Source organism: Rhinichthys klamathensis, unplaced genomic scaffold (assembly GCF_029890125.1).
Source record: "Rhinichthys klamathensis goyatoka isolate OS25496 unplaced genomic scaffold, OSU_Roscu_1.1 h1tg000781l_1, whole genome shotgun sequence".
Classification (NCBI taxonomy): Eukaryota; Metazoa; Chordata; class Actinopteri; order Cypriniformes; family Leuciscidae; genus Rhinichthys; species Rhinichthys klamathensis.
In genome coordinates this window covers 1,469,020-1,605,000 of record NW_026607178.1, presented here as the reverse complement: position 1 = coordinate 1,605,000, position 135,981 = coordinate 1,469,020, and the positions used below count along the sequence as shown (strand labels likewise).

The window sequence follows — 135,981 nt, the reverse complement described above, 5'->3', positions numbered from 1 at the left end:
CTCGCATCAGAGTCTGCTCTGTGTGTGTGTGAAGATCGCGCTGCTGCGCGTCACCGAGACTATACAGCACGTACAGTAACTTACATAGGAGTTTATTAATCATGTAGGAACGAGTTTGAAGCGGGGAAGGGACAGACACATTACGTCATGTGAATTTAAAAAGTACGTTACATATTTCCTTCCAAAAGCAGAGGAACAACTGATTAAATCTGTCAATATGGGTGTGATGATTTATTCATCCGAGTTTGTTTAATAAAAACAGACAAGCCACAAAAAGATGTGAAAACATGCTTAATCGCTTGCTTTTATGAGTAATCTTTTTTTAAAAAGTGTTTTCTCCTACTTTGCGTTCTGCCGTTCCCTCTCATATATCAGTGAGCGGGCGCCGCCCCGCCCCCACCCACCGCACAAGCGGGAGTCCGTTACCACAGCAACACATTCACTTAAAGCAAACAAGCAAACATTTCTCTTAATATTATATTATATTATATTATATTATATTATATTATATTATATTATATTATATTATATTATATTATATTATATTATATAGAGGAGAGCAGTTACAGCAAACATTCTCTTTAAATTGTATTATATTATATATTGTATTGTATTATTTTATATTATATATCTAGGAGAGCAGTTACAGCAAACATTATCTTTATATTATATATTATATTGTATTATTTTATATATTATTTTATATTATATATCTAGGAGAGCACTTACATGCAACATTCTCTTTATATTATATTATATAGAGGAAAGCAGTTACAACATTCTAATTATATATTATATTATTATAATAATTATATTGAAGTTTTTTTCAGTCGCTTTGGTGCATTTCCCAGATCACAACTAAAATTCTTGTTTTAGACATCATCATCTAGTCACTGTTTAATCAACAGAAACATTTGAATAACCTGTTAAACATAAGTATTTCTATTTAAATATAAATAAAATGCACATCATAAAAGCAGTTTATCATTCTTTTGAACAAATTGCAAATGCTTTGGTACATTCATGCAATTTATATACAAGTGTCTGCTGTTTCTTACATTATTAATTGCTTATGTCATGTTTATCAAAATGTATTATACTGGTTCTCTGTTGAATAGTCTCAAAACATATAGGCAATAGACCCCTCAAAACATATAGGCATTAGTTCCATAAGTCATTAAATGCAGAATGGTTGAACTAGTTGTCATAAACTGTCAAACATATTTTCTATACAATTCTATTAGACTTTTTTTGTCCTGAATTGTTGAATTGCAGATGTGAATTCTGAATTTCACTAATGAAGGGGAATGTAAAGCATTAGATCAATCAATGATCACCAGTTCTCTATAATCGCTCAGAGTGCATCTCATGATCTTCCTCTGGCATATAGACAGAGCACAACACATACACACTCTGAGAACGGAAGAACAACAGGGTGAACAGCCGAGGAGGAGAAGAGGAGTAAGCATGTGTGGTGATACAGAGGTAAAACAGAGGAAGAGATAGAACAGGCCAAGAATGTAGGTTTCTGAAGAAATAAGGGCCACTATGTAGATCATGTTCAGTCATGACCTCATGGCCGAGGCGGGTTGAAAGGTGAGCCATGAGAACAAACGTGTGTGTCCTCAATCATTCAAGCGTTTGTAGACAGAACAGGTGTGTGATCAGACAGTGTTCACTAGGCTACTGTTCACCATAAGTTCATTATACAGTAAATATACGTGATAGAGACATAATGTAACACACACACACACACGTACATATGTGTGTAATAGTCTTTTTCTTTATTGCAATGACATTGTACTGTAATTTTTTAACAGACCAACAGTATATATGTGAGTCCAGTCTCAACTAGAGTAATGGGCCATGTGTGTTTATGGCTACGTTCACACTGCAGGCTAAAACGACCCAATTCCGATTTTTTTTGCCTCTATGCGACCTGTATCTGATCTTTTCATGACAGTCTGAACGACACAGATCCGATCTTTTCAAATGCGACCCAGGCCACTTGGGTATGTGGTCCAAATCCGATCTGTATTCGATCTTTTCAAATGCGACCTCAATCTGAACGGCCAAGTCACATGTATCCGACCCGCACGCCATTGATATGCGACAAACGTCATAATTCTGCGTTGAAGTAGGCGGGAATGAGAAGATAAACAAGTTAGCTATCGTACGATAGCACGCACCTGTAGCTAGCCACTACACTCCAACGCGTTGCACTGTTTGGTCCGCCGCAGACGTGTCTCTTCCCGTGACAGAGTTAATCGAAGGTGCTCAAACATAATCGAAGGTGGATCTGGTCATTCGGAAGTTACTGATGAATTCTGTATTAGTGAAGCCACTCACATCAGTATCCCACCACTCCTGGCTGCGACTCCGCATCCACACAAATAACTTTAATATTGCTAAACGAGCTCCACTGTTGACATTCATGTTTAGCTACTTCCGCAAACAAGTGACGTTGTTGACCGTTGAGTACTCTTCTGCGCATGCATATGTGTCATACAGATAAAGTGCAGTCTTTTGTATTTTCAATCATTGTCATCAAAATCGTAGCCATTGTTTACTTCTAAAAGTACTGATACAGTTATATTGACAACATGACTAAGCATTTTGACATTCTTGTTTGTGACACAAGGCACAGTCAAAGGCAGAGCTAGGGTTAGGGCTAGGGTTAGGGTTAGGGCTAGGGTTAGTGCAGATCCAATGGCTTTTAAAATCAAAGAAAGAACAAAATAATTCTGAAAACAAACATTTAAACATGTTAGCTTGATTCATGATTCTTTTAAACACTTTTTTTTCTTATATGACTATATGTAACTGCTCTGTCTCTCTCTCTCTCTCTCTATATATATATATATATATATAGAGAGAGAGAGAGAGAGATGTTTGCTGTAACTGCTCTCCTCTATAAACAGTTCTTATCAGTCGCTTTAGTACATTTCTTGAATCATTCTTAAGATTTGCAAATAAGGAAAGCGCATTTCGTACAAACAGCAGAACACAATAGATTACCATCAAAAGCCTGTAACTTGCTCAAAATCCTTAGTACATTATATATCAATGAACATCAGAGAAAGAACAAAATAATTCTGTAAACAAACATTTAAACGTGTCAGCTTGATTCTTTTAAACACTTTTTTTTCTTTTGTATGACTATGTAACTGCTCTGTATCTCTCTCTCTCTCTCTCTCTCTCTCTCTCTCTATCTATCTATCTCTCTATAGATATAGATAGATAGATAGATAGACAGAGCAGTTACATGTAGTCATACAAAAGAAATAGATAGATAGATAGATAGATAGACAGAGCAGTTACATGTAGTCATACAAAAGAAATAGATAGATAGATAGATAGATAGATAGATAGATAGATAGATAGATAGATAGATAGATAGACAGACAGAGCAGTTACATGTAGTCATACAAAAGAAAACAAATTGTTTAAAAGAATCATGAATCAAGCTGACACGTTTAAATGTTTGTTTACAGAATTATTTTGTTCTTTCTTTGATTTGAAAAGCCATTGGATCTCCACTAACCCTAACCCTAACCCTGCCTGTGACTGTCAGTCTGACTGAGATCTGCTCACACTGTGATCAGCCGCCCTTCCCCCACAGCACTGAGACTGATCGCGCGCGCGCCCTTCCCCCACAGCACTGAGACTGACTGCAGACACAGCTGAACTAACAGGCAGACAGTGACAGACAGGTAGATAGCTAAGCAGAACAAGTGCTGCTCAAAAGATGACAATCTGTTGTGGCTATGCGTTTTTAAAGCACTTTTACCAGGTCTAGCTTCTCCGCCCTTTAATGTAAAGTACCATTAATTTATGAAAGAAATAAAAAGAAGATATGCTGTTAAAGTACTGGTTAAAGTTTAATTTAGAGCCTCGAAATAATCCACATCCCTCCCCCATCTTAACTCAAATAAATTGACAACAACACAGACTCGTGCAAAACTGGATACATATATACCAGCTTGAATATCAGCCCTGCTGTGTATTTGCAGACATCAATTTACTATTTTGATTAATAAATGCTATTAGTAGAAAATAAGATGTCTGTTCAAGAGATCTAGGTTGCTCATTTAGGCATTATATGCTCTTTTAAACTTGTGCTTGTACGGACATGCGCACTGGTTCCTAGTTCGAGTCCTCTGGGTTCGTTTAAAAGTGATCATGTGCTCTGTCCACTAGAAAGACTTACTACTTACTCCACCAGTTTTTTTTTTTTGTGTGTGTGTGTGTGTGTGTGTGTTTGAAGAAACACTATTGTGATTAAAACAAAGATTCTTGTCATCAGAGAGTTTTTTATTCGGTCAAATAAATATAATCACAATTTCAACGTGAAATCCAAATACGTAACTACGTCATTGACGCAAGTCTGCGACAGTCGATGTATTTTCCCGGGAAATGCAGACACGTGACAATGGGACGCGAAACAGATGACAACCCCCCACCACGCAGGAAAGGTGAGATCAAGTCTTGTCCTGAAAATGCATGATAACTAAATACATTGTGAAATATGAAAGTAAGTAAGTGGTTTATTTGAGTGGTTTAATTATTTTTTGCGTAAGGTTTTATTTACTTCTTGATTGTATTGAATTTGCTTCTAATTTGATGATTTGTTGCAATAAGGAAAAAAGTTTATTGCCTACTGTAGGCATTGCCCAGTAAATATAATTTTGTTATTTTTATATAATAGTACTTTAGATTCTACAAATTAATCAAAACAACCGAGTCAGTGATAGCCTACTATATCATTGTTTTTCTCAAAAGTGTTGTCAAATAGCAACTGTAATTTGAAATAATTAAATTATATATTTTTTATATCATTATTATTTGATATATTTATTATTTTATGTAATACATTATTACATTATTTGCCCAAAAATATTTTTTTCAGTGGAATGTTTTATTTATTTATTTATTATTATTTATCTTCACAAAGCTTTTTTTGCCCAATGATGGTACATAGACACTTATAGTATTTTTATTGTGTGTTTCAAAGTCCAAAGCAGACAAAAAGCACATTAAAAATAGTCCCTATGAATCTAGCTGGTTATTGACTGAAAATCTCCTGTATGCTGTAGCTCTTAATTCAGATATGAATATACAGTAGATTGATGTCAATTATATCTATATCACAAGACACACAAGAACCAATGTTTTTTGGCACGTTGCCTTTTTAATTTAAATTCCTGTTGTACGTGGAATTGTACAACTGTTGTGACTGGTCACACATGCTGTCATTGAATAGAGCTCTGTGATGTGATATAGGCTAATATAAATATATACTTTAGTGTTGAACAGAAAAAACACAACACAGGTTTGGAACAACATGAGGCTCAATTGGAACAACAATTAACATAATTGTATGTTAATTACATATGTTTTTGGGTGAACAATTCCAGTAAGATCAACAAGATTTTTTAAATATGCTTGTTTATTTCATTCACATTATATTTAATTTAATTTTTCCACTCATTTCAAGAAAGAAAGTCGCCATGCTGGGAAATAAAAGACGTATAAAACCTCTGCAGGACGCTGAGCATCACATCACTGTGAAACCGACAAGCCTGAGCTTCAAGAGCAGTTCATCAGCAAATATAAAGGCAAGTATTTATGACTAAGCAGTTTAGTAATAACGTTAACCTACAAAACTGAGAATTTAATGTGAGGCGAGTCATATGGTTGTTAGGCCAACTAATATCCATGTTTCACAAGTTAAACAGTACTTTATATTTTATTTTTTTGTGCAGTCAAGATTCCTGAATAGAGGCATTCTGCAGGCATTAGCCCGAAAACAAAAACAGTTGCATTTCTGCACTTCTGGTTCCATCAACCCAAAGTCAATGTTTACTTGCACATTCTTAACCCAATTATGCACAAGAAGCAGACAGTGCGTGTGGTCATGTAAACGCAGACTAAGGTCATCATAAACGGCATAAGCATAAACCAATTGACACAGCTAGATTTTTGCCCCTTATTCCATATTTGCCCGGCATGTAAACACATTAACCTGCGTTCTGTGGCTTATTGAAGTGAGCATGTGTGATGTGTGACAGGAAAGTGTCCTTATTGTGGATTTAAGCACATCCAGTCAGAGCGAGCGTTTTCTTGACCCAAGAACATCTTAAAAAGTGTTCTCATCTCATGCAGAAGTGGTACAGTCGAAATCCTGCATCCGATACTGCATGAGAGGAGAATATGAGTCTGTAAGTTTCCCGCTGAAATTCTGGAATACTCTTGGACTTTATTTAACATCACAACTGACATGACATGAAATACACAGTCAGATACTCGCAGTGTTGGGCATGTTACTTAAAAAAAGTAATTAGTTATAGTTACTAGTTACTTCTCACAAATAGTAACTGAGTTAAATCAATATATAAGAGACTAATTACCAACTAATTACCAGGGAAAGTAACTATTACGTTACTTTTGAAAAAAAAAAGTCAAATAACTTGCCCTCAATATTAAATATGTTAAATTAATGAAATGGACACTATAGAATAAATTATTATTATAAAACATTGTAAACTAATCTACACTATTGTAATGTTGCTGTGGGACAATGCAATATATTGTTTAAAATATTATCATTACTATAGAACAATAAAACATAATAGATGGTTTAGAACTTTTAATATTTAATATTGCACAGACCACAGCTGGCCAAAAAATAAGTCTAAAAATAAATTATGCTTCTTAAGAAATGTACCAAAAATGAATAAATAATAATACTTTGTAGTGCAAGTTAAAATGATAAACAGTTTAACAAGAAGTGCTCCCAGAACCTTCCCAGAACATTACCTGCCAGCTATTTTTTAGATTTTATTTCTATAACCATGTAAATTAATTAAAACGTTGCAGATGATACCAATAGGCTACAGAGATTATTCTAATGCTGAAATTTGTAATTTATTTATAAACAAACTATATAATGCTCGGACACCCTCGGCCTTTCTCGCGCACTGTCGAGCGCGCTCGTGGACACACTCGGTCTCTCTCGCACTGTCGAGCGCGCTCGCGGACACACTCGGTCTCTCTCGCACTGTCGAGCGCGCTCGCGGACACACTCGGTCTCTCTCGCGCAGTCGAGCGCGCGCTCGCGGACACACTCGGTCTCTCTCGCGCAGTCGAGCGCGCGCTCGCGGACACACTCGGTCTCTCTCGCGCAGTCGAGCGCGCGCTCGCGGACACACTCGGTCTCTCTCGCACTGTCGAGCGCGCGCTCGCGGACACACTCGGTCTCTCTCGCACTGTCGAGCGCGCTCGCGGACACACTCGGTCTCTCTCGCGCAGTCGAGCGCGCGCTCGCGGACACACTCGGTCTCTCTCGCACTGTCGAGCGCGCTCGCGGACACACTCGGTCTCTCTCGCACTGTCGAGCGCGCTCGCGGACACACTCGGTCTCTCTCGCGCAGTCGAGCGCGCGCTCGGACACACTCGGTCTCTCTCGCACTGTCGAGCGCGCTCGCGGACACACTCGGTCTCTCTCGCGCAGTCGAGCGCGCGCTCGCGGACACACTCGGTCTCTCTCGCGCAGTCGAGCGCGCGCTCGCGGACACACTCGGTCTCTCTCGCGCAGTCGAGCGCGCGCTCGGACACACTTGGTCTCTCTCGCACTGTCGAGCGCGCGCTCGGACACACTCGGTCTCTCGCACTGTCAAGCGCGCTCGCGGACACACTCGTCTCGCGCAGTCGAGCGCGCTCGCGGACACACTCGGTCTCTCTCGCACTGTCGAGCGCGCGCTCGGACACACTCGGTCTCTCTCGCACTGTCGAGCGCGCGCTCGGACACACTCGGTGTCTCTCGCACTGTCGAGCGCGCGCTCGGACACACTCGGTCTCTCTCGCACTGTCGAGCGCGCGCTCGGACACACTCGGTCTGTCGAGCGCGCGCTCGGACACACTCGGTCTCTCTCGCACTGTCGAGCGCGCTCGCGGACACACTCGTCTCGCGCAGTCGAGCGCGCTCGCGGACACACTCGGTCTCTCTCGCACTGTCGAGCGCGCGCTCGGACACACTCGGTCTCTCTCGCACTGTCGAGCGCGCGCTCGGGCACACTCGGTCTCTCTCGCACTGTCGAGCGCGCTCGGACACACTCGGTCTCTCTCGCACTGTCGAGCGCGCGCTCGGACACACTCGGTCTCTCTCGCACTGTCGGGCGCGCGCTCGGGCACACTCGGTCTCTCTCGCACTGTCGAGCGCGCGCTCGGACACACTCGGTCTGTCGAGCGCGCGCTCGGACACACTCGGTCTCTCTCGCACTGTCGAGCGCGCTCGCGGACACACTCGTCTCGCACTGTCCAGCGCGCGCTCGGACACACTCGGTCTGTCGAGCGCGCGCTCGGACACACTCGATCTCTCTCGCGCAGTCGAGCGCGCGCTCGGACACACTCGGTCTCTCTCGCACTGTCGAGCGCGCTCGCGGACACACTCGGTCTCTCTCGCGCAGTCGAGCGCGCGCTCGGACACACTCGGTCTTTCTCGCGCACTGTCGAGCGCGCTCGCGGCGTTCGCTTCGCTTTTGTCCAGTCCGGCGCCTCATAAACACACACACACACCAGAGAAAAAACTTTGCAGGTCCTATGGCGGAGAGAGAGCCTACTCGGATGAAAACCGCTTCAGTGGTACCATAGCTTAATTAGGCTATGGTAACGCCGCATTTTATTGTCAGTAACGGTAACGGCGTTGTAACGGGGGAAACAGTAATTTGTTTGATTACGAAGCGAAGCGAGCCGAACCGGATCGAGTCGTACCACGCAGTGGAAAAGCGAAGCGAGCCGAACCGTATCGAGTCGTACCACGCAGTGGAAAAGCGAAGCGAGCCGAACCGTATTGAGTCGTACCACGCAGTGGAAAAGTGAAGCGAGCCGAACCGGATCGAGTCGTAACACACAGTGGAAAAGCGAAGCGAGCCGAACCGGATCGAGTCGTACCACGCAGTGGAAAAGCGAAGCGAGCCGAACCGGATCGAGTCGTACCACGCAGTGGAAAAGCGAAGCGAGCCGAACCGGATCGAGTCGTACCACGCAGTGGAAAAGCGAAGCGAGCCGAACCGGATCGAGTCGTACCACGCAGTGGAAAAGCGAAGCGAGCCGAACCGGATCGAGTCGTACCACGCAGTGTAAAAGCGAAGCGAGCCGAACCGGATCGAGTCGTACCACGCAGTGGAAAAGCGAAGCGAGCCGAACCGGATCGAGTCGTACCACGCAGTGGAAAAGCGAAGCGAGCCGAACCGTATCGAGTCGTACCACGCAGTGGAAAAGCGAAGCGAGCCGAACCGGATCGAGTCGTACCACGCAGTGGAAAAGCGAAGCGAGCCGAACCGGATCGAGTCGTACCACGCAGTGGAAAAGCGAAGCGAGCCGAACCGTATCGAGTCGTACCACGCAGTGGAAAAGCGAAGCGAGCCGAACCGTATCGAGTCGTACCACGCAGTGGAAAAGCGAAGCGAGCCGAACCGGATCGAGTCGTACCACGCAGTGGAAAAGCGAAGCGAGCCGAACCGGATCGAGTCGTACCACGCAGTGGAAAAGCGAAGCGAGCCGAACCAGATCGAGTCGTACCACGCAGTGGAAAAGCGAAGCGAGCCGAACCGGATCGAGTCGTACCACGCAGTGGAAAAGCGAAGCGAGCCGAACCGGATCGAGTCGTACCACGCAGTGGAAAAGCGAAGCGAGCCGAACCGGATCGAGTCGTACCACGCAGTGGAAAAGCGAAGCGAGCCGAACCGGATCGAGTCGTACCACGCAGTGGAAAAGCGAAGCGAGCTGAGCCGAACCGTGCTGCGCTGCGCAGCACTTTGTTCTTAACAATATATAGACATGATAATAATGTTGGTGTAAGAAAATGAATGAAATTTTAACTGTATAATTTTAAGACTTGAAAGTATAATGTAAAGTATAAGCAAAGCATACTTCGAGATTAGCCTGGCTATTGACTATTTTCCTACACTAATTTCCCTTTTACATCATATAATGTACATCGTATTGTTGAGAACTTTCAGTAATAATCAAAATAAAAGTGGACATTAAAGAAGCTGCAGCTAATATATTTCTCCTCTTCAGGGCGTGGAGTTTTCACCACTGGAGCTTTCTTCACAGGGGATTTTGTTCTTGAATACAGAGGTGAACTTCTGAGTTCAGAGGAGAGTCTTGACCGATCTGAACACTACACTGAAGCTGAGAACACGTTCCTGTTTGATTTTCAGTGGCATGGCAGAAATTGGTGGTGAGTAAAGAACTGTTGGATTGATGTAGTAGGGATGCTAAAATATCTGGACCTGTAAAATACTCAGGGTGTGTTCATGCCTGTAGTTCTGTTCGCTTGGTTCGTTTGGTCCGGGTCTGCTTATTGTTCAGGGGCCGTATTCACAAAGAATTTTAAGGCTAAAAGTAGCTCCTAACTGGCGAATTTAGGAGCAACTCCTAAAAATAATGGGCGTGTCACTCGTAACTTTAGGACTCCTAATTTTTTTCACTAAGAGTAATTCACGAAGCATTTTAGCCCTAAAAGTAGCACCTAAGTCTAGGACAGCTTAAAAGAAGTCGAGAGGACTCCTAACTCACTAAGACCAATTCACAAAGGATTGTAGCGCACACCACCGCCTCTCGCAGTCGTCCGGGGTCCGCGACACAAGCGGGAATGCTGCATTGATCTGCAAACACTCTCCCATTCTCACGCTTAGTTTTGCTTCATATCCCAGTGCCGAATTTCACTTTTTTTATGTTTTTTTTTTCTAGCACTAACTGGGCCAGCAGCAGTTACTGATCATGCGTCCAGTTTGGCTTTCTTTTCCGTTTTGGCGAGTTCATAATCCACCGTCATTCAAAGTTACATTACTTCAATAGGAGCAACATTTCCTTGTTTTAAGTTTATTTTTCTATTTAGGCTAATATGATGTCAATTAACCAAGCAAGTGTTAATGCAAGTGTCGTTTTTCATTATTAGGCAAGTGACGGTTTTCATTGGGGTATTAGGCTACATTGATTTAATTTAATTCACCACTTTTCTCTCTCTCTCTGCCTTTTTAGAATTGCACTTCACTGGAGCCTGCACAAACATGTCATTATATATGCATTTCGATGACATTACTATTATTATTTTGTGTAGGACACAGACATATTTAGATATCGTAATTCCATGATTTGTTGCGTCTGCGTTATGTTCCGCATGATGGCCCTGTCATCTAACAACCAATCACCGTGATCACTGCGAGGAAGCTCGTGCATGAGAAGTGACGTCATCTATAGCAACGATGACTCACTCTTAGTTTAGGAGTTGTCATTTTTCTTTACTAAGAGTAGGTCTGAAAGGCGTTGTGAATAACTTTTAAGAGAAAACTCCTAGCTAAAATATTTTAGTGCGATTTAGGAGTACTCCTAGTGGTAAGATAAAATTCTTTGTGAATACGGCCCCAGATTGGCATTTCTATCGTTGAACCTGTTATGCTTGACCAGTTTGCCCTTTTTAGGGTCACATCTTCGTGTTTTTGGTTCGTTTACATGTCTCTGGTCCATGTTACGTTCATATTTCATTCGAACCGCACCAGAGTTCGTTTGGAAGCCAACTGATACCCATTTTTTCAGCATCTCGGTCCGCTTGTTTGGTGGCACCAGGTTTCAGATGGCAGCGTTCACACTTATTCAAATAAACCGCACTAACAGTCTAAACAAACATCCCAGGTGTGAACACACCCTAATACTTAAAATTCACCATGAACTGACAAGAGTACTGAGTGCAGTTTCCTTGAGTCATCAGTATTTGTTTTCCCTGTATTCCCTAAAGAGAACAAAATGGTTAATTTGAGATGCCGTTATCTGAGAGCTGAGAGGATGTTGCAGTACACTATCATATAGATCAGTGGTTCTCAGACCCTCTCTGCAGATTCTGTATGTCTCCTTCACCTGACACACTCGGTTGAGTTCATAGAGTTGTGTTCTGATGATGATCAGGTGGATTAAAACACGAGACATACAGCATATGCAGAAACGTGGGTTCCCAGGACTGGGGTTCAGAACCACTTCTAGAAAATAACTGTACATTTCTAATATATATTCTAAGATTACAAGTATTGAGTGATAATTGTATGTCTTTATAGCATGGATGCATCTAAAGAAGACGGGTTCTCTTTGGGAAGACTTGTTAACGGTCAGACCAGAAATCCTACTTGCAAAATGAGAACCGTTGAAGTGAGCAGAAAACCTCACCTGTGTCTCTTTGCTGTACGAGACATTCTACCAGGAGAAGAAATCACTTACAATTATGGAGACTCAGATTGGCCATGGCGAGTCAAGGTACTATCAAGAAAATGCTAAAGAGATTGATCAGTAATTCATTCATGATAATCTTTTACTGTCATTCTGATTATTTACCATGTGATTGTGGTCTCATATTTCTGAAGCCTTTAAATCAAGCATCAGCAGAATCTACTGATAAAAAGCCAGCCAGCAGTTTGGGCCCGCAGAAATCGGTAAGTCCACTTTAAAACATCTGTATCATTATATTATTGACTATTTCAGCATAGAGATGTGTGTGAAAGAAATGATAGATAAAGTGTAGGATAGCTAGAGGAATTATCGTGAACACGTTTTTCTGTCCTTCACAAATATTTCTGATTTTGTTATTCCCTGGTTTCTTTTCTGACATCCAGCCCCATTGTGCAGCTTCTGTTCCCTCTCCTGGATTGGACAAGGTGAACAGCAACGGTCCACATAAGCACTCAGGCAAAGCAAGAACATCAATGAATAAAACGGTAACCATCTCATACATGCAGAGCTATCTACTGATGTTTACTGCCAGCTAGTTAAAGGTGCAGTAGGTGATTCCTCAGAAACACTGTTGATATTTGAAATCGACACCTAAACAAACACACGCCTCCCTTCATTGCTCCGCCCACAGTATAATGAACACGCAACACAGGCAACCACTAACAGCTGGTGCTCAGGTGTTCAACTAGAAAAGATTTTTATTGCTGGCAAACCATAGGATGCATTTGAAGGTTTGGTTTTAGTTGATTGTACGTGCATATCCACTTCATCCAGCACATGTGTGTAAACGCTTCAAATGATACAAAATAAAAAACAATTGTCATTAGAAATGCAATTAAAATGTACCCACAATTGACCCTTCGCTAAGCCTTGCCCGAAAACCGCCACTGGCCAATCGTGGCTTAGCAACCGTAACTAGGCACGGGAGGTCTGTCAAGCTTTCGAGCGAGGGAAACATGCCGACGCGTTGTGCGTATGGATTGTGCAAATCTGATACCCGGTATTATAAAAGTTTGGACGGTGGGGTGGCATTTTTTCTCTTCCCGAAACCTAAAAGCCAAAGGGGAGAAATCCCGGGCGTGGATCAAGCAGTGTGGAGACCCATTCACAACTAAATGACGACAGGATTAACAAAAAAAAAAAAACGCCTATTGCTTGGAAATAATGGCGGTTCTTTGTTCATAATGCATATATTTGAAAGTAAAATAAGACGATTAAAGGCAAGACGGAGGCTCACTGACATACTTTAAAATATATTTCAGCATTTTGTTAATCGACGGCCTACTAACGTTACCCCTGTAACTTTACCCCAATCCGATCGCGGCTCTCCCGGTGTTAGATTGATGGATAAGCAGTTTGATTTGTAATTATTAGATTATTTTCACATTGCACTTACTCTGCTGTGCATGAACATAGCTGTTCCGCCATTTGTGTGTTTCCCATGTGAATGGTCTGCTAAGGAGGCGACTGCTGCTTGCGCTGGGACCTAACATTATAGGCTTTAGCTTCAATTTTGATGAAATTATTCTCTAATCTGTTGCATATTATGTCGCGGATATATCCCTCGAATGCATACTGCTGTCCCTTTTGTCTTGCTCTCTCAGATATTTCACCTGTTCTCCAAAAATGACTAATTATCTCCTTGGGAATGTCTGACACCGGTGCATTCACACTGTAATAGACGTGGCAGCCGCGAAAGCTTGACAGGCGTAGCAACAGTAACTAAGGAGAGCGGGGCTTAGCGAAGGGTCAATTAAACCTACTCTAAAACAAACAAACTAACATAAATACTTAAATGGTATGGAGTAAATGTAGCACGTTACTACCCACCTCTGCTTGTAAAAGGATTAGTTCACTTCAGAAATAGTATTTCCTGATAATTTACTCTCCCCATGTCATCCAAGATGTTCATACATTTCTTTCTTCGGTCGAAAAGAAATTAAGGCTTTGAGGAAAACATTCCAGGATTTTTCTCATTATAATGACTTCAATAGGGTCCAACGGGTTAAGGTCCAAATGTCAGTTTCAGTATTCTAAAAAAAATTTTTTATATACTTTTTAACCACAAATGCTGGTCTTGCACTAGCTGTGATGATCCACACATTATGTAATCAGGTTGAAAGGTCACGCGTGTTCCGGTTCAGAAATGTAGGGTGAAAAACTCATTTACTCCTCCAACTTCAAAATCGTCCGACATCGTTGTTTTACCTTTTATTTACGTTGTCCTTGCACGTTCAACTTGTAAACTGGTTTTACTTCTGAAGTGAAACTAGTTATAGTTTATACGAGTTTTAATGTCTGAACCAATGTAACTATTATTGTGACTATTGTCACAATTTGTACGTAAAGTTTGTATAAATGTTTGGTTAGGGTGTCAAATGTTGATATAAAATAATTTTTATTAATGATCTTTACTTTGAAATGTACAAAACATGTTTGTTTATTTTTTGTTCACCCCTAGAGTGTGTTTGTGTTTGTTCTTGTCTTATTTTCTTTGGGTGCCACAGTTTTCAATATTGTCAATGTACATTTTATTCTTGTTTAAGCTAAATACCTCTTTATATATCTGCAGAAGCGGTTTCAATCAAGATTGGCAAAATTAAGACAACATCATGAAGATTGCTATGAACGTTTTAACAGAGCAGAAATTGAAAAGGAACACATGATTGCCAAACAGCAATCACAAAAAGTTTGTTTGGTGAGTAATTTGTGAACATCATCACACTATTCTGTGATCAACGCCCATTAACAGTTAATTATTTTATTATTAATTCATTTGATCAATTAACAGTTTGCTTGGTCCTTTTGCTTTTAATTTAGACCTAATATTTTTATTCAAATTATATTTCAAGCTGTCCTCATCATCCTCATCCTCGCCTGTGCAGCCTTCATCATGCTCATCCTCGCCTGTGCAGCCTTCATCATCCTCATCCTCGCCTGTGCAGCCTTCATCATCCTCATCCTCGCCTGTGCAGCCTTCATCATCCTCATCCTCACCTGTGCAGCCTTCATCATCCTCTTCCTCGCCTGTGTAGCCTTCATCATCCTCATCCTCGCCTGTGCAGCCTTCATCATCCTCATCCTCGCCCTCGCAGCCTTCATCATCCTCATCCTCGCCTGTGCAGCCTTCATCATCCTCATCCTCACCTGTGCAGCCTTCATCATCCTCATCCTCGCAGCCTTCATCATCCTCATCCTCACCTGTGTAGCCTTCATCATCCTCATCCTCGCCTGTGCAGCCTTCATCATCCTCATCCTCGCCTGTGCAGCCTTCATCATCCTCATCCTCGCCTGTGCAGCCTTCATCATCCTCATCCTCACCTGTGCAGCCTTCATCATCCTCTTCCTCGCCTGTGTAGCCTTCATCATCCTCATCCTCGCCTGTGCAGCCTTCATCATCCTCATCCTCGCCCTCGCAGCCTTCATCATCCTCATCCTCGCCTGTGCAGCCTTCATCATCCTCATCCTCACCTGTGCAGCCTTCATCATCCTCATCCTCACCTGTGTAGCCTTCATCATCCTCATCCTCGCCTGTGCAGCCTTCATCATCCTCATCCTCACCTGTGCAGCCTTAATCATCCTCATCCTCGCCTGTGCAGCCTTAATCATCCTCATCCTCGCCTGTGCAGCCTTCATCATCCTCATCCTCACCTGTGCAGCCTTAATCATCCTCATCCTCGCCTGTGCAGCCTTAATCATCCTCATCCTCACCTGTGCAGCCTTAATCATCCTCATCCTCGCCTGTGCAGCCTTAATCATCCTCATCCTCGCCTGTGCAGCCTTAATCATCCTCATCCTCGCCTGTGCAGCCTTCATCATCCTCATCCTCACCTGTGCAGCCTTAATCATCCTCATCCTCGCCTGTGCAGCCTTCATCATCCTCATCCTCACCTGTGCAGCCTTAATCATCCTCATCCTCGCCCTCGCAGCCTTCATCATCCTCACCTGTGCAGCCTTAATCATCCTCATCCTCGCAGCCTTCATCGCCTACACCTTCTCCTGCTCCACCCTTATCTTCGCCCTGTGCTGCATCCACACCTGTGGTTCACTCATCACAGGTGTCTGAGACACACTCATTAAGGGAGGTGGGTAGAATCATTGGCTGAATTATTGGGATGGTCGGAGTATATTGCACTGGTAGAACTAGCGATAGATTTAATGAAATTATATATTATTAATATTTGTTTGTATTTCTCCTCTTCCAGATACCCTCTTTAAGGCCATCAAGAAAAAGATAGGTATGTGACTTGCCATGTAATACTTTATATGCTAATTTTTTTTTGTTGCATAATTAGGACTTTGCTTGCCAGTATCCACAATACGATGAAATTTAATGTTACAGGAACCACTGCCATGTACACTATGCCCACATACTCCCTGTTTTGTTAGATTCTGGCAGTGGTGTACTCGTGTGATCACTAAAAAATATAATAGAAAAAAATATTTTGTACTATTTGAGTAAGTGTTAAATTCTCTCATTCAGTATTCAGGAAGTGCTGTATGTGACACAGACTACAGCGATGTTGACTACATACCAAAAATCAGCTCAGAGGAATCTGATACATCCAACATCTCCCAAAGAGGCAGGTGATTCATCGGATCAATTTATAACATCACCAAAAAAGATTAAATGCCAAACTAAAGAGACAAGCACCTTTTCTGGTGACAAGACTTTTATTCAGTCAATGCCATCACCAAAGCAGGAACGGAAGGCGTACAACAAGAAGCGGTGTTGCCTTTATTGCTCTAAGCCATATTAAAAAAATGACAAGACACCTTGAATTTGTCCATCGCATCGAAGTGGGGGTTATAAAGGCAGTAGCATTTCCAAAACATTTCAGTTAAACCTCCTTAGAAAAAGGGGCAACTTTGCCCACAACACAGATGTGGTGAGACAAGGACATGGGGAGATGATTGCCTGCTACCGTCCAAAAAATAGATAAAGAGCCAAAGAATGTATTCACTGCATTTACTGCCAAGGGCTTTATAACAAGCGTAGCCTTTGGAAACATATCAAAAACTGTCCCCTGAAACCTAAAGAGGATGATGCCCTGGGCCGGAAAAGAGTTCGATCTCTGTGTGCTTTAAACACACCAGTCGGCTTAGAAGTGAGCAAAGGTTTCAAGAAAATACTGTCCTTTATGAACTATGAAGTTTCGCGTGTAGTTCATTCTGACAGATCCATCATGCAGCTGGGGGAGCACATGTTCAACAGGATGGGGTCTGATGTGACCAAACAGAGTTATCTGGCTACGATGAAGAGAAAAACTCCTACCACATTCCTTCTTTAGCTCTCAAACTTGGGCATTCTTTAATCAAGATCTGTAGCATTGTTGAGAGCAATGCCATGATGTATGGAGATCATGATCGTGCTGAGTGTGCCCGAGACTTCAGGAGAATACACCAGGCAAGGTGGAATGAGTACATTTCTGCTGGTGCTATAACTACATCGAAAGAAGCCAAGTGGAACACACCACAGATCATTCCTTTCACTCAGGATGTCAAAGTCCTGCACACACATCTTGAAAAGAAACACGATGGGCTCCTAAGTAAGCTCAGAACTTGCCCTTCTGCTGACAGCTACTCTGCTCTAGCCAAGGTCACACTGTCCCAGGTCATCCTGTTCAACCGAAGGAGAGAAGGTGAGGTATCCCGTGTGCTTTTGTCAGCTTTTAAAAGCAGGGATTCTTCTGAGCTACATGAAGATATTGCCATCTGTCTGTCTGAGTTTGAGAGGAAGCTGTGTCTGCACTTCACAAGAGTTGAGATCCGGGGTAAACGAGGCAGAAAGGTTCCTGTGCTCCTCAAGCCTTCCATGGTTTCTGCCATGGAGCTGCTCGTTGAAACGCGGGAGCTTTGTGGTGTTCCAGCAGAGAATCCCTTTATGTTTGCCAGATGTGGAGCAATGTCAGCCTACAGAGGTGGAGAGTGCATCAACAAAGCTGCTTGCGAATGTGGCATAAAGAACCCTGAAGCACTGTCATCAACTAGGCTCAGGAAACACATAGCAACCATGTCTAAAATTCTTAACCTTGATGAGAATGAAGCAGACCAACTGGCTGATTTCCTTGGTCACGATATCAGAATCCACAGACAGTATTACCGGTTACCAGAGGGAACACTGCAGCTGGCAAAAATGAGTAAAGTCCTAATGGCCATGGAGAAAGGAACACTGTCTGACTACAAAGGAAAGAAACTTGATGACATTGAAATCGACCCAAATGGTATGAGTATTTTTTGACTGTCTGTGTATCTTTGCTGTACATATTTGAAAAACAATGTATGTGATCATGTCACAGATGCTAAGTATAAGCAATAAAGTGTTATTTTTTTTGTCAATGAATTAGTTGAGGCCCAAGGTGATTCCATGTCAAGTGATGAGGAGGACTACAGTGACCTATCTCAGACAACAGCACCAGCAGAGACTGATCAACCTGTTCAATCTGATCAATCTGTTTCACAGGAGGATCAAGGTAAGAAATATATCTAAACTACACAAACAACAATAATCAAATAAACATGAATTAGCTCCATGCAGCAATATCCAGCCAAATTCAAATAATCAACACATTTGGACACAATCTTGATTTGGTCTTTACTCACTGATTTAGTTGTAATGAGAATGTGTAATGAGACTTTAAAGTTACTGTAATATAACTAACTATTTCGTAGGTTCTTCAAATGCTCCAAAAAAGAAATGGGAGGACAGTGAGGTAAAAGCAGTAGAGAGACACATGATGAAGTTCATCAAGACATGCAAAGTTCCTGGTAAGCAAGACTGTGAAAGATGCATTCACGCAGAGCCAGAAGCTTTGAAGCAGCGAACATGGACTGGTGTGAAAAATTATGTGCGGAACAGGATCACGACTCTTAAAAGAAAGGGTGGTTTGTAGAGAGCCATAAACACTTCAACACTTTGCATATTATGCTCTTTTTGTAAGAAATGGAGCTAAATTAAAGAAATGAGGATAAAGGTGTAGAAATATTTTGAGGATGGAATGAAACAGAATATAAAGTGAAAAGTTAGAGTATAAGAAAGCTAATGAAGAAGGAGAGGATAGTAAGATAATCAATTTTCATTATTCAGTTTTCTTTGTTCAGTTGCAAAGAAGTTGGATGGAATGCCATGTTAAACTTTTTGATATTTCTGTTATAGAGGGAGGAGAGAATGTAAAGACGATAAAGTGAAGAGTGATTAGCTGTGTTGGACATGGGCTGTGGCTGGATGTAACCGATCGGTGAGAGTTGCCGTGTGGAGGCGGGAGGAGCTGAAAACTGAGACGTGAGTTTGACACTTTCTGCTTCCCGTAGTGACGCTTGCGCTGTGTTTGCATACTTTACCACAGCTGAAGTGGAATAAATGCATTATTTGCCAAATACACAGATATTTTTTAGAGACATTTTGATTCAATACATGTACTGCTTAATACAGCGTCTGTTTGTACAAGAATAAAGTTCAACATAAGCCTAAATACCAATGAAGTTGTATCTGGCTACGATGAAGAGAAAAACTCCTACCACATTCCTTCTTTAGCTCTCAAACTTGGGCATTCTTTAATCAAGATCTGTAGCATTGTTGAGAGCAATGCCATGATGTATGGAGATCATGATCGTGCTGTGTGTGCCCGAGACTTCAGGAGAATACACCAGGCAAGGTGGAATGAGTACATTTCTGCTGGTGCTATAACTACATCGAAAGAAGCCATGTGGAACACACCACAGATCATTCCTTTCACTCAGGATGTCAAAGTCCTGCACACACATCTTGAAAAGAAACACGATGGGCTCCTAAGTAAGCTCAGAACTTGCCCTTCTGCTGACAGCTACTCTGCTCTAGTCCCAGGTCATCCCGAGGCTACATTGTATCAGTTTTATTTTGATAAACATGACAATATAACATTGCGACTACATGAAAAGAGCTTTCACTGTTATAAAAAACAGATTTGTGAGCATTAGTGGAACTGAAGCTGTGAGAATAAACACATGATCGTTGTCATGCGGAGAATCCAGCCAATCGTGGATCAGTTGTGTTGTCATCAGAGCTTGTGAGTCGCTCTGGAGAAACTGCTCTGGCTGAGTCTTCCTGCTCTCCAATCGCTCTCAGCGGACTCTGATGTCATACGGCAGTCACACGGCTTCGCTGTCTGAAGTCGGACACGAGTTCTAACCATCATGCACTGCTTCAAGTCAGCCGCCGATCAGTCTGTGCAACGCTGCATGAAGTCCAACAAGCCTTTTCTCTCCTCTCCTCCCTCTTTACATTCTCTCCCTCTTTCCATCCCCTTTACATTCACTTCCTCTTTCCATCCCCTTTACATTCACTTCCTCTTTCCATCCCCTTTACATTCACTTCCTCTTTCCATCCCTCTTTACATTCTCTCCCTCTTTCCATCCCCTTTACATTCACTCCCTCTTTCCATCCCTCTTTACATTCTCTCCCTCTTTCCATCCCCTTTACATTCACTTCCTCTTTCCATCCCTCTTTACATTCACTCCCTCTTTACATTCACTCCCTCTTTCCATCCCTCTTTACATTCACTCCCTCTTTCCATCCCTTGAATGTAAAGGGTATGGAAAGAGGGAGTGAATGTAAAGAGGGATGGAAAGAGGGAGTGAATGTAAAGGGGATGGAAAGAGGGAGTGAATGTAAAGGGGATGGAAAGAGGGAGTGAATGTAAAGAGGGATGGAAAGAGGGAGTGAATGTAAAGGGGATGGAAAGAGGGAGTGAATGTAAAGGGGATGGAAAGAGGGAGAGAATGTAAAGAGGGATGGAAAGAGGAAGTGAATGTAAAGGGGATGGAAAGAGGGAGAGAATGTAAAGAGGGAGGAGAGGAGAGAAAAGGCTTGTTGGACTTCATGCAGCGTTGCACAGACTGATCGGCGGCTGACTTGAAGCAGTGCATGATGGTTAGAACTCGTGTCCGACTTCAGACAGCGAAGCCGTGTGACTGCCGTATGACATCAGAGTCCGCTGAGAGCGATTGGAGAGCAGGAAGACTCAGCCAGAGCAGTTTCTCCAGAGCGACTCACAAGCTCTGATGACAACACAACTGATCCACGATTGGCTGGATTCTCCGCATGACAACGATCATGTGTTTATTCTCACAGCTTCAGTTCCACTAATGCTCACAAATCTGTTTTTTATAACAGTGAAAGCTCTTTTCATGTAGTCGCAATGTTATATTGTCATGTTTATCAAAATAAAACTGATACAATGTAGCCTCGGGATGACCTGGGACTAGAGCAGAGTAGCTGTCAGCAGAAGGGCAAGTTCTGAGCTTACTTAGGAGCCCATCGTGTTTCTTTTCAAGATGTGTGTGCAGGACTTTGACATCCTGAGTGAAAGGAATGATCTGTGGTGTGTTCCACTTGGCTTCTTTCGATGTAGTTATAGCACCAGCAGAAATGTACTCATTCCACCTTGCCTGGTGTATTCTCCTGAAGTCTCGGGCACACTCAGCACGATCATGATCTCCATACATCATGGCATTGCTCTCAACAATGCTACAGATCTTGATTAAAGAATGCCCAAGTTTGAGAGCTAAAGAAGGAATGTGGTAGGAGTTTTTCTCTTCATCGTAGCCAGATAACTCTGTTTGGTCACATCAGACCCCATCCTGTTGAACATGTGCTCCCCCAGCTGCATGATGGATCTGTCAGAATGAACTACACGCGAAACTTCATAGTTCATAAAGGACAGTATTTTCTTGAAACCTTTGCTCACTTCTAAGCCGACTGGTGTGTTTAAAGCACACAGAGATCGAACTCTTTTCCGGCCCAGGGCATCATCCTCTTTAGGTTTCAGGGGACAGTTTTTGATATGTTTCCAAAGGCTACGCTTGTTATAAAGCCCTTGGCAGTAAATGCAGTGAATACATTCTTTGGCTCTTTGTCTATTTTTTGGACGGTAGCAGGCAATCATCTCCCCATGTCCTTGTCTCACCACATCTGTGTTGTGGGCAAAGTTGCCCCTTTTTCTAAGGAGGTTTAAAGAACTTTGGAAAGAGGCTTTTCCAAAGAACTTTATTCTTGTTCAAACAGATGCTGTATTAAGCGGTTCATGTAGTGCATGAAAACGTCCCTGAAATATCTGTGTATTTGGCAAATAATGCATTTATTCCACTTCAGCTGTGCTAAAGTATGCAAACACATCGTGAGCGTCACTACGGGAAGCAGAAAGTGTCAGACTCACGTCTCAGTTTTCAGCTTCTCCCGGCTGCACACGGCAATGTCCAACACAGCTGATGTAAACGATGAAAAGAGGGAGTGAATGGAAAGAGGATGAAAAGGATGAGTAAATGTAAAGGAGATAGTAGAGAGATTTTGAAGAAGGGTGGATGGAGGAAGCACAGAGGATAGTTGGACACTGAGAATCATTCCCACCTCCAAGTTATTAGATTTGTCATTGTTCTTTTTTATTTTTTTATTTTATATCTTTTTGAATTTCTGTCATTAACTGCAATGTGTACTTTCAACACAATGTTTAATACTGTTAATATTAAAGAGTCATTAAATCGGAGTGTGTATCACTAGAGTCCCCAAAGAGTCATTTAATCGGAGTGTGATTAACTGCAATGTGTACTTTCAACACAATGTTTAATACTGTTAATATTAAAGAGTCATTAAATCGGAGTGTGTATCACTAGAGTCCCCAAAGAGTCATTTAATCGGAGTGTGTGTCATTAGAGTCCCCAAAGAGTCATTTAATCGGAGTGTGTGTGTCATTAGAGTCCCCAAAGAGTCATTTAATCGGAGTGTGTGTGTCATTAAAGTCCCCAAAGAGTCATTAAATCGGAGTGTGTATCACTAGAGTCCCCAAAGAGTCATTAAATCGGAGTGTGTGTGTGTCACTAGAGTCCCCAAAGAGTCATTTAATCGGAGTGTGTGTGTCATTAGAGTCCTCAAAGAGTCATTTAATCGGAGTGTGTGTGTCATTAGAGTCCTCAAAGAGTCATTTAATCGGAGTGTGTATCACTAGAGTCCCCAAAGAGTCATTAAATCGGAGTGTGTATCACTAGAGTCCCCAAAGAGTCATTAAATCGGAGTGTGTGTGTGTCACTAGAGTCCTCAAAGAGTCATTTAATCGGAGTGTGTATCACTAGAGTCCCCAAAGAGTCATTAAATCGGAGTGTGTATCACTAGAGTCCCCAAAGAGTCATTAAATCGGAGTGTGTGTGTGTCACTAGAGTCCTCAAAGAGTCATTTAATCGGAGTGTGTGTGTCATTAGAGTCCTTAAAGAGCCATTTAATCTGAGTGTGTGTGTCATTAGAGTCCTTAAAGAGCCATTTAATCTGAGTGTGTGTGTCACTAGAGTCCTTAAAGAGCCATTTAATCTGAGTGTGTGTGTCACTAGAGTCCCCAAAGAGTCATTTAATCGGAGTGTGTGTGTCATTAGAGTCCCCAAAGAGTCATTTAATCGGAGTGTGTGTGTCATTAGAGTCCCCAAAGAGTCATTTAATCGGAGTGTGTGTGTCATTAGAGTCCCCAAAGAGTCATTTAATCGGAGTGTGTGTGTCATTAGAGTCCCCAAAGAGTCATTTAATCGGAGTGTGTGTGTCATTAGAGTCCCCAAAGAGTCATTTAATCAGAGTGTGTGTGTCATTAGAGTCCCCAAAGAGTCATTTAATCAGAGTGTGTGTGTCATTAGAGTCCTTAAAGAGCCATTTAATCTGAGTGTGTATCACTATTTTTATTTGTATAAAGTTTTTCTTTGACAGTTACTACACTTTACAGAAGAAATGCCTAATGTCATAAAGCCCCAGTGAGTAGCCAAAGATGACTCTGGTGAGGAAAACCCCTTAAGATGTTTTTGTGATGATGATTAGTTTGCAGTCGATGCTAAATTAACTAGAGGGATGCTGGCCGTGGCCAGTGAAGTGTTCTCTGCCATGAAGTGAAGTCAGTTTTATTTCTATAGCGCATTATACAATACAGATCGTTTTAAAGCAGCTTCACATACATAAAATAACTTGCAAATTTCAACAATTATGTTCATCTTTTGTTCTCTGATAGTCAATACAGTCAAATCAATAATATTTCTGAATGTTAATTGTCATTCCCCGACTGAGACAAAGGCACTTGATCTCAAGCTACAAATCAGACAAAAATGTAGACTACCCATTTACAGTGATCATGAAGAAATGAAAAACCCAGTTTACTCTCTCACACCTGTATCTCTGCACTAGCTTGATTTCAGTGTCCAGTATTGGAACTTTGAATTGTAATATTCTACTTCTGTCTTCTTAGGATAAATAATATAACATCTCAACAAAGTCCTGAAAGTATACATTAACCAGAGTTTGTGTATCACCATGGTCCTCAAAGTATGACTTAACCAGAGTTTGTGTATCACCATGGTCCTCAAAGTATGACTTAACCAGAGTTTGTGTATCACCATGGTCCTCAAAGTATGACTTAACCAGAGTTTGTGTATCACCATGGTCCTCAAAGTATGACTTGACCAGAGTTTGTGTTTAATGTCCCCAAAATGGACATAAAAAATACTGTCCCTAAAGTGAAGGCAAAATGTCAGGTCTTTAAGGAAGGCTTTTATTGATAAAATCAAGTGATAAGTGTGATGACAGCTTCTCCAGAAGTGCAGTCATGTCTTTCTTTTGTCTCTAGACCCTTCAGAAAGGGGTGTCCCTAAAGGTAGGGTTCCCAGTCATACGTCCTCACATTGTGGTTAAGTAGGTATGTGTGTGTGTGTGTGTGTGTGTGTGTGTGTGTGTGTGTGTGTGTGTGTGTGTGTGTGTGTGTGTGTGTGTGTGTGTGTGTGTGTGTGTGTGTGTGTGTGTGAGTTGTGCATAAAAATGGCAGTGTATGAAATAAATGGCAGTCTGGATCCCAATGGAACATTGAGTGTAAAGAAGATCAGTTAGCAGCAATCATAAATATATATATATATATATATATATATATATATATATACATTTAGGCTAATATTATTTATATATATATATATATATATATATATATATATATATTTACACATTTTATTTATTTATTTGCTTGTTTTTTTTTAATTTATTATAAATATTTGTAACTAAGTGTATTTAAATTATTTTATCACTATGCTGTTCAAAGCACTATGTTGTGGACCATTATTATTATTTTTATTTTTTTAAATTCTGAACCATTCCTTTAATTTTCTTATTCATGTTTCAGGTTCATTTTCTGAAAAAGGGTACATGGTTGTTTACGTCTTGAGCTGAAACTACCTCACATTGAGCATTAATAGCACAACTAATTACTTCCAATTAACATCGGCCTATTAGGGAAATCGATCTCGCCATCGGCAACGATTTACTACAGCTGTGGTTTGTAAACATCAACGCCAAGGTGCGTCTGACTGATCCTCCTGGCCACATGTATTTCTACAGTCAGCACAAGCAAACAGAGAGTAAATAGAATCTTTTGTCTCTGTTGTATCACATTAAAGGTTGAGTAGGGAGTATGTGGGCTGGAAGCTACAGAAGCAGACAACACTTCTACCTTGCGTCCACTCTTTCGAAACATTTGATTTGTGATAACATCAGTGCAAGGTCATTGTTTAGCTGTTTGACACTATCAGAAGCCTGATAGTGGAACTAGTTGTGGAACCAATATAAATGCATTTAAAACATTACAGCATACACAAAGACGCTGACAGTAAAGGCTGACTGTAAGGTCATTAGAGCCAGATCAATAATGTTAATGAACAGACAGTTGCAACAGCAAGTGTGACAGACCATTTAGATGAGCACCACTTTAAAACTATTAGATCAGCACAGAGATGCACGCACCCATGGGAAGAACTGTTTTAGGGAGATTTTATGTTGGTTTATTCATGCATTTATTTAATTTTAGAATATGAAGGTATGAGATAGAAAGCATTAATGTGCGTTTTTATTCTAGCCACACTGCTGATGTATGCGGTTACTACGGTTACAACTGCTAAATTAATAAATGTATTTGTACCTTCCTCTGAAAGTTAATCTAATGCTGTTTTTGAAGTGTCCCTAATGGACATCTGTGTCAGTTTGAGTTTTTACCCTTAGATGGCAGTCATACTGTAGGTTGTGCTTGGCACTCTGCATGACTGATGACTTATATGACTTCACATTTCCTTCTTAAAGTTACACTAGTTTGATTAAGTGCCTATCATAAAAGACACATTTTGGAAATGATCAGATCTATTGCTGAAAACAATATATATATATATTGTTTTCAGCAATAGATCTGATCTGATATATATATATATATAAAACCTTTTTAATGGCCTCATACGAATACATGATATCTGGTTGGGCGGTCAGGTGTAGTGCTGACTATGTTTAAAGTACATTCCCCAGGGGACAAAATATAGCACACTTAAGTGAGCATTTATGTATGATTCGACTTCAAGAAATGTATTGATTATTCTCTCCAATGCCCTGCCACTACACGCAGCACTTTCTGCTCTCATTCACAGGTTGCGTGTGGATTTTCTGTTGTGTCAGCTTGAAGAAATAATAAGGAATGCTTGCATGAAAGGAGATGTAATTATAATTACTTGCCACTTAATTAATAGCATTCTGTTCTCCATCTACTCATGCAATACTGGACTTTCATCAAAAAACACTTCTTTTTACAGCGTAGATGTATGAATGTTTTCTTTTTTTATAAATAAACAGCCTGAAATTGCAACCCATTTTACTTCTGTAATCTAAGATTGGCTTTATAAAAAAAAAAAAAAAAAATTTAACTTATATTTTGTTTTACATTTTATGATGTAGTGTAAAGCAAATTGGTCAGCGGTCGCTGTATAAATGGTGCTACATTTTGGCTGAAACTTTGACTTTGATTTGATCCATCGGGCATCGAGAGGACACAGAAAAGTGCAGGGCTTAGTAAAATGTCCCTTGAGCTCAACTATAAGAAGGTTGTTCTGCTGACATCCTCCCTTGGCTGGAGAAAATGTGTACTCCCCAATGTTGGGACATCAGAGCTTGTTGGCATGATAAAAGCTTCCTAGTTTGCTAGTTTTACACAGGAGTGGATGGCTTGCCAGGCATGGTGGGCGAAAGTTTGGCGTCCTCTCAGAAGTGTGGACACCAATCTTCTGCCATCTGTTACCGTTGTCACCAGTACTTTCTATGTAAACATGATTCTTCCTTTAAAATTCTAAGTAGACGTTTAATGTTCCCACTACCATTTCAGACTAATTGCCAACATAAAAATTGAGGTGGTAAACTTGAAGCCCACATTGTGGATTAAAGTTCTTGGCCTTTTCATTACCAATGGCTAATAAACATGTAGTCAGGGCATGGTTTACCCAACTAAACAACATAATTTACATCCAAATGTGTCACGTTTGTTCTTGTTTCATCTTTCCAGTTCATGTGTTCTTGACTTTTATTTAGAAATTTGTCCAATGCTGCGTCTCAATTCGCCTACTTATTCTATGCCCTAAAAGTATGTACTCTTTTTGTGAAGAAAAAGTGCATACTTTTGAGTGTAGCAGAAGAGTAGACAGGCTTTGGGACATACTATCACGTCATTCAATTGCGTCTTTTACGGTTGCTCTCTGTCGCATCCTGTCACAGTAAACTGGCCTGTCAATCATCTTGTCAAAGATAAAATCCTCCACATTTCATTTAATTTCATTTCCTACCGTATCAGAGAGAAATGCAGTAGCACTCTGATCTGCAGTCGCGGGTCTTTCATGCAGCGAACTCTCCTCATATTAATGCATAATGATGCATTCAAAATTGAATGGCCGAACGGATCTTTATGAAGGTCCACATTGTTATTGCAGATGAAATATAACACGGATAACATTAAATAAATCATTTTCTATCAGGTTAAACTTTGATTAGTCACTCAAACCTTTATCTAAACCTCTCACCGTCGGTCGCGCCATGTTTTGTAGTTTAACACTTTCTACTCGTGTTTGTAGTTCCTCCCCCAAAGCGCAATGGGTTGTGGGTAATATTAGCCTTTGGAGTGAGCACGGATCCACACTTCGAAAATCCACCGGAAATAGTAGACAATCCGGGGACTTCTGGCATACTCTTTTCAACATACTATGCTTTGGGACACACTTATTTCAATCTCGCATACTGTTTAGGATGGATAGTATGGACATTGAGACGCAGTGATAGTCGTGTTTTCTGTTTTTGTCATGTGATTCCCTGCTCCCCTCATGTGATCTTCTCATGTGATCTTGCCACATGGTTTCTTCTTCTTCTTCTTCTTCTTCTTCTTCTTCTTCTTCTTCTTCTTCTTCTTCTTCTTCTTCTTCTTCTTCTTCTACTTCTTCTCATACTTCCCTACTATATAGTAGCCGGAAAACAGTATGTGACAAAATAAGTATGACCGAATTTACAGTACTCATAAAAGAGTTGTCAAAAAGTACCCGGATTACCGGCAAGATTCTGAAGTGTGCATATAATGGACACTTTCCTATCCCACAAGGCCACGGCAGAGGATTTGTGAATGGCGATGAAGCGACGCAACCAACGCAGGTAGACCACATGATAATGACAACGTGGTGAATGTGGTACATCTGGATTACTTTCGTACTACACACAATCTTGATTTATACTATAGAACTTACTTTTTTAGCACTCACAAAGTAAGTACTTATTCAAAATAAGTACCTACTCAAGTGAGTATGCGATTTTGGGTGCAGCCTTCTTCCTCGTTGGTTCATTGTCTTGTTACATTGATATCAGTTCTGTCTTTTCATTGGTTCTTGTTTGATTAGTTCTACTTTGTCATTGGTTTTTGTTGTTGTCAAGTGTTTCCCCATGTATTTAAGCCCTCATTGCCTTGTCGTGTATTTAACAAACTGCACTTGGGTTCGTACAACTCGTCTACAGTAGATTTTGTGACATAATGTACATTACGGATATAAATAAAAATACATAATAAAATAAATATGAAATATAATCAAATATGCCACACCAGGACTGTCGCAGTGTGATTTTAGTGTTTTCTCTAAATATTTAAAATTGAATCACAATTTTTACATACACCATTTTACTGTAAAATTACACATTTGGTCTTGATAAATGTAAAAGGTTATTCATAATCCCCCCCCCACTCCCCCCCCCCCCCCCCCCCAAAAAAAACATTGTACAGGTTCGGACGCTCTTGCTTACTGCTCCGCGCTTTGCTCTATCGCTTTTATATTTTTATATTTTATCTCCTTTTATCACCTAATTTTAACTTCAGCTAATCAGCACAGTGCTCAAACGCTTGGATTACTACAAAAAAGCAGAATTCTTTTTACTTGACCAGCCTCCCACTGAAAGCTTACATTCCGGGGAAGAGAAAACACAACTGTCTACACTCATAAAGGATAAGAGAAAATGCCTCTTCTGGAATCTACTTGCTGCATTAACTGCCAGAGACTTTTACAAAGGATTGTAGTTCTTGAAACAAAGTTATTTGTGGGACCACCGAACCAGACGGAACACACAACAGATATCAGCCATGGACGCCCTTAGCATACAGCCGGTGAGTCCCATGCATCTAGTACTCCTCGACAGGCCATACTGAGTGTAGAGAAACAAACCGATCGACTTACAAATCGGTGGCACACACAGGGAGCGAGACCCAAAGGCACTCGAGACATCAGATTGTCACGAGTATCACATATTGCCGCAGTAGCATCCTCTACCCCAGATACGGCTCTGACAAGGATTGCAAACACTGGTCTCCTACCACCGCCTATACATCTTGAGAACAGATTTGAAGTATTAATGAATGTAAATGAGAAATCCCCAAACGTGATGAATGTGATCGAACACAGACTGAATCAGCCAGTAGCTAACACTAATGCTAACTGGCGCTCAAGGTCGAGCAGACAGCGGCACACAGCTCAGAGCGCAGCCGAGCCCAGGACTCTGATAGTGGGGGACTCGATAATCAGAAACATTAGTATCAGGGATACAACTACATGCTGCCTTCCACAAGCAACAACTTCTGATATAAACAGTGAACTTGAGAACATTCTGATGAAACATAAGACTGCAAATCGACTCATCATTCATGTGGGGAAAAATGATATTCATAAAGAGCAGTCAGAACTCCTTAAGAAGGATTTCAATGAACTTTTTGAAACACTTAAAAGACTGAAAGTTCAAACATTCATCAGTGGACCAATCCCAGCAAGAGGAACAAACAGGTTTTCACGGTTGCTTGGGCTTAATACATGGCTCCAAAAAACCTGCTATTTAAAAGGAGTGAACTTCATTGACAACTTCAATCTTTTCTGGAGTCAGAGGCAACTGTTTCAACAGGATGGGCTCCACCCAAACAAACTTGGTTCAAGAGTGCTAAAGGACAATATCTGCTTCTCCCTCAATCATCCTTCTGCAGTGTGTGCCAAACCACTCAACCTGAATGGCACACACACACCTGGACACAGTATGAATGACCACATGACTTCACTTCAGCACCTGAATGGACATGCGGTTGACACGTCACACAAGGACAATGATAACACCATGCAGCCACAACAACTTCTGCTTACGGACACAATCTCAGCTGAGCCCTGCCCACAGCGCTCACCACAGACAGAATGTGACATACTAGAACTGCTCCAAGATTCAGCTCCCAAGGACGACTTTCTGGAAAACAGCCAGGGAAACCAGGACAGCATATTACAGCCGATAACACCAGAGCAACAGCCCGTCTCACCAGACACATTTTCTCTATCTCCAGCATCTCCACTTCTGTGCTTCTCAGAGAAAATGGAAGAACTGGTGTTTGCTGGAACCAAACTATCCCACTCTTTTGCTGCAAGCCCCCAGATGTCAACCAAAAAGCGGCAGGCCCCGCAACCACCAAAGCCTGCGGGCCCAGCTCGCCCTCCCCCTCCTCCTGTGAGAGCTCTTCGGCCTCTGCCACAGCGCCAGGGCCCACACCCTCCTCCAGCGGCCCGAGGTCAACCAAAAAGAACTGATACCAGCTCTCAGTGATATGTGTCGGGTCTCCGCTATGACAACAGTAACTTTCTTAAATGTTTACATAACAAGCGGGAACCCAGTGTGCCTGTATCTTCCTCTATTGCTGTTCGATTACATGATAGAAAGTCTAAGGCCTTCAAAAGCCGTACAGCAAACCCATCTAATCTGGTGCCTATTACACGACAAACTAAGATTACTGTGGGGACAAAAAGTAAGACTATTAAGTTAGCACTATTAAACATCCGCTCACTTAAAAATAAATCACTTCTAGTCAACGATTTAATAACCACATACAACCTGGATTTTATGTTTCTAAATGAAACCTGGCTAGAAGACAGCTTCAGTGCAACAGTCCTCAATGAAACATCTCCTCCTAACTTTACTTTTATGAGTGTCTGCAGAGCTGTAAGGAGAGGTGGAGGAGTAGCTGCTCTTTTTAAGGATGTCTATCAATGTAAGCAAATATCATTTGGTAATTACCCGTCTTTCGAATATCTGGGTATTGTGTTAAAAGGCGTTCCACGCATTTTACTTATTATTCTTTACAGGCCTCCAAAATACTCTTCAGCCTTTGATGAGGACTTTACAGAACTGTTATCAACCATTTCCTCAGAGTTTGACTGTTTTGCGATTGCTGGAGATTTTAACATCCACATAGATAATACAGAAACCAATATGGCAAAAGAAATCAAAACTGTTTTAAAAACTTTTGATCTGATTCAGCATGTACACGGACCCACACACAGTCGTGGACACACTCTAGATTTACTTATCAGTAAGGGTCTAAACATTTCATCGATTGTTATTAAGGATGTAGCACTGTCTGATCATTTCTGTATTTTCTTTGATATATTGATCTCTCCTGCCATTGAAGCTAGATCTGTGTCTGTCAAGAAGAGATGCATAAATGAGAACACTAGTGTACTATTTATGAAGGCTATATCTTCAACACCAAGCATATCTGCTGACTCTGTTGATTTTCTCCTTGATTCTTTTAACTCAAAAGTTAAAAGTGTAATTGATGATATTGCTCCTGTGAAAGTCAGGAAGAGTGGTAGACAAAAAGCACCTTGGAGAAACTCAACAGCTGTGCAAAATATGAAAAGACAATGCAGAAAAACAGAGCGCATGTGGCGGAAGACCAAACTTGTAGTCCATTATAACATCTACAAAGACACCATCCATGCTTTCAATATGGAACTAGGCAAAGCTAGACAGACTTTCTTCTCAAATATTATAAACAGCAACTTAAACAACACACGCACTCTTTTTGCTACTGTAGAGAGACTGACAAACCCCCCAAGCCAGATTCCCAATGAATTGCTCTCAGACAGCAAGTGCAGGGAGTTTGCTTTGTTCTTCTCTGAGAAAATCAATAATATCAGAAAGGTGATCAGCACATCATTGAGCTGCACTGGGGTCAGACAGATCAGACCACAACCTGAGAAAGCAGCTACTATGTCTGATTTTGATGAAATTGATGGCAAAATTTTAGAAGAAACCGTACAGCACCTTAAAACATCAACCTGCGCCCTTGACGCACTTCCCACATCTTTCTTCAAAAGTGTGTTAAACTGTTTAGAAGCTGATCTCCTAGAAGTGGTAAATGCCTCACTTATCTCTGGGAATTTTCCAAACTCCCTGAAAACTGCAGTTGTCAAGCCCCTCCTGAAAAAGAGCAATCTGGATAAGACCATATTAAGCAACTATAGACCGATCTCAAATCTTCCTTTCATAGGCAAGATCATTGAAAAAGTTGTCTTCAATCAGCTGAACAAATTCTTAATCTCGAATGGATACTTTGACAATTTTCAATCTGGTTTCAGATCGCATCACAGCACAGAGACAGCGCTCATAAAGATAATAAATGATATTCGCTTAAACACTGATAACGGCAAATTATCAGTGCTGGTACTACTCGACCTCAGTGCTGCATTTGACACTGTCGATCACGACATACTTCTTGACAGGCTGGAAAACTGGGTGGGGCTTTCTGGGATAGTCCTAAAATGGTTCAGGTCATACTTAGAAGGGAGAGGTTAGTATGTGAGTATAGGAGACCATAAGTCTGAGTGGACATCCATGACATGCGGAGTCCCTCAAGGCTCAATTCTTGCGCCACTCCTATTCAACCTGTACATGCTCCCAATGAGCCAAATAATGAGAAAGAACCGAATCTCTTACCACAGCTATGCAGACGACACACAGCTCTACTTAGCCCTATCGCCTAAAGACTACAGCCCCATTGACTCCCTGTGCCAATGCATTGAGGAAGTAAACAATTGGATGTGCCAAAACTTTCTTCAGTTAAACAAAGACAAAACTGAAGTCATTGCGTTTGGCAACAAAGATGAAGTTCTCAAGGTGAATGCATACCTTGACGCTAGGGGTCTAACAACTAAAAATCAAGTGAGGAATCTGGGTGTGTCTCTAGAGTCAGACCTTAGTTTCAGTAGTCATATCAAATCAATAACTAAATCAGCATACTATCATCTGAAAAATATTGCAAGAATTAGATGCTTTGTTTCCAGTCAAGACTTAGAGAAACTTGTGCATGCTTTCATCACTAGCAGGGTGGATTATTGTAATGGACTCCTCACTGGCCTTCCTAAAAAGACCATAAGACAGTTGCAGCTCATACAGAACGCTGCTGCCAGGATTCTGAGCAGAACCAGAAAATATGAACACATCACACCAGTCCTCAGGTCTTTACACTGGCTCCCAGTTACATTTAGGATTGATTTTAAAGTATTATTACTGGTATATAAATCATTTAATGGCCTAGGACCTAAATACATTGCAGATATGCTCACTGAATATAAACCCAACAGATCACTCAGATCATTAGGATCACATCAGCTAGAAATACCAAGGGTTCGCTCTAAGCATGGTGAGTCTGCTTTTAGCTACTATGCCAGCCGCAGCTGGAACCAGCTTCCAGAGGAGATCAGATGTGCTCCTACAGTAGTCACATTCAAATCCAGACTCAAGACACTTCTGTTTAGCTATGCATTTACTGAATGAGCACTGTGCCACTTGTGTCCGACTGTTTGTACTGTATTTTATTTTATTTTTTATTCTAAACTGCTTTAATTATTCTTATTTCTTTTGATTATTTTAATCTCTTTATTCTTAACTGTTTTAATTATTCCTATTTCTTTTGATTTTTTTTATGTAAAGCACTTTGAATTGCCATTGTGTATGAAATGTGCAATATAAATAAACTTGCCTTGCCTTGCCTTGCCTTGCCTTGCCTTGCCTTGCCTTATGAGCTTTTCATTTGCATTTTGTCAAAGTGCATCACAACATTAGCAGTGCTAGCAAACACCTTATCAAAGTGTATCCCCAAAAGCCACATAGCTATTGCAATTATTACAGTCCCTCCAAACTGATGTGGCAATGGTAGAGTATCATTATATACCAATCTAAGGACATTTTAAACATAAATTAAGTTTACTGAAAAGTGAACTGAAAAGAAAAGAAAAACCCAGAAAATGTATGCGTGGAAAAAACAGAGTGCCTATATTGCACAAGCTCCACTGACTGCCTTTAAAGGAGATTTTAACAGTGACTGACAGGAACCCTTTGCTGAGGTTGGGCTTTGGCTCATAGTCTTCCTGTTTACCTTGATAACCGTCATTCTGTGGTGTTCACGTGTGAGAAAATATGTCTATGATATGAGTGAATGTGTAAATCTTTCTGCATCTGAGACGGTTTTTGTGCACAGTAATCCTCAGAAAGTAACAGTACATCTCAACAAAACAGACGGCAAACGCTCCTGACACCCGCTATTTGAAGTAGGAAACTGAGAAACCTCAAGCGGTGTCTGCCGTGGACTGAAACTTCTTTCTCATTGTTCGGTGAATGAGTAAAAATGTCGTTGAAACCTCAGTATGATGAGTCAACAGATTTAGTGTTGTTTCCTAAACGGTGACCTCTATTTTCTACAACTCACTTTTCAAATGGGACTTACTGAAAGGGGATGTATGACTAAGAATGATAACTGACAAATTGACAGTTACTTTTAGTGACGGGGTTGGAAAGCTTGACTTGTCTTGACTGCTTCTCCACTATGAGAATTACTTACTATAACTATAAAGACAAATTTTGTCTAGTAATTTAATGTCATTTTCTTTTTTTTATGCAAAATTATTTTAATGGGACCAATCCAGTGTCTCTAAATATGACTTTGGTCTGAATGGTTGGCAGTAAAATGTAAAAGGAAACTTTTGTGGTATATCTTTTTAAATGTGTGGTTTTATCTTTTTAAACATTTTTAAACACCTACAACTCATTAACGTAATTATAATTATAGTAAATGGTAAATAAAGTAATTATAATTTCATTACCGTAAGATCATAACCTGTTGTCACACCAGAACATACAGGGAAAAAAAGATACTATATCAAATCTATTTCCATAATAAATGGTAATGATTTAAAAATATAGTGGAGACAAGCAGTTTGTGGGTTATTCAAAGCGTGAGTATTTTGGGGTTTGAGGAACACATACACAGACACACACACACACACACACACACACACACACACACACCATTGGCAGCTGACTATGACCTCTTCTGCCCCACAGCCTAACAGATTCAACCACACACACACACCCTGGCACATACATTCAAGTGTTTTTTGCTCCAGTTGCCTTCTTTAATGACTTCAACATGGGCCTGCCAATATTTTTTATTTTAGGAATGGTTCTGAATCTTGCTCACAGCATGGATTTGCAAGGTAGGTTCATATCCTCTCAGGTTTAATCATTTTTGGCTTAATTTGAGCAGCCTGTATCAGATGATGCTGTTGTATTTTCTGGCCCTTTTGAATAGCTTGCATATTATATGGTAGGCTATAACAGGCAGCTTCTGGGTGGAATAATGTAAATTAGAAGCATTTGGTAAAACATATCAACACAACCTGTACATTTAATTTGAATATGTGTCAGTTTGTTCACACTGAAAAGACATTTCCAGAGAAAAAGGGAGGGAATGACAATTTTCTGCAATTGTGCACCAAAAATTATTATTATTTCTTTAAATTAGCATGCTATTTGATTTGATGCTATTGTTATTTTGAGCTTTGGCTGTTTTTGCAGCAGAATTTTGAGTAAGTGATGCTTATCATAATGATAATATATATTGCTAATTGAGAAGAGCTGCATGCAATGAATGAAGATTCTTTCACAAATTCTGCTTTAGGGATTTCCACTGTCCTCTCCTTAAAGAAACATTTAACCACATGTCCCTTTCATTCTGAAACCAATGGGGCATGGAACAATAAATTCTGTCTTGTATTTATTTGGAAGTACTGAGTGATGAAATTAGATCCCTAGAAAAGATTACATTTTTTTAAAAAGTCAAATGTGGTTTAAATTGTTCAGTATGTACAGTAGCAAGGCAAGATTCATCTTTTTTTTCAGAAAATAAAGTGAATAAACATAACAATGTCTATTGCAATTGTGTTTTGCAGTTTGTGTTTCTTATCTTTGTCAAGATTTGTAACGGTATCAAATCAGTGTAGTGATGACGCATTCAGCAGCTGTGATTTTGAACACAGAATTGTGTTTGCATGTAATCAGTTAAATGACGATGAATCAGGTACAGTGGTATGTGTGTGGTTTACAGCAGCACGCAACATGTGTGTGAAAGACCTGTGTTGGAAAATCGTGTCACATGATTGAAAAACCAAAAACATCTGCTTCCTCTCGTGCAAAGCGACTCAATTTCCATCCCAGACTCAATGCATGCTGCAGCTGATGTAATTTTTTTTTATCAGGACCGTATGCATATCCTTTAAACATTGTAAGTAATGTTGCCGATACATTGCATTTTTAAGATAATTTTAGCTTTTCTGAACAGTGTGAAATTGTGAATGGTCCTTATAGTTCACCTAGAATTAAAATTCTGTCATTTATTTACCCTCATGTCATTTTTAAATTCTGTATGGCTTTCTTTCTTCATTGGAACACAAAATGAGATATTTGAATAATGTGCTGCCTGCTCTTTTCCATCACAATGAAGGGAGACTGGATGCAAAAAGGATGCAAAAGCACCACAAAAAGTAGATGACCTGACCTAAAGTTCAGTAGCCTATAACTTAAGACTTGCTGTATTCAATTCAATTCAATTCAAATTTATTTGTAAAGCGCTTTTCACAATACATATTGTTTCAAAGCAGCTTTACAGAAAGTGCATTTCAGAAATGTACATAGAAGAATATAGTTAGTTAATCATCATGTATTAATTCACACATTAATTCACATTAATTCACTGTATATCACACAAAACTACTTTTCTATTCTTTTTATGGTGTTTTTTGTTATTTTGGAGCTTGACAGGCCAAATCCCCATTAACTTTCAATATATGGAAAAGCGCAGCTAGGACATTCTTTAAAATGTCTTCTTTTGCCTTCCACAATTAATGGTCATTCAGGTTTGAAACCACATGAGGGTGAATAAATAATGATAGAACTTCTTTTTTGTCTGGGTGAACTATCCTTTTAAGAATGTTGTTTCTTAATTTACTCTGGGTTACATAATATGTCCTTCAGGATTAATTTCACAAAATGTTTGGGAGTGTTAAATGGACATGTCAAGAAAACCTTTTGTTGGCCGCCCTATCACGAATGAAGAAATCTGTCAAAGTTTATTAAGAGTGCCAAGTGCTGACACTTCCCCTGACTGTGCTTTATATATGTGGGGTTAGCAGGGGACACGTTGAACGTAAATAACAAATAAAATTAGTTGTTACCATAATGATTACTGTAATGGACTATGTCATTAAATCTTTGAGTAATATTGGTCCCCCTCCTTTTTTATATACATATAGATTCAGAGGCCAGAGACTTGGTTCTCGACCAAACTGTGACAGGGATTTTGGGAGAGGAGGTCTACCTCCATTGTCTGTACATTGGACAAAGTAAAATCGTTTACTCCTCCTGGAACCGGCTGGATTCTTCAAAGAAGTCAAAGAAAATGGCAGGCTACAATCAGCATAAGCCTTTCAACAGAGAAAACTTTGATGTCCCGGCATTACTTACAAACCTTACTGTAAAGATAAACGTGACAAGTCTCGACCTAGAGGGAGAATATGCATGCATCTTTAACTCTGATGAGGATGAAATAAAGGACACCATGTTTTTCAGAGTTATTGGTGAGTATGAATAAAGATTGAAGTGTGAAGACCGAATAAGCCACGGATTTCTGAATAGTTCAATCAAAATGAAATTCAAATCATTTAGTCACTCTCATGTTGTACTGAACCTACTTTTCTTCCTCTATGGAACACACACACACAAATGTATTTAGCAAAATTGTGTGGACCCTCTTTTCCAAACAATGAAAGCAATAACAGTGAGCTGTTAATATGTCACTTTTTAAGACACGTCACGCCAGGTTTTACACACAAAACATTGGAACAATTGGTTCCTGCAAGGCACAAGTCAAATGGTTTACATGTATGGTGTTTTATGTCAGTTTTGGAGCTTGACAGCCCAAGTCCCCCTTCACTTTCATTGTAATTTGAAATTGTAAAAAAAATTATGTATGACATGAAGGGTGAGTAAATGAAGACATTTAAAAAAAATGTGGGTGATCTATTCATTTAATTTTGAGATTACTTGCATGCAAAACTCATCAGTATCTCTGTTTTGTCTCTAAGCTCGGCCTGATATTGACATAACTGTGAAGAAGGAAGTTGTGAACAGGACCCTCTACCATGCTGTCACTTGCTCTGCCTCCAGTGCCAAGCCTAAGGCTGTGATTAGATGGGAGATCTCTGGTGCCCTTCCAAGAGATGACATATTCTCTGTGAACATGACTAATACAGTTCATCCCAATGGCACAACCAGTTCAATCAGTGTACTGCGCTTCCCCTTAATTATGAATAATGAGAGCACTGTTACCTGTGTGGTCAATCATTCAGCTTTTACTGAACCTGAAAGAGTCGACATTGAGGTGGACACATTTGGTAAGTTCAGTTTTGATAGGTACATATAATCAAAAGAGATATCGTTATTAGGAAAAACCAGAGAGTGTCAGACAACATAAATTACTTTTCTGTTCTTGTGCATTGGAGTTTTTTTTATGAAACCTGAAAGGTACAACTGAGAAATCAAGTTGGTATCCTGTCTGCACTTTGCGCCAGTGTTGCAAGTGTTTCCTGCGGTATTTGCAGCAGCTGTCTGACCACAAAAGTCACATAGCCTACTCTGAAGCTTTTCTTTTAGAATTCAAGAACTTAGGAAAACTGTGAAGAATAAATGTCAGCACTTCTGTTTCTTACAGTTCATTACAGAACACATGCGTGTTTTAGCAAGCAATCCCTGGGATCAAGGCACATGAAACTGCTTTCTAAATGCAGAAAGTGTCATGCATCTTGATATATGCCAAGTTATAATGCTGTTCTCCATCATTTGTTCAATTACTGCAGCTATTGTTGATAGAAAATGTACAAGAACGAAAATTCTGTTTACCTCCTGCCTTATGTTAGCGGTAATAGCGCAATTAATTGCAGTAGATTTTTGACTTGTAATTTAACATATTTACTTATATACAAATAAGTATGTATGTTTATACGACACAATCTATAAAGGCAAATTTTACATATAAAGTAGCATTTACGTAAAGCATAGCGTTTGGCCTGAAAAGAACAACAACAGCTTAATTTGAATACTCACTGCGCTATTTCAGTGCATTTAGTGCCTAGCAAAACTAGATTGCATGTGTTTAGTGAATAGGGTTTTGCACTGAAATACTGCACGCAAAAGTGCCGCTACTTTTTAGAGAATTCACCCTTTGTTATTTCTTGAAACATGACATCTAAACCAATTGTCCTTGTTGGGGCTAAAGTTAGCATCTCCAACAGCTTGGTAAACAGAAGGAACAGCTGATAAAACTCAGTTAAACTCAAATGTCAGCTTGTTTAACCTTAAGATCATACTAACAGATACACTTCTCAGGTTTCTAAATAGGATAGTCTCTTAGAGGATTTTTCATGAACCTCCACTGTTCATATTGGCACTTTTCTTCTTTTTATCAGTTTCTCCTATTATGAGCATGGAGACCGTCCTGGTCCAAGAAGGAGGAGAAGACTTTCAAGAGGTCATCTGCATGGCAACAGGGGGGAGGCCACATCCAAATATCACATGGAGACTGCCTGAATTCAAAAACACACCATCTTTACTGAAAAATGATTCCAAACCAGATTCTGTTATCAGTTCTTCCCGGTTCCCATCAGATCCTTATGAAGGAGAAAATATCTCTTGTGTTTTTGGCTACATGTTTCTCCCTTTCATAAACACAAGGACAATCACTTTGCCAATTTACTGTGAGTATACCAGCACTATTTAAACTGAATAGATACACATATGTACTGTAGCATGAAGCGGTCTCTCACTTGTAAAACTTTGTTCCTCTAGATCTTTCCTCACTTCAGCTGAAGGACGTTGATGATCCCATTAACAGTGAGAATCAGACTTCACTGGCGTTTGAGGTGGGGGACGTGGGCATTACAATCAGGATGGATGTTTTGGGCAATGTACCAAGTTATAAAATTAACTGTTCCAGGTAAGAGTTATTAATAATATACTGATGCAACACAATGGTAGTTATAGACAATTTCCTCCACATTATAAAAATATTGGATTCTAGTATAATTGCTACAGCATAAAGACAAGTTGTGAAATGCTTGCTCTGCACTTTTGTTTCATTTAATCAAGGGAAGGCCAACCACTGCCTGAGGATGTGGATGTGGTTGGCAGTGATATCTCTATCAGAGGTCCTGTAGAGTTTCACCTTGCTGGACAGTATCTCTGTCAGGCCTCTTACCGTAGGCATCAAGTGTCCTTGCAATTCACAATTGAAGTGAATCCAAAAGTTATATTGCCAGGTATTGTATTTGCTGTAATAATATTTTATCATAAAACTGTATTCACATTTTACACTGTATTTACATTTTAAATATGTTTTTGTTTTTAGTGACATTTCCCCCAAACATCAGTTTGAATTTAGAAGAGAATTCAGAGTACATTCACATTGAGTGTTTGGCCTTCAATGCTGTTCCCACTGCAAACGTGTCCTGGATCATTTCACAAGAGATGAATAGTACAATTCAGTCTAATGTCACATCCTATAATGGATCTTATTCTGTCAAAAGTGTCTTGACTGTGCACAGGTGCATGGCACGGGAATATGTAGCTGAGTGTGTAGTCGACCATCCTGCTTTCATGGAAAAAGAGAGGCGGCAGATTGCTCTTCCTATGTGTGGTAAGTGTCCCACTGATAGCTGTAGTCATCATAAACAAAGCCTCTTTATTCTCTAAATTAGTTCTCTAGATGTTTAAACATGTAGCAGGGTTATGCACCATTCTGAACCTAAATGGGAATGCCTTTTAAATTCGATTCCTGAATTTGAATTGTTGTAGCTAACAGGATGTAGAATTGACATTCGAATTTAGTTGTAATTGAAATTCAAAGACGAAACTGTAATTTTTAACTAGAAAAGCAAAGTTTGTCATACATAAACCATTGAAAACAAATTATCTAATGTTTTTATGGATGGATGGAAAGACAGACAGACTAGGTTGTATAACAGCTATCTATCAAACATTCTGACATGTAGTTGATTGATTTTGGTCTTTTTTGCAGCACCACCAAATATAACCTTGCAGTCTAGTATTAAATGGGACAGTGGCGTTGCATACACATGGCTGGTGTGTTCAGTGCAGAGCCAGCCTCCAGGAGCAGCCATCACCTGGGCCGTAGACTGCCATGGCATTGACAGTGGCTCTAGCGAGTTCGTAATGAGTCAGGCTGACTTTCAGCAGAGTCATTTGATTGCCGCCCAGAGTGCGGCACCTATTCCTATTTACTCGCATGCCGGATGCAGTGTAACCTGTGCGGTTGAGCTTCAAGGGTTTGAGAAACCAGAGAACAAGACTATTGACCTCCCACGCTTAGGTACGTTTTATTATTACATTAACCCCAAAACCCCTCTTGAGCCAAAATGTATTAATTATTACATTAGGAAACTAAATTACCATTAACTGACCTAATTGCCACTATATCACTGTGAAACTGTACCAATCTGTGTGGTGTGCTGCTTATTGCTGGAATTTAAAGAAATATTCTTGTAAAAGTTAAGCTTAATCAACAGCAGTTGGCATAATAATATATATATATATATGTACATATATTTATGATGAATGGTTCACTTTAAGATTAATAACATGCATTTAGAAAATAGATGGGTGAATTTCCATTTCATGCTGAATAAAGGCCAATTCACACTGCACTGACAGACGCCGACCAACACAGAAAATCATCAGATTACAGTACGTCTCAGACATTCCACTACCGACAAATCCCAATTAAACATGTTCAATCGGTGAAAACAACCACTGACCTACACCAACAGACAGTGACTGGGGTAACACACTGATCCACCAAAACCTGACGTATGTGTCTGTTGCTGTTGGACGGTGTTGGACGGTGCAATGAGAATCGGCCTTAAGATTATATAGCTAATGGAAACACTGGCCGATACATCAAGTAATGAAAACCTCTTTGCTATTAGGTCCGTCTGCAAGCCGTGTGTTTTTGGGTGAAGAGAGATACACACATATTTGGCATGCTGTGTGCGAGTATAGCGGCGAAGGGGTGAAACCCAACATATCCTGGGTCCTTCCTGATGAAGACACCGTAATTCCAGCAACTACTGAGTTCAAGTATGACGGAATTAAAGTAGAAGTCAATGCAACTTATGAATTTAAACTCAGTCAGTATGAGGGAAAGAATTTGATATGTCTGATCCAGAACAAGCTCGGCAGGGATGAGAGACTGGCGATTCGTGTTCCAAAATACTGTAAGTGTTTCTCAACATTGGCATAAATTCTGGCTCTTCATTTCTGGCTAAATGTATTTTATTTGCTGAATGCAATCTGTTGTTTCTTCCACTCAGCTATCTCATCTATTGAGGTTGTAAACAAAACCACATTTGATCGTAGAAGTCATGGTCAGCATGTGCATCGATTAGCATTGCAAGAAAACCTCCCTAATCAGAAGATACTTCTCAGAGCCCACGGCAATGCATCATCATACAAGACAACATGTTACAGGTATGTTGAGTCATGCATGTTTAAATAAGGCACGACATACTTAAGAATTCATATAGGGCCCTTCAAAAAATTGAAAAAACCTCATGACAGTATCACGGCCTAAGGTGCAGTTCCACAGCACTCTCTCTTAAAGCCTAAATGTGGCACATTGATTTTCCTTTTACACCCAGAGGGATAAATAGAGAAGAGAAGGGCTAGTTAAAGTTTTCACAATAATGTTTCACTGCATCAGACTGTGAAGTTCTAGAGTATTCGTTTTGCTTGAACCATCACATGCTTTTACTATTATCACAGGGCAATGTTGTCTTAAGTTTGTCATTTTTAATGAACACTACCACATTATCTTACTCACCCTCATTTCATCCCAATTTCCCAAACTTGTATGATTTTCTATGAAACACAAAAGATGATATTCAGCAGAATGTTCATGCTGCTCTTTTCCATACAATGAAAGTGAATGGAGACAGATGCTGTCAAGCTACTAGAGTATTATTGTCAATTAAAACCAAAACTACATGTATTACAAATTGTTTTTGCTAATTGATATAACGCTGAAATATTAGATAATAAAAACGTAAATTAGAAATGTTCCCTTAACAACTAACTGAAATCAGTGAAGTACTAAAATTACTAAAACTGAAATGAAATATTTATTATAATAATAACTAATAATAATAACAAAATCACAAAGTAAAATAAAAATGTAAAAAAGTTAGGAGCTTGACAGCATGCGTCACCATTCACTATTATTCTGTTCAGAAGAGCAAAGTGAACATGTTCCATGAACGAAAGAAAGTCAAAGAGGTTTGAAATGACATGAGGGTGAGTAAATGATTGCAGAATTTTTATTTGTGTAAACTATTCCTTTAACTTTTTTAAAGGATTAGACCAAAATTCCAAATCCAAAATTCTTCTCTATGTTCCATCAATTAGTTTCTAAGGAATAAATGGACTTTTTTTTACACACACACACACACACACCATTGTTCTTATCCCAGGGAGGACGGGTCAGCAGCACACACTGTTGCCATGGCATTAGTTTTTACAGAACCAGTATCTGAACTGGATGCAGGACTGTACATATGCGATGTCTCGTACCAGCACCACACGGCTAAAGTTTTCATTCGTGTGGATGTAACCAGTGAAGAGACTGAACACCGTGAGTTTTGCACATATCAGCCCTAGTCTAGATGATCAATATTGGTAGTATATAGATGTGCTGTGAATTAGCTCAGAATTCTATGTCTGATTTTCCAGTGATATTCATCACCATCTGCTTCACGTCAGCCGCTGCAATCACCCTCATCCTGATCATCGTTTTGTTTGTCCTCTGGTGAGTAGAGTTGCTTTCTAACAACCTTAAGTACAGTTTAGTTTTATATATATATTACCATACAGGTGAGATTAGTGGAGGCAAACAGGAAGCAAGGTATCTTACCTATACCAATAACATGCATAGTGTTCATAAACAGGATACATGGTGGCTTGCGCAAGCTGGCAGACGAAAAACCACATCTACCGCTACTCTCCTATTCACAAGACATAAACAGATTGTTCATGCCTCAGTGGTAGAGACTGATGATGTCAATTAAAATTGCAAAAGTGATGCTTTTTTTGTTGTACAAAGAAACAGACATATATAAATGAACATGTCTTAACCAATTGTTATTTCTTTCTAGTAAAAGTGGGAAAAGTCACTCATCACAAAAGGTACTCGGAAGTGTTATACAATTCATTTGTCCAATAAGATATCAATGGCTCATTTAAATAAAGTATTACATTTTTGTTTGTTTATTTAAAACAGAAGAACAGGAGAGAGCGCGAGTCTCTATCAGCTCTAATGCAGGACCCTCGTTGCCCAGAGAGGACGGGGCTTCCAGGCGAGGCTGGGCCGCACTATGCTGAGCTTGTGCACTATTCTATTGTTTTAGATGTTAAAAGCACTGTGTGAATCGCCGGTTGGGTTTTATGCAGGTAATATATCAGTTTTTGCACATACTTTTAGAGTTCAGGCCAGCTTGGGTGCATGCTTTCAAAAAGGGGAACATACCTAGAAAATCATTCATTTTCATATAAAATAATATAACTGGTAATGAAAGAGAAATTGTTAATATGGAAATTTCACTTGTGGTCTCAGGCTTTTGGACACCACTGTATATTTACATTGGAATTGCCTTGCATCAGTGTTCGTGATATATATTTGTTCGTATTCCTCAACTACCAATACCGATTGTAGGGCAAAGTCCCAGATTTAAGTAGCTTGGTATTACTCTCAGCATTATAATTAAGTAGCATTGTTTTTATGAGCACGTTTGTAATAAATGTTTTCCTATCTTTTTAGATTGTTATTTTGATCTGATTTGCACAGACATATACTTTAAACGTCTGGTTGTTGTCTTCTATCTTGCTTTAATTCCAACTGGACTTGTAGTGCACAAACTGACTGAATCTGTAACGCTGTAGCACCCTCTGGTGACCGTGCAGTGTATGGTGGGGGAATCTATACATCTGTGAAGTACTGCAACTGTCCAGTCTGATTTTTTTACTACTTATATAATACTTATATATTTAGTCTTTGTCTGAATGACGACTGGACTTCCTATGTGTTGCTAATGTTCTGTTGTAAGATGTTTGGGTGAAATAATGTCACTGTGATACTTGTAAAAAGAGAATAAAATACTTGACCAATTAAAATACGTATGGAGTCAGTTTGTTTTGCAGGTAAATGCTTACTCCAATCATAAGCAAATATATAAAACTTTTCACAAAGCCTTTCACAAATCACATTAAAGCCTTTTTTATACAATGGATGTTCCTGTTACATTGATTTACAAAGGTTACAAATACAATGTCAAGAGGATATTTGCCCCTTGCTTTAAACTGAATTATTGCTGATAAAACTTTTCTTACACACAACACAGTCCCAACCATAAAGCAAAATATTTACTTTATGCATATTTATCGTTTCTTGTACAGGCAAGGTTTCAGCTGAAGTCCAGCTTTCTTCGCATTCTCTGTTGCTGTTTCTGTCTTTGTGAATTCAAAAGAGTAGAAGTGGCTGTTTTCTGTGTCCTAAAGAAAAATGAGTGGAAATAAATAGCTTGCATTCATTATATAGTAAATTGAAGCTACATTTTGATTAATAAATTATGATCTGTTGCAATCTCCATTATTTTACTGAAAAGCTGAGGAAGTAGAACATTTTATGTTAGTGTAATTGTTAATATATTCCATTATTGATTTGCATACTTGCAGAACAGCACAATCCTAGTCTGCAACACTGCACAGTTGGCCTGACTTTCCATCCCTAATTCAGCATTAGACCTGCAACTAACAATCATTTATGAAAATTAAGAAGAAGATTATTCTAATGATTGGATAGATTTTGTTTGACAGCTGTCCTATGAGTTTTACACAAGACGACAACGTTGTTAAAACGATCCCTGTTCACACGGATCAGCGAAAATGATTAAAATGCTGTATTATGCATGCCAGGCCAGTAGTTGGCGATGTCACTTTTTAGAGAAACAATACGCGCCTCACCGTTTTTCACAAATTCGTGTTTTTGTAGTATCGTTTAGTAACGGTCTCGTCAAAAAATTGCACTTTGAAACCTGTTTCCAAAAGTTTGCGTTTTCAGGCCCCCAAAACGCCCCAAAACGACCAAACACTTTAAAAGTTCCCCGTTTTTAGTTGAAAACTGTTTGCTGTGAACAGCCCCTCAATCATGATCACCAACTATCAAGTCTTCCAACTACTATTTGCCTCATGAAAAACATGATCGATCAATAGATCTATTCAAGATCAATAGATCTAAAAAGCCATTATTAAATTATGGCTTAAAGAGCATATTGCAGGTAAAAAAAAAATCTAAATGAATATATAAACCTTGTATGAAAATACCACATTAAAAGGAAATGCAGGATTTAAAATGTTTTAAAACGACATAATTTAGTAGATAAAGTGAGTGTTTCTTTGACTGCTCGTAAAAACTGCTTCTTTTTTTTTTCTCAACATCGCGTCATTTTACGTCACGAAATGGAGCCTCAGCTCAGTGCAGTATTTTGGCATTCAGTAAGAGCGGTCGTGAGTCAGTGTGTTTTCGGTAGTTTTTGTATTTCAATTTATCATCATCAAAATTATTGTGTTTGTGGAGGTTGTAAAAACTCCGGCCTGTCAGGACATCGAGACGGTGCTATCTTTAGTGCCTGGTGCGGTTTGTGCAGGTGCACTAAGGCCCATTATGCATCGACTTCCCTGCAGCACTGACTTTCCTCGGCTGTGAACATTGCCTCGCATTTCCCACACAAGCACGTATGGAACAAAAACGTGTATCAGGAATACAAATATCTCTCCGTCTCTCGATGAGAAGCCGCTAAGTTATATCACGTAACGTTAGTCTGGACGGATATTAATGAGCATGACATACGGCTGATCAAAGCTTATTAGTTTCTGTTATTGGTAACATTAAGTTCCAATACTCCTAGATGACCAATAATAGCTTTGCTGTTAACTGATATACAATGCAATAATCTGTACAATATTGTGAGCACAGTGTATATCTTTAGCGAACATGTATATATCTATAAGCTAACACTGGTCTCTCACCAAGACACCTGCCCTTTTCTCCACTGGTTCTCCTCACACCACAACTCAATTTGTCTCCTCTGGCCGTTGTTCTGTCTAACATTAATCCTGGCCTGTCCCTGCTCTCTTGGCAGCATAGCAGGCTCATAATTGTATGGCTGTGGTCCGTCATACGAGTTAGTATGAACAATTTCCTCAGCGTCCGAAATGTCATTGCGATCCGTTGTTTTCCTGTTGTTTGAATCGACCGCTCTCCCGCCCGTTACGTCACGCCCATTTTCAGATGCGGAAGTAAAATTTTCTTACAAAAACAACTCCAGACGCCTCTGTAGGGTATTTATACGTATATTTTAAAGAAAATCTAGTTCATACGTAATTATTCTATACATTGACTCGTTGGGTCCTCTAACCTGGAATATGCCCTTTAAATGCCATTAAAAAGAAGTGTTGCAGCTAACAATCCTTTATCAGGGTGTGGGACAATTAACACGCTGAGACACTCTAGTATGCTATTCTTTCATAGCATGATCAATTTGTGTCAAGTGACACGTCACCTGGAGCCGGTTGCACCAACAGGGCTTACGCCTGGTCTTAAGGTAAATAGGTCTTAACTCAGCATTCTAAGTCCGACCTAATAGTTACGACCGTTGCACCATCCAGGCTTAAGTTCTCTTCTTGCTAAGACTGGGCGTAAATCTTACGCCTAGTCAGTAGCAGGTGTAAAGTCAAAATCTAGGCATATACAGAGCTGCCAACTCTCACGCATTGGCCGTGAGACACACGCATTTGATTGGTTTCACACGCTCACACGCCACACCCCCTATTTCTCACGCTGAAGTGTCAACCCGGTCGGTCAAATGCCTGAAAGATGAGTTTATCTAATCTATAGATCTACCTGTTGAGCCACTCGTGATCGACTAGTTATACCGCAAATTAGTTTAAATCTCCCGGAATCTAGAGTGAGCGTGCATGCGAGACAGAGACGCTCCAAACCGCGTAGCGCATGCACGGAGAGAGGGAAATGTTATATTTTTATGTTAATGTTTTAATGCAAATAGTGCGTTTCAAAACACTGTTGGAGACATGATTAATGTCCACAAATCCATTGGCAGTCAGTGTGTGCCTGTGCTGACTGTACAGCTCTATTAACTTAAGTATTTCGATGTCGGTGAAATTTCCTTTCCTTTTTCTTTGATCCTCCATTGATACGGCTACAAGTTAACAAAACTGCAGAAGATAGTTTACAGCATAACCCAGCAACGCAGGCTGCTAGGCAACCACTATATCCGTGGCCATTCACATGAACGCGCAACGCTAAGACCAGGCGTAGTAAAGCCTAGGCTTAAGTTTGGTTGGTGCAACCGACGTTAGGTGAACTCTAAAGACTGGTCTTAACTAAGACCTACTTAGCAGTTAGGACCAGGCTTAGTAAAGCCCTGTTGGTGCAACCAGCTCCTGACCATTAGGATTAGGTTTTTCATTGGGGATGCACGACACTAATATCCATGGGAAGTTTGCACAGAATGATCTGTTTTCACGGCTATTATTTTGGTTCATCAAAACAAACTGTTCAAAAGAATCCAACTAGTGGAAATGACTCAGGCTTCCCCTCGCTACAACCAAAGACTGTACGAATCTAAGTGTTAATACACGGTAATGACTTTATCAGTTTATTAGTTAAACTTGATGCAATCAGCTTCCGAATTCGTTTTCTGATGAATAGAAAGTTCAAAAGAACAGCATTTATTTGAAATAGAAATCTGTCACTTTTAATCAATTTAATGCATCCTTGCTGAAAAGATGGTTTAAATAAAATCTTACTAGCCCTAAACTTTGAACAGTACTGTACGTACACTGGAAATAAACAGAACATTACCTTATTGACTATCTTGAAGCCCAGACTTGACAGTGCACCAATGAACGAACGTATGTTTTCAAATCTACTAGCCACTTCAGCAATTTTAAGAACACCCCTGTTTTGGAAAAGAGCATATATAAAGGCTAATGTTAGACACACAATGGGTTTGTGTTTTAAAATAAACTTTTTAAAGGAATTGTTAATATCAATAATATGAGGCAGTTACCCCATCACCAGGACTCTGTTTGCTTCTGCCAAAAACTCTCCCAGATTTGTCCCCATCAGAGAAAGACAGAAAACAGCAATATCTACTGTAGAATCACGGAGCGGGACCTGTGAAAAAGTATTAAACAGTGCTGCCTTTAGTATTTTGGCTGCATTACAAGTCAAAAGCTTTATTACTATTATAACAACTTACGTTTGCCATGTCACATGCAGTGGCAAGATCACAAACCGGAGCCAAATCAAAAGAGTGTACTTTATTCTTTACACTCCGTGCAATTTTACAGTCACCACAACCGAAGTCTGCGACAACTAAAGAAGGTGGCCTGAAAAAAAGAAAAGGAAATTCATTGGCATTTAGCGACATCCAAAAAGAAAAAAAACCTTCCATACATGGAAGATCATTCCATGTATGACCACTGTGGCTGAAACCAAAAATCGCACCCTATACCATAAAATGGGACATTATTTGAGGGGACAGCTATTTGTAGTGGTGTCCGAACCCATAGTGGACGTTATTGAGTGCACTCATTCTATCCCACATTGCACTGCAATAACGAGTGTACAACCGATGTACGTTCAACGGCTGTCCGAATTCACTCAATTGTTTTCATTCACTCCTTCAAGTGAACATTTCGGATTCAACCTGTGATTTAATTTAGACAAGTTTGGCCAGATGTTTTAAAACAAACAAATAACTGTAGAACAAAAAAACTATAGTAGCCATGACAAAAGGATCATATAAAGCAAAACGTGATGTGAATGTATATTATTTTCTATTCTTGCTATTTTTTAAAACATTGTATATATATATAAAAAAAAAAAATAATAATAATATTAAAAACATTATATATAATAAACACACACATATATATATATATATATATATTATATATATATATATATTCACACACACACACATCATACCTGCAAAAATATACTACATGATTATAAAATATTGTGTTGTTATTACTAAAAACAATTGTATAAATAAATAAATGTATATATTTAGATGCTTATAAGTCTATGATTGGATCATTATTGCAATGAGTAGTATTATGTTTCTAGCATTTTAAATGTTTGGCAACAGTTCTCTAACCCTAATTGATGGAGTGTGTAACTTTTCATTTCTTAAACAACCATCTAGGAAGACACATCATGGCTATATTCCAGGATGACAATGTCAAGATTCATCAGACTCAACTTGTGAAAGAATGTTTGGGAGGGAGCATGAAGTAAAATTGATGCACCTCTTGATGGAAATAACATCACAAGAGGTGCATCAACTTTTGGTCAAGATCTTGTATTGACAATGAAAGAGTCGAGGACTCTGTGAAGTCTACTCCAGCACATCTCAAAAGACTTTCAAAGACTCAGAGGTGCCAATCCATGTGTGAAAGTGATTCTTCATGCTCCCTCCCAAACATTCTTTCACAATTTGAGCCTGATGAATCTTGACACTGTCATCCTGGAATATAATCCTACATACAGAAATCAACAAAAAGCATGTTCTCTCACTTTTGACAAATATAGGAAATGATCGAATCCACAGGGTTTGTGGGCCAGTGCTGAACTTGTGTTGTGTAGCCCTTGTGGTAAACCGCGATGGCCTCTGGGTCCTGCTGAAACATGCGTTTGGCCTCACGACTGGTCGACGTGTAAAGCAGCTCATTGATGTAGCGGAATCGAGCGGCTTCTAACTGCCTCACCATCTTTGTCCTTAAAGCAGTTGAGGGGTCAGTTGCCATTTGCTCTTCATCACTCTTCACATTCACTCTTGTACCTTTTGGTTCTTCTGGTTCCTCTGTGGCTTCATTACCGTCATCAGTATGACTCAACTTTAAAATACGACGCAATTTCTCTGCCTGTAATTTTTTCATCATTTTAGAAGGTTTCTCTTTTCCTGCCAGTTCATGTGAGATGTTACCGTTGCTAAGAGAGTGATCTGCTATTCTGGAAGTTTTATCTGTTTTAAAGTCTTTGCCATTTTCAACATCATCTGTAGCGGAGGAAATACCATTCTTTCCACAAGACTTTTTCGTTTTTTTGGAATTTTGTTTCTCCACTTTCTTGGATTTGCTGATGTCCTGTGTTTGAACAAAGGGTTCCTTCTTTACATTGGCTTCTTCGACACCTGTCAGTTTTTTGGACTTTTGTTTCTGCACTTTCTTGGATTTGCTGATGTCCTGTGTTTGAACAAAGGGTTCCTTCTTTACATTGGCTTCTTCGACACCTGTCAGTTTTTTGGACTTTTGTTTCTGCACTTTCTTGGATTTGCTGATGTCCTGTGTTTGAACAAAGGGTTCCTTCTTTACATTGGCTTCTTCGACACCTGTCAGTTTTTGGGACTTTTGTTTCTGCACTTTCTTGGATTTGCTGATGTCCTGTGTTTTAACTAAGGGTTCCTTCTTTACATTGGCATCCTCGACACCTGTCGTTTTCGTAAGATACTTGTTCTTACACCGGTTTTTGTTCTTCATCTTGTTCCTCCACTGCTTTCTGCTTAGCTTTGTCTCTGCTTGACTTTCGTTTTTCTCCAACAGAGGGCTGACTCCTATGTCATTCTTATCTTTTCTGGACTCTTGTGACACCTTAGAACCTGCAAATACAAATTGATGTGAAAAAGTCAGTAATGTTCACGATGGTTGGACAAATAAAATTAGTAGCACATGCGCTCACTTATTCCTTTCACGGCCTTCTTCATTAGCTTCTGCTTCTTCGTAGGCGTTTCAGGTGAATCTACTTTATTTTGCTGCTTCCCTTCATTATCAGCATTAGACCTTCTTTTACGCTTTTTGCACCTTTTCTTTTTCGTTGTCTGGACTACAGGAGAGGCGTCTTTCTCCTCGTCACTATCCTCAAAAACGTTCTCAATTTCCCAGTTAGGAACTGACCCCAGCGTTTGCAAGGTTCTCAAAAGACTTTTTTTAGCCACAGACTTATCCTGTTGGGATAAAAGTGCCAGGTAAAAAATTAAATTCAAGTGACAAACCTCTATTAAATAAGGGACAAAAATAATAATACCTTGCAGGGGGCAGGAGACACTTTAACAGTGTGAGATGCTCCATCTGCTGATGGAGAATCAGTCCATTCCTCTTCAGCAAACATGATTGCAAACGCTGCTAATATTGGATAAACACAGTAAACCGTGATAATAAGTTTATAGAGTCTGCAATCTAACAGTGAACAGTTATCTGACTGCTTATCTGGTCAGATGGTAAAACTGATCGTGCTGTTGGAAGAAATTCATTTTCACACATCCCCAAAACATACGACAGTAGTATTCCACAACTAATTTCAGATTAATTTAGGTTTACGCCGTACTTACATCTCACTCCCTCTCTCACACGCGCAAAGCACCGACACGTGTTTTTGTGTACATCCGGGTTACCGTGACAACTTCCTTTCTACTGGGATGCTGCTGTTTAAATGCACTCAACCTTTCACTAGTAAAGGATACATGGTCCATTATATTGCCAGAAAGTGAGCGAATTTGGAAGCTGGTTAAGTTTAACTAATGAACTGAAACCAATGTAATTACCGGTCTATTTTTTTTTTTTTTTACAGTCTATGGTTTTAACTCTTACAGTTTTTGGTTGTAGCAATGGGGAGTCTAACTCGTTTCCGCGAGACGGTTCTTTCGAACGGTTCGTTTCAATAAACCAGGATTTCATGACACACGGTCCATGGGTAACGTTAGAAAGTGAACGAATTCGGACGCTGATTGCATCACGTTTAATTAATGAACGGATAAATTCATTACCGTATTTTAACATTTAGATCCGTACAGTCTGTTTGGTTGTAGCGAGGGGGAGCCCGAGTCATTTCCGCGAGTCGGTTCTTTTGAACAGTTCGTTTTAATGAATCAAAATAATATCAGTGAAACCAGATCATTCTGTTCACACTTCCCACGGCCGTGTCGTGTGTCCCCATCACATTTTAAGCAGATTGTGTGTAGTCTCGAATCACCTATCATCAACAAAAGAAATGTGCGAGAGTCTCTATAAAGTTATGACAATAGCGCAGTAGTCACAGATTTTCCTCTAGATGGCGCCATTAGTTTTCATTTCACCCATCGTGTTTTTTATGAAACAACTGTAATCAAAAATCTGCCTTTTATCAGATTGTGACTACATTCGTTGCATTATTTATTGTGAGAAATCTAAATCTGACTTCTTAATATAGGTAGACCAGTGTCGCGAACCCAAACGACATAAAATGAGCCGGTTCATTTTAGCAAATCAAAAACACTAGCGGTTACTAAATTAATCTGACTCAAATATTTTACGTTATTACTTTCATCATGTCTGACTTGAAAATAACCAGTGTTGCAGTAAACGCTCACGAAAGCTAGTTAATGGTTATTCGCATGATGACAACGTGGTGAGTTTGAGTGATTGTTATTTTTTTTTTTTTTTTGTAATTAATAAATTATTTTATTCTTTGCTTCTGAAAACCTTATTTTAATCAAGCCTTGACAACGAGTCAGCAATCAACTGCTATTAATATTTCAAACATATGGACTACGGAAATAGAATAAGCTAGTTGAATGGAAATTTTGGTAATGTATGAATCTAAAAAAAATTCTCTTTTAAAATTCTTTGTTGTGTATTTGGAGCCTACTGATTTAAGTTTCTTTAATGTTAGATAAGTGTTTAAATTATCATCCAGCCCTCTTCTGTAGTAGCGCGTTATCACGTGGTTCCTGTTACTTTTCTCAGCGCTGAATGAGTTAATCCTTTGTAGTTAGTGCAGAAAGATTTTTACAAACGGATTATGTCATGTAACAATCATTTCGATTCTTAAATGTGAACGATTACACGTTTTAGTGCGCAGATATCCCCACAGAATGAACGCGGCTCTGTCTTCTTGTGAGAAGACGCCTTTTTGCTTTTTTTTGTCTAGACAACAGCTAACGTTGCTTGCTAGCTAGCGACGTTTGTCGCTTGATTTGTTCACATCCGTTACTGTAGCTTCAAGCGGAAGTGGTCGAGTTTATTATCAACAATGGCGTCGCAGCAGATGAACACTAACAATGCTCAGATGGGCGTTCAGCAACCGGCTGTTTTACAGCAACCGCAAGCTCAACAGCTCAGTCAACAACAAGATTTTGACCCCGTTCATAGATTCAAAATGCTGATTCCATTGCTCAAAGATAGTTTACAGGTTTGTTTGGTGTATTTCATTGAGCATGCGAGCTATAACAGTACTTGTTTGAGACAGAAACTAACTTTCATTTACAATTTTGTGTTTTCAGAATGTCATGACCATTGCGTCATTAAATTTTGGGCATAATACTGCTATTGACAACGGCTTAAGAACAACAGAGTAAGATCCCTATTCAAATTCTTTCTGTAGCCTATTATAATTAACAATTATAGAAAGATCTCGGGAGTGTGTGTGTGTATATATATTTATACATACATACATATATGTATGTGTGTGTGTGTGTGTGAAGGACTTCAGATGCAAAAAAAACTCAAAAAATTGCGTTTTTAATTCTACTCTTATCAGTGACATTTCTGAAAATAAGCCATTTCAATAACTGATTAATAACATTTTCATTGCCATTTAAGTACAATTACTGAATCTAAACATAGTAGCCTGATAAAAATGCTCATTTGAAAAAAAAACCCGTCAGGCAGACTTCAAGGTGTTTGCATCTGAAGTCTTCATATACATATATTACAGAAAATGTTATGGTTGCATAACACAAGTTTTATAATATATTATAAAAAAATCTATAATATATATTTCACCTCTCATAATGTAGGAAAGGTAATGATGCAGCAGTTCAGCGGTTTGACAAAAGTTTAGAAGAGTTTTATGCTCTCTGTGATCAACTGGAACTCTGCCTGGTAAGGAATTGTTGTGTTTCTGTTGAATATGTCATTCAATTATATGTTATTAAATTGATGATTTCGATTTTAAATCATGGCTCAACTTCTTAACATGAACACATTTATTTTTCTGCAGCGGCTGGCCCACGAGTGCCTCTCACAGAGCATCGACAGCACAAAGCATTCTCCAAATCTCGTACCTACAGCCACCAAGCCAGACACGGTGCAAACCGAGTCTCTATCTTACTCTCAGTATCTCAGTATGATAAAATCACAGATTTCATGTGCTAAAGACATTCATAATGCTCTTTTAGAGTGTTCAAAAAAGATTGCTGGGAAAGGTCAGGGAGCTTGTAATTAGTAGCTGGCAATTCTATTTAGCTTCCTTTTTTGTTTGTGGTTTGCATAACTTTGATGCTGATTGAAGAATATATTTTTTTGGTATTTTCAATTCTGTTTGTCTATTTACTACTGTGACAAATGTACTTCTACAATTAAAATGAGTATTTTTGAAAGGTTGTGTGTGTGTTTGTGTCTTATAATCTACTATTTTGATCTAACAAGCGACAGTACCTATATAGTATGGGTCCTATCTCTTTAGTTTCAAAACATCTAATTTAACTATTTTTTGTGTTATTTTTGTATATATATATACTGTTGTTAATATTAACTATTTATTAATATTTTGAATTAGCTTTTGTTTTCATATTTCATAATTAGTTTTAATTTATTTTTTTAGTAATTTAAGTGTTTTTTTAAACATTTCTATTTAGCTTTAACTTTTTATTTCTATTTTAGTTATGTAATTTTAGTATGAATTTATTTTATTTCTGTTAGTTGACAAAGCAAAATTGAATTTTTATTTCAATAAAAAATTTTTTTTACAATAACTCTTGTGGGTTAGTACTTTTACTGTACTCCAGTGATTAAAAAAAGAAGAAAAAAAGATAATTTGCAACGGATTTACTCATTGTACTGAAACCTCACTTCAGAGTTGTTGACTGCTTATTTTGTTACTGAGCTTAATTTTTACAAATGCGAACATAAAACCAATGAGCAACAACACAACCAGTGAGGTGAAGTGCACTATAACACCAGGATTCATCAACCAGATCAAATGATAAGTTTGTATTATTATTTTTTATACTGGATATGTTTTTCAAATGTATTCATTTGTAAGTATTTTGAGTCCCACTGTTCCAGCACAATAATTATATGCTGGATTATGTAATTCAATAGAGAATTTATTATGAAGCAGCCTCTTCGTTAATGACCTTCTTCTTAATGAGGGCTCAATGAAATTAAGAAAGTTGTGCAGTAATCAGTGTAGGCATCATTTTGGTCTAGTTAACTAAGAGCATTCGTGCCTACACATTATACAAACTGGAAATATTATGTTAGCACAATATTATAATAATCTATTATTAGCCTATTTTCAATTATTGCTTTCAGTTAAAGTGTCACTTGAGGCCTATCCTTATGAACTTTGCATAATTTTATAAACAACATTACCTTAAATGCTCATATTTAATTGTTGCATGAAAGATTACTATTATTATTATTCTTGTTTACAGTTTAAGTGTCAGTTACTGTAATGCCGGTTTAAATAATATTAACAAAATTACATTGAATGTTCCCTTTGTTACATAAAATTATGTTATTATTTATTATTATTATTTACAGTTTAAGTGTCAGTTAATGCCTTATTAACTTTGCATAATATAAACAAAAAATCATAATTGTCATGTCGTGTATTATTTATTATAGGCTACTAGTTAATGTAAGTGTACATATAAGTATGAGCGCAATAAGTAATGTTGGGATTACATTTTAACGTCCGCGGTATCACTTTTCTCCTTTTTTGTTCCCTTGTAATTTCACGTAATTCCACTTAATTCCTTTGGCGGCGCTAGAATATCCTCTGACTGATCGTCAAAGCAAAGAGAAGAAGTTGTTCTGCGCTCTGATTGGTCGTGCCGTTGCTCAGCGGTATTATGTTTGTTAATGCAACTGTCAACAAAGTATGATCGTTTTAAATTTCATTGATAATGTCATTTAGTACACTCTCGATGTGAGGAATGAAGAACAAAAAGGTGAAACCCTCAAAGGGTGTAAGCAACAGAAAAAGAGGTAAGTTACATTAACTTAGTGTGGAGGTGGTTATTTGTCGCTAATCCAACAGTCTATTAAAAGAGATTTGAAATCTCGTAACATTAGTGAGGACAAAAGCTGTGTCTCAACACTTAGTGAGCTGCCTAACGTTACTTAGACAGCATTTGTAGGACATCATTGGCGGGACAGTCCGTTTTGAGCCAGACTGATGCTTATTTGTTGTTTGTTGCGTCGAGGAATGTTTATTGAAAAAACTATTTGTAGGTTTAAAAATGACTTTTCTTCTTGTATGACCTTCATGTCTGTCTTATTCTCCACACTCTGCAGTGCTCAGTGATGTGTCTCCATCCACCAGTATTCCTCCTCTGGTAGAAGGCCAGCTGAGATGTTTTCTGAGAGTGACAGTGAGTAAAGTGCTGTGGACCATCATCAGAGCTCCTCCTGTGACTCTGATCAGGCTCAGATGGTGGGGAGAGTCTTCCAATGGCACCTTCTTCAGGCCTAGAGATGGACACGTTGAACAGAAAGGGGTCAAATCGACAGCCCGCTTTCCAGTTCGATGTGGACCAAAACAGCTGACGTCTTATTTGACAGGTTAGACTTGGTTGCTTGCTGTTACAGGTCTATATAGTGTATTTTAATGGTTGATTGTTGGCGGTCCCATTTTAGAGAAACACATTAAGGAATGTTGGTTCACCCAAAAATGTAGATTCTCTCATCATTTACCCACCCTCATGCCATCCCAGACATATCACTTTCTTTCTTCAGATAATCAAATAGAGGATTTTTAGGAAAATAATAAATGGTTCGTATAATGCAATATAATGGGTCCATATAATGCAAGTGAAATTTGATGCTTGAAAAACACAGCGATTATGACAGTAATTCATACGACCCCAGTGGATAAATCATCGTCTCCTGAAGCATAACCCATTCACTTGCATTATATGAACTCATAGAGATGGATTATTTTTCTTAAGTTCAGAAGTGGTTTAAAAAAAAAGTTTTTTTAAGTAAACTTAAGAAGAAAGTCATAAACTTCGGGGATGGCATAAGGGTGAGTAAATGATGAGAGAATTTTCATTTTTGGGTGAAGTATCCCTTTAAACTTATGATGCATAACCTAATATAATATTTGTTTGTTCACAGATATGGGCTCATTGGTGCTGGATGTGCTTACAAAGGTTGATCATTTGCCTATAGCTCGAGCTCAAATCCCTGGCATTGCCCGGCTCTCTTTGTCTCACTCCATAAATGGATATTTCACACTTGTTTCGCCGACTTCAGAAAAACTTGGCGAGCTTCAGGTTGGTGAGATGCTCAGCTGTAAGATTGAGCTCAGCTGAGTTTGCATTTTTTCATCTGATCAAATTCACTGTTTTTTGCAGAAGTTTTTTTTCTCACTCTTTAGGTTCTCAGTTTAATTATGTGTTATTGTTTCACGTGTACTGTAGGTTATGCTTGCCCTGGAACCGTTAACAGAAGGATATGACAGCAGTAGTTCAGTACCCACGACTGATATGAGCCTCGACGCACAGGCTCCTGGAGTAAAAAGTGACCAGAACATGTCTGTATTGCCATCTCTGGATCAGGCTCTCCCGAGGGTGAAGGAGACAGCTGGCAGCAGCTCCGGTCACATGCCCAGGTTTGTTTTTATGTTTTGGATGATTTGATTGTTTAATGAACAGTGTGGGGCAAACTAGATCTCTCAGTTGACATGCTGTTCTTCTACTGCAACAACATTCATCCTTATGACTGATCTTGTAATCAGTTTCAGACTTGACTGTGGTTTATGAACAGACAAGTTCAATGAAAATACTAAAAATATGGCTAAAATATTTAAATGATCTTATTAAAAAAAATATAAGATGTATGAAATGGATTATCCCCAGTGTTATTTTAGAAATATTTATATTATTATTATACTATATAATAAAAAGATGTATTAATATTTTAATTAGATTTTATGTGTATATTTTCAGATTTAATTTTCAGTTTAGTTTCTTTAGTTTTTTAATAAATTTTAAAAAAAACAATTATTTAGCTTTAATTTTTTATTTAGTACTTCAACTTCAACTTATTTAATTTCAGTTAGTGGCCAAGAAACTTAAAGGTGCTATATGTAACTTTTCTTCTAAAATGAATCCTTTTTTTATTGCGTGTGTGTGAAGGGGTTGTAATCACACATTACAATGATCCACTTGTCGGGTTTTGCCATTACCTCTGAAGGCCAGTATTCCTATTTCTATGTGAAGTCTCCGGGTCGGATTTTCTGCGAAATCCATCGGATGTGACGTGCATGCTCGCTCCCGAGCCTCTCTCTTTTTTTATATACAGTCTATGCGACGGCACTGCAGCTAAAGACATGGAGTCTGATAACACCAAAAACGACCTGCCTCCAGCACAACACAGACTCCAACACAGACTCCAACACAGACTCCAACACAGACTCCACATAAACATAAAAAAACAAAACAAAAATGTATCTGCTGAAGCTCGTCAGGCCAAACATGAATCGGATCGACTTAGGACGAAAACACGGATCAACATCGGCAGAGCGTTTGAATTATGGAGAGACCTCCGCTATTTTTATTGTGATAAATTACAAGTTTTCAGATATGCTGAAATAAATAATGGTAAACTGTAATGAAATAGCAAGGTAAACTACAACATATATGAGACATGAAATGAATACAAAAGACTTTTCCAGGATAACAAAAAGTAGGTGCTTTAGGATGTAACATTTATTTTATGTACTAGATCGACTGTCTAAAGTCACACATCCCACTACTATCATATTGTTTATAATACACATTTCCAGACACATTCAGTACAGTAATGTTACTTCCTATGATCTTACTGTTACACTGAAATTGTTCAGTCTAGTTCACTAACCGTTTTCATTATCATATCATACATTCACCTATGTTGACATTGCTGATTGTGAAAGATACACGAATAGTTAGTTAAATGTCTTATGCTAGATAACACCACAAGTCGGCTAAATGCAGTCAATGTAACGTTATCATGGTACGAGCATGGAGCATTAGTTCAACGTCAAGCTGATAAAAGTAGCCTATTATTGTAATGTTGCAGTGGGAGTTTACATGAGTTTCCAGCATATTGTGTGTTGTGCCGAATTTCGACCCCCTGCCAAATTATTACGAAATTCGAATTCGAAATTCGGTACAACACCGGTACCATGAGTGCTCGCTCTTGTGATCGAGCACGCGCAAGAGCACGAGCGCTCTTGTAAAAATTGGTTGCAATCTGAAACATCACCGATAGAGGCCGCTAAAAGATACATATAGCACCTTTAAGTTTCTTAAGTTTAATTTTTTCATCTAATATTTTAATTTTATTTGTTTTATTTCAATTAATGATTTTTTAACAGATTTGGTTTTAATTAACAATAATATTTTTTTCCTCCAATATTCTTGTTTTAGAGGGAAGGATTACTTGTATTTTCAAGAAAGTGGTAATATCTTGCCAGTGTCTTCCACTGGAAAACCTAAACCTGCTTCCTCTCAAAATCTCCAGGCTAATAGCCATACACCTGTCGACCTTTTGTCAGGTAAAACACATTAACTTGATTCACTGAATTTAAAACATCATATTGACATTATTGTTGAACACAGCAAAAGTTTGTATGAAATACTTTGTTTTAGTATAGAATAAGTATAAAATTTAGAATAAGTAATTTTAACATTGGTCAAATTAAAAGATCATCTGCCAATCACTAAATTTATATTGCCAAATTCTGCTGAGTTTTTCTTTTAAATTAATTTAAAATATTTTAACCTACTTTTTTAATTGTGCTCAGATACATACATTTGATTTATTTTGTTGTATTTTCCAGTGCTTCTGGAGCGAGGTAGCAAACTCAGAAATGCCATGGTGGTTTCAGCCTTAAAGTCTGACGTGGAGTCAGATGTTCCTATGAAGGACGTTCCCTCGGCCCTCTTTAAAGACAGCAATGACGTTTTGTATGATCACTTTTATTTCATTTACATACCAATCAGGGGTCATAACAGACAGCAAAATAGCAGAATGTTAATGATAAATAGTGTTAAACATCATCTTCCTCCATAAGGCCAGATAGACCCTCATCAGGACAGTTTCTGGAGAACATCCTTCAATCGGAATTCCACCATCCTGCTCAGGACCTCGAAGAACCAAGTCAGAATAGAGTCAACACAGAGGACATGGCAGTGGACTTGCTACTGGGAAGGTAGCTACTCTTACCTTTAGATTAAGTGAAGATAATGTAACTTTGCTCACAAATACTTGAAGGAAATCGTTTAGAGTGAGTTTAATGTTTTTGTCTGTGTTTGGAAAATATACGTTTCAGTATTTGTAATGGCTCTGTTCCTCAGTGTTAATGGATCTGTGCTGCAGTTCTGGGACGGCGAGGGTTCTCTCCCAGATTCTCTTTCTGATCACAGCTGTGTGCTCATGGACAGTGAACTCAACGACCCTCAATATGATCAGAGTCTTCTGGAAAACCTCTTCTACAAAGCTCCTGTAAGTCATGCAATGCAGAACAGCACACTATTATATGTAGTTTCCTTAAAGTGCCCCTATTTTTTTTTTTTCTCAATATATTACCTTTCATGTAGTGTTTAATAGCTGTTTGTGAATGTACAGTAAAAGTTCTGCAAAGTTTCAAAGATCAAAGGGCATGATAAATGGAGTCAATGTCTCCCAAAAGAAAGAAGCGATTCTGGACTGCCTGAAACGAGTCGTCAGTAATTCCAGTCTTACTTCCTGCACAAACATATGTAGGCTTGTAACAAATGTGCAGTATGCTCACATACTGTCTTCATTGGCTGTCTACGAACAACGTCTACTTTGACCCGCCGTCAAACACCGTAGTTCTATCTGAGGCTTGGAAGAGTTTGGTTTGTGTTGTCAACATGTCGAGAAGACACTGTTTTTTGCGCTGTGAAAGCAAATCCCCTTTGCAAGCACTTCTAAAGGATAAGGACTCAGGCTCGAATTGATACGGTAAAACCGACTCCATCTTTACTGTTCGTATCATTGTGTAGTGTGTATACAAGTGCTCAGGAAGAGCTGAAATCCAGATATGGTAGCAATAGACCAATCACATCAAACTGGGCCATCTGACCAATCAGAGAAGTGTAGGCACTTTGAGGAAGGTTCAGAGAGACTGAATTCTTTATCAATCTGTTTCTGACACTGAGTAAAGAGGTGATGCTGGAAAATTAAGGTGTTTGGATGCATCTAAACCTTTTGTAGGAGACCACCAAAACAAAATTATGAGCCTTTAACATAGCATGATAAGGGGCACTTTAAACATAAAACTTTGTAATTCTATATTTTTTCTTATTTCAGATGTCAAATGAATGTTTGGAAGAGGAACATCCGCAGAAGGGCCCAACAGGGAAGCCAGAACACAAAAGCTCAGCTAAAAATACCCGGTCAGTTGCACTTGCTCAAAACAAGGCTCAAAACTCAATATCCTGAAGATAAAAGAAAAGCGTAATAAAGCATAATAATAAACACATATGTAAATGTTTTCACATCTGTGTTAAGGTACATAATAAAATACAATACATTTGAAAATAATTTGTTCATATCTGCATATCTGTTCCTATGTTTTTTGAAGGCTTGATTGTGATGATGTGCAGCATTCAAAAGCAGGAGATGATCTCTCTGGACTTAGCATTGATAAAATATCTTTGCTTGGAGATATTCATTTTGCCAGGCTTACTATCAGTGAGTTAAAAGTTCCCACTGACAGTACTTCAAGAAGTCTTTCTAGAAAAGGAAGACCACCTCGTCCCCTCACCACAAAGAAATGGTACGACATTTAGAATATTTCATATCAGATAATATAGATGGCAGTGGCTAGAAATTTGTTTTAGTGTTTTAAAACTAACCTAACTTGTAATTGTCCTGTCCATCTAGCTTTTATATTGTAGAATACCTCTTTCCACTGGTCTCTGCTGGATATGAGGATGTTCAACAAGTACCTTCAGAGATTACAAAAGTTGTCTCTAGTAAAGTAATAGAGGGCGGTGAGTGCATTTGTTTTAAGCCGGGTGCACGCTGTGCGATTTTGGCCGCGATTTGGCCGTCTGAGACTAATTTTGCAAATCCTAAAGGAATCCTCTGATCCTAGGCTAAAATCTGAAGTCTTTGATTGTTAGTTTGATATGTTCATGGACAGCCGATTAATGACCGTTGCGATCAAATTTGACCTTGAAATTCTGGCAATGTCAGATTTGACTCACAGTCCTGCAGGGTGACTTCTCTTACGATGACCGTCAAATTGAAATTGTCTCGTTTTTTTTAAGACAAGCCTTGACCAAAAGTAACATTAGAGATTTCTTTGTAGCCACCATTTCAATCCCGCACGTAATGCAGCCCACTGTCACCGAACGTGTCATTGATTAATGGTATAAAACTCCGCACAAGTTTTCTTGAGTGCGTCTGTTTTTAACGCGTCTTGACTGTCTGACATTAATGACAACTGAGATCGTACAGTGTGACATGGATTACAGCGATGATCATGTTCGTACTACAGTCTGACAAGCAACAATCGTGAAGGACTATTATAAATCTCACAGTGTGCACCCGGCTTTAGGTAACTTTAACAAAAGAGAGTTTAACCAAGAAGTAGTGTAACGATCTAGTGATTCTTTTTTTTCTTTTTTTCTTTAGTGGTGACGTTTCAGCACCAAAGTTTGTTTCCAGTGAGGTTCAGTAGGTCGTCTATTAAACAGTGGTGGGAGATGAAAGTCACATTCAAGATCTACTCCAGAAATAGCCTTCAAAAGACAGTAAGTGCAGTGTGTGACAACCACTAAATATACTACACACCTCAAACAAACCTTAAAAAAGCAACGGCTCTTATTTGTCCTGTTTGTTGTTTAGCCCATTCTCATTGGGTCAGCAATGTTTCCTCTGAGATCTATGATGCAGAGTGAATCGCTGAGCATTTCTGCTGCCCTGCCTGTTCAAAGGCCGGAAGGAAACTCCGATAAACAGGCAATTGGTCCTCTGAAGGTAATGCATCACTCATAAGAACCAAATCTAGAAGATTATATTAAACCCAGCAATTCGTTCCCCACATATTCATTCTGTACTTCACCATGTTCTTTGTTCGTAAAGGTTTCATTCAAATTAGCGGCAGACAAGAATGATTTCTCCACCAAAAAGAGACCTGCAAAGCGCATGCTGAGTCCACAAAGACCTCTCTCTTCTCATCTGACTGAGGAGCATGGTGGGCAGAAGGGCTTATGTGTGAGCGACGACAGGAGAGACCCATCTCCTCGTGCAGGTGTTCATCAAGTCCAGAGTATTCTGATACCTCCAACCAGATCTCGCTCCACATCACCACATGTCAGATACCAGAGCTCTCTTCATGAGCCTCTGCGTCAGGAAGTGAAAGACACTGAGATTTTGCTTCATATGTTGCTCATGGTGCCTGATGGGAAAGATTTTAACTGTGCACCCATGCAGCCCAATATCTACGTAAACTGTAAGCTCCTCGAATCCGATGAAACCGCTCGATCGTCTGTGAGCTGGGGTCATAAACATCCAACGTTCAGCTTTATTCAGGTTCGTGCACAATTGAGAATTGAGGAAAGTTCACAGGCTTTAGCCATATTCATCAGGAATCCCATAATTATTTTAAAAATGTGAAAATCTGGTGTATGTTATTTGTTTTTAACCTAATTTTTTACATGATATAGGTGACTCCAATTGCACTGACCAGCAGACTGTTGGAGAGAATGAAGAACAACATGATGGTCATTGAAGTTTGGTTGAGGGCCAGCAGCTCAGATCATGATAAACTCCTTGGTTTAGTAAAACTACCTCTCCACCAGTTCTACATGTCCTTCAGGTAGGTCTAAATATATATATATATATATATATATATATATATATATATATATATATATATACATACATATACACAGTATAACATATATATATATATATATACATACATATACACAGTATAACATATATATATATATATATATATATATACATACATATACACAGTATAACATATATATATATATATATATATATATATATGTTATACTGTGTATATGTATGTATATATATATATATATATATGTTATACTGTGTATATGTATGTATATATATATATATATATGTTATACTGTGTATATGTATGTATATATATATATATATATATTATATTTATAACATTATCTATATGACATTTGTTACTATATTTATGTGCAGTATATTAATTATAATATTGTTTTAATTATTATTGTATATTCTTAACATTTCGTATTGCAATAAATATGTGAAATAAATATATAATTATTAAAATGATCATTATTAAAATTAGAATTAAAATGAAAATATAAAAAATAAAATCTAATTAAAAATTTGATTAATAATATTAAAATTACACTGGAACATACTTTTTCTTTTTACTTTGTCTTCAGAGACCCTAAGATCTCTGAGCTGCTCTTGCAGTCTCAGTATCCAGTGGTTGGAGTGGACAGTTATATGCCCGTGGTTGACGTATTCACCGGCAACACTCGTGGAAACCTAAGGGTGTGTCTAGCAATGGGTCTAGCACAGCAGATCACGGCACTGCAGCGAATGAGGGATGACGAGCTGGCCTGCGTGTCACCACTGCCTCGACCTGCACACATGTTAGACCACCGGCCACATGTAGAAACCAAGGCTAGTTCACTTTATAACTCCTGAAAGCAGCACTGATGCTTAAAAATAAAGCCGAAATTGTTTCTAAATCAATGTTCTTTTAGGCCAGCACCACTGCAGATGTTCTGCGTGAGCATGTCTTCATGATCCGAGTAGAGAGAGTGAAGGGTCTGACGCCTCTGCAGTCCACAGTGTGGGGAGAGGCTGACTGTTACATCCAGTACTCCTTCCCTGCACAAAATGAGTCGAGAGAGGACATGGACCCACATGTTGTTGAGAGCAGTAAGCCGTTTTCTTGCTGACTGTATCAAAGAGCTTTTAATCATGTCTTTCTGTTTAGCTCAACCAACTTTCTTTTCCACAGATGTAGACATCAAGGCATACCGCACTGAGACCACTCTCTGTGTACCTGACCCTGTGTTTGGACATAATGAGACTCATGTCCTACTGGCTCCTCCTGACTTCCCAGTGCAAAGAATACTGCTAAGCTCACTGGCCAATCGGGGACTGAGGAATGGAGGAGGAGTGCAGTTTGAGGTTTGGTGCAGGTACAGTAAATGTAGAAATTATATTTCAGTTTTAATTTATTTATTCTTGGACACTTTTATTTACATTTTAGCATTTAAAAACATGTTAAAAACAACTCTTTTGTTTATGGCAATATTTGTATTAAATTGTATTCATTTATGTTTGCCATTTTAGCATTTTAAAGCATGCCTCTTATTTGGCAATATTTAAATGTATTCATTTATTTATTTGCTTTTACATTTTATCATTTAATATCTAAAAACTTATATCTTTTTTTGGCAGTATTTTAATGATGTCTTTTTTTCCTTTTTCTTTATTTACATTTTAGCATTGTCCCTTATTTGAAAATGTTTATTATTTAATTTTATTGATTCGTTTTTGTTGTTGTTGTTGTTGTTGTTTACATTTGTAGCCTTTAAAAGCATGTCTCCTTTATTTGGCAATTATGTGGTTGTTTGTTTGAAAAATATGACTTATTTACTGGGCTATTAATTTTTCTTTTAGGTATTATTATCCAAATGTTAGGGATCAGCTAGTAGCCAGAGGACTGCTTCCCATGTCCAAACTGTGTGCTATGGTAACCATGCAGAAACAGGGTCAAACCGATGCACAACTTTTCTCCCTCCCTCTGGTCCCAAGAACTGACCGACCTGTTGACACGCAGCCTCAGTCCCCTGGTAGTTGTGTGCCTAATTCATTTAAAACTGCATACAGATAGCATATAGTGTACAATATGAATTTGAAGCAAATGTAAAAAAAATATTTTAAAAAATCTATTTTTACTTGCCTGTAGGGCTGCTTGAAGTGAGCCTTCAGTACAAGTCTCGACCAATGAGGAGTGTCGGAGTGAAGAGTGGGGTCGTGCCGTCCCGCAGAGTGGTCCTGGTTGTGCAGGTGCACAGAGCAGCCGGGCTGCAAGCTGCAGCCAAGTGAGTCAATCTACCTCAAATCTGACCCTTAAGGTTTCTTAACAATTACCCCAAATGCTTTCCACACATCAATCTAGCTTGATTAAATTGATTTAAAGGGGTGATGACATGAGAACTCAAATTTGCCTTGATCTTTTGACATATAACGGTCTTTGTACCATTAAAACATCCTGCAAGTTTCATAGCTTAAAATGTTCTCATTATAAATAGCATTTTATATATAGCATTTTTCTATTGTTTCTCAGAGTTCTTGCAGATACAGACAGATCGGTGCAGTATTACTCTGAAGTGGGGCTCAACTCCTTCATCACCATGCAGTTGTCCTTCCTGCCGGACAGTGAGGTTCGAAGCACACGTGTGGCGGCCAGAAGTTTCTGCCCAGAGTTTGAACATCACGCAGAGTTCTGCTGTAACCTGCTGGTGCAGAGAGACAGAGGGGAGAGTGTCAGTCTCGCTGAACTCCTGCAGGAGGCAGTGGCCGTCTTCACCATTTACAACAGAGACACGCGCAAAAGTGAGTTACCCACAACTTGGAAAGGTAGACAGATATGTGGAGATGTCATTTTGTCATGACACACTTCTGTCAAGGATGTTTTGATACCTTTAGGTTACAAATGACTCCACAAAAACATGACAAGCAGCCATTCATTATATTCATTATATAATCCCATCTTGCAAACTATGTGTGTGGGTGTAGTTCTGTTGTAAGTATATTTAAAAAAAAATGTTTTTAACTAGCAGGCAGGTTTTGTATGCCAGTTCAACATATCACTGTATATTACATTAGTGGTTCAGATATTATTTTTTTGCAAAATATATTTTTTGTTTACTATTCTTTTTCATATTCATTGTTTATTAAAACATTTTTTATGTTAATCAAAGTTGTTTTTTTAAACCTTTTTTTTGTCTTTACACTTACTGTTTACTATCATTTTAACGTTTACTTTTTAATTACTAGTGTGATCACTGCATTTCAGTGCTATAAATACTATGTACTGTAAGTTTCTTTTATCTCATTGTAGTGGTCGATACAACAAGATTGAAGGATGCTGTTTTGGGCACTGTGAAAATTAAGCTTGCAGATCTGATTCAGAAAAGAAGGGGTATGAAAGTATTGTATAATAATAAGATTTTTATATAATATTATTTATTTATTTATGTGCTTTGTAGCATTTAGAAATGTCACTTTTATTTGCCGTTTTATATTTTTTTTTTATTTAATAATGATGTATTTATGGTATGAAAGTATTGACTATAGTATTTAAATGTTTGGTTGATTTTTATATTTATATAAAATAAATTTATATTTTATATTTATAGCATTTAAACATCTATCCATTTTATTTGGCCATGTTTTTGTTATTATTGTTTTGTTTGGATATTATAAATGATATAATATTTGGAAAAAATATATTTTTTACAGGTATATCTGGCTGGTACAGTCTCTCTCTGCCTCAGAGCACAACGTCACCTCACACTCTGACTTCAGCAGGAGGGCTTGAAATCTCCATCAGTTTTTCCCATCATGCAGATAGGGAGCGAGTCATCAGTTCGGCCCGTGGACTCGGATGGGACGTGGGGCAAGACAGTGAAGATGAGGCCGATATAGAGGACGAAGATACTTTAGAAGAAAGTACAAAGTCTCTGGCATTATCACTTTCCATGCCTAGAGTGTGGCTGCCCATCCATTGCCTGCTGCTGCCAGGACATGAAGACTTACAGCGTTCCACCTACTGCTACTACAGATACAAACTGTACGACCAGCAGACCTTCTGCTCAGAACTTAGACATCCTGTTCCAGAAGAGAGTGACGGAGAAGAGGGTTTAGCCACGGTGGCATTTCAGGGCAGCAGAAGTGTGGTGTTGAGAAGGACTCAACCCCTGCGCTGGTACCTGAGGGAGGAGAGGCTGGAGGTGCAGTTGTGGGTGGCCTTTGGGAAAGAGAAGAGAGTCCGGCCTCATAATGCTGATCGTCTGGTGGGCTCTGCCTTTGTGGATCTCTCTGCTCTTCCTGGGACCTTGAAGCACCATCAAACAATCAGCGGTAGAGTTATTTGATCTTTTGGTTGTTTACCTGTAAAGGGGCAACAATTTATTTTTCCCCTAGTTCACTATAATATTTGTCAAAAACTATTGTGATTTAGTTTTACATGACCATTTATATTTCTGTTTAATTTAAAGCAATAAGGGCACATATCATTTGGAGAGAGGATTTATTTAGAATTAGTTATTATTGATAAACTATTAATTAATTAATTAGAACGAAATCTTATAATACTTTATAATATAATACTATGCTGGCATATTATATAATCATTATAAAATCATTATACAGCAACAGTGTTACCACATGATGAATTCCCCTTTATTTAACTGAAAATTGCAAGACAATAAAATATAAAAAATACATTATCGTTCAAAAGTTTTGGGTCGGTAAGTAGTATTTTATGCTCACCAAGTCTGCCTTTATTTTACAAAAAATACACTAAAAACAGAAATATTGTGAAATATTATTACAATTTAAAATGATTAAAATAATTGTTTTCTATTTCAATAAACACTATGTGGCCAAAAGTATTGGGACACCTGACCATTACACCAGCAGGGACTGTAATGGCATCGCATTCTAAATGCATAGACATTAAGGATTTGGTACCCCCTTTGCTGCTATAAAAGCTTTCCTTTTTGGAGTGTTTCTGTGAGAATTTGTGCCCATTCATCTGGTAGAGTATTTGTGAGGTCAGGAACTGGTGTTGGACGGGAATGCCTGGCTCACAATCTCCGTTCCAGTTCATCTCAAAGGTGTTTGGTGGAGTTAAACTCATCCAACCATGTCTTTATGGACCTTGCTTTGTGCATTGGTGCACAGTCGTGCTGGAATAGAATTCCAGAATCTTCTGCCGTCAGTCTGAAAGTCTGGCTACACGATGGAATCAGCAGAGCGTTGGCGACTTTTACGCGTCATGCGCCTCAGCACTCGGTGACTCCGTTCTGTGACTTCACATGGTCTTCCGCTTCGTGGCCGAGTTGCCGCTGTTGCTAAATGCTTTCACTTTCCAATAATACCACTTACAGTTGACCGTGAAATATCAGCAGGAATGATATTTCACAAACTGACTTATTGCAAAGTTGGCATTTTAGATGGCATAACACTTGAATTCACTGAGCTCTTCAGAATATGTTCCTTTAATTTATAGGAAACTTAAGTTTATGTAACTACAAACCAGTATTTGGGCCAAACTAGCCAGCCCCTACTGAATGACAGCCTTATTTAGATAACCCTGTTACCCATCCTGGTGTATTTTTTACTTTAACCTATGATTATATAAATGTTTATTCTTTTTTATATATTACATCAATGTTTATTACTAGAAAATAATAATGTCACACTAATCTGGGTTTTAAACTTTATTTAGAGTGTCACAAATTTTGTTTACAGGGTTGAAAAAATGGCAAACTGCATATAAAATAAAACTGAAAATGTGATGTAAAATAAAACAGCACCAAAAATATTTGGTTTTGCCATTTTTCTGAAGGTTAAGCACTTCCCTTTTCTGACACTAAATTTGACTTAATTTGAAAGAGTTTCATCCTTTATTTCATACCCTATTTTGTATGTTTATGTTAGGTGCCTATATCTGAAGATTTTCCATGATATGTCCTTGCATGATATGCTCATATTTTTGCAACATTTCATCTCCTCTGGCTAATGGCTGTTTCTCTCTCATGGTAGGTGTGTATCCTCTGTTCAAGCGCTCTGCTGTAAACCTGAGTGGTGCTGCTGTCAGAGTCCATATCACTGTGACGACAGACTCTGTACCACATGAGCCTCAAGCCATTGAGGAGCTCAACAGTTCAGGAAAAGAGGAGGAGGAGGAGGAGGAGGAGGAGGAAGAAGGCCTCCCCACGACAGTGCTGTCTAGACAATCTCAGTCCCTCAGCAAACAGCTCATTAAATCAGCCGTGAGCTCTGATTCTCCACCATCCACAGAACTCATCAATGAGGACACGTTCGTGGCCAACATTACTGTGGACAGAGCCATGCATCTGAGTCTGAAGGGTAGAATAACCACAGTGATGTTTGATTTTTTTTTTTTTTTTGCTTCATTCTCATTTGTAAGTACCTTGACTTTATGACATTTAAATCCTGTTGTCATCCTCAGGTTGTCCTCTTGCTGAGCGGGGTGGAGGGTTGCCTAGTTGCTGTGTTTCCTACGCCACCACCGATGCCCCAGGCACAGTGACCACAGAATTGATCAAAGACAGTGACTGCCCTGTGTGGGACCATCAGCAAGAATGCCGGTAAACCCATTTAAACCCATGCAATTCTCATGGACATTTTTCACCAACTGTGAAACATCATAAATCTAAAAATTATATATACTGTATATGAAAAGGCTCCATGGTAAACACATGGCTGTTTCTTGTTTTCAGACTGTCAAAGGAGCTACTTTTGGATCCCCAGCAGTCCTTGGTTTTTAAAGTTTGGCATAAAGGAGGTAATGACACATAGCAATCATCCACAACACCCTAGCATTGTGGCGGCAACTTTTACACAGGCAGGCACCTCTCATATTTTCTTCAGAAAATGTTTTACAATGTATTTTCCTTTGCAGAGGTCGAGCGGGTGATTGGATTCGTGTCTGTGGACCTGTCACCACTTCTTTCAGGATTTCAGTCCGTTTGTGGCTGGTATAACATCACTGATTTCAGCGGGCAGTGTCAGGGACAGCTAAAGGTGTCTGTGTCTCCTCTGAGGGCAGTACATGACCTCCGGGCACAGAGACAGACGGCCCACGAGACTGTTGCTCCAGACTCGAGTGTAAGCCATTAATGGATTTGGTGCTCAGGAAACAGTTGTTGTTATTATCAATGTTGAAAACAGTTTTGTGCTACTTAATACCTTTGTGGAAACTGTGACACTCTACCATTCAAAAGTGAGTTTAAAAAAAGAAAGAAATTAATACTTTTAGTCAGCAAGGATGCATTAAATTGATTAAAAATGACAGTAAGACATTTAAAATGTTACAAAAGATTTCCATTTCAAATAAATGCTGTTCTTTTGAACGTTCTATTCATCAGAGAATCCTGAAAAATGTATCGCAGTTTCCACAAATATATTAAGCAGCCCAAACTTTTTTCAACATTTATAAAAATAAGAACCTTTATTAATAATTGAACATCAATAATAATTGATAATAACGGAGCAGCAAGTCAGCATATTAAAATGATTTCTGAAGGATCATGTGACACTGAAGACTGGAGTAATGATGCTGAAAATTCAGCTTTTTATTCCCATCACAGGAATCCATTACATATTAAAATATATTTAGAAATAGAAATTGTAAAAATATTTCAGTGTTTTTACTGTATCAAATAAATTCAGCCTTGATGAGCATAAAAGACTTCTGTCAAGAACATAAAAAATGCTTTATTATTCCAGACTTTTAAAAATAAATAACCTGTTTTTTTCCAGCTGAAAATGTTAATACTGTTGTCACACATGATGATGATGATGATTATGTCTTTTGCAGGCTCTCTTTAGTGCACTTCCACTCTGCTATCAAACAACAGCTACGTACCACAGCTTCCCCAGCCACATTAGTCGATTCTCAGAACAGAGGATCAACACACCTCCTGATCAGTTTGAAAGTCTGCTCTCTGACAGGTATTTCTTTTGGGAAAATGGTATCGAATCTGCCTTATCAGATTTACTCTCTGAAATAATACCTATGGGGATGTTTTGTCAGATCCAGTGTGACAGATCGCCACGACGAGCACATGGACAACATAAGAATGTTCCATCAGACTTTGCATGAGGGTGAGAAAGCATCTCGCTCCTTCTTGGCAGGAGATCCCCACCCATCCAGTTCAACACTCTTCTCTGCCCTCAGGTAGCCCTCACACTGTCCTCCGCTTCCTGGCTGAAAGGTCAAGATGTCACATCAGAGTCCATATGAAGTAAAAATATCAGTTTACATGTTCATGTATTCCAAATAACATTCAAAGACTGGCATTTAATGTCAGTGAAACCAACCATAAGTAATAGTAAAGACATGTACAGTGTTACAAATGATTTCTATTTTAAAACATTGTTCTTTTGAACTTTCTTTTCATCAAATAATCCTGAAAACAGTTTGAAAAATAGCAGCACAACTGTTTTCAACATTGATAATAGTAAGAAATGTTTCTAAATCATCATATTAGAATGATTTCTGAAGGATCATGTGACACTGAAGACTGGAGTAATGATGCTAAAAATTCAGCTTTGCGGGAATAAATTACACTTTAAAATATATTAACAGAAAACAGTACCTTTTAAATTGTAATAATATTTCACAATACGTTTTTACTGTATCAAATAAATGCAGCATTGTTGAGCGTAATACATTTAGAAATCTTCTGGACCCAAACCTTTTGAACAGTAGTGTATTTTACAGTCCAGCTGTCAGATTCAAAGGTTTACTTTACTATGCTATTTAACAGATTAACTAAGCAATAATATATGGATAAAATATCTATCACGATCAGATTTTTCAGGTTTTTTTGTGGACTGCCAATTCATTCCAATTCGTCTGTCATTTTTGATTACTAATGAAATGTGTGTTGCGCTTTAAGGAAAAACCTCAGCGAGTTAGATGATATTCAGAGATATTTCAGCCGGAAGTTGTCCACTCCAACATTCCCAAAGCTGAGTGAGCTGAGAGGAACCTCCAGGCAGGAAGAGCACAGGGACTCGGAGACGGACACCACACAACTCCTACTGAAGTCCAGTCAGCTGGTGGGAGAGGTCAATAACATCATTAAAGGTGAGTTGTTCTCTGTTTGTGTGAAATCCTGTTTATTTAGGGGCATTTTTTAATTCAGTATTTATTTTAAATCAGGCTTAAGTGAACACCAAACGGAAGAAGCACCAACTACCCTTAAAAGGTCCACCACTCCTGATGCGGTTGATGAGCATGTAACCTATGGGGTTGATCAGCTGATATTATCGGAGTCTGACAGCTGTGAGACAGAGCCACGCTTTCATAAAGACTCAGACATGATGTTGGAGGATGAAGATGAAGTCTCGCCCATTAGCTTTCCTGTTCATGCAGAGATCAGACAGTCACCAGCTCCTCCTGAAGCTCAAAAGCTCCATCACAGCTCCAGCGATCACTCATCTGATGAAGATGAGTGTAAAGAAGAGGATAAAGACGAGGATGAGCATGAAGAATTTGAGGAAACTTTGATACAGCCCAGAACACTCAATGAGGTCACTTCAGTCACAGACAGAACCAGTCCCTGGACCAGCCTGCTGTCTGACCCAGATATGGGATCTCTGGAGAGTCTGGAGTTACTGCAGCATCACGTTCATGACGACACCCTCCACACTCGAGGAGAGGAAAGAAACAGCAGAGAACTTGTTCCAGACGTTAACCCGCAGTCACTGATTGCAGAATCTCAAGGTATTGTTTCTGACTCCGATATCTGTGAAGGATCTGAAACTGATCTGGATACATTTAGGAGTGAAAGCGCTATTGCCACCGATCATTGGGAACAGCAGCCTTCTCCAGATGGAGACGGTGCTCTTTGTAGCATTAGTGAGGTTGAAGATTATGACCTAAGTAACAGTGGGCCTGAAGAAAGGGATGAGAAACCGAACTCGCCTCCCTCTACAGAGTCTGGTTCAGAAACGGATAATAAAAGTGTTGAGAGGAGAACAAAACCGTATCCTTCCAAGCTTTATATGACTCAAAACAGCATTTTAAAGATATGCAAGTTCTTTTGACAGCATATGTGGCATGCTGTTTATTACTTCAGAAAAATTTCATCATGTGCCTCAGTTTGTAAAAAAACTAAACACTTGCTTTAACACTTGCCCCATTGACTTCCATTATAAGTGAATTTACAATTGAAGTCTATGGGCAGTGTTAAAAAAAAAGCTGACATAGACAGGGAATATCCTTCAAACTTCTGTTTTTATTATACGATATCTTGGTTATTTTGGGCTAAACCCCTCATTGCAGTTCTGAATCTGTAGAGATTCCAAATTTCTTCTTGTCGGCGCACCATCTGGAGGCGTCCATGAGGGCTTTGAGGATGGCACCTGTCTTTCCATCAGCAACAACTCAATCTGTGAGTACTCTCCCATTTTTAGAAGTTTCAATAAAGCTACTGCTACCGTTTGGTAAAAGACTATATATTATAGATAAAACAACACTTTTTCAGATTTAATTAATGCACTTAATATACTTTAGTTCATACATTTGGTTGTTTTTGTTGTGATTTTTATTTGATTTGATTTTTTTTTCATCATTGTTTTCTGTTATGAATCTGCCAGAGAATATAAGTGTGAAGATTAGCCCCAGGACAATGTTATTTTAGCTTTTATTTATTTCCGGTTTATAAGTTAGTGCTTCAACTTCAACTTATTTCAGATCAATGCAACATCTCTAGGTGTCATTTAGTTTTTTAAAGGGGTCATATAATGCCATTTTTGTACAAGCTAATATAATTCTTTAGGGTCTAAATTAAAAGTTTGTAATATACTTTAATTAAAAATTCTCATTAGTATTGTAAGAAAACACTTATTTTACCTGGTAAAAAACAGCTCTGTTTTCAGCGCGCCGTTTCAGTGCATATGACTTTAAATGAACATGAGCTTTGCTGACTCCGCCTCTCTGTTCTGTGCGTACACGTTTGTAACACAATAACACAATAACCATAACACGTTGTTCAGTATAAACGTGGGATTATGAATTATATTGAGAACGTCATACATAGAAAACATGCCGTAATGTACCCTGAGTGTAAACCTTAGACGCATTCATTGTGAAGCGTGCAGCTAGCGATTTACAAGGATTAATATAAATATTAATATAAAGTTTAATAAAATGTTACACTCACTTCAGTTCTTCTGGAGCAGCTGCAGGAACACGAATATCTGGTACCGATCCTTTCATGAGCAGCTTCTTAGCAAAACCAGCTTTATACTGACCCTCGTTTATAAAGCAGTCTGGTGTGTGAAATGATTCACGCAAACATGAGAGCATTGACGTTGCTCGTGGGGAATATTCCCTTCGAAAACAAACTCAGCCACTGCGTCTTCAGCGGTTCGGATTTAGGAACATTAAAATGACAGCTGTGTTCGTTATTACACCCAAGAACAGAACACCACAATCGCTTAGACGCCATTCTGCTCATAGACAGTGCTCCTGCATATCAACAATGACCGCGCCGGTCCGCGCAGACTATGATTGACAGCTGGCTCACGAGCGAGGGCGGGTCTGTGTTGAAACCCTTCTGTCAATCAACAATCGTGGGAGGGGCGTGCGAGCTTCTGACGTCACAGGCTCGAACGGCTCGATTTGAGGCAGGGGAAAACATGTAAGGAGATTAAAACAAAACCACTGGATGGATTTTTATCATTATATGATGGCTGTGTACAGACACTGCCAACACACATTTCAGTACAATCAACTTGTAAAAGTGCATGACCCCTTTAACTATTTATTTTATTTTAGCTTTATTTAAATTACGGAAATTTGTTTAATAGGTTTAGGTTTAGTTAATGATAATAATCCTGTGACCCAGGATGTTTCTTTTTTCTTTTTTTTCTCCTTTTTTTTTAGTCTGTCTGTTCGCCCATTCATTCATCCATCCATTCATCTGATCTGTTGTTCATATACAGTACATTCCATCTATGCCTATACAAAAACCTTTTGGGGTCATTCTAGGCATCAGTCAGTAGATATGAGTGAATACATTTTCAAATGTGGTCCATAATGACTAACTTTTATATGTGAATACAATCTCCAAAATTTTGGTATGCTTTCTTATTTGTAAAATTGTTTAGTTTAATTTTTTTTTAAACTGTCATGATTTGGTTATTCAAAATTCTTTCTTTTAGGAGACTTTAAATCCTGTAAATCTATATCGAAGAATGCCTCGATCAAGACCCAGCGTCCCTCCATCACAGAGGAGTGAAGAGACCAAAAGAATTGCAAAAATATTTGCTTCAAATTTTACAGAAGGAAGTTAGTACATTCTTCTGATTTATGTGTGCTTGCTTTTAATTTTGTGCATGTGAATTTTTGATGCTTATTTATTTCTTACGTAATGCAATATGGCTTTCTAACAGGAATTTTGGATAATGTAAGCATTAAAAAAGTTGTTTATTTACAGTAATAAACTATTTTTGTAATAAATAATTTTGTATTTCCATATACGGGTGATTGTTTATAAAGGTCCCGTTCTCACTGTTTAGTTTTACATTGTCAGTTGTCTGTGGCAGCAGGTAAAGGCTGTCAGACTGAGCTGCTCAAAGGCTTTAAGCATTTAGCTGACAGATGAGAAAATTGCCCAATTTGAGCTGCGGCAGACAATAGCACATACTGACAGTGATGTAACCAAAGTATTATCCAGAGACAAAAGAAGCCAACGGTCAGACAAAAGCCTCTCTTTAACCTCTCAGCCTGTTTAATGAGCTCTAATTAGAGAGATGAGTCTGATCAAGGAACTGGATCTCATGCTGACCTTCTTTTAAACCAGATGAATCAATTGACAGACTCAAAGCCATAGAGAATGGCAGCAAATTAGGCTAAATATAATAGATGAGAACTATTAACCATACCAGTTATTAACAATTTTACTACCTACCTAGTGTGAATCCTGAAATTACCAGTAGTTTATTTAAAGTGTAAAAGTAGGCTTTGATAATAGAAATGCAATATTTACTTGTATTTTTTATGGTGGTATTTTTTTTTTTTTATGTATATTTAGAGACCAGGCCAGTCATTGACTGATATACATTAAATGATGACCAATGAGACACATTTCTGAAATGAAACGGACATTAATTTTACTCCAAATTCATAAAACTATATTGTTTTTTTATATCACTACAGCTTTACTTGGGCTTCTGGTGAATGTTAGGTTGAATCTTGTCAAGTGGCTGTAAAGCAGCATGTCTTTGTGGCCATCGGTGAGTCTCCGGGCACTTACAAAAACCTTGTTTATTGCTCGGTTCATTTTTGGATATCAAAGTCGAGCATATATCGATACAGCCATGATGCTTTAGAGGAGGAAGATATGGTGTCGGAGATAAATGCGGATACTGGAAACCAGGCAGTAAGAGAACCGGATAGATGCCACTGAAAACATTGATCATGGCCGGTGAGACCATGAAGTCTGAATGATGCCTGAGACGGGAAAAACCAACATCTTGATTGTATATTTGTGCTTGTAGGATGAGGTTCTGGATCTTCTCGGCTTGAATAAAATGTCGATGGCATAACGTCTGAGAGTTTTGAAGTGATTCCACAAAATCTGTCAGCAGAAGTTTTCCTTCTGTGAATTTTAGCCAGAGATTCTGAAGAGTGGAAGACAGAAATCTCAATCAAGCTTTGAAATGATAGATGAATGATGAAAAATCTGCATTTCATGAATCATATCTCAGATGTACCTCAGATCGACTCAAGGAATGATTGGTCTTCTCCTTAAGAAGCTTATGAATCGCTCTAAGGCTGAGTTTCTGTTGTAAAGTTTCTGCACAAGTGGCACAAGAAGCATTACATCAGTTATACAGTTGAAAAAAACTGTCATATTACAAGCATACTCTCATCACACAGAAAACTTACCCAGCTTTCTCTGTTTGCGTTGCATTGAAGACACCATTTGACCAAGAATCTGGTACTTTTCAGCTAAGAGAATTTTAGAATTGTTCAGATGCGGCTGATGCGCTAAATTCTGCTCTGCGAGCCAACAGTTGGATGCCATCAAGATCACTTTACACCTCTGAAGATGCTGTAACTGCAGGCAAGTCCTTCAGATCAACCAAGTCATGTACAATGTACATTGTTTTTGTTTTTTTACATTTTAAATCTTTTTGGAGTGGATTATTTCATTAATATCATATAAATAAATTACTATATAATTTTATTATTACTGTATAATAAAATCACCCCCCAAAAAACAGATTCAGCATTCTTGACTGTGTACTCGTTTGGTACCTTTGAATTGATCCTGACAGTTTCTCGCATCCTTTCCTCGTCTTCCAGGAGCTCCAGAAGCTGAGCAGTGTTCAAACACTTGAGATTTAGCATTAGATCCCCTTCATGAGGCATTGCAGCCCATTTAGAAAGATACTGCCTCACACCCAGGACATGAGCTACTGATGCTCTGAGGTCATGGTGCAGTTGTACATCTTGTAACATGATCACAAGCTCTGGAGCGGTTGGTTACTAGGGATTTCTGAGCTTACACTGGAGCCAACATATACCAGCACAGTGCTACACATTCTCTTACACACTTTAGAAATGTAGATGAGGCCATGCACAAAAACATAAATTTAAGACCTCTGTGGGCCTTCAGCACCTTGGACAGCGCTAGAATATTTCAAGTAACCTTAGAAAAAGTTTAGAAAATATTACTTGAATTATTTGTCTTTGACTGTTTAGATATGAGTTATTCTATGAAATGTGTAAATAATCACCCACACCCACATTTACTTTCTGTTATGATTGATAGATTAGATATAGATTTTTTTTTATCATCATTTACACGTTTCATAGAATGAAACCTAGATAACTCATATCTAAACAGTCGAATATTTATGTATGTATTTAAGCGTTTACAAATTCCCTTTGTTATATTAGCAAATGTGCACATACATAGGACATAAAACTAGTATATTTATTATCTTAAAATGGATTACGGTCAACCCTGTTTCCATTTTATTTTCCCCTGATTTATATAGAAACAAAACTCATAATGACATCATCATCCTTTAAAGAAGTAAACACTGCAAGAACAATAAAGTGTTTCCTCTTTGTGGCATTTTATATTTAATTTTGTACTATTTTTTTTCCAAAAGAGTATGACAATAAATTGTCACCCTGTTACAGTGGTTTTCTCTATAAACAATCTAAATAGTTATTTTAAAACCCTCTTTCTAATAAGACCACAATGTAATAATGGCCAAATGAATTATAAAACTGTCAGCATTGTTATCGTCAACCCTGTTACTTTGCATTTAGTTATATTTTTCATTAATTTAACTTAAAATTTAAATATTACCTTTTGATATGTTAAAGGCACCCAATTGATAGAATGACACTTCTGATATTATTTTCCAAACAAGGGGGGAAGTATTAAGGATACGACAAATGCCTTCTAAAACTCGCAGAACAGACAATGCTCTGATTATGAAGAGCTTGAAATGCTGTATAAAAGTGTCTTTGTTTTGGATTAAATACAAATTTGCTGTCCAGTAGCACTTCCTTTATGAGGTTATGCAACACTTGATCTTCTTTCCCACCTGATAAACTGTCTCAAGTTTATATCACTTTAATCTTAAATCCTGTTATAGTTTGACTTCAAGAGATCCAAGCACTTAGCCACTTAGCCATGCAACAGGAATAACTTGTCATACTTGTTGTGTTCACACCATAGGTTCTTACCCAGGCATTACCACACATGCCCCCCATGACGTAGCTCAGCTCATTGATTACTGTTGTCCATGTCCTTTCACTGACTGCAGCCAGTTACCGCAAACAGTCTTTTGGAACAGATATAGCCACAGTAGGCTAAATGTGTCCATGCTAGCTAATCCTCTTTGCTTCTGTGATCCCAAAGAGTCTGGAGTCCTCCGGGCTTCAGAGACTCAAAGGTGTTTTCTGCCTGATGAGCGGAAGAGCATGCAACACTATGGCTGGCGATACAAATTATTGTTGCTCTATGTAAGTAATTACAACCCCTATACATACTGTAAGAAAAACTAGAAACCTGTACAAATAATGCTTTCTTGATTGAGGTCACCCACTTATGCAACATTTCATACATGTCAAATGCTTTGTAGTTGCATAAATGTGTGTTGTATACAAGATAAAACAATTGTTTAATTTGTTGATAATACCAATACGATGTATGAGGTTAGACCGATTTGTTTGGAATGTTTTATGTAATGTTTTTTGTTTTGGGGATTTTATTAAGTTGAAAATCAGTGTTATTTTAGTTTAATTGAGATCCTATATAGTTAATATTTTTAATTTGAATTTGTGTTTTCATTTTAGTTTTAGTGATTTTTTTCTGTTTTTGTCTTTGTTGTTGTTTTTGTCTAGTTTAGTCTTCATTATGTTAATACTTAAACTTAAACTGAATGAAAATAAATGTTGCTTTGGCTGAAATAAAATAAGTTAAAACAAATTATTTCAAGTAATACATTTTATGGTTTTAGTTTTAGTTGACCATAACCATGTCCATGAATCAGACAGGACCACAAATGTGATTATTGTTTTGGACCATTTTAGCTTAAATTGTTGTGCCTCCCCATTAATGAAGCCATTATTCAGACTATTTTACAACATATATTTCTCTGTTTATGGAAGAAAAACAGAGAGTTATTCTCTTTAGTGGTGTTCCATTTTTCTGTGCTTTATTAAAAGCATAGCAGTACATTTTAAAGGGGCTAGAATTTTCATGTAGCAATCGCTTTTTATGGCCATTGTGTGAAGTTGCGAGCTTATAACGAAACTTAAAAAAACGAGACCTTCTTCCTAGGCTGTCTATGAAAGCCTGTAGACAGATTTTTATGTGAAGGACTCGACATGTTTTTGCCGGGAAAATTAAAAGGATGAGAAATATGCGCGGTCCCGAGAGCATCACTTCCGCTCAATCACACGAAATGAATGTTTACAATGTCCAGGAAAATGCAGATAGAGCAATTCTGTAGGCTACTGTAATGTCAAGGTGTCATGCAAAGAAAATTGAATAATTCAAACTACAGTCTCATTAATTCAAACAGTCTAGTCTCAAATATACTTTATAATCAAACTATCATAACAGCGTACAGCGTAGGCTAATTTTAATCTCCTCGTCTGTCGACATGATGTCTGTGAATTGCAGAGCTGGTGAAAACATATCCACATCATCGCTACGATCAGATGCTTATACTTAACTGCTGTTTGCTTACCGTTTTTATTGTGTGTTTATTTTGTTTTTGAGAGGAAGCAGATATTTACATATCCATATAAACGTCCCTCTCAGCAGCGTCTAGATGTTCGTTAACAGTATGTCGCTGCAAAGGTATTTCCAACTTCTTTTTACTAGCAAGCAAAGAACAAAAAATAACTTGGCCGTGAGTACATCGGGGCTTAGAGCTATATCAAGCCTTCGTTATGTGTGCAGCAGTGCCAACCATAGACTGGTGCCAACACGAGCAGTAAGTTGCTGGCTGCAGTTCACTTAACAGCCACCGGTATTGCTAATAACAAGGGTTTCTGAATTCTACATACAGTATAGCCCCTTTAACCCTGAAGCTCTGTTGTCTACAGAGAACAGTGCATCACTTAAATGTGTTTGGGCTTGTGAAATGGCAGTGAGTGTGCTTGTTATTGCTGTCAAACTCAACTCTCATCTCTTTCTGCTGTGACAGTTTGATGTTGTCGTGGACTCTCTGAAGAACACTGGACTCTCTGATGTCCATTAAGATGTGTCCTTTGTTATAAGCAGCTCAGACTGAGACAGGACAGTCATGAGTGCTGACACAGCTAACAGGGTGGATCTGGACCCTGATTATCATGCTGAACTGTCCGACATGGTAGCAGCCATGAACAGACTGACCCCTCCAAACGGATTCAGGACCACCCCACATCGCCTCAATCTCTCGGATCGCAAGATGTCACTGCAGGAGCGATCAAGTTCTCTGACTGGCTTCACCCCACGAATAGCCAGAAGACCCACTATTGAATCGAAGCGGGTGTCTATCTCTGATGGTGATGTGAGTTAGGCATGAGATTTTAGACTTTCGCAGCATATTTTACCTCAGACCATCAGACCAAAATATGGCATTGGTACTGAAACTCATTATACAAGGGCTGGCACAATATCAGATTTTCACTACATGATTATTGTGGACAAAATAATTCAGGATATTATCGCAATTTCCACACTGAACAAAATCTGGTGTAGGATTTACTTTGAAACAAAGTTTACTCTGAAATTACTAGTAAATTTCATATACAAAGAAATGGTAATACATTAAATTATACATGACGTTTTGTAGTAGAAATACTGAAATAGGCTATTATCAAAACATATCATTGGAGTACGTTTATAACTGTTTTGATAATAGCCAATTTCAGTATAAATAAACAAACAATGCTTTAACTTTTCATTAATCTTTAACTTTATTTTTTAAGTTTATTTTGTGTCTTTTCTTGTTTGACCAAAGATTAACACACAAAATATGAGTGAAATGAAATATTGCTATATTTGTGACACCCCTAACAAACATACTCTTCTTCCTACAGGACTGTGTCCAGCTAAACCAGTACAAGTTAAAGAGTGAGATAGGAAAGGTTGGTTATTCTACTTAAAATCCTAAATTGTTTTAAATATTTATGATTGGTTGGCAAAATCACACAAGCATAAATATAAACATAATGTTATCTTTTTAACCTTCCTTTTTTTTACCCAGGGTTCATATGGGGTGGTCAGATTAGCATATAATGAAGATGATGACCAGTATTATGTAAGCAAATATGTGTTGTAAAAGTGTGGGGGTTTTTTTGTCAGCCTTTAATCATAACATGATAATTTGTAACATACATAGTAATTATTAAAATGTTATATTATAATGACTAAATGCTTACAAATTGCAATAAAATGGCATCATTTATGATAATATAATATAATAATGTATTGCAGGCTATGAAGCTGGTATCCAAAAAGAGGTTAATAAAGCAGTTTGGATTCCCACGTAAGCAATACACATTTACATTTTAAACTTGTGACTTTTTTCTTCTGAAGTTTCGTCTCATGTCTGCAGAACATTAATAGTAACTTGTGGTGGTTGTGTAGGGCGACGTCCTTCCAGAGAATCCATTGGCTCACAAGAGAATCTTTTAAAGCATTCTGGCCTGTTGGACCAAGTATATAAAGAAGTCGCTATTTTGAAGAAACTTGACCATCTTAATGTTGTTAAATTAGTTGAGGTGAGTTAGATCTGTACTGTTTCTTAGAAATATTTCACTATACAAGTCAAATAGTAGTTACTTGCTATAAAGTATAACTGTCCTGTGATATTTAACTGAAGGTTCTCGATGACCCGGCTGAGGATAACTTGCACATGGGTGAGTAATTCTGTCAGTCAGCTCAGCAATCTGCGATATAGAAGACTTTGCTTTTTACTCTTTGATCTGTTTTTCTAATTATTCTTTGTGTCCTTTTCTCAGTCTTTGAGTTGGTACCTAAAGGGTGAGCATTTTGACCTACAGTTCACCGCCACACTGTATGCTAATTACATTTTTGCTTAGTTTGATTTTCCTCTCATAATATGTTTCACCACCTGACCCTAGCCCAGTGATGGAGGTCCCTACAGACAGTCCGCTAACAGAAGAAATGGCCCATTTCTACTTTAGGGATGTCATCCTAGGAATTGAATACTGTAAGTTTCCCTAGTCTAGGGTATTTTATATAGTCTTGTATTTGCCAAATGGCATCTATAAACTGAGTTTTGGTGCTATCTTTGTGTTTTATTTTTTAGTGCACTATCAGAAAATCGTACATAGAGACATCAAACCCTCAAATCTGTTGCTGGGGGAGGATGGGCACATCAAGATAGCAGATTTTGGTGTCAGTAATGAGTTTGAGGGGAATGATGCTCTCCTGTCCAACAGTGCAGGAACACCAGCTTTCATGGCACCCGAAACTCTGACTGATCGGGACCTGAGATTCAGTGGAAAGGTGAGAAGACTTCTAGAATATTCTGGTTTACATACAGTGAAGACATTGATTATTTATCATTTACAATCGACTCTCATTGGCTTCAGGCTCTAGACATATGGGCAATGGGAGTGACGCTATTTTGTTTCGTCTTTGGAAAGGTAAGAAATTTACCAGTGTATTTATCACAACAATACAATATTATTTTTCAAACATAATTATTCAAATACAATATGTTAATATTTTGTTGTGCAGTGTCCTTTTCATGATGAATACATATTAGGCCTGCATGGAAAGATCAAGACTATGGCAGTGGGGTTCCCAGACAAGTGAGTCGCAAACACTGATAATAAACCATTTTACATACATTTATGTATTTGGCAGACGCTTTTATCCAAAGCGACTTACATTGCATTTAAGCTAAAAAAAAAAAATCTTCTTGGGAATCAAACCCAGTTTGGTGTTATTCGCACCATGCTCTACTGTTTGAGCAACAGGATGGCTTTTCTAAACCATGATAAGAAAACATGCAGTCAAACAAAATGCATTGTCACAAATTTATAGAAGCTTGTTTTCACCACAGAGTAAAAAAAAAGGTAATTGTGACTTTGTTTATCTCACAATTCTGACTTTCTCTTATTTCCATGTTTAAATATAAACTTAGAATTGCAAGATACATTTTTAATCAGAATCAAGTCGCAATTACCTCAAATACCGCTTTCATGCCGGAAACATGCATTCATACTAATTTATTCAGAAATAGTCTTTGTATTAACTACGGTACAGTCACAGAATAATTTAACTACAATTGTATCATTTTATTTTTAAATGAAATGGATATTTTTGGTGCTGGATGCTTATTAGTCAATACAGTGTTTCAAGTTTACACGTATCTTCTTGTGGAAGAGTGGCACTTAATGAAAATGCTTAAAAAATGTTTTAATGTAATCCTTAATGTTTTTATTATATTAATATATAGCCAAGATGTTATTTATAATATAGCACAGCCTCTTATTGCTTAGTAGTATATAAGTGACCCTGGACCACAAAACCAGTCACATGGGTCAATTTTTTAAAATTGAGATGTATACATCATCTGAAATCTGAATAAATTAGCTTTGTTAGGATAGGAAAATATTTGGCCAATATACAACTATTTGAAAGTCTGGATTCTGAGGCTGCAAAAAAATCGAAACATTGAGAAAATCTCTTTAAAGTTGTCCATTTATGTTCGCGATTGTACTGCATTAACTCACAAAAATAATTTTTATATTTACGGTAGGAAATTTACTAAATATCTTCATGGAACATGATCTTTACTTAATATCCTAATGATTTTTGGCATAAAAGAAAAATCGATAATTTTGACCCGTACAATGTATTATTGGCTATTGCCACAAATTTACCCGTGCAACTTGTGACTGGTTTTGTGATCCAGGGTCACATATAGCTTTCCAATGCATTACTATATGTACTCAAAAGTTATTATTTTATCTCTTTACTTAAAAAAGGTTGCATTTATTTAATAAAAAATACAGTAAAATCAGTAATATTGTGAAATATTATAACAATTCCAAATAACACTTTTCTATTTAAATATATTTTAAAATGTAATTTATTCCTGTGATGCAAAGCTGAATTTTCAGCATCATCACTCCAGTGTTCAGGGCCACATAATCATTCAGAAATCATTCTAATATGCTGATTTGCTGCTCAAGAAACATTTATTATTATTTTCAATATTGACGACAGTTATGCTGCATAACCGTTTTGTGAAAACCGTGACAGGTTTTTTTTTTCATGATTCTTTGATGAATAGAAATTTCAGAAGCCAAGCATTTCTTTGAAATAGAACCAACAATGTAAAAGTCTTTCTTTTCTTTTTTTTTCTTTTTCTTGGATAAAAATGTAAGGTTAAGTCCCCCTTATTTACTCGGTTCATTTGAAACACCCCATGTAATTAGTTTTGTATTATTTGCACAGGCCTGTGATCAGTGACGGGTTGAAGAAGCTCATTACCAGAATGCTGGACAAAGCCCCAGAAACTAGAATCACATTACCAGAAATAAAGGTAAAATCATAATAAAAGATTGCTTAAAATGTACATTTCAGTATTACTCTGTGTAATCTGGTCTCTGTGGGCAGTTGCACCCATGGGTGACGCTGGATGGCACGGATCTCCTGCCCCTGGAGGAGGAGCACTGCACAGTGGTGGAGGTCACTGACGAGGAGGTGCAGAACTCTGTCAAACTAGTTCCCAGCCTGTCTGCTGTGGTGAGTACATCTGAGGAAAAAAACAAGGAAAAGTTATTTTAAAGATTTAGTTCACACACACAAATGTATTCAAAATTATTTTACAAAATTTCTGATTTAGCCATCTATCAAGTCGGCAAACCAATAATGCTATAAATGAAAGTTTTATTCATGCTGCATGCTTTTGAAAGTCTCTTATGCCCAACAAGGCTGCATTTATTTAGGCAAAAATACAGTTAAAAAAGTGTCAGGTTTTGGTGTTGGGGAGGACTGATGGGCTTTTATTCGGAGTAAAACAAAAAAAAAACAGTAGGGGGAAACCGTCTGGTGGTGAGGTGAGGCAAGGCACATCATACGACGTCCTGGCACAAGACAGAGAATAAATAGGGAAGCAAATGAGGAGGATAACGAGGGAGGACGTGGGGTAATTGAACTGATAATCAGGTAATGAGGAGGACGGAGTCAAGACACTTGACAGGGGAGCACATTGCACACAGAAGCAAACATGACAGAAGCCATTTGGCCTGTTGAATGAAACTACCTCAACAATCTCTGAACAAGGCCCTGTTTACACCTGGTTTTAAGATGCGTTTTGGTCGATCGGATCATAAGTGGATGATGCTAAATACAGGTGTAAACTGGGTTTTAAAAGTTTTTAGCTTGTCCACTTCCAGAGGTAGTCGAAAACACATTCGACCGGATTGCTTTCGTATTGTAAACACTCATGTGGTCGAATGTGTTCGAACAGCCACAAAAGACCACCTACTCTCCGCATACTGACCTAATGCGTAAACGCTATGGGAAGCACACTAGCCAGACGGGATTTAAACTTTGTCGGCTGGAGAACCAAGTTTGGTTTTAAAACGAAAAACGTACCATGCACAATGTTGTCTCAATATTCCTGATTTCTAACAGATCTTGCGGCTGTCAGAGCAGAAACTAAAGCTGATGTTCTCAGTCTCCGTTCATATGTAAATTGCGTAGACTCTTCCCTCGAAGAAATCAGGACAAAAGTGGTTGAAAGTGGACAAAAGAGATGGATTAAAACACCAGGTGTAATCGGTAATGTGTCTCCTTCGTCTACATGTGATCCGATCAACCAAAGAGCATCTTAATACCAGGTGTAAACAGGGTCTGAGTTTCAGAGTAGGTTTAGAGTTGATAACCCCCCACCCAATACAGACACCAAAAATATAATTTTTTACTGACCTTACCCCAAACTTTTGAAACCCCAAATTTCAGATTCAAAGTAATTCGCATTCCATAAAATCTGCAGCTCAAAAGTCCCATTTTGTGGATCAAAACGTCCCACTTGTTGGTTCTGTGATGTAAATAAGTGTAGTTATTAATAACATGTTTTACTGTGCATATCTAAAATTAGTTTTTCACTGTATTTTAAGATCCTGGTGAAATCCATGCTGCGGAAGCGCTCCTTCAGTAACCCCTTTGAGGGCCGCAGGCAGGGCAGGTCCATGTCTGCCCCTGGAGGTCTGCTCGCGTAAGTCCACCACTGCATGTCATCACTTCCTACTGCATGCTGGTACTCAGTCAGAATACCTGTGACACTGATATGATGCTCTTATTTCTCTCCATAAATTCTGCAGGGATATGTCACTGTTTCGCCCTTTAAGGTATTACACAATAGACCTCACTGCTAATTTAAGTATTTCAAACTTAATGCTCATGTTTGAGTTTGTGTTTGTACTACATATAAATTTTTTGATGGTGTGTGTCTTCAACAGCAGAGGGAGTAACAATAACGGGAGCAGAGAGGGGGAGCTGGAAAACCTTATTGAGGATGAAGCTTTTTCGTGAATTTGCTCAAATCATTTGTCAGATTGGTCCAGGTGTGTGATTAGACTATTTTGTTCCAATCTGCATTGGAATTTTTTTTTTTTAACAAAATCCTATATAATGGACAGCATGATGTAAGGGTTTTGAGGTACCTTTAAAATAAATATAATGCTGAATCTAGTAATAAGTACTTTTTAGTAGAGTAATATTTGTGTTTCATTGCATTTAAGTGCCAAATTTAAAGAAAAAAAATATTTTGATTTAAATGCATATTTAAAAAGATATCCGTGCATTTGACATTAGCATATAATATGGCAGCAGCAGTGATGACTTTGCTGTGCAGTGGAAATCAGCAAAACTTTGCATGAGATGTATAGTCTGTGTTATATAAAAGGTCTTTATGTTGTCTTATTGTCATTTTGAGCTCTTGCAGTTATACTGGGTCTGTGGTATCACAGAATGGTCTGTAGTTTATTTAGCTGGAACGTTACAAATTTTTATTTTGCACCAATTGTGAGTTTGTTTTTCTTTCCTTGACAAAACTACTTACATACATACACAGCACACACACACACACACACACACATATATATATATATAATCCCATAGAAATTTAATGAAAATATATCACATTTATATTGAAGGGCTAAAACATTAGTCACTGGCAAAACATTATTTATAATGAAATATTTTTTCTTATAAAAATATGTATAAAATATATATATACTGTATATATAACATATCCTAATTATAGGCCCCTAGGCTGCTTTAGTGTGTGCACTATTAGTATTCACTATAAAACCCCAGAGACTCTGTGTGCCACTCTTTTTCTAAATAACTGTGTAAGGAAGATTGTATATCCGGATAAGAGCTCCATTATGGCCCATGTGTCAACATATAGTGAAGTTCACTGTTGATTCTCTTTAATGTTATGATGACCCCACTTCAACAGTCCACAAATGAGCAATGGTCTTTATTTCACTACAACTGCAATTTCAGGTTGTATTAAGAACTTAATTAAATCAAACATAGGCTAGTGTTTTTATCTGTGAAAGAGAATTTATATTAACTCTAATGCTTGTTGGCTAGTGTGCTTTGCTATGCGGTTACTAGGGTGTTCTAGGCATTGCTGGGGTCTCGGCGGTTGCTAGTGCACTTCAATTTAAATGAAATTCTATGGGATTTTATCCACACCATTTGAGTTTCAGCCCAGTAGAAGAATAATATGGCAGTTAGTAATAGCAGTACCACTAATTCACTTTATTGTTTAGCTGACATTTTAGACTGATGCAAAAGACCTGGTCTGATATATGGCCCATTACTATAATAAAACAATTTCATTTAAATATACTCTTGTGGCCAAATAAACTACTGGTTGATGCATGTGTGCGTAACTCAGTGTATACATTTGGACTGATGATCTGGAATCAGAAATTGGCTTCAGTTGTTATCTTTATACACAGTTCTTATCTTTACTGCCTGTACAGTGTCAGTCCATTACACTGAAGAGAAAACACAAATGTAAGGAACTGAAAGGAATACATCACTTTGTCTTACTAAAATTGGCCCTTTGTACTTGGCTTTGCCCTGACTAGCACAATGAGCTGCATATATGCTGAAAGAATATGAAAAAAATGGGCCACTGGAATTTACAATGTGGCTTTTTATATCAGAGCTTCAGTCTCGTGGGTAATACAGGATGCAGGCATATTCATTTGATTCGTATTTACCCACACACTTTTTGTCTCCAAAGTGCACAAAAAAACAAACTACTAAACATAAAAATGGTGTAATTATCATAGACCAGATAATCCCAGTGAGCTCAATTTTTGGAGGGGTTTATTTATTTTTTTGCCTTTGTGCTTATATATATATATATATATAAAGCAGAGATCGTAATAATAACAGAAAAGTGCAACACAATGGTTTTCTGCTTGGCACCTACATCTTTTGAAAGCACTTTACATTATGAAACCTTCAGCCTTCAAATCCAAACACAGTTTTCAGTTTTTAATGGCCATTTTATCTGTTGTCATTTGAGCTATTCAGAACAGAGAACATGAACAGGGTGTTCTCTTACATAACTCACATTCTCAACCAGTTGATAGTGATCTGACTGAATTTTAAATTGATTTCAATTTCTTCCTGAGTGACGCTTGACAGCAGTCCGTTGACTTCACTTTGTCAATATTCAGATTACAAGTGGACTCACCTAACATATGGTAAGCATCCATGTAATAACCTGCTGTCGTATTTTCCTGGGTGTGCATTTCAAATTGCAAATAATTTAGTGTACACTAACCTAAGGTTACTGTACTTTACTTTTGTTGACTTTGTAAGCCAATATTTAGAGCAAATATTTCTAGAGTACAACAGATCCGGTTCAAGGATTGGGTGACTTACTTGGTGGGGCATCATTATCTTGCAATGGTTGATTATAGGTTTTTGATTAATTCCAAAAGCATTTTTTGCAAATTAAGAATCATTCAATTCAAATCGTGATGAATTGTATTTGATTCGAATAAAATTAATTTAAATGATTTTTTAAAAATCACTTTCTCTAATGCATCTAGTGAAAAAAAAATAACTTTATTGCAACAAAAGTAATTTGAAAAAGCATTATACAGACATTATATATAGTTGAGGTAATAAGATCACCCTTGCAAAATCTGCTTAATGTTAATAATAAAAAAAAAAAAAGATAATTTTGTTTTTAATAAGAGCATGCTCTTTTGCATGAAAATTGCATGTTGAGATATTCAAACAACGTTTGGTGAAAATGATCAAAAATGCTGGCGGTGGCTGGCAATGTTTTTTTAAATCACTGATGGGAAAGAGTTCCTCATTCAGAAAACATGTTCAAATCACCAATGCAATGTCATAAGGCTGTACAGCATTAATTACAGGTTATTGTTGTATTTTTATTAGCAACCCGAGACGTTATAACATAAATAATCTTCCCAGGCTGACGGTTGGTAAAAACCGTGGATGTAGAGGTCAAAACCATTGGTAAGTGCTCTTTATAGTCTTGTTACATAATGATAGACTAGTGGAAGGGTTGCAGCCTCTTTTCCCTTTGGACAATTCAGAGACACTTCTGTTAATATTACCACTGCACTTCAATGCTTTGATATTATAAAGGCTGTTGTTGCAAAAAATCTAAAAGGCCCCTTTTTATTTGAATTAAGTTCATAAGCTCAAATGTAGGCTATATTTTTTTTTTATTAGACTTGCTCAGCAATATGCCATTTTTCTGTGCATTCAAAACATGATAGCTGAAAAACTGTAATCTCATATCTGATCATATTTGCTGCTTTAGTAAAAATTAAGATCATTATCTCATCTGAAGTGTGAAATATTCAAACACTAATTGTGGCCTACAGTGAAATTGATGTGTACGTGCAAAGTTACACACAACACAGCCAGTATAAAGAAAGCTTATTTAATGTATAATCAGATTTTGAGAAACAAAATGGGGATCATTTGGGCGAACACAAAAATGTAATTTGAATCAAACGAGAGTGACACAAATAGTGAAAAGTCCCAGTGCTGTTCAACTAGCTAGGAATGCCATTTGGCCAATCAAATTCGAGGACTGGAACTACAGTGCGTGTTGCATAATGCTACTGAGACAACTAGACATTAGCTTTAATATATTTATTAAATTGTCTTCAAGCTTTTAGATGCCACAGACCCCCAATATGATCAACCTAGTGCCATTCTAAAATGTAGAAGGCAGCTATATATTTTCATAAATTTATAACTTATAATGTGAATAATTGTTATAATTATGCATAAAATATTTTCTAAAAAATGATTTACTTTCTATCTTTTAACTTTATAGTACTGTAGTGTTAAATGTATTATTTATTTAAATCAATTGTTTATTTTAGTTTAATATTTTTATTTTATTTTTACTTTTTATGAAGATATTTTGAGAAATGTTGCAGTGTTTTTTTTTGTTTTTTGTTTTGTTTTGTCCATACAATGGAACTTAATGGACAGAACTGTCTGGTTACCAGCATTCTTCAAAATATCTTCTTTTGCGTTCCACAGAGGACAAAGTCTTACAGGTTTGAACTCCATGAGGGTAAGTAAATGATGACAAAATTATCATTTTTGGGTGAACTATCCCTTTAAATATGCATCTTTAAGTTGTTCACCTGAGTTTCATCTGTAACCATAAGGGCCACGGTTATAATTTAACAATGGTTTTTATCGAAATATATATCTCAGCATCTTCTGTTATTGATTTGGAACTCATTTCTACAATAGGCAGATGGGATCTTAGGCTGAGGCACATCACAAATCCTTGCCATTCGGCTTTATGCAGATGGTACAGTGTGTTAATAAATGTTCTTCTCTTTTCTTTCTCCATATTAAACTTTATGTGAACGCCCTTAAGGGCCAGACAATTGTACCTTAGAATGTCTCATCAGATGTTGAAATCAATTAAGCATTGATAGAATAAAATCTTCAGCTGGGTATAGCCTTATCTGAACAATTTAACCAGGGCAAACATGTTCAAATATTACACGCTTTCCATCTTGCATCCGATCATAATGCAGCAGAAATGGCTTGCTCCTATATAGTCTACATGACAGAGTCCCGATGTGAACGAGGGGAGACAGGTTTCCCTTGAATTTTAATGGTGTCTCTGATGTTCTGATGTTTATCTCTTTGCAGGTTGTTCTAGATGTCTGAACAGTGCCAATGGGAGAGGGGATGTTTTGTCTCCAGCCCTAGCAACATGCACCGGATTGGTGGATATGACAGCTCACGCTGCCTGCGATTGGCCGTTATTGTGGAGCATTTTGAGCAGAGACATTCATCTCTTGCTCTACTGGGTGTGGGTTGCTGTAGGAGGCTGCAGCAGAATGCTGAAAGAGCCATCAAATCAGGCTGTAAGTTTGTTTTACCTCCGCAATATGAAAAAGAAATAGAATGAATACAATGAAAGTGTCATTTCAGCTGGTACTCGTGCAGTTTATGTGCAGGCAGCCACACATCAGAAGAGATCCGAGTTTAGCATCAGCCAGATCCTTTTTCTAATAATTAGTCATGCTGATAATGAATTCAAATGGAAATGACTAAAGGCATGCAGGTTTGTCATGTGACCTTCAAAGGAAGAAAGTCAGCCATATATTTGCCATTTCTTCGCATAAAATAAGTTTGAATGCATGCATACTCAAAAGCCAATAATATGGTCCTTATCAAGGCACTGTATGTCAAGCACATTATTATAGTTTTGAGAGGTGAGCTCTGCAATGCAGTGCTGAACACTAATCATGGATAGAAGGTGCAATGCAGAGGAAAACCATTTGGTCTTCTTAAATTCAGTTGAGGATTCACCACGGTGTTTGAACCTGTTAAATCATTTACAATGCTGCTAAACTTCAGATTACAGTGCATAAAACGACAGGACTTGGAATTGAGCACACATTGCAAATATTAATTGCAGCATTTTGAGTACCGTAATTGTTTGGTTTTTCAGATGAGTAAATAATAGAGGAACAATACACACAACCAGCATTGACATGATGCATCTATGACTACTTGAGTTTGTTTTTTCTGTCTTTTTTATTGTTATACTTATTTTGGCTCTTGTGCAACTGCTACATAGTTATTCACATTCAAGATATTGTCACTCAGGATACAGCTAAAAGAAAAAAAAAAGAAATTGAAAGGAAAAAAGGCAAATAAATGAATTTAAAAATACTGCCAAAGACAATGTATGGTCCATGTTCTGAATCGGTCACGGAAACACTGATTCAGTAACTTCACTTGTTTAAACCACACGTTCAATGTGCATAATATGACAAGAAAAGCACTCATATATTGTTCAGAGAGCAAAACATTGCTTAACAATGTCATGGTTACAATTTACCAAGAAAAACGCCGGTACATTTAAGTGATCAGTAGTGTTTTTCAAAAGTCAGCCTAGCTAAAGAAAAAAACATTCCATGTCACAACGGCAACGCCCATAACAGATCGATTTATTGTTAACAACCACAATTTTGGAATAGCAAATCAAAACGAAAACTGATCAATTATAAATAAACGATAAAAAGCCAGTTTACTCTTCAATTATAGGAATACATAACATCCAAGATATAAGTTAATAAAGTCAAGCTATTGTATAAATACATCACCAGCATGCACAATATTGAATCATTGATAGTATCGTTGTAATTATCTGACACTGACGAAACAGTATACTTGGCAAGTGCAAAAATAAATTAAACACAGAAGTAAACCACAAACTTTTAAGCTGCAATATTTTTCCTAGTTTTTTTTTAAATCCAGATCAGTCTCTGCCTTTTCCCCAAACTGTCCTTCAAAAAAGTCAATGGTTCCAGTAGTATCAGACTGATTATGATGATTATGTGACAGTGACTGAACTTTATCTGTTTTGGTGCATTCAAAGAACACAATTTCATTCGCTGCACTTCCGTCTAATAGCTAATTGAATTTCCAGTTCAATCAATCGAGTGCAAACAAGATGATTCGAACAGATCAACTTGTGACTAATACTGGAACCATTTAATACTATCATTTTCCTTCGCACACCACCTAACCCTCTTTTGAAATGCATTTCTACGACCCAAAACATAAATAAGCAGCATCCCTTTGAAATACATCAGTCCATATGCCAGTGTGAGGCTGCCATTCCCAACCAACAACGACCGCTTCCGGCTGATTGACTGACATTTCAGTGGTTTTGGCAAATGTCAAAGAGAACCAAGAAGAGGGAGGCCCATTCAACTATATATATTTCTGTATATATTCAAACTAGGACTTCAGCCCCCCCTTTACCACCCTTGATATTTTTTTCTTTTAACTCGTGGAAAAATAAAGAACTGCTGCTGCAGAGGAAACCATGGCAAAAGCTGCTGCCAAAGTCCACCAGCCATTTTTATGTATCTAGATAGAGAGGCTGTCTACTTTTAATTGTTGCCCTCCCCAGCCTCATCGTCTTGCTGGTCACTCGTCCACAGTGTTAAGTTGTCTCGGAGGAGCTGCATGATGAGGGTTGAGTCTTTGTAGGAGTCCTCATTGAGGGTGTCGAGCTCAGCGATGGCGTCGTCGAAGGCTGTCTTGGCCAGATGACAGGCCTGCTCCGGAGCGTTCTGGATCTCGTAGTAGAAGACGGAGTAGTTGAGGGCCAATCCCAGCCGGATGGGGTGAGTGGGCTGCATGTGCTCTTTGCTGATCTCGTGAGCCTCGTTGTAGGCCTTCTCGGAGGATTCCACCACGGTGGAGCGCTTCTCGCCTGTGGCCACCTCGGCCAAGTAACGGTAATAGTCTCCCTTCATCTTCAGGTAGAAGACCTTGCTCTCGTGCTGGGTTTCGCTGCAGTTCTTGATCAGGAAGTTATCCAATAGGTTGAGCACGTCCTGGCACACGGCCTCCAGTTCCTTCTCAATCTTCTCGCGGTAGGCCCTCACCATCTCGATCTTCTTCTCGTTGCCATCCGCGGAGGTCTTCTGCTCGATGCTGGAGATGACCCTCCAGGATGAGCGACGAGCGCCTACCACGTTCTTGTAGGCGACCGACAACAGGTTCCTCTCTTCGTTGGACAAGGCCTCGTTCAGCTCGGTTACCTACGAAGGAGGCAAATAGAATGCCGTTTGAGAAAAGAGATGTAAAACATCCAACAATGTGATTACAGATATGCTTTCTTCATAAGTTGAGCAGATTTACATTAAAGTCGGCATGAAATCAAAATGGAAATCTCTTATTTTTTGTGGAATATTGCAGTGTTCATTATAAATGATATATCCGTGCATCCTAGGACTGCACGATTAATGAAATCGCAAAGGCTGCGATTATTTTTTATGCGCAGCTTGTCAGTGACGTACGCTCTGTGATGAATGAATGAATGAGGCATTTATATAGCGCTTTCATATGTACTACTGGATGGATGTACACCCAAAGCGCTTTACAATCATATCAGGGGTTCTCTCCTCAACCAGCACCAGTGTGCATCATCCTCTTGGATGATGCGACGGCAGCCACAGTACAACGGCGCCAGTGCGCTCACCACACACCAGCTATAGTTGGAGAAGAGAGAGAGTGATAGAGCCAATTCAGTGGATGGGGATTACTAGGAGGCCATGATTGGCAGGGGCCAATGGGTGGAATGTGGCCAGAGCACCGGGGTTACACCCCTACTCTTTACGAGAAGTGCCATGGGATTTTTAATGACCACAGAGAGTCAGGGCCTCGGTTTAACGTCTCATCCGAAGGACGGTGCTCTTTGACAGTATAGTGTCCCCGTCACTATACTGGGGCGTTAGGACCCACACAGACCACAGGGTGAGCACCCCCTGCTGGCCTCACTAACACCTCTTCCAGCAGCAACCTGGTTTTCTCAGGAGGTCTCCCATCCAGGTACTAACCAGGCTCAGCCCTGCTTAGCTTCAGTGGGCAACCAGTCTTGGGCTACAGGGTGATATGGCTGCTGGCCAGTAGTAGTGATCAGTAGTAAACGCTGCTCCATCTGAAACCATCCGACCAATAGCAAACCACAACCATCCAATGATCCAATCAGTTCTCCTTTGACAAAATCAAGTCCTGCCCTACACTTTTTCTCATTCGAGAAACCGTTTCACTCGGATATACATCGCAATAGGGAACAAAAGTATATCGCAACTTCAGTTTAATGCCGACTTTAACATTAAAATGAATGTACAATGCTTAATTTTTCAGTTGCATAATGATAATATCCACACAGAGCTTCATCAGCTGGCTGAATGCATTGTGCAGCCATGAGCTCAAGTTATATGCCAAGTGCAGTTTCCATGGCAATAGTCTCATTTTGTACAGTAGTCCAACTCTATCTAGCGAGATGACAGAGCACTAGCGCTACACACTGCACTAGAGGTGAAATCACTTCAGCTGAGAGTGGGGGCAGGGTGAGGATAGGGGGCAGAGGCGGGAGGCGAAATGTTCCCACATACCCCTCAGGGCAGCTGCAGTGTAAGTTAACACGATCTCTGTGTGGCAGTTCATGTGTTATGGTGGCCTTCTCTCTGACCTTTCTCTAACCAAACTGGGACTAACATACTATGTATGTAAAACTAGGTTGATTCCATATTTTAACAAAAATCACTCATTTCAACTACAGATCTCCTTCTAGTCACAATGTCAGAACCTCTTTGTGGTGCACTAACATAATATCACATGTGTTTTCTGTAATGATGAAGGAACTGTATGTGCAATTAAACACTTTTCAAAGGCCATGTGCCTCAGATCAAGGTTTCTGATTTTAGATTTCAGCTAAAATTATTCCCTCAGAGTACAAAGAGAATTGAATTCAAAGAAAAAGATCAGAGCAGAAAACAGGAACAGTGGACAGGAAGATGAGACTCATAACGAAACACAGGCAGGAGGATATGAAAGAGTTTTATTTAAAAAGGAAACAACAAACTTAAAGCTATTTATGTCTGGGTACACAAGTTCGGCGCAACACAGATTTGGCATTCCTCTCGAAGACAGATAGTAACGGGTAGTTGTGGTGGGTGACGGAGTAACCTTGTTACCTTGGTAGCCATGTTGAAATCAGATGCAAATATTTACACATAAGGAAGCCGTTCACCAATTTTAAGTAATAAGCCGGATGATCTTACTCAAAATTTGTGAAGTTTTAAGCTTGGCCTAGTGCTGCTCATCTCTTTGCCTGAATGCATCAAGATAATGGAGGCCTGTGGGCACTTTCCCATCAGGTCTGTGCTGGCTAAATGGGCTTTTATCCATGGGACCAAAGTAACTAGAGTCAAACTGCTTTTAAATCTCCCCTACAGATCCATGAAGCTAAAATTTCCTGTCCAGTGTACAAAACAATCTTTGCAAGGATGGGAACCTTCCCTTTTAACAGTCATTTGGGATTTCGATCAGGGTAATATGGAGGTAAGAAAATATATCCATTTTAGCAAAATTGATCTGGCAGGTATTTGCAATCAATACACTTATTGTACATTTTGGTATTCAATTAAGACTTTATTTGATGTAAAAATATTATTAATATTATTTATAAATATGCAGATTTTGCACTGTAGTCTATTTTCAGTTGTTTTATGACTGTTTCAATATGCAAATCTTCCTTTTGAGGTCGTAGAGTAAAAAGCGTTGAAGTAGACACATCTACGTGTCATTTGTAATTAAGTCAAAAACGTATTGCCATGGGCAGGAAACATTCAATCACTCAAGAAATAAGAGAAGAGATGCTAGATGACACCCCTCCAGAAAAAAAGCATGATGTCAACACTTGACAAAGCAGAAATGGAGGGGTCCTCCTCAATCTCCATAAACCTATGTAAGACTAGAGTCTCCTGAATGCCCTCACTCAGATGGGAATATAGTCAGGATGCTGACGTGAAGAAGTGTTGGAGCTTAAGATGCAGATGTTTGCTCCCCCCTCGAGAAGCCCTAAGGCCTTGAATGATTTCATTATGGTGCCCTGTATGCTCACCCCTCAAACACTGTTAAAACATTCAACAGAAATTATATTCACTAGAAATAAACACTATTGAAGAGATACATTTCCTTTAATAGACTTATATATAAATCTGTGGGTTTAGAACAAGAAGGAATCATGGACCTTACTGAATCATGGACCTTACTGCAATATGACAAGGATGGAAGATTCTGGAAGGAATGCTGCTGCCTCTAACGTTGGTTTAGAGGAAATATCTTAACAACTCCTATATGTAGAAAATGAATATGGGAAGACATAAGTCAATTTTGAGAATGCGTGAGAAAAAAACAAAGGCATTTTGAATTTATATATGCTGATGATGGAAAATTAATATATAATGTATTTATGACAATGCACTACGCTTGAGTAATGAACAACAATGACAAAATGCCTATTTCTAGTGTAAATTCAAATACTATCCAACACTGCGTTTATGACCATGAATATGCAGTATGTTACGAAGAGCAACGATTTAAAAAAGAATAAAGTGGTGCAAAATAGGGATTTTTTTTCCATTAACTCTGAAAGCTGTTGAAACAGATCTTTATACATTTGTCATGTGTCGTCTCATTCATTTGAGTGTGGGTTCGGGTAAGACCGGAGGCACCGCCCAAGATCCAGACAGTCTACACCCGATCCACTGCACTCTCAATAATACAGCTCTGATTTATCATAGATCAACACCCCCCAAAATATTATACGACACCATATTAATGCATTTCGTTACATGCAAAATTTTACTGTCACTTCACATGTGATCTTTCAACATATTAGCCTACCCCTTTTCCTCCAAATGCATCGAGCTTATAGTAGGCTATGCATAATACGACAATTATATCACCATATTATATTATATATATTATGTTACATTATAGAAATAAATTGAAAGAATGACTTACCGATTTCATGGCTGCTGCCATATCATCATACCTCTCAGCCTGTTCAGCCAGCCTGGCTTTTTGAACCAGCTGCTCGCGGTCAACCATGTTGGATGGTTATGGTTTGGACGATATATTTTGTTTTTGGGGAAGAATTGGTAATATTGTATGAGCTATGCGGTGTAATTGACTGAACGAGAGCTTGTCTGCAGCTGTTCCTCGCTATCTGTGCTCGTGCCGACGGGCCACCCTCGCCCCTCCTCAAGCGCTACGTCAGGGTTCTATAAACGTGGGTGCTATGGCAAGCTGGAACAACATTTCTAACAGTTGTTAAAACTAACAAATATTGATATTTCTTTTTTAAACTAGCAACTGTTATGTTACTAGAACATTTTTAATTATTGGTAAGCAATCTAACAGTGACTAGTATCTTTATATAAAATAATATTGGCTTCACACACAGCTGTTCAAATGTTTGGGATCGGTAAGATTTTTAATGTTTTTAAAAGTAGTCTCTTATTCTCACCAAGGCTGCATTTATTTATTTTTGTATTAAAAAAAAACAGTAATATTGTGAAATATTAATTCAATTTAAAATAACTGTTTTCTATTTAATATATTTTAAAATACTATTTTAAGTATTAAAATCAATACTTTTATTCAGCAAGGATCCATTAAATTGATCAAAAGTTACAGTAAAGACATTTATAATGTTACAAAAGATTATATTTCAAATAAATGAAATATAACTTTATATTCACCAAAGAATCCTGTGGAAAATATTGTCCACAACTGTTTTCAACATTGATAATAACAATGAATGTTTTTTGAGCATTTCTGAAGGGTCATGTGACACTGAAGACTGGAGTAATGATGCTGAAAATTCAGCTTTGCATCACAGGAATATATACTGTATATATTTTTAAAAATATATTAAAAAAGAAAACAGTTATTTTAAATTGTCATCATATTTAACAATATTACTTTTTTTTAATCAAATAAATGCAGCTTTGGTGAGCATAAGAGACTTCTTTTAAAAACATTAAAAATCTTACAGACAGACAGATATATATATATATATATATATATATATATATATATATATATATAGGCCTATATATATATATATAGACAGACAGATATATAGATAGATTTTCCCCAAATACGTTTGGTTGTTTTAAAGTTTAGTTTTAAAAGAGTAAATGTTAAAATGGCTTGCCATATGGGTGCCTCACTCATGATGTAATAGTCCTTATATGGGAGTCAAGAGGCCACATATCAGCAGTGATGATGATGGCACATTAGAGGTCTTCTAAGAACAAATGCAATATGGGAGAATGAGTCACCCACTATTACCAATTCTAGCACCCCTCTTGTTTGGAGTGGAGGATTTTGGGGATGACACAATTATGGTAACATTTAGGATAGTGTGTCTCATGTTTTGTCCATGCTAAGAAAGGTTATAGGTTATTAGACAGATGGAACAGACAAACAACTTGGTCTTTTCATATGGGTCATTTTACAAGAATGGTGCAGTGTGTATCCCTTAAAGGGATACTCCACCCAAAAATGAAAATTCTGTCATCATTTACTCACCCTCAAGTTGTTGCAAACCTGTATGAGTTTCTTTCTTCTGCTGAACACAAAGGAAGATATTTTGAAGAACGATTGGAACTTTGGCACCATTGACGTCCATAGTATTTTTTTTTTCTGCAAAGGAAGTCAATGGTGCCAAACAACTCTTTGGTTCCAATCGTTCTTCAAAATATCTTCCTTTATGTTCAGCAGAAGAAAGAAACTCAAACAGGTTTGCAACAACTTGAGGGTGAGTAAATGATGACAGAATTTTCATTTTTGTGTGGAGTATCCCTTTAAATAGGGGAGACTGGGGCTAGTTGTCATATGGGGAATTGGTCACAAACTTTAACTTATCTTTAATATTCTCTCTATGAATTATTTTTTTTTTACATTAAGTAGGTAATTTGAAAGTATCACAGGAAATTCCAGAATAGAATAGAATAGAATAGAATATGGAAGTGTCAGTGAAATGGTAATTACAAATAGTACATTCCAGAATAGAATAGAATAGAGTATGGAAGTGTGAGGATCATGGTAATTACAAATAGGAAAGAATAGAATAGAATAGAATAGAATAGAATAGAATAGAATAGAATAGAATAGAATAGAATAGAATAGAATAGAATAGAATAGAATATGGAAGTCGGAATATGGTCACTGCAAACAGGAAATTCCAGAATAGAATCTAATAGAATATGGAAGGGTCAAGAAAATGGTCAAAAAACAATATTTTTTGGTTCTCCTTAGGTAAGCCCATGCAAACCTTTTTTGTTTACAAAGGATTGTCCTGAAAGGTGAAAAGGACATGCTGGGTTGCTTCCTTGGCGATAATGCGGTTAACAGCTAGCTCTACTTGGCACAGTTCAGAACGGATGGCTCAGCTAATCGGCAGGGCTGTGCACAGCAGGACTGGGCCAAATCCACTGGCAGAGTGTTATTCCTTTTCCTTTTCCTTTCTCACCATGATGTGAAATTTGTTCATTCACTAAATAATTCTGTAGACTATCTTTGAAAAATGGTCATGTCAGATTTGCATTTGGAGACGTTTCAGGTTAAACTGATCCATTTCCTCCAAGAGGATTAGTCTCAGGCAGATTATCTTGACTCCCTCTCTTAATGCTAAAGCTAGGGAGCATATGGGGCTTGGCTAACCACCTGTCTACCTACTGAGGGGACATCAGACGGACATTCACAGCACAGGGATAGAGGAAGAAGACTGCAATGATTGGGCTGGATGTCTATCTATATCCAGATGGTCTTAGGGTTGCTTCACTAGAAGATATAGAGAAGTGGGAATCAGAGAGGGAAATGTATGAGCCGAATGTGCGCCTCTTTGTGGCTCTGTTCTCATACAACCCTGCGGTGATGTCACCAAACCCTGAAACAATGGAGGAAGAACTGCCTTTTCAACAAGGACAGATCATTAAAGTAAAGATGATGTTTTCTTCTTCTCAGTTGTTCCTTTATCTTAATTCACAATCAGCCGCAATGCATCATCTTCCGATCATTTCTGTTCTGCTTCACTCATGCTGTGTTGGGAAGCCTCAGAGTTAGTGGGATATGTTCTCTTGTAGGTATATGGGGATAAAGACGCTGATGGCTTCTATAGTGGGGAGACTGGTGGTCGCTTTGGTTTTGTGCCGAGCAACATGGTATCTGAGATTCCTGTGGAAGACGGAGAGCTTAAATGTCACCTGTTCCAGCAGGGGTTTTTACCAGAGGAGACGCCTTCTATAGGCAAGTATTTTCTGTCTTTTTTTTTTATTTGATGAAAACCATCCACAACATTAATACATTATTAAAAGTATTAAACTATTATGGACTTATTGATTGATTACAGGCTTCTTTGTACTATTAATATAGCACCCAGTGATACTTCTAGTGTGGCAGATGGTGGGAAGGTCCACAGGATGGTGGCCATTTTTGATTATGACCCTTGGGAAAGTTCTCCAAACTTGGACATTGAGGTGATTAAAAAATATTCAACGCTATCTCACGACCAATTCCTACGAATTCGTACGAGTGATTAAAACGTGGCTAATTCGTACTAATTCATACGACCTCACTCGTACGAATTCGTACGATTTGTCTAAACCCACGTGATGGGTAGGTTTAGGGGCGGGGTCAGGGGTAGGTAATTCGTACGAATTCATACGAATTTGGTAACTCGTAAAATATGTACGAATTAGCAAAAATCGTACAAATTTGTACGAGTGAGGTCGTATGAATTAGTACGAATTAGCCACCTCGTAAAATTTGTACGAATTGCCGTGAGATCGGGCTGAAATATTATAAAATATATATTTTTTACATATCTCCATGTGCTCCAAATATTTATTTTACAGCTATGTGTGTGTGTGTGTGTGTGTGTGTGTGTGGTTCCGGTAAACATTATTGGGGGAAATGTCCCCACAAAGATGGCAATATCCGAAATCCATGTCCTTGTGGAGCCATTTTTTGGTCCCCACAGCTTATAAATATGAAAGTGAAATTTGAAAAAAGTAAAAATGCAGAAAGTTTTCTGTGATGGGTAGGTTTAAGGGATAGATTATACAGTTTGTACAGTATGAAAATTATTATGTCTACAAGTCCCCATAAAACATGGAGACTGTGTGTGTGTGTGTGTGTGTGTGTGCACATGCATGTTCGCGCGTGTGATTTATTAAAAAAAATTACATTTATAAAACATTTTAATAATATAAATGAATAATAAAATAAATAGTTAATAGTTTTGAAATTATTATTAAACTAATAAGTCTTTATATTAAAATATTTGAACTATTATTAAATAATAATTATATATTATTGCGATCATTTGATTTTTTTTTTAATTATAATAAAATATTATATCAATATAACAAGTCTGGAATATTATTTATGGTAAAACTTTAGTTTAGGGTCCAGTTCTCTAGTTGCTTATTCTTATTATAGGATATTGGCTGTTTATAAAGCACATATTAATCATATTCTACAAAAAGCAGTAATTAGGAGTTTATTGGGGCAAAAGTCATAGTTAATAGTTATTTAATAGTGAGAATTGGACCATAATCTAAAGTGTGACTATTTATTTATCAAATGATAATCAAGACATAAATTAAACATTGTAGCAACATCCTATTTATTGATAACTTATTTAATTGAATAGCACTTAAATGAATCTCAAAATATCAAATTTAATTTTAAATCTGTGTGATTTGGTTGTTTTCTTCTTTAGGATGAGCTTCCCTTTCGTGCTGGAGACATTATATATGTTTTTGGGGAAATGGACAGTGATGGATTTTATTATGTAAGTATTACAACTCTGTCTATACCATGCATGCATTTTTTTTGTAAAGATCATGAGTTAAAGAATGAATGTTTTATTGATCCAGGGGGATCTACATGGTTATCGAGGTCTTGTGCCATCAAACTTCTTGCAACCACTGCCTTGGGATTAAATGAAATGAGCAATCATAAATCAAGAACAGAAGAGTGACCTCAGATTGTGACTATAACCCACTTTACTGAATTCAGCTCCAACTCCATTCTTGCTCTTTGCTTTTCTGGTCATTTTTTATATAAAGTGTCTGTTTTCCTTTAATGTACTGTACATGACACTATACTTATTGCCCTTATACCCTTATTGCACTCGACCTTCTCTCTACATATTCACTAACTTTAGCTCAAGTACGTACATTAAAGGGAATTAATTTCTGTATAATACAAGAGCTTTTGGAAGCAGCTAGTGTATTATAGCCTTAAATAACTGATAATGGCAGTTTAATAATTATCGTTTTTTTACTTTATAAGTAAGTGTGTCTTCTTTATATGAATTAAGCTATTTTTGATGTCATTTGTCTATGTGTTATTTTAACAACTCTGCACTCTGTTTTTCACACATATTTGCAGTTACTTAATTTCCCCATTTCATAATTTATTCAATATACAAATTTAATGTGCATACATACAGATGAACACTTAAAAAAAAAAAAACAGTCGCATTACAATCAGCCATGAAATACATTCTTCATAAATATTTCATAGATGGGACATTCATATTCAGCATCTTTGGTGCTCCATCGCAGCCAACAGTACACTCATCCATAAAGTAGGAAACACTACAGCGTGTAAAGACCTTTAGTAGTGCTGTCTACTTTATGAGTGACTGCACTGTACCTCTGAAGTTCCCGCCTCGTCTCTTTGTGGTCCAATCGTTACATTGCATGCTTCCTCTTATCTCCATGTGCTCCAAATGTTCATTTTACAGCTATTTGTTAAACCTGTAAGAAATGAAATCAAATGAATGTATTTAAATAAGTCAAATCATGTTTAAACATGGTTGGATGTTCAGCTGCATCAACTTCATAATTCATAGTGAGTCACTGTAAACCATAAAAGAGTTTAGAATGATTTTTATTGCCTATATATAGTGCTATAGCAGGTAAAAAATGCAATATTACATGTGAAATGAACTAATCTAAAAACAGTATCATGAATAATACATCCAGTTTTGCAGCGTATTAAGAATTTAATGTGAAGTCGAAACCTTTGAAAAGGTATTGCTTTTTAAATCTACTTGTAAAAATAAATGTGTACAAAGATAAAAAAAAAATGGGTGTGTATTTTTTTATTTCATTTTTTTATTTAAGTTGTAACAAATTCACTTAACTCTATTCACAATCACGTCGAGCAGTTTACCATCTTATATAATTGAACCCAAGTTTGTAAAAACAAATAAACTGTATATTTATCCAATATTTTAGAATAAACCGAAGAGCAGTGACTTACCAGTTCTCTGCCTACTTGATCCCGGAAACAACAGAGAAAAGAGAAAGAAGTTGTCGCCTTTTAACACTTTTTAGGCCACATGGTGCAAACCACAGGAAGAGGCCCTGCAGTCGCTGTCTTAAAGAAGCACAAATTCGCACGCCTATTGGACTACAGCGAGTTTCGTTCGAAGACAGACTCAAACTAATTCCTTTTAAGGGCATTTTAACTGATTAAAGTCAGATCAGAAATGACAGAATAAACCCTGTGGTCTTTAGCATATATCAAAATCACACAAAGAGATAAAGAGGAAGTCTAGTAAACATGTGATCAGATTGCACCAGGCTTCCACATACTCTAACTTTGCATCTTTAAAGCTACATTATTCCATTTTCAGCTTAAATAACTAGCTGTGTTGGTTTATGAGAAAGTATCGTCAATGGAAGATGTGCACATTTGTTTTAGTTATAATCAATAGCTTCACAATGACTTAAATATATGAAGCATAATCTTGCTTGCAGCTCTTACTGAGGGGGAGGGGTGCTTGTTGCGCAAAACCACAGTTTCATCAGCATATTGCATATTGCTACTTTGAGTGGAATATGAGGGTGCGATGATGTGTCATATAAATGTCATATGAGAGTTATTTAAACTGATGGCTTGCTAATTTTACATTGCTTTATGGTAAGATGCTGATAAAAGTGAAACAGTTAGCCTATAACCTGTTGAAATATTGTGCACGGAGTTAATCGAGCAGATATGAGACTATCGAATCATATGTAAATCAAAATGTAATACGAGTCACTCTTTCTTCGGTGTCATTTTAATCAGATGCTCGAATTGAAAGACTCTTTGTCCCAGACTCCCCCGAGTATGTACTTTGATAAACAGGAGGCCGCTCGCCCATTTCCCTGAACATGATGTACACGCGATGGACTTGGTTGTCTAGACAACCCAAACCTCAAACTCTCGTTTGACACGCACAGAAGGAAGTGGGGGATGTGCAGACACTTCTCTATGATGTACAATGATAATGTACCTAGTGTTGTAAAAACATTTTTAACAGACCTCCCATGAAATGTAACCGAGTGATTCTTCAAAAATGGGCAGTTTGGGCTATATGGGCTTTTAGAAAGTAAACACTATACTTTTCACATTTGCACTAGTTTATTTAATTTGTTTAAAGGGTTAATTCACCCAAAAAATACATTTCTGTCAGTAATTACTCAACCTCGTGTCCTTCCACACCTGTAAGACTTTTGTTCATCTTTGAAACACAAATGAGGATATGTTTTATGAAATCTGAGAGATTTCTGTCCCTCCATTGACAGCTACACAACTACTACTTTGATGCTTCATAAAGTTCGTAAAAGTTCGTAAAACGAATCCATATGAATTAAGTGGTTTAGTACAAATTTTCTGTGATGAACAGATTGAATTTAGGCTTTTATTCACACATAAACATCCATCAAGGCACACATAAGATATGGTAAATGGAAGCTCAAGCATGTTCGTTTGACGTGCGAGAAACACTGAGGTTCATTCTCGTGTTACGCGTCATGTTTGAGCTTCAGCAAGAACCAATGAGATTTGTTCTCACGCTTCAAGCATGTTCGGTTGAGCTTCTGTTTCGCTGATCAATGTTACATGTGAATAAAATCCTAAATTAAATGTGTTCATCATAAAGCAATCAAGTCTCTTCAGAAAATTTGTACTAAACCGCTCAATTCACATGGATTAGTTTTACAATCTCTTTATGAACTTTTTGAAGCGTCAAAGTAGTTGTAGCTGTCGATGGAAGGACATAAATCTCTCAGATTCAGAGTTTCAGAGAAAACATTTGTGAACATTTGGGATTAACTCTGTTATTGGCTAGCAGTTATTCATCCAAAATAAAAAAAATTCACAGTTTTCACAAAACATTACAGCTTGATTGGAAATTATGCATAATAAAAATATTCTTTTCACAAGTACAATACCTTATTTTTTTCCCGGTTTCCTTACATATCCTCATATTTGATCTCAAGCTCTTCACCAACATGCTTGTCGCCTTGGTCAACAAATATACTACAATACTAGTCACGCCCTAAAGTATAGTAGTATATAAATAAAATAATAAATATAAAATAGAACATTTATGAATATAATGTTTTTTATCATTATTTTACTTCTTGTTTCTTGTTAAAAAATAATAATTGATCTTTTTACGATGAAATTTTATTAGATTTTATGAGTTTACATCTGTGTCTGCGGGACAAGGGTAAAACAATAAAATGTACTCATAAAACCTATTCAAACGTAGTAAAAATAAATGATGGAGGCATGAGTAAAAGTTTCTAAGAAAGTTCATGTGTTATGTGTGACCTTCATATAACAAAAAAAGAGAGATATAATATGAAGATCTGTCAGTAATAAAGAGCAATACCTGAGACAAAGTGCCCGAAGCTGAAAAGACAGACAACTATTCTAAGTAAATTGCAGCAGTTTGCACATCCAACGTGTGCACGCTGTGTGTGTGTGTGTGTGTGTGTGTGTGTGTGTGTGTGTGTGTGATACACTAGCATCAGAGCTTATGAAACCTGAAGGTTGAATCTAAAGGTCAAACCTAGAGGACGTTGTTTGCCTCTCTTTTATCAGGCACACAAATCACGAATGGATCCATTATCAACTCCGCCATTAACTTTATAGTGTTTTACAGCTGTTTCTATGCTTGTCCTGTAAAATGTATTCTCACTGTTCAAGCAGGCGTTGAACTTGAGCTTATACATCTATTTCTGTACAATACTGGATTAACTCCTGAAATAGACACCACGGTGTAGATAGCGTCTTTAAACTAACTGCGTGAAAAGATGGGTATTATCCAGAAAGATTTAGATTAGGATTAATTCAATTATCTTATGCCTTATATGTAAGACAAGCTAAATGCCTTTATTTGTGACTTCATCACATTTTAGAGACATAAAAGTTACATTAAAGATTTCCCCCTTTTTTAATGCATAAATATCAACCAATGACTTCAGACATTTCAAATACAATCAACGTATTAATCAAGAAATTGTCATTAAAGTTCATTAAACATTTCAACAGAAAACATTTAGGTTACACTTTATTTTTAAGGTTTCTGTGTTACAGTGTACTTATGCATTTTGTAACTGCATAGGGTTAGAGTTAGGAATAGGGGTTGGTTTAGGGTTAGTTGCCTGTAATTATGCATAATTACAGTTATTACTACAGTAACTACATGTAACATGTGTAACAAGAACGCTGTAAAATAAAGTGTTACCAACTTTTACATCACTATTACTTTCTTGTATTTTTTTAAGTTAGAGTTGCGGTTAGAGTCCGGAAAAAAGTTGAATGACAGCAGAATGTATATTTTATAATCACCACTAGATGGCATAACAATGTAAATATCAGAGACTGTAACTGCCAATACGGGTTATGTTCTAACCTTCTGTTACATTAACATTATGCGATATGTCCATGCATCAAAAGTCTTATTAATACACTCTCGGAAAAAATGGCCACTCTGTAAAAAGGTTCAGCTATGTAACTTTGAGGTATAATATGCACTCTTTAAGTACAAAGGTGTCCCTTTTGAAGGCCGCACCAGTGACAGCTTTTGTACCTGTTTTTTCTGAGAGTGTACTTACAACAGTTTATAAATGTAACATTCTTCTTATGTTTTCATTCATTTCATTTTAGCTACTGTTGTCATGTTTACTTACTGATCCAAGAGAGTGCAACAACATTATCCATTAATTAGCCTAGTGATAACGGATGATTAGCCTACTGATAATAACTGACTATAAGTGTTTTTTTAATGTAGTAGTTGTAAACAAGTGAAAGTTTGTTATGGGTGGAGAACATCTTTATCAGATTAACACTGAATTACTCTTTATTAATAGGAAACTTTATGATACATTTTTATACAAATGAGTTTTATGGTCACCAGGTTTCGTGCTGTAAAACGTAAAAGGAGGGCACACTGAGATAGCGCTGTTATAAAATCTACCACTGATGAATCCCATCATAAAATACATTCTCTCCTCTTGAGCTGGATTGATCTTTCAGGGGGATTTTTTCAATTCAAATATTAAGGATGAATGTGCTCTATCTTTCCATTCTTACTGTTTTATGCAAGTTTGCTTCAAGTGCAGGTGGGTTCAATTATTTTTGTATATGTCGTATCATTTATACAAACAGATTTAGCTACTGCTGAATTTAGGGAGCTTTGAGTTCATCAATCCATCATTTTGGATTTAGTTTTATTGGCTTTTAGTAAACATCTGTACTGTGTGCACTGTGTGTTGGAAGGCCTGTCTATACAGCGCAGTCCAAATGAACTTTTGTCCGAGTTAAAAAAAAAAATATGCACCAATATTATCTATAACGGAATTATAGTGTATCAAGACTTCTGGCAACAAGAGTTATTGATGCGCATTAAACTAAATAGAATACAATTTTATTAACTGAATGACTAAATATAGACATTGGTCTGTATTCATATGTCCATATTCTATTACATGTGATTGTATTCTATTATTAATACATTACAATACATATACATTCGTTTAGAATGACTGAACTTTATTTTCTTCCAGACTGGTGTTATCAGTACCAAGTAACGTGCAACAACACGTGTGTAGGTGAGAGCTGAGCCTTGTTCAATGTCATTTATTAAATTATAAAGAAAAGATACACTACCGTTCAAATCAGAATCTGTGTTTTGTTTTTACTGTATCTTTGATCAAATAAGTGCAGCATTGGTGAACATAAGAGACTTCTTTAAAAAACATTTTTAAGAAATCCAAACTTTTGAATAGTAATATATGATGCATACTAACATAGCATGATCTTTTTTTATATATATATATAGGACCGGATGAATGGGCAACCGTTGCCGCAAATTGTGGGAATAGAAAACAGTCACCCATTAACATTGTAACAAAGAATACTTCTGCAGACAGTCATCTGACCCCAGTGCAGTTTACAGGCTATCAAGAGATTATCAGTGGAGTCCTTATAAACAATGGACACACAGGTAAGTTTAACTTAAAGGGATAGTTTACCCAAAAATGACAATTCTGTCATCATTTACTCGCCCTTGTTCCAAACCTGTATGAGTTTCTTTGTTCTGCTGAACACAGAAGAAGATATTTTGAAGACTGTCTGTAAAACCAAACAGTTGATGAGCCCCATTTACTTCAATAGTAATTTTTTGTTTTTTTTCATAGGCAGTCAATGGCTACCGTCAACTGTTTGGTTACAGACATTCTTTAACATATCGTTTGAGTTCAACAGAAAAAAGAAACTCATGCAGGTTTGGAACAACATGAGGGTGAGTAAATGATGACAGAATTTTCATTTTTGGGTGAACTTATTCTTTATAGTGAAAAGCCTATACACACATTATTTCACTTTTTAAACACTTTTTGTCATATATTTTTCCATCTTTAGTGCAAGTGAATCTTCCAAATGGAGCAACAATTAATGGGGCCAATTTAGGATCCACTTACAAAGCTCAGCAGCTTCACCTGCACTGGGGCAAGAACGGTGGACCTGGATCAGAACATACTATAGATGGAGAGAAATACCCTATGGAGGTATTATGCCTTTGAGACAGGTTTTATTCTTACACCTATTTGTAAATCGACAAGGAACTGTAATCATGTATTATGTATTTTTAACAGCTGCACATTGTACATATAAGAGAAAATTACACCTCTGTGGAACAAGCCATTGACGACCCTTCTGGTGTGGCTGTTCTTGGATTTTTTTATGAGGTAAAACCACAGGTGCATTGGTCCCACTTTAAATTAAGTGTGTACTGACATTTAAATAAAGCATTGATACAATGCACTTATTGTGTACATACATGTTTTTACATTGGACTTGTTTTTAAAAAATACCTGCGTTTAATGTTTTTACACTGTTGATGACCTTTTCCTGACTCTTAACTCACCCTTAAACCTGTCCCTAACCTTATCCATATCTCAATAGCAACAAAAGTGTTGTGCAATTGAACATGAACAGAATAAGTACATTGTACCTATTTTTTTATGTACTGTATGTGCATAGTAGCTAAAGATACCTAATATAAAGTGAGACCGATGTGGTCATAAATGTTTGTTATTTACAGCTAATAAAATTATTTTATTGTGTCTTATCTCCCAGGAATCAGAAAATGCCAATAAAAAATATGAAGCCATCATAAATTCTCTGAAAAATATTACACACCCTGGTAAGGTTTTTTATCTACTTTGAAGTTTAATAAATATGTTGTTTATATCTTCTTGATGAGGTCCTATATGACATGTCACTCAAGGACACAGGCTATCTCTAATATGACCTGTATAATTATTGTTCAGCAACCCGCTATATTTAGAGAGAAGAAGAGGAACTTCATGACAGTTTATAAATATATATCTTTGGTAACACTTTAGTTCAGGGTCCAATTCTCACTATTAAGTAGTTGCATGCATATTGGGATATTGGCTGTTTATTAGTACTTATAAAGCACATATTAATGCCTTATTCTGCATGACCATATTCTACATCTCTTAATCCTACCCAACACCTGAACTTAACAACTACCTTACTAACTATTAATAAGCAGAAATTAGGAGTTTATTGAGGCAAAAGTCGTTTTTAATAGTTATTTAATAGTGAGAATTGGACCCTATATCTGAAGTGTGACCACATCTTTTTTAGGCGCCAATGTAACACTTGGGTATGTATCATTGGACATGCTTATCCTCCCCCATGATGAATTGGAGACGTACTATCGCTACGAGGGGTCTCTCACCACACCAGCCTGCTCTGAAGCTGTGGTCTGGACAATATTTGAGAAAACGATACCACTCAGCAAAGAACAGGTAGTTTATTATTATATGTATCCACCTGACTTCCAATTCATTCGCCTGAACAAGATAAAAGTTATCTTCTTAAAGCTGCAGTAGGGAGTTTTGAGAAAACGTTGACTTAGCCTGAAAATTTGAACAAGCACAACTTACAGGTCCCACCCCTTTGCTCTCTGCTGCGCTACAGCCCTCCCTCCACAGCTCGTCCTCCACAGCGGAGCCCGTCGTGAACGCGCAGGCTAAACAGGCCCACCGATAACGGCGGATAAAAAGTTATATGGCACATTCACTAATAGGGACTAAACGACAACGTCAACAATATGATTTACATTGACTATGGCCTGCCCATACTTTGACTACAAACTTGGTCCTCAAATCATTATGTATTTTGCAATAGCCTATGTAACTTTATAACGTTGCACTCTTTCTATAAGTTATAAATAGCTAGTAAGATAACGTTAATATAACGGTAACTAACGTTACAGTATGTAAGTAATTATTCTAGCGATATATAATGCTAGATAAGGTGTGCTAGTACATAATTTCAGCCAGGCCCGTCGGAACAGGACAGGCAAACCAAGCAATTGCTTGGGGCCCCGAGCTGGACTGGGGCCCCAAGACAACGACTGTTTAAGAATAAAATGCAACGACAAACTTTGAGCGCCCCTTTGATAGTCAATGCAGTAAAGTGCAATGACACTGTTATCGGAATCCCCCTCAAGGGGGCCCCCTCAGTAGTCGCTGACAGCAGCCAGCCAACCACGCGATCTCTGCTGCCGGCAAAATACAAACCTCCTCGGGAGTTATCATGAAGCAGAATTATGCTTCAGGAAGCCAGAAAAGAAAGAAGAGAAAGGAAGAGAAGGTTAAGAAAAATACCAGATAGTGGTAAAGTAATAAATTACACTGCATAAAAATAGCTCTACTTGTCTTGTACAAATGGTGTCAGGTAACATAAGGCTAGCAAAAATATGTTTCCCTTTCGAGAGGTTCCTCCTATTGCGTAATAGCTTACGCTATGGGAAAACTCCTTTTCTCGAGAAATATTGAAGTCTTTATGTAAAACGCATTGCAGCTGCACAGCATACAGCAATGAGCGAGGCAGCTCGGTCATTGGCTGTGCTGCGGCAACTTGCACGAACCAATGACGGGGCGACTCTGAACCCGCTTCCAATGAGCGTGCTTCGCGCCCACGCGCGTCAGAGCCCGCCAAGATGGGCGTGGCCAAGGGCTATATATTGGGCGCCCCGTCGTCTGAGTTCTTTAGATTTAATCTCCTTCAGCAAAGAACTTTCTCTTCGCTGGATCCTCCGGATTTGTTGGAGTCTTTTCGCCGCCGCCGTCGACAAGCCTACAGCAGGACTGCTTCGAGGACGCCGGCGCCTTCAGCCGCCTTCGATCGCCCTTCTGCTAAGCCATCCGGCGCGCATCATCTTCTAATATCCTTTCAAAGCTATCAGTGTTCGCCCCCGCGACACTTTTCTAAAAGAGCAAATTTTACAAGGCGTTGTTTCAAATGCCTTCCTGCGCCTCGTGTCGAGGCCCTCTTCAGGACGGGGATCGTCACATCATTTGCGCCCGCTGCCTGGGACCGGACCACGCAGAAGCTGCCCTTACTCGAGGCGGATGTCCCGAGTGTGACGCCCTGGGCCTCACCGAGCTGCGCGCTCGCTTCGCCGTTTTCACCGCGAAAGAGCCCACCTCTTCCGTGCTGCCATCTCCTCTAGTCGAGCCGCGAAAGAAAAAACGCCGCTCACAGAGGCCGCCGGAGCACGCGGTTTGCAGTGATGTCACGCCGGGCCAATCCCCGCGTGCTTCACCACCACCCGAAGACTCCCCGCCGCCAGTCCAGTTCACACAGGCGGACCAGCACCCCTCCAGCGGAGCGATGGGGCTCGTCTCGTTTGGCGCGTCAGGGGATGACGAGGATAAGGATGACAGTTTTTCCTGTGATGCTGCATCCGACGACTGGCCGGGCTCGTCCTTCGACCCCGCGCCATCGACATTAGCGGGCACGAGCGCGGGCTCCAGCATGGACTCGGAGATCGTCCGCATTCTCTCTAAGGCCGTGGAAGACCTCGGGCTCGATTGGTCTTCCCCGGAAGAACCCGCCCGCAGCCGACTGGACGAGTGGTTCCTGCAGGGGCGCCGACAGGCCCCTCGACAAAGACCCTCCCCTTTCTTCCCGGAATTTCACGACGAACTCACGAAGTCGTGGAAAGCCCCGCACTCCGCTCACCTGAAGCCTTCTTTTTCTTTGTCGCTCTCCTCTGTGGACGGCGCGAAAGAAAGAGGCTATGAGGGGACTCCGCCCCTCGAGGAGGCTGTGGCCAATCATCTGTGTCCACCCTCCAACGCTGGATGGAAAGCTAAAGCTTCTCATCCCTCGAAGCCTTGCCGGTCCACTTCAGCTCTCGCCGGTCGCGCATACGCCGCCGCCGGCCAGGCTGCATCAGCGCTTCACTCTATGGCTGTCCTCCAGGTGTTTCAAGCCAAACTTCTCCGCAGTATGGACGAGTCTGGACCCGATCCTGAGGCATTTAAGGACCTACGCAGCGCCACTGACATAGCGCTGCGAGCTACAAAAGCCACCGCCCAATCCATCGGCCGTGCTATGGCTAACCTGACTGTCCTTGAGCGCCATCTGTGGCTGACGCTAACAGAGATGAAGGATGCAGATAAGGCGTCATTTCTCGACGCGCCTATCTCCCAAAGCGGCCTGTTTGGACCAGCGGTGAAGGAGTTCGCCGAGCGCTTCACCGAAGCCCGTAAGGACTCACAGGCTATGCGTCACTTCCTGCCCAAGCGATCTAGCTCATCGCAGAGCCGCCAACGGCCGCCTCAGCAGCAGCGAGCTAAGACGGCGCCCCCCGTTTCTCAGCCCAAACCTGAAACGGATTTTCGACGCCGCTCGCGCTCTGCCAACAGGAAGCAACCGCCCGAGCGACGGGGACCTCGGCCCAAGATTGTGCTGAACCCAGAGCCTCGTAAGTCCTCCTAGCTACAGGGAGGAAAAGGGAGAGCGCGTGTCTCGCAAGAGCCGGACCGTTCTCTCCAAAACGTTTAAAGCATTACCCAGTCCCCTCACAGGCGGCTGGAAATGTCTATACAGCAGCCAATGTGCCAGCCACACAGCTCGCCCACCTGCAAACAAACGCCGTTTTTACGGCGACACACAGAAATCACATAAAGAGCTATTTTCTGCCTGTGTCATTAAAGGGTCACGTGTCCACACCAAAGTGCGCATTCCCACATATCAAAACTGTCAACTCAGTGCCAAATGTTTTCCCAGCTCAGGCTGGACGCCCCATAAATGTAGATTCTGTGCCAACTGTTACGTATGCACCACTACACACAAGCACTGTTCCCACAGTTATAAACACTTCCCCAGTAAAAGCGGGAAGTTGTATAAGAGTAGCGCGTGTGCCCGCTGTTATGCACGCACCCCATCTCACAAACACTGTTTATATGGCCAAAAACCTCCCGCCACGAGCGGGAAGTTTTATGAAAGTGGCGCGCGTGCCTACCACAGTCTATGCACCCCCACCCATAAGCACTATACACACAGTGTTAAACATTTCCCCATCTCACTCTGTGAGCATTACAGCGAGCGTGCCTGTAATCTCACACGCACCCCTGCACTCGTCATTCAACAAAGCTGCTCAGCGCGCGCCCGCGCCGCTGACAGCTGTGAGCTCGGTATTTACACAGAACGATTCGCTGGCGGGGGCCATACGTCACTGCGACACGCCCCCGGCCAGCATTCAGCCCATATCTGTGCGAGCGAAAGCTTGGGAAAATATCCCAGACATGCCGAAATGGGTTTTGAACATAATAAAACACGGTTACTCGCTCCAATTCGCTCGCAGACCGCCCCGCTTCACAGCAGTGGTAGAGACGAAAGTGAGAAAAGATGTTTCACATGTTCTACGCACCGAGATGCTCAAACTGATAGAGAAAGGCGCTATAGAAACAGTGCCCCCCTCTATGAGCGAGGCAGGTTTTTACAGCCGCTATTTTCTCGTCCCGAAAAAGGATGGCGGTCTCCGCCCCATCCTAGATCTCAGACATCTGAACAAAGCTTTAATGATTCGCTCGTTCAGAATGTTAACAACCAAGCATATCCTCGCGCAAGTTCGCCCGGGGGATTGGTTTCTGTCAGTGGATCTGAAAGACGCTTACTTTCCCATTCCAATAGCGCCTCATCACAGGCCATTTCTGAGATTCGCTTTCGAGGGACAGTCATACCAGTACACAGTACTACCATTCGGCCTGTCACTGGCACCCCGTACATTTACGAAATTTATGGATGCAGCACTTTCCCCCCTGAGACAGCGGGGAGTGCGAATACTAAATTATCTCGACGATTGGCTAATACTAGCACAATCAGAGAGCCAGTTAGTGACACACAGGTCTTGGATTATCAGTCATCTAGAGTGCCTAGGTCTAAAAATCAATTTTGCAAAGAGCATGCTATCCCCCAGCCAGAATATTTCTTTTCTGGGAATAGTGCTAGACTCGGTGCAGATGACAGCACGCCTCTCATCAGAGCGCGCGCTCACTATTCGGCGCCTTGCAACATCGTTCAGAGCGGGTGCGCGCGCCCCCGTCAAGCGATTTCAAAGGATGCTCGGTCTCATGGCCTCAGCATCAGCTGTACTCCAGCTAGGATTGTTGCACATGCGTCCTCTCCAACGCTGGCTCAAGAGCCGTGTCCCCACTCACGCATGGCGCTCGGGCCACTTTTTAATCAGAGCAAATCACGGCTGCATAAAAGCCCTGACGCCCTGGAAAGCTGTCGACTGGTATCAGTCCGGCGTGAGTTTGGGCGTGAACACAAGGAGAAAAATGATCACGACAGATGCCTCCAAAATAGGTTGGGGGGCCCTTTACGAGGGCAGGCCTGTCTCCGGCTTGTGGTCAAACCCGGAGAAGCGCCTACATATAAACTGTCTGGAATTGAAAGCGGTCGCTTTGGCTCTCAGAGCCCTGCTCCCGTACCTGAAGGACGAGCACGTCCTAGTCCGAACGGACAACATGACGGTAGTCTCGCATATAAATCGTCAGGGTGGACTCAGATCGAGCTCCCTGCACTCGATGGCCAGGGAGCTCCTACTATGGTCCCAGCGCAACCTGCGCTCGCTGAGAGCGGCGCATGTGCCAGGTGTTCTGAACCAGGGAGCGGACATGCTGTCCAGAGACAAAGTTCTCCCAGGAGAATGGTCTCTCCACCCCCTGACGATTCAGTGGTTATGGCAAACCTTTGGCAGAGCAGAGGTCAACCTCTTTGTCTCCAAGGAAAATGCGCACTGCCCTCTCTTCTTTTCAAAGAGCACAGACGCGCTCGCCCAAGTCTGGCCGAGCCGACCGCTGTATGCCTTCCCTCCGGTCGCGATGCTACCTCAGGTCATCAGTCGGATCAGGGAGGAAAAATGTGCAGTGCTCCTGGTAGCCCCACTCTGGAAGAACCAGACGTGGTTTCCAGAACTGATGCAGATGACGCAATCTGCCCCATGGCCGATTCCACTGAGGCTAGATCTCCTCAGGCAGGCCAACGGGATGATCCTCCATCCCCGCCCCGATCTGTGGGCCCTCCATGCGTGGCCCCTCAACGGATTCCCGGGAACCTCCCCAGTGGAGTGTTGAGAACCATCACTGAGGCGCGAGCGCCCTCTACGAGGCGCTTATATGCCCAGAAATGGAAGGTGTTCAGTGACTGGTGTAAATCCAGGAACCTGAATCCTGAGACATGCGAAGTGCCGAGTGTGCTCGTTTTCTTACAAGAGCTGTTGGAGGCAGGCCGCACCCCCTCCACGCTCAAAGTATATGTGGCTGCCATAGCGGCATCACATGAACCGGTCGAAGGACGCACACTAGGGAAAAACTGCCTAGTTGTTCGTTTCCTGAGGGGCGCCAGGAGGATGAATCCCCCACGCCCCCCCTCGGTGTCGATTTGGGACCTGGCCACGGTCCTGGACGCACTTAAGCGTGCCCCGTTCGAACCCCTCCGAACTGTGCACCTTAAACAGCTCTCGCTCAAAACTGCTCTCTTGCTGGCTCTCGCCTCGGTCAAGAGAGTGGGCGACCTGCACGCGCTGTCATCAAGCGCTAACTGCCTGGAGTTTGGACCTAACGACAGCAGGGTTGTCCTCAGGCCAAAACACGGGTATATTCCTAAGGTGCTCTCTACTCCTTTCAGAGCACAGGTGATATCTTTGGCCGCGCTATTGTCCCCAGCAGACGAAAGTGACGCTAATTTACTCTGCCCGGTCAGGGCACTCAGAGTATATTTGGAACGCTCTGCCCTGTTCAGACAGACAGAGCAGTTGTTCGTATGCTTTGGCGGCCGCACTAAAGGTCTGGCTGTGTCAAAGCAAAGAATATCGCGCTGGATAGTTGATGCTATAGCGCTGGCTTATGAAGCCAAGGGCCTTCAGTGCCCCTTGGGCATCAGAGCTCACTCTACGAGAGGCATGGCCTCCTCGTGGGCGTGGTCGAGTGGGATACCCATTCAAGATATTTGTGCGGCTGCAGGCTGGGCCTCACCGTCCACATTTATCAGGTTTTATAACCTACAGGTCCCCTCATTGCATTCTAACATACTGTCGGTCTAGCTATCATAGGCTGGGGTGTGTACATGCTGAGCATTGTCTCCTCCCTCATAGAATCACATCTTTGAAACTGATGTGGAGGATTTTTCATACATGACAGTACATGAAAATGTGCTTGTGTGTGTCTCTGGACGCCCATCGGGCCGTTCCACGTTGTCCTTTATAAAACCCGCCTTCGGCTGGCTCGTTGGATAATTACTTCGCTCAAAGGCTCAGGCTCCGGCCTCCGGCTTAATAGAAGCGAAGTCAGCACGCACGGCGTTTTACATGGCGTTCCCATAGCGTAAAGCTATTACGCAATAGGAGGAACCTCTCGAAAGGGAACGACTCGGTTACTAACGTAACCTCGGTTCCCTGAGAGGAGGGAACGAGTATTGCGTAATCTGCCGTGCTTGTGCTTGGTCAGTTTGCTTCAGTCGATTGAACCTAAAGAACTCAGACGACGGGGCGCCCAATATATAGCCCTTGGCCACGCCCATCTTGGCGGGCTCTGACGCGCGTGGGCGCGAAGCACGCTCATTGGAAGCGGGTTCAGAGTCGCCCCGTCATTGGTTCGTGCAAGTTGCCGCAGCACAGCCAATGACCGAGCTGCCTCGCTCATTGCTGTATGCTGTGCAGCTGCAATGCGTTTTACATAAAGACTTCAATATTTCTCGAGAAAAGGAGTTTTCCCATAGCGTAAAGCTATTACGCAATACTCGTTCCCTCCTCTCAGGGAACCGAGGTTACGTTAGTAACCGAGTCGTTCTCCGTGCTGCCTCAGGTGTTAACGTACACAACTCAGCCAGTGTTTTTCAGGGCAGAAATAACCTTTCAATCAGGTATTTTAATGGGTAAAAAGTACTGGTTAAGTTATAATCAGTCAGATTTAACCCTCATGAATATAAGTAACAAATTTCAGGGCAGAAATAACCTTTCAATCAATAATTAGAATCTTCAATCACTTTTTGGCAGGTGAAATACTGCTGTATTGGCCCTTTACAGGTATTTTAATGGGTAAAAAGTAGTAGGTGAGTTATAATCAGTCAGATTTAACCCTCATGAATATAAGCAACACATTTCAGGGCAGAAATAACCTTTCAATCAATAAGTAGAGGCTTCAATCACTTTTTGGCAGCTGAAATACTCCAGTATAATGGTTGTATTGGCCATTTACAGGTGTTTTAATGGGTAAAAAGTACTGGGTGAGTGATGTTTATTTGCACGTTATGTCTGTTTGATCCACATAAAAGCAACTGCATTCGTAAAGAGAATGGGCGATACATCTTTAACACGCTGCGCGCGCACCCGCGGCCGGCCATCAATTTTCGGCGGACCATCACTTTTCGGCACGACACCGGCAATCTTGAGTTTGAACGACGGCTCGCACTGTGCAAGAGAGGGGTGTGATCAGCGCGTACACGAGCGTGATTGACACTGCTAAGACGTTCCTCCTGGCTCTGATTGGTTGTTTCTGACCGGGAGCGTGTATTTCTGCAAATGGCAATAGGACCACTGGGAGGAGCCAGAAGAGCTTGATTTTTTTCACAGATTATCTGTCTCATATTCTACTGTCAGGACATAATGACAGTTTTAACAAATATGTAAAAAATATTTTTTACAAAAGTTACCTACAGCAGCTTTAACTAGAAGAATAACACAGTGCCATAAACAGTCAGTTGGCAATATCAAACAGCATACCGAGCTGTTTTGTACAGCTAGAAATAACAATAAGCGGATGACACTGGACGCCAGACACATTCAGTTTACAAATGTAAAAATACAAGTGAAATTTTAACAGAATGAAAGGATATATAGCCGTAACATACCATAACCCTTATCTTTGTCTCGCAGCTTTCTGTATTTTCAAACTTGATGTTTTCTGATGGGACTGCCATGGTAAACACATACCGGCCGGTTCAGCTGCGGTATGGACGTGAGGTGTATTATTCTAGGAGTTTTGTTTTTTGTGTTAGCACTGCCTTATTGATCAGCTCTGTTTTCACATCACTCTATGTTCTCACGGTCTGAGGCTATGTTTTTGGGGTATTGCTCGAAAACAAGTTTTTTTTTAAATAATTACTTATTAATTCAAGACAAATCAAACTTTATTGTTGTTCAGCCATGTACGGCTATACTATTATCTAACATAAAATGAACCTAAAGCACACCCCACATCAGAGGCCTTCTCGAATGTAAGAAAATGATTTATACAAAAGTCATAACTGAACTGATATTGTTGAAAAAACTGTTGTATAAAAACAATATTTAGCTGTGTCTGTTATAAGAATGTAAAATATATATTGTGCTATTTTGACATATTTGTGGAAAGTATGTGCAAAAGGACATGGTTTGACATTAGACTGCACATTAAATATACAGAGGACATAGGCCTAGAGAAACCCAGTTCACATGAGACAATACTTAAGAAGTGTTTTGGGGGATTTATTGTAAATACTGTATTTTTTCTGTATTGGTAGTCCTAATTGTAAAACAATTAAAAAACTAAATAAATTGAAAAAACAAAAACAAAAAAATAAATGGTCTAACTCACTAATTGTTTATTTCAATGTATGAACTAACCCTGTGAATATTTTACAGCATGAACCCTGTCCACCTAGATTTTATTGCACCTGTTTAGTTGTATGGGATATGGGAAGTGAGTTTTCATTGGCCAGATTCTCTGGAGACAGATTATTCATTGACACGCAAAAATGGGTGATTTGATAGGCCTATTGAAAATATCTGGCAACCGATAACAGAGATGAGAGGGAGAGAATGAAGTGGGAACCTTGGGGATTTTACAGTTAAAAATATTAGACTATCAAAAATACTGGGTGGAAATGAAAAAAAAGCTATGCTAAATGTGTACTGTGAGGTCCTGGATGGAAATCCAGCAGTTGTGTCTAGAGGTTTTAAAACAACCTTGGGCTGGAAAGCTTTGCTGGACCTGGCAACCCCCTGATCATCACTGCAAACTCACATTTGAAGAAGTGTGACCGCAGTCAGTTGTCCAGCACTTTAAGAGTAACTTGTAACATGGATCGCTGGAAAGGCAGGGTTGCTCTTGTCACTGGGGCTTCAGTGGGAATCGGAGCTGCAATTGTCAAGTCTCTTGTGCAGCATGGCATGAAGGTGGTCGGATGTGCCAGAAATCTAGAGCAAATACAGGTAATCTAGCGCTAACGAGCAAACAGCATGTCACTGCATACACTTGCGAGAAGTAGCCCAAATGTAGGACTATACGAACTATTTGAAGAATCGCGTGTTGTTGTTTTTTTCTTACAGAATTTGGCAGCAGAGTGTGTCAGTAGTGGATTCAGCGGCACTCTGTTCCCGTATAAATGTGATCTGTCTGTAGAGGACGAAGTGTTATCCATGTTCTCCTGGATCAAAGTTCAACATCAGGGGATTGACGTGTGCATTAATAATGCTGGTTTGGCTCTCCCAGAGCCTCTATTGAGTGGCAAAACCAGTGGCTGGAGGACTATGATGGATGTAAGTATAGGTTAACTGAATACTGTAGCCGTGTAGCGTCTAGAGACTCTTGACACGACAAAGCGAGTCAGTGATTCATTTCAGTTCTTTCAGTGAGCCGATTTGACCGAGTCAGTGATTTTTTTCCGAGTCAGATTTACGTCATTACGTGCACTCTGACATCACGGCGTGCATATTAGTCCTACGTTGTTGTTGTTGTTTTTGTTACATTTATTATTAACGGTTTTTTTTGTAAGTATGTGTCCACATTCAGTTTGTTGTATGCGCCAGTTTATAAAAACGAACCAAAATATAATTTGCATTTACTTTTACAATTGTAATTTGAATGTTGTTTGAATACAATGCTATTATAAGTATTAAAACCATCTGTTTTTATATGTATGTTGATAAAACTGTTGAAAACAAACATGATTATAGGTATTTGGCTATTAAAGTAACTTTTTGGCTTTATCAATAAATGGCTTGGTTTACTCCTAAATGTCTTACTGATTGGTTTTTAAAAATAACTCCTCAGACTGAACTCATGAAATAAAGAATTTAACTTTTTTTTCAGGTGAATGTCATTGGCCTGTCAGTGTGCACCCGTGAGGCTTACCAGTCCATGAAAGAAAGAAATATTAATGATGGCCATATCATTAATATTAACAGGTACAAGAATGTTTTATTATAATTATTTTTGCTTGTCTTCAAATTCCTACCTGTGCCGAGGCAAAAACCATTCAATATCCTTAAATCACTTGTTGTGTTTTAGCATGAGTGGACACCGGGTTGTTAACAATGCTGATGCACACTTCTACACTGCCAGCAAATATGCTGTGACTGCTCTCACTGAAGGTCTCCGGCAAGAGTTACGCGAGGCCAAAACACACATACGTGCCACAGTAAGAACAGGATGAACACTTTATTTAGGTAATATGATTATTACATGTCTAAAGTTCTAAGACTTGTTAGCACTAAGATCTCTCTTTCTTTAACAGTGTATATCTCCTGGTTTAGTAGAGACAGAATTTGCCTACCGGTTCCTTAGTCAAAACCCAGAAAAGGCTGCTGCTACATATAAAAGTATAAAGGTAGACAAATCCTGATTCTTGTTTAATACAATATGTTGTAGATTATTTTTTACACTTTTAAATATGTAAATGTTATTTACAGTGCCTGCAAGCAGATGACATAGCAAACGCAGTGGTGTATGTCCTAAGTGCTCCTCCTCATGTTCAAGTAAGTGTCATCCATCACTGGAGAAAACTATTGTGCTGTAAATGATTGCTGAGATTGTTCATATACATACAATCAGCTTGACTGCTGTGGTCATTTTCAGCAGTGTATTTTCTAGGAAGTTTTCATGTAATTGTTTTTTTCTTTCCCCATCTCTAGATCGGTGACATTCAGATGAGGCCCGTGGAACAGTTGACTTAACTTGAAGAGATAAACAGGAACAAGCATCACTGACATCTCAATCATCTTAAAAGCTCAATATATAGTTTCAAATATTACATGTAGGGAAAACTACAAAAATGTCCCTATAAACTGTTTCTGCACTCCAGATCTTTTGAAATGCAAATAACAAGAACACAGAACACAGAAGATCTGTCAAATCATGAAGTTTACATTTTATAATTACTTATAAAATCTATATGTTATATTAAAAACACTATAATTAGTATTGGAGAATTTATGCAAAGTGTGCTGGGTGGTTTTGGGAAATGCAGAATCAGTGTAATTTTATGCTTTACATTATACTGATGAACATACACAAGTGAACATACAGTTGTGATCAGAATTATTGGCACCCCTGGTAAATATGATCAAAAATGTCTGTAAAAATAAATCTGCATAGTTTATCCTTCTGATCTTTCATTAAAAAACATAGCAAAAACTCTAACCTTATACCTTTCAATGAAGTAAAATAATTGAAAGTGGGGGGGGGGAGCAGCCCAACTGCTCCAAAACACGCTGGCCATAATTATTGGCACCCTTTTATTAAATACCTTTTGCCAAGAGAACAGCTCTGAGTTTTCTCCTATAATGCCTGATGAGTTTGGAGAACAACTGACAAGAGATCAGAGACCATTCCTCCACACAGAATCTCTCCAGATCCTTCAGATTCCAGATCCATGTTGGTGCTTCTTCTCTCCAGTTCACTCCACTCATCAGGTCAGGGAACTGGGACGGTCATGGCAGAAGCTTCATTTTGTGCTCAGTGACACTTTTGTGTTGATTTTGATGTTTGTTTTGGATCACTGTCCTGATGGAAGATCCACCCACAACCCATTATAAGATTTCTAGCAGAGGCCATCCGGTTTTGATTTTTTATCTGTTGGTATTTGCTAGAATACATGATACCATGTACTGTATCTGAACAAGAAGCCCAGGACCTCCAGCAGAAAAATAAATCCACAACAATAATGATCCAGCAGTATTTTTAACCGTGGGTATGGGGTACTTTTTATCCCTGTTTGCTCCAAACCCATCTAGCGTGTTTGCTGCCAAAAAGCTCTTTTTTTAGTTTCATCTGACCACAGAACCCTGTGCCGTTTGAAGTTCCAGTCGTGTCTGACAACTGAATTTGCTGGAGTTTGTTCTTGGATGAGCGAGGAAGATTTTTCTTGAAACCCTCCTAAACAACATGTGGTGATGTAGGGGTTGTTTAATTATTTTTTTATAGGCTTTCTGACCCCAAGACTCAACTAATCTCTGCAATTCTCCATCTGTGATCCTTAAGAGTTTTTGGCCACTCAAACTTTCCTCCTCACCGTGCATTAAGACAATATAGACACACGTCCTCTTCCTGGCAGATTCGTAACATCTTTAGTTGATTGGAACTTCTTAATTATTGCCCTGATGGTCAAAATGGGGATTATCAATTCTTTAGCTATTTTCTTACAGCCACTTTCTATTTTGTGAAGCTCAACAATCTTTTGCTGCACATCAGAACTATATTCTTTGGTTTTACTCATTGTAGTGGATGATTAAGGGAATTTGGCCTTTGTGTTTCCTCATACTCTTGTAAAACAAGAAGTCACAGCTAGGCAATTTCATGTTTTTCTAGTCACCCTGGTGTGCTAAAAAAGGTAAATAATAATGGGAATATACTTCAGAGATATTTTACTCGTAAAAAATTCTAGTGGTGCCAATTATTGTGGCTAATGTGTTTTGGAGAAAAACATTTATTTTATAAATTGCTTTGAAAAGAAAAGTCCCAACTGCTGAACAGAGAACATTTATAAAGTCAAGGAGAAATAAAATAATACATTTTATTACAAACATGGCTGAGTGAGGACAGGCTCAAAATAGCTGAATAATGAAAGGTTATGTGTATTGTTTTTGTTGTTTTTCAGTGAAACCCACCAATAACCATGCTGTCAGTGGCATTAAAACTGAATATGCAGTCAGCACTGAAGTTTTCAGACAAATTGATGCAATATATACTGGATTGAGGGCGAATTTTGTCTAGCACTGCAGGAACGTGATGCTTCCAAACGAAAGAACACAGGCACAAAATAGGACGCAGAATTTGCAGAAACAATCCTAATGGTTACACGTTTACTGAACTGAATTTTACATGCAACACTGGAAAATGCGGAAGACGCAATAGCGAGCTCTTGCACACACAAAAAAGCGAGCCCTTGTTTGAATTCACAACAATTACTTGCGACCGCAAAGAATCTCGGAGGAACAGTAGGAGTGATCAGGTGTGGCACAGTAGATCGTGCATTGCTATTGGCTAGATTCTTAGACTCAGTGCATATTCATTAACAACAGGGAATGCATATGAAGTAAAGATCACTGCAAACTGGCAGCAGCTCTTCTGTTAGAGTTTTGTGAACTTGTAACATGGATCGCTGGAAAGGCAGGGTTGCTCTTGTCACTGGGGCTTCAGTGGGAATCGGAGCTGCAATCGCAAAGTCTCTTGTGCAGCATGGCATGAAGGTGGTCGGATGTGCCAGAAATGTGAAGCAAATTGAGGTAATTTACATTAGCCTACTCATTTGTTGCAGAGGATTAAAGGTTTGCGTATGATGAACAAAATGTCTGTTGTTGATTCATTAGTGATTACCTTTCTGTTTACTTTTTTTAAAGTTTAACTGGTCAGTTAATGGAGAAAAAAGCAGCATGAACATTATTCTAAATTTCTCACTTGATGTTTTCCACAATAAAAAGTCATACAGGTTTAGAAGAACATTTAGAGAAAATTAAGCCAACAATTAAATTTCTGTCATCATTTAAACACCTATGTCTTTTGTTGGCCACGTCACATTTTAATAGGCAAATTCAGGCTAATCTTAATGTTTGAAATGCTTTACATGACAACAATTTCATATTTCTTATAAGACATATGCTACAGGGAACAATGTGTTCATAAGGACAGAGTTCTAAAAATTGGTAGGTAGCTATAATAATTAACCTCATGCACAATTTGTTTGCTTGCTCTGCTATTGCTTGCTGTTTCTCTGCCAATGGTTTTGAGCTTTGACCCTTCATGAAAAGTAAATCTTGAAGTGTTTTTCCATTTATAGATCTTGGCAGCAGAGTGTGTCAGTAGTGGATTCAGCGGCACTCTGTTCCCGTATAAATGTGATCTGTCTGTAGAGGACGAAGATAATTATATAACATAATATGTTTAAAAAAGTGCCTAATCTTAGCAAAAATGTCCAAGATTATTCAATAAGAACAATGCAGTGTAGCCTACAGTATATTGAATTCCTGCAAAATATATGTTACAACAGCAGTAATAATGGTTCTGAGCTTTAAAGCCTTCATGAAATATGAATCTCTAAGAACTTTTTCTTTCGCAGAATTTGGCAGCAGAGTGTGTCAGTAGTGGATTCAGCGGCACTCTGTTCCCGTATAAATGTGATCTGTCTGTAGAGGACGAAGTGTTATCCATGTTCTCCTGGATCAAAGTTCAACATCAGGGCATTGACGTGTGCATTAATAATGCTGGTTTGGCTCTCCCAGAGCCTCTATTGAGTGGCAAAACCAGTGGCTGGAGGACTATGATGGATGTAAATCACAGAATAAATATGTATTTCCATTCTGACAGCATGCAGCTGCTAAAGAATGTGATTTTAGTCAATTATTTCAAACATTTCAGGTGAATGTCATTGCCCTGTCAGTGTGTACCCAAGAGGCTTACCATTCCATGAAAGAAAGAAATATTGATGATGGCCATATCATTAATATTAATGGGTACTATAATGTTTTAATGGACATTTTTAGACCTATTTTCTGCATTTATATTCCTGTGCCATGCACCAAAGACTCTAAATATCGTACTTTGTTTTAGTATGTGTGGACATCGTATCCTCCACAATGCTGATTTACACTTCTACACTGCCAGCAAATATGCTTTGACTGCTCTCACTGAAGGTCTCCGGCAAGAGTTACGCGAGGCCAAAACACACATACGTGCCACAGTAAGAACAGGATAAACAAGACACATTTTCCATGAACACTTTATTTATGAAAATGAGTATTGCATGTCCAATGTTCAAAAATGTGCTGGCACTAAGATTGTTCTTTCTTTGACAGTCTATATCTCCTGGGTTAGTGGAGACGGAGTTAACCTACCGGCTCTTTAGTCAAAACCCAGAAAAGGCTGCTGCTACATATAAAAGTATAAAGGTATAAGTATAAGACAAATCCTGATTCTTGTCTGCAGAGCATAATAGGTCATTTTTTACCTTTATAAAATTTGTAAATCATATTTACAGTGCCTGCAAGCAGATGACATAGCAAACGCAGTGGTGTATGTCCTAAGTGCTCCTCCTCATGTTCAAGTAAGTGTCACCCATCACTGGATAAAACTATTGTGCTGCAGCATTAACATGTTAATGTTTGCTGTCTTTCAGTCATATGAGATCACACTTTGTTATATTTTAGTATACACATATTTTTAGGTGTAAACTTGATGATTTATAATTTTATTGTAATTTAGAGGTTTTTCCTTTGCTCTGCAGATTGGTGACATTCAGATGAGACCAGTGGAGCAGTTGACATAGATAAACAGGACCAAGTGCCAATCAGGGACTAACGTTCACAGACAATCAAAGATCACAGGCGTGTCCATAATCTAATAAATAATTGTCAAGTCTCTACATTTTTTAAATGCATTTTGTAAAAACACAAAGCACCGTTCTGTTTCATCATGATTTTTACATTCTTATTGTAGTAAATGAAATGATTTAAGAAAATATGCTGGTGTAAAATTTTGATTTGACACAATGTGATAAATACTTTATGTGCTTTTCCAATAGCTCTTTCATGGTTTTCTTGTAAAAAAAGAAAAAGAAAAAAAAGTGCCAATATTCAAGAGCGAACTGAAAGCATGCAATATCAAGTATATTAAAAAGTATATATTTTTTTAAACAAAGTTAGTTTTATCTTATGTAATGGAACCTGCTCATTAACGTTTTTTTATTCTAAAGAGTTCTTAAAGGGATAGTTCACCCAAAAATGAAAATTCTGTCACTAATTAGGCCTACTCACCCTCATGTCTTTCCAAACCTGTAAGACTTGCATTCATCTTTGGAACACAAATGAAGATCTTTTTGATGAAATCTGAGAGATTTCTGTCCCTCCATTGACAGCTACGCAACTGACACTTTGACGCTTCAAAAAGTTCATAAAGAGATGTAAAACTAATCCATAGCCTAGGCCTATATGAATTGAGCGGTTTAGTCCAAAGTTCCTGAGACACAATCGCTTTATATGATGAACAGATTTAATTAAGGCTTTTATTCACATACAAACATTTATCAGCGAACATAAACAGAAGCTCAACTGTACTTGCTTGAAGCGCGAGAAAAAAACGTCATTGGTTCTTGTGGAAGCTCAAACACGAGAATGAACCTCATTGGTTCTTTCTGAAGCTCAAACATGCTGCATAACCCAAGAGAAGAGAATGAACCTCATCGTTTCTCACACGTCAAGCAAACATGCCTGAGCTTCCATTATGTGTGCATTGATGAATGTTTATATGGGATGATGGAAATAAAAGCCTAAATTCAATCTGTCAATCATTTAAAGCGATCGTGTTTCTTCGGAAAATGTTGCCACTCAAGTCATATGGATTCGTTTCATGTTCTCTTTAGCCTATGAACTTTTTTAAGCGTCAAAGTGTTAGGCTATTTGCATATGACTGTCAACGGGGGACAGAAATCTCTCAGATTTCATCAAAAAGATATGTGTTGTGTTCCGAAGATGAACGAAAGTCTTGCGAGTTTGGAACGACACGAGGGAGCGTAGAATTTTCATTTTTGAGTGAACTAGCCTAAGTATTGCCCAGAAGGGAATCGGGGCAAAGGTAAAATACAAATCACTACACGGGTCGGGACGCTTTTATGTTCATTTCAAACACAAGTGAGTTTGTTTTTGGATGCGGAGGTGTTGTTTGCCGCACAATGAATTTTGCTGTCATGAATATTTCCTTCTGAGTATCACTTACAATATAATTCACTGCAAGACAGCATCAGCACGTTTGAACAGTGTAGGCTATTGATTACTTTGATTAAAGCCTTGTTTATGGATCTTGATTTGCTAGTAGGCTATTAGTTTTTTCTTTTGTTGTGCCAATTGCTAACGAATTAGACAAAATCGCTGCTATTGTAAATTAGCCTATATTTTATGCGAAATTATACTACTAGAATCGGAAGTGTGTTGCTATTGGCTAGATTCTCAGGGAGTGTTCGTTTACATAAGGGGTTGCAGTGAAGATCTGACTGCAAACTGGCAGCAGCTCTTCTGTTAGAGTTTTGTGAACTTGTAACATGGATCGCTGGAAAGGCAGGGTTGCTCTTGTCACTGGGGCTTCAGTGGGAATCGGAGCTGCAATCGCAAAGTCTCTTGTGCAGCATGGCATGAAGGTGGTCGGATGTGCCAGAAATATGAAGCAAATTGAGGTAATTATACAGCTATTGCAGAATAAAAGTTTGCCTATGATACTGATTGATGACGAAAAACGGCATCGTGTGGAAACTGAAGGTAGTGAAGTGAAGACGCCTCGCACGACATGAGCAGGCAAGAAAGTGTTACAGAGACGGTCTGTTGTTCACTATTTTATTAAATACCTTGATAATATATCTGAATTTAATTTCTATCATGTAATTTAAAATATGTTTAAAAAGTGCCTAATCTTAGCAAAAATGTCCAAGATTATTCAATAAGAACAATGCAGTGTAGCCTACAGTATGCTGGATTCCTGCAAAATATATGATACAACAGCAGTAATAATGGTTCTGAGCTTTAAAGCCTTCATGAAATATGATTCTCTAAGAACTTTTTCTTTCGCAGAATTTGGCAGCAGAGTGTGTCAGTAGTGGATTCAGCGGCACTCTGTTCCCATATAAATGTGATCTGTCCGTAGAGGACGAAGTGTTATCCATGTTCTCCTGGATCAAAGTTCAACATCAGGGCATTGACGTGTGCATTAATAATGCTGGTTTGGCTCTCCCAGAGCCTCTATTGAGTGGCAAAACCAGTGGCTGGAGGACTATGATGGATGTAAGTAACTCAGCAGGAACACAAATAAGCAGGTATTCCTAATCTGCCAATATAAAGAAAGTGTGATGTTAGTCATCTCATCTCAAAATGTTAAAATTTTTCAGGTGAATGTCATTGGCCTGTCAGTGTGCACCCGTGAGGCTTACCAGTCCATGAAAGAAAGAAAAGTTGATGATGGCCATATCATCAATATTAACAGGTACAGTAGCACCTTCATTGCACATTTCATTGCACCTTTTTATGCATATTCATGTTTATGTCCAGGTACCAAGCATTCAGGACCTTAAAATGTGTTTTAGTATTTGTGGACACCGGGTTATCAACAATGTTGATGCACACTTCTACACTGCCAGCAAATATGCTGTGACTGCTCTTACCGAAGGTCTCCGGCAAGAGTTACGCGAGGCCAAAACACACATACGTGCCACAGTAAGAACAGGATGAACACTTTTCTAACTTTAAAACTAAAGTTCTAAGACTTGTTGGCACTAAGATTGCTCTTTCTTTTACAGTGTATATCTCCTGGTTTAGTGGAGACAGAATTTGCCTACCGGCTCTTTAGTGAAACCCCGGAAAAAGCTGTTGCTACGTACAAAAGTGTAAAGGTATAGACAAATTCTCATTCCTTTCTACATGTTTTAGGTCATCATTTATTTAAATATTTAAATATCATATTTACACAATTTCACAGTGCCTGCAAGCAGCTGACATAACCAATGCAGTTTGGTATGTCCTAAGTGCTCCTCCTCATGTTCAAGTAAGAATCATTTATCACTATTTTGCTGTTAATGTTTGCAGTCACAATTTTCTGATTATGAGATGAATGGGATATTTTGGTGATGAAATTAGCCTCATGTGACAAGATTGAGAATGAAATCTCTGTTTTTTATGCAGAAACAGAATAAATGTGAACAGCAGTGGGGAATTTCCTTGGTAAAATCTTTATTTAATGGCTGTTTTTTTATATATACATTTTTTTTCCTTCTCTTTGTGTAGATTGGTGACATTGAGATAACGCCCATTGAGCAGCTGATATAACATGAACAGATAAACAGGATCAAAAATTTCTGACACCTTGTGGCAATTATCAAGTAGAAAACACTGCTCTGCTGCACCTTGAAGTAAAGTTTGTGTAATTGTTGTTTATTTTACTATTTTATTTATAGACTACATTTTTAGAAACTAAATACTCTTGGTTCTGTTTGAATTAAATATTAGAACAATTATCAGCCTTGCGAAATGCAGCATCGGTGTCATCTATTTTGCGTGACATATTGATGAACATTTACAGACAAAGAACCAGTGCTGATGCTTCTTCATAAACTTTACTTAAGCTGAGTTTACAGCTCACATTGCATTATTGGCTTGAATCAAACCTGATGCATTACCTAACTCAACATCTTAATGCACTTTTGAACCAGTGGAATCAGTAAGATTGGTTTAATTTTACATAGTAAGAAACACAACTGAACAAATTATGCAAGAATGAATGATGATTAAAAACAAAGACATTTGCATTCGCTTGTGAAGATTTGTGCAGTCTTTTATGATACATTTATGATACATTTATACATCTTATTCACTTTCATTATGGAAAAGAAGAGCAAAGGTTTTTCAAACATTTACCTCTGTTTTATAGTTGGAACAACTTGAAAGTAAGTAAATGACAGATCAGCATTTTTGAACTGACAGCACTATTATATCCATGACTAGACCTGATTTTCGCTTTAAAATGAATTGTATTTTGATTCCTAAAGTGTGTGTGAAGAAACTCCCAAATAGCTCTTTACTCTTTCTTGTTTTTTTTTCTGCTTTTCTCTGAAATCAAGCGTGACAGCTGTTGAATATTAAAAAGTACTGCCAACGTTTATCGCGCCAAGAGCTGAAAACAACACCTTAATAAATTATTTAACTTGTAGAATATGGTTGAGGTTAGTGAGAGTCTGATACCTTGCCTCCTCCAAAAACAGTAGTGTGGTATAATATAGTAATGAAAGGCATTAAAAAGTAAATGTTGCTTTCCAATGCCTTTATGATGACTGATGTTGCTCTTGCATCAGTTTTAAGACTCTTTTGCAGCTCTTGGTCTAATGTTTCCTCATGCATGATTGGCATCTCAAGGAAATTACCTAGCAACCAGAAATGTTCAGTCCAAAGTATATAAGGGAAGCATGAAGTGCTCATTGTTTTGCCATTAACGTATTAAAGTTGTACAGCGGATTACAATTATCTTGCTTTAAACCAAAAATTATATTAGTTATTTAGCGTCTTTTATTGAGTTATTTAGCCACTTTTATACCCCGTCACATTCATTCTAGTTCCTCTGCTGCCTTTCGATGATCTGTCTCGTCTCAGCATGTGGACAGAACGTGCAGTTACTCAGCAAAAGCCTCTTGTTCTCATGGGAACACTTTCCCGCCCTCTTAACCCCATTTCCATGACCGTAACAGCAGGAAACGCTGTGGAATCAATCATGAATTGTCTTTTATGCTTTGTAAGTGATACTATTGTACTGTTTTTGGAATGTATATTATTTCATAATGCCTACACCCTCTGAATGCTGGATTATTTTTCCATGTCTGGGAACCAGGGAGCTGGTATGAGACTCCACATTGTTTTCATGTGCTCGTTCTGAAACTGCTGAGTACAGCAGGGTCATGGAGGAGGAAGTTGGTGTGATGCAAAATGGTGTGATGTTCTGCTCAGGCCATAATATGAATAAATTTGGGTGGTCCCTCATTTGAATAATGGAAATCCCACATTTGGCTCTCTTTAACCGTGTAATCGACACACACACACACACACACACACACACACCTTGATCAATTTTTGTGGTTACTTAAGACATTTAAAAACCCTATCGAAACATAAATACTTCCAAAAGCCCCAACCTTAATAGTTCAAGTCTTAATTAGGAGGTCAGGTCCCCCAAACCCCATAATTCGCACCCTGAAATGGCATATTTCAGTCTGCGATTCTGCAAAGGC

The 135,981-nt window shown here is 38.8% G+C and overlaps 12 protein-coding genes, 1 long non-coding RNA gene and 1 pseudogene across 17 annotated transcripts; 10 read left to right on the top strand and 4 right to left on the bottom strand.

Annotated features, from left to right (window-relative positions):
- Nucleotides 1–35,776: 35,776 nt before the first annotated feature.
- Nucleotides 35,777–46,042, top strand: si:ch211-149e23.4 (uncharacterized). The gene is made up of 14 exons (XM_056243117.1): nt 35,777–35,967; nt 38,062–38,385; nt 38,893–39,201; nt 40,273–40,560; nt 40,652–40,799; nt 40,952–41,121; nt 41,211–41,498; nt 41,880–42,191; nt 42,808–43,095; nt 43,192–43,348; nt 44,347–44,507; nt 44,606–44,681; nt 45,028–45,058; nt 45,153–46,042. The coding sequence occupies exons 1-14, from the start codon at nt 35,901–35,903 to the stop codon at nt 45,297–45,299; spliced, it is 2,766 nt and encodes a 921-aa protein (XP_056099092.1). The 5' UTR covers nt 35,777–35,900; the 3' UTR covers nt 45,300–46,042.
- rrp8 (ribosomal RNA processing 8) lies at nt 46,026–53,414 on the bottom strand. 2 transcript variants are annotated; one of them, XM_056243119.1, is made up of 8 exons: nt 53,344–53,414; nt 53,040–53,137; nt 52,695–52,959; nt 51,534–52,614; nt 50,212–50,341; nt 50,020–50,126; nt 49,812–49,908; nt 46,026–46,420 (listed from the first exon to the last, which is right to left on the bottom strand). In XM_056243119.1, exons 2-8 carry the CDS (start codon nt 53,121–53,123, stop codon nt 46,307–46,309), a joined length of 1,878 nt encoding a protein of 625 aa, XP_056099094.1. In that variant the 5' UTR covers nt 53,124–53,137; nt 53,344–53,414; the 3' UTR covers nt 46,026–46,306. The 2 variants fall into 2 exon arrangements, 1 of the variants encoding a protein (XP_056099094.1); XR_008805832.1 differs by lacking the exon at nt 53,344–53,414 and adding an exon at nt 46,598–46,678 and having other exon boundaries at nt 46,320–46,420; nt 53,040–53,337.
- A 1,538-nt stretch (nt 53,415–54,952) lies between these two features.
- Nucleotides 54,953–56,370, top strand: med29 (mediator complex subunit 29). The gene is made up of 4 exons (XM_056243146.1): nt 54,953–55,181; nt 55,273–55,343; nt 55,789–55,873; nt 55,992–56,370. The coding sequence occupies exons 1-4, from the start codon at nt 55,023–55,025 to the stop codon at nt 56,214–56,216; spliced, it is 540 nt and encodes a 179-aa protein (XP_056099121.1). The 5' UTR covers nt 54,953–55,022; the 3' UTR covers nt 56,217–56,370.
- Nucleotides 56,371–57,818: 1,448 nt separating this feature from the next.
- c2cd3 (C2 domain containing 3 centriole elongation regulator) lies at nt 57,819–78,314 on the top strand. Its single transcript, XM_056243127.1, has 33 exons — nt 57,819–57,985; nt 58,295–58,561; nt 59,117–59,274; nt 59,422–59,612; nt 61,414–61,541; nt 61,827–61,953; nt 62,061–62,198; nt 62,344–62,491; nt 63,323–63,408; nt 63,597–63,791; nt 63,899–64,008; nt 64,655–64,773; nt 64,868–64,999; nt 65,105–65,554; nt 65,689–65,840; nt 66,427–66,670; nt 66,754–66,931; nt 67,014–67,197; nt 67,682–67,854; nt 67,971–68,106; nt 68,352–68,620; nt 69,129–69,209; nt 69,530–70,150; nt 71,840–72,166; nt 72,270–72,408; nt 72,541–72,605; nt 72,723–72,928; nt 73,641–73,774; nt 73,857–74,000; nt 74,725–74,915; nt 74,991–75,816; nt 76,116–76,224; nt 77,999–78,314. Exons 1-33 carry the CDS (start codon nt 57,934–57,936, stop codon nt 78,128–78,130), a joined length of 6,612 nt encoding a protein of 2,203 aa, XP_056099102.1. The 5' UTR covers nt 57,819–57,933; the 3' UTR covers nt 78,131–78,314.
- A 565-nt stretch (nt 78,315–78,879) lies between these two features.
- LOC130077819 (vacuolar protein sorting-associated protein 37B-like) lies at nt 78,880–80,461 on the bottom strand. Its single transcript, XM_056243156.1, has 4 exons — nt 80,100–80,461; nt 79,728–79,899; nt 79,553–79,635; nt 78,880–79,459 (listed from the first exon to the last, which is right to left on the bottom strand). Exons 1-4 carry the CDS (start codon nt 80,301–80,303, stop codon nt 78,998–79,000), a joined length of 921 nt encoding a protein of 306 aa, XP_056099131.1. The 5' UTR covers nt 80,304–80,461; the 3' UTR covers nt 78,880–78,997.
- A 731-nt stretch (nt 80,462–81,192) lies between these two features.
- camkk1b (calcium/calmodulin-dependent protein kinase kinase 1, alpha b) lies at nt 81,193–90,370 on the top strand. Of its 2 annotated transcripts, none has more exons than XM_056243177.1 (17): nt 81,193–81,827; nt 83,522–83,866; nt 84,399–84,446; nt 84,566–84,619; nt 84,796–84,847; nt 84,949–85,082; nt 85,184–85,220; nt 85,323–85,344; nt 85,446–85,534; nt 85,634–85,833; nt 85,920–85,973; nt 86,068–86,141; nt 87,796–87,883; nt 87,958–88,086; nt 89,466–89,563; nt 89,670–89,696; nt 89,808–90,370. In XM_056243177.1, exons 2-17 carry the CDS (start codon nt 83,621–83,623, stop codon nt 89,878–89,880), a joined length of 1,425 nt encoding a protein of 474 aa, XP_056099152.1. In that variant the 5' UTR covers nt 81,193–81,827; nt 83,522–83,620; the 3' UTR covers nt 89,881–90,370. The 2 variants fall into 2 exon arrangements, with proteins under 2 accessions (XP_056099152.1, XP_056099154.1); XM_056243179.1 differs by lacking the exon at nt 81,193–81,827 and adding an exon at nt 83,059–83,172.
- Nucleotides 90,371–91,949: 1,579 nt separating this feature from the next.
- Nucleotides 91,950–94,863, top strand: LOC130077838 (uncharacterized). Its single transcript, XR_008805836.1, has 3 exons — nt 91,950–92,081; nt 92,824–92,868; nt 94,546–94,863. It is a non-coding gene; the product is annotated as an uncharacterized LOC130077838 (long non-coding RNA).
- A 975-nt stretch (nt 94,864–95,838) lies between these two features.
- ywhag2 (3-monooxygenase/tryptophan 5-monooxygenase activation protein, gamma polypeptide 2) lies at nt 95,839–101,473 on the bottom strand. Its single transcript, XM_056243190.1, has 2 exons — nt 101,239–101,473; nt 95,839–97,463 (listed from the first exon to the last, which is right to left on the bottom strand). Exons 1-2 carry the CDS (start codon nt 101,323–101,325, stop codon nt 96,807–96,809), a joined length of 744 nt encoding a protein of 247 aa, XP_056099165.1. The 5' UTR covers nt 101,326–101,473; the 3' UTR covers nt 95,839–96,806.
- On the bottom strand, nt 98,212–98,328 carry LOC130077861 (5S ribosomal RNA; annotated as a pseudogene).
- si:ch211-105f12.2 (RIMS-binding protein 2-like) lies at nt 98,826–106,642 on the top strand. 2 transcript variants are annotated; one of them, XM_056243191.1, is made up of 5 exons: nt 98,826–99,771; nt 104,370–104,532; nt 104,659–104,762; nt 106,010–106,081; nt 106,167–106,642. In XM_056243191.1, the coding sequence occupies exons 1-5, from the start codon at nt 99,559–99,561 to the stop codon at nt 106,230–106,232; spliced, it is 618 nt and encodes a 205-aa protein (XP_056099166.1). In that variant the 5' UTR covers nt 98,826–99,558; the 3' UTR covers nt 106,233–106,642. The 2 variants fall into 2 exon arrangements, with proteins under 2 accessions (XP_056099166.1, XP_056099167.1); XM_056243192.1 differs by lacking the exon at nt 98,826–99,771 and adding an exon at nt 103,609–104,223.
- Nucleotides 106,643–111,545: 4,903 nt separating this feature from the next.
- ca4b (carbonic anhydrase IV b) lies at nt 111,546–123,086 on the top strand. Its single transcript, XM_056243180.1, has 8 exons — nt 111,546–111,701; nt 112,146–112,190; nt 112,421–112,585; nt 113,002–113,147; nt 113,235–113,327; nt 113,719–113,785; nt 114,256–114,419; nt 122,849–123,086. The coding sequence occupies exons 1-8, from the start codon at nt 111,644–111,646 to the stop codon at nt 123,023–123,025; spliced, it is 915 nt and encodes a 304-aa protein (XP_056099155.1). The 5' UTR covers nt 111,546–111,643; the 3' UTR covers nt 123,026–123,086.
- A 913-nt stretch (nt 123,087–123,999) lies between these two features.
- On the top strand, nt 124,000–126,022 carry LOC130077835 (dehydrogenase/reductase SDR family member 11-like). Its single transcript, XM_056243189.1, has 7 exons — nt 124,000–124,165; nt 124,283–124,492; nt 125,046–125,140; nt 125,244–125,373; nt 125,470–125,562; nt 125,645–125,710; nt 125,867–126,022. The coding sequence occupies exons 1-7, from the start codon at nt 124,034–124,036 to the stop codon at nt 125,906–125,908; spliced, it is 768 nt and encodes a 255-aa protein (XP_056099164.1). The 5' UTR covers nt 124,000–124,033; the 3' UTR covers nt 125,909–126,022.
- Nucleotides 126,023–128,254: 2,232 nt separating this feature from the next.
- On the top strand, nt 128,255–134,055 carry LOC130077834 (dehydrogenase/reductase SDR family member 11-like). Of its 2 annotated transcripts, XM_056243186.1 has the most exons (8): nt 128,255–128,458; nt 129,289–129,498; nt 129,588–129,682; nt 129,780–129,909; nt 130,025–130,117; nt 130,207–130,272; nt 130,453–130,493; nt 134,040–134,055. In XM_056243186.1, coding segments are annotated over exons 1-8 (768 nt in total). In that variant the 5' UTR covers nt 128,255–128,326; the 3' UTR covers nt 134,041–134,055. The 2 variants fall into 2 exon arrangements, with proteins under 2 accessions (XP_056099161.1, XP_056099163.1); XM_056243188.1 differs by lacking the exon at nt 134,040–134,055 and having other exon boundaries at nt 128,256–128,458; nt 130,453–130,494.
- Nucleotides 132,211–134,069, top strand: dhrs11b.2 (dehydrogenase/reductase 11b, tandem duplicate 2). Its single transcript, XM_056243185.1, has 7 exons — nt 132,211–132,393; nt 132,785–132,994; nt 133,099–133,193; nt 133,294–133,423; nt 133,507–133,599; nt 133,686–133,751; nt 133,991–134,069. The coding sequence occupies exons 1-7, from the start codon at nt 132,262–132,264 to the stop codon at nt 134,030–134,032; spliced, it is 768 nt and encodes a 255-aa protein (XP_056099160.1). The 5' UTR covers nt 132,211–132,261; the 3' UTR covers nt 134,033–134,069.
- Nucleotides 134,070–135,981: the final 1,912 nt, after the last annotated feature.

What these genes read in the sequence shown, in the direction of transcription:
- si:ch211-149e23.4 (XM_056243117.1), top strand. Translation starts at nt 35,901, where the DNA reads ATGGGCCTGCCAATATTTTTTATTTTAGGAATGGTTCTGAATCTTGCT. An exon ending in GATTGCTCTTCCTATGTGTG is followed by an intron (nt 41,499 to 41,879) that starts GTAAGTGTCCCA and finishes TCTTTTTTGCAG; the next exon opens with CACCACCAAATATAACCTTG. An exon ending in GATTCGTGTTCCAAAATACT is followed by an intron (nt 43,096 to 43,191) that starts GTAAGTGTTTCT and finishes TCTTCCACTCAG; the next exon opens with CTATCTCATCTATTGAGGTT.
- rrp8 (XM_056243119.1), bottom strand. Translation starts at nt 53,123, where the DNA reads ATGTTTGCTGAAGAGGAATGGACTGATTCTCCATCAGCAGATGGAGCA. An exon ending in CTGCATGTGACATGGCAAAC is followed by an intron (nt 50,127 to 50,211) that starts GTAAGTTGTTAT and finishes ACTTTTTCACAG; the next exon opens with GTCCCGCTCCGTGATTCTAC. An exon ending in GCTTCAAGATAGTCAATAAG is followed by an intron (nt 46,421 to 49,811) that starts GTAATGTTCTGT and finishes ATTTTTCTTTAG; the next exon opens with GACACAGAAAACAGCCACTT.
- med29 (XM_056243146.1), top strand. Translation starts at nt 55,023, where the DNA reads ATGGCGTCGCAGCAGATGAACACTAACAATGCTCAGATGGGCGTTCAG. An exon ending in AACGGCTTAAGAACAACAGA is followed by an intron (nt 55,344 to 55,788) that starts GTAAGATCCCTA and finishes CTCATAATGTAG; the next exon opens with GAAAGGTAATGATGCAGCAG. An exon ending in ATCAACTGGAACTCTGCCTG is followed by an intron (nt 55,874 to 55,991) that starts GTAAGGAATTGT and finishes ATTTTTCTGCAG; the next exon opens with CGGCTGGCCCACGAGTGCCT.
- c2cd3 (XM_056243127.1), top strand. Translation starts at nt 57,934, where the DNA reads ATGAAGAACAAAAAGGTGAAACCCTCAAAGGGTGTAAGCAACAGAAAA. An exon ending in TAAAGTTTGGCATAAAGGAG is followed by an intron (nt 72,606 to 72,722) that starts GTAATGACACAT and finishes TTTCCTTTGCAG; the next exon opens with AGGTCGAGCGGGTGATTGGA. An exon ending in GTTGAGAGGAGAACAAAACC is followed by an intron (nt 75,817 to 76,115) that starts GTATCCTTCCAA and finishes CCCTCATTGCAG; the next exon opens with TTCTGAATCTGTAGAGATTC.
- LOC130077819 (XM_056243156.1), bottom strand. Translation starts at nt 80,303, where the DNA reads ATGTTACAAGATGTACAACTGCACCATGACCTCAGAGCATCAGTAGCT. An exon ending in CTGTCAGGATCAATTCAAAG is followed by an intron (nt 79,900 to 80,099) that starts GTACCAAACGAG and finishes ACTTGCCTGCAG; the next exon opens with TTACAGCATCTTCAGAGGTG. An exon ending in ATTCCTTGAGTCGATCTGAG is followed by an intron (nt 79,460 to 79,552) that starts GTACATCTGAGA and finishes TCCACTCTTCAG; the next exon opens with AATCTCTGGCTAAAATTCAC.
- camkk1b (XM_056243177.1), top strand. Translation starts at nt 83,621, where the DNA reads ATGAGTGCTGACACAGCTAACAGGGTGGATCTGGACCCTGATTATCAT. An exon ending in TAAAGAGTGAGATAGGAAAG is followed by an intron (nt 84,447 to 84,565) that starts GTTGGTTATTCT and finishes TTTTTTACCCAG; the next exon opens with GGTTCATATGGGGTGGTCAG. An exon ending in TTCCCAGCCTGTCTGCTGTG is followed by an intron (nt 88,087 to 89,465) that starts GTGAGTACATCT and finishes CTGTATTTTAAG; the next exon opens with ATCCTGGTGAAATCCATGCT.
- si:ch211-105f12.2 (XM_056243191.1), top strand. Translation starts at nt 99,559, where the DNA reads ATGGAGGCCTGTGGGCACTTTCCCATCAGGTCTGTGCTGGCTAAATGG. An exon ending in TCGATCAGGGTAATATGGAG is followed by an intron (nt 99,772 to 104,369) that starts GTAAGAAAATAT and finishes GTTCTCTTGTAG; the next exon opens with GTATATGGGGATAAAGACGC. An exon ending in ACAGTGATGGATTTTATTAT is followed by an intron (nt 106,082 to 106,166) that starts GTAAGTATTACA and finishes TTATTGATCCAG; the next exon opens with GGGGATCTACATGGTTATCG.
- ywhag2 (XM_056243190.1), bottom strand. Translation starts at nt 101,325, where the DNA reads ATGGTTGACCGCGAGCAGCTGGTTCAAAAAGCCAGGCTGGCTGAACAG. An exon ending in TGGCAGCAGCCATGAAATCG is followed by an intron (nt 97,464 to 101,238) that starts GTAAGTCATTCT and finishes CCTCCTTCGTAG; the next exon opens with GTAACCGAGCTGAACGAGGC.
- ca4b (XM_056243180.1), top strand. Translation starts at nt 111,644, where the DNA reads ATGAATGTGCTCTATCTTTCCATTCTTACTGTTTTATGCAAGTTTGCT. An exon ending in GTGCAACAACACGTGTGTAG is followed by an intron (nt 112,191 to 112,420) that starts GTGAGAGCTGAG and finishes ATATATATATAG; the next exon opens with GACCGGATGAATGGGCAACC. An exon ending in GAAAAATATTACACACCCTG is followed by an intron (nt 113,786 to 114,255) that starts GTAAGGTTTTTT and finishes CATCTTTTTTAG; the next exon opens with GCGCCAATGTAACACTTGGG.
- LOC130077835 (XM_056243189.1), top strand. Translation starts at nt 124,034, where the DNA reads ATGGATCGCTGGAAAGGCAGGGTTGCTCTTGTCACTGGGGCTTCAGTG. An exon ending in GCTGGAGGACTATGATGGAT is followed by an intron (nt 124,493 to 125,045) that starts GTAAGTATAGGT and finishes CTTTTTTTTCAG; the next exon opens with GTGAATGTCATTGGCCTGTC. An exon ending in CATATCATTAATATTAACAG is followed by an intron (nt 125,141 to 125,243) that starts GTACAAGAATGT and finishes GTTGTGTTTTAG; the next exon opens with CATGAGTGGACACCGGGTTG.
- LOC130077834 (XM_056243186.1), top strand. Translation starts at nt 128,327, where the DNA reads ATGGATCGCTGGAAAGGCAGGGTTGCTCTTGTCACTGGGGCTTCAGTG. An exon ending in CATATCATTAATATTAATGG is followed by an intron (nt 129,683 to 129,779) that starts GTACTATAATGT and finishes ACTTTGTTTTAG; the next exon opens with TATGTGTGGACATCGTATCC. An exon ending in AAACACACATACGTGCCACA is followed by an intron (nt 129,910 to 130,024) that starts GTAAGAACAGGA and finishes TTTCTTTGACAG; the next exon opens with TCTATATCTCCTGGGTTAGT.
- dhrs11b.2 (XM_056243185.1), top strand. Translation starts at nt 132,262, where the DNA reads ATGGATCGCTGGAAAGGCAGGGTTGCTCTTGTCACTGGGGCTTCAGTG. An exon ending in GCTGGAGGACTATGATGGAT is followed by an intron (nt 132,995 to 133,098) that starts GTAAGTAACTCA and finishes AAAATTTTTCAG; the next exon opens with GTGAATGTCATTGGCCTGTC. An exon ending in GTGCTCCTCCTCATGTTCAA is followed by an intron (nt 133,752 to 133,990) that starts GTAAGAATCATT and finishes CTCTTTGTGTAG; the next exon opens with ATTGGTGACATTGAGATAAC.